This window comes from Oryctolagus cuniculus, chromosome 6, assembly GCF_964237555.1.
Source record: "Oryctolagus cuniculus chromosome 6, mOryCun1.1, whole genome shotgun sequence".
NCBI lineage: Eukaryota > Metazoa > Chordata > Mammalia > Lagomorpha > Leporidae > Oryctolagus > Oryctolagus cuniculus.
Window position 1 is genome coordinate 107,161,326 of NC_091437.1, and position 144,179 is coordinate 107,305,504.

Below are 144,179 nucleotides of genomic sequence, written 5' to 3' on the forward strand. Positions count from 1 at the left end.
TGCTGATCACCTACTATGTGCAAATAGTTGCAATAGATGCCAAGGCATTAGTTTGCACTAAAACATTTTGGTATCTGGGAATATTTTAGGATTATTTCTACCTCTGGCTTTATAATTTCTGTTAAAGAAGGTTTTAGAATATAGCTATAATTACTGCCTACTCAGTTGACACTTGTGAAATTACTTTGTATTACAGTTATTAATATTGTATATATCTCTTCATTGTATCCACCAAGGCAATTAGAAACCCTTACATTTAGTAGGCAGTCAAATAAACACTAATGAATGAATGTATAAGCACCTGATAAAAGTGGAATTTATCTCCATTCCTCACATGACAATCATATGAAGAAAAAATTGGAGATAAAATAGGCCAAATGAGTATTATGAGTTTATTCCTTTAAACCTATGATTAAATCTATGATTTAATCAGGAGAGAAAAAGGACAAGGAACAAACAGAAGTAATTTCTGCTCCTTACATAAAGCAGTGCCTTGGGCACAGATGGAAAACATCAGTCAGGAATATATTACTTTGAATTTGTTGGTAAAATGTAGCTCCTTTTGGCATATTTTGCTTGGTATATATGCAAAGACAGTAATGAAGCTGAGCTATTCCATCGTTCCCATTTGTAATATATTTATACAAACAAAAAATGAATTGTACTGAAGGAAGGCCTTTATCAGAAATATGCTCCAAGTAAATTAGGTGACACCAGAGTACCATTTTCCCTTTTTCATTCAAAAACTTAGGTGATTGAAGTAGGTAATCTCTAAGTTTTTGCAATTCATGTGCACATATTACTTTATATATATCATCATGTAGGTATCAGTAAGGGTATACACATTTTTGCCCCACGATGCTAGACTTGGCCATGTGATTGCTTTAAGCAAAAGTGTTCCACACATCTTCTCAGAGCCAACTGAAATGTCTGCTTGCTCTTTTCCTTCTGCCATAAAAATGGCAATGTCTCAAAAAGGGGTTGTTCTTTCACTGGGTTCCTGGAATGAAGAACCTGAAGCAGCGCCACAGCCAATCAACAGCTGATAGTAACTAAACAAGACACAGATCTTTATTGTTGTTTTAACAGCATACCCTAATAAATAGAATTAATTAAATACAAAAATTCTCCACTAAGTGTGTATCAGTACGAATTATAAGACAAAAACTGAAAATTTAATAGAAAACTGATAATGTAAACTATGAAATAATGGAAATAAATTAAAAAGCAACTTAAAAATTCATACTTTTAATACAAGAGATTGATTTAAACATGTACATAAAATTTTCCTGTGCTTTCTGGCTTGAATCCTTGAATGACTACTCCAAGTAAGAATCAACATTTTTTAAAAACTGTTCTTCATCATTAAGATATTCCAAAATAATATTTCCACCATTATATAAGGGGCAATCCTCCTTAGCAATCCAAGTTTCCAAACTATGATCCAAGGGTAAGGCTTCTCCAGAAGTAATGTGACATAACCTTAATTTCTGTTAAGAGAGAAACCATATTGTAATAAATAAACATGCTTGTATAGAGTTTCCTTAAGTTTTTAGGGACAAACATTATAACTAGATATTACCTTAGCTGTTAATTTGTTATTGTCATTTTTCAGACTGGCTAGAGAGGCTGCAAAGTCTATGACCTTTCCAATGCTCCACCGATGGCAAAAGAACATTGGCTTGCTCTTCTCTTTACTCCCCTTAGGTAAGAAAACCTGAAAATAAATTCTTTCTGTCTGAAAAAATAGAGAGTTAAAATACAGATTATATACACACACATGTACACATATACACACATAAGACATTTATATGGTACATTCTTTGTTTTCCTGATCAGAGAAATATTAACCACTCCAATGTTGCAACTTTTAGTGACACAAGTTTCTACACTTCAGAGCTGCCCAGTATCTACTTAGATGCATGATCATACCACCCAGGACACTAGCCAGGGTGATCTGTACAAATTTAGGAATGTGACCTAAATTAGGCCAATTTGGGTCTTTTCCTGAGATTTTCTGTTCAAAAACTGAGCTATGGTGAGCATTTTTTATCTGAGTTGTTAAAAATCTCATTGATTTTAAAACTGATGTTGCTTGTGGCTATCCCTCAGTTCCTAATCAATGTGGAAAAGAAAGTAGAAATGGGAAAGAATGAGTTCCATAGAGAGAGAAGTCAAAAGACTGTGCCTCTTTCAACAAGGTTAAATCTCTAAATCTGGTCATGTCCTAACATCAGATCAAACTGTCATTCTCCATTATACAAGAAAAAATTTCTAAGAACCAAAAAACTGGAAGACAAAGAAAGAAAAGAAAAAAACCAAACCAATAAAACCTTACACAAGTACCTTACTAACCAAAGAAAGAAATTCAGAGATGGTTTCTTTACTATTCTGTACCCTACCTGCCTCCTTATGTTTTCTCTTGCTCAAAGAAATATCAGGAAAAGGTATTGGCAGTTTGATCTTCACTGATTGCTAAAACTACTGCTTTAAAAAGTGCTGCCTTTTTATATCAATTCCTACTACAATAAACATTTTCATGTAACTGGAGTATCTCTAAATTGCAGGGGCAAGATCACAGTTATTTTAACACAATCCTCATCTCAGCACTAAGAATTTAGACTTGTTGAGACCAGTGGAATATGTTATTACAGAAAACAGGCATTAAAAGAAAAAACAAGAAATCATTAGAAATTGGACCAATTCATACTCAGTCCTAGTTCCAAAAACAAATTAACAAGAAAACAGAAAATTAAAAACATGTTAAAAATTTCATTTAAAAAACTGGGGCCAGCACAGTGGTGCAGTGGGTTAATGCCCTGGCCTAAAGCGCTGGCATCCCATATGGGCACCGGTTCGAGACCCGGCTACTCCGCTTCCTGTCCAGCTCTCTGCTATGGCCTGGGAAAGTAGTAGAAGATGGCCCAAGTCCTTGGACCCCTGTACCCACGTGGGACCCAGAAGAAGCTCCTGGCTTTGGATCAGCACAGCTCTGGCCATTGTGGCCATCTGGGGAGTGAACCATCAGATGGAAGACCTCTCTCTCTCTCTCTCTCTCTCTCTCTCTCCTTGTCTCTCCTCTCTCTGCCTCTCCTCTCTCTGTGTAACTCTGACTTTCAAATAAATGAATAAATCTTTAAAAAAATTTAATTTAGAAAGCTAAAAGCCTCATCTAAAACAAAAGATAAATATATCATTGAGGATTGAAGATAAAACCCAAGTTTTCTGGGCTCTAGAAGAGGAAGAGTCGGTCAGCAGCTCAACCTGTGAGTAAAGGGGAAATATAGCACCATGTGGAGACAAAGACAAAGCTCCTGATCAGGTTCCCTGCCTAGGTACCTTGGAAGGCTACTCCGGGAAAAGAGGCTAATGAAGTTATTCATTAAAAGAGGCTAATGAGTTAGGCTATTAGTTATATAAACCAAGATGTAGACAGGCAAAAAAGCACAGGTACCACCTTCCAACAGTGACCAACGCCACACTCTTCCAGTTCAGTAAATCTGTCTATACATAATCTGTAAGTCTCTGGGAAGCAGAAGCACAAACTGCCAGACTCAAACTTCAATTTGGAATTTAGAGGCTAGATGAGTGAGTCATGAGGAAGAAATACAAAATTGCTAGACAGGGATCAGTGAGTGGAAGGGATGAAGAGATATAGCAAGAAGCACTTACTCAAGATGAACATATAAGACTCAGGAAACTGAGATTCCAAAACAAACTGCACCTTAACTTACTACAGGCCAATGAAAATAACTGAATGTAAAAATCATATTAAAATAAGTTTTTTAGGATGCCCAAGGAGATAAATTAAGAAATAATATATATAAAAAGGACTAAAAATTACGAAGATAGAAATAAGACAGCACAGAAAGATGCAAATAAAAATTAATGATATAGTTTCTGAAATAAGAAACTCAAATTTCTAGAACCTTCAATAAAAAGGCTTAATTGTTTAGAAGATGGATTGAAGGTAATCTAAAATGTAGCACAAACAAACCAGAAAGATGGAACTTAGGACCCCAATATGTGTCTAACAGGAGTGTCAGAACAGAGAGAATGGGAAAGAAGCAATGCTCAGAAAAATGACTACAGTTTTCTGAAAGTGAAGAGACAAGAAAAAATAAAAAATGTACCTGAAATGACATCCTGAATAATTAAAAGGAATTTATATCTAGAAACACTGAATAGAAACACTGAATGGAAACTGGCAGATATCATAGGTAAAAACTTAAATCTATAAAAAAAGACAAATTAACCATAAAACAAGAGTAAGACCAACAATAGATGTCATCCCCAATAGATGACAGATGCCAATGAACAGTATATATAAAGAGTTTATAACATCTAATAGACAGTCCTACTAAAAGCAAAATAAGCAAAAAAAAAAAAAAAAAAAAAAAAAAAAAGAATAAAAAGTAATCACCAAAGACCATTACAGAATAAACTACTAAAGAGTGTACTTCAGCAAAAATAAAAGTAATCCTAAGGAAAGGATAAACTTTAAAAGAAATTGGTAAATTTAACTAGCCATGGGCTTAAAAATAATTTTTATGTATTATCTAAGATAGTAGGACAGGAAATATTCAACTGGATAAAGCATGTCAAACTCTTTGTGTTAGGCAGGAGGACATAATACTAAGTAACCTGACTCTGAGACAAAACTTTGTATTTAATTACATGTTAAAATGTAGCACATGCCTATTGTCATCATTATTAAAAACCATTCAATTAGAGATTCTAAATGATGCAGTACAAGATATTGAAATAACTGGTAAACTGTTGAAGAAAATTTATGCTTACTAGCTAATGAGGTGAAATTGAAGATATTAGGGGAAAAAAATCTCTTAAATTAACAAAAGAACTCAATGAAATGGCTGAATAATATGTACACAGAACTCAAGACTTTTTTTTCCCCTGTATCTATATTAGTACTAGGAAGCAGAAGTGGTGGAGGGAGATATACCTTTTCACAGTGGAAACAAAAACCCAAAAACCCTAAAACGATTAGTGTTGAAAATATGGAATATTTAAACAAAAATGTCATGAAGGCAAGGAAATATGATCTGAATAAATGAAAGACATATATAGTTCTTAGGAAGAAAATGCCATAAAAATGTCATTTCTTCCCAAATTAATAAATATTAATAATGTAAATTCAATGTGAATTATTCAGGAATGGTCCTCAGGCCTAAACCCTGGACTTGCAAATAGATATTGCTGGAAAACTGATTTTTACTTCACCTAACTTGAGGAATGTATTGAAGAGGTTTTGCAGTTGTCACTAACATCTTGTGAGCAGGAAGGGAACTAGGATCCCTAGGACAAAAAGGAGGACAGAAAGATATAAAATGCCTTTGAGATGGCAAAGGGGCCCTCTTGGAAAACTTCAAATCTTCACTTCCTGGATGCACTATTATTCACATCTTTTACATAGTTAGGACTTGCATTATCAGATACACCAGAACTTCTTATAAGTTACTGCATTTAATCAATCTTGGATTGACATGTGAATAAAAATAAATAGATGAGTGGAATGGAATAAAAAATTAAAACAGATACACACAGAAAAAAATGTCAACTTATTACAAAGGTGACATTTTGGTATTCTGATTCAGTGGAACAAAGCTATTTATTTAATAATGAAGTGACATGAAGCTAACCAAGCAACTGGATGAAAATAACACTGGGGGAGTCCAATGTTATGACACAGTGGGTTAAGCCACAGTCTTCAACACTGGCATCCTATGTCTGAGTGCTAGTTCAAGTCTTGGCTGCTCCACTTCTGAAACAGCTCCCTGCTAATGCACTTGGGAAGTACGGCCCGAGTACCTGGGTTCCTGCCACCCACGTGGGAGACCTAAATGGAGTTCCTGGCTGCTGGTTTCAGCCTGTCCAGATCTGGATGTTGGGGCCATTTGGGGAGTAAATTAGCAAATGGAAGATCTTTTTCTCTCTCCCTCTATTTCCCTGTCACTCTATCTCTCAAATAAATAAGTCGTTAAAAAAAAAAGAAAGAAAATTGGGTTGTTAGCTCATATATAAATACACAACAAAAAAATTCAGGTGGATTGAACACAAATGCAAAAATTAAAATTTCTTAAGAAAACCAAAATAGAAATGAAAGAAAACCTTACTGTAATTAGTAGCAACTTGACAGTCATGCTGTAAATAAAGTTTTCTCATAATAAAACATTTTCTATGAATCTTTTGAAGACCCCTGGTATGTACCTCACAAGTCTGTTTGGAGGCTGAAGCATGTTAGAAGACTGCCTGGGACACAATTAAGCTACAGTTTTTGCTATTATAAGTATAAAAGAATTATAAAATAACCTGAATAATATTGTTGAATATTTTAGTGTAAGTCTCAAATTTTTTCAGTATTGACATTTAGGACCAGCAAATTCTTATTGGGGGCACAGTCCTGTTTAGCAGCACCCATGGCCTCTATCCACTAGATGTGTGTACCATCCACCCACAATTGTGTCAATCAAAAATATCTCTAAACATGGGCAAATGTTCCCTAGAGAGCAAAATCACTTTCAACTCTCACAGGGATGGAAATGGATGATGGACACAGGAGGAATGTGTTTTTATTCCTATATAGATCTTCATAGTAGTACTTGTTAAAAGTATGTATTTTTACTATTTTAAAAATTATCTAGGGGCCAGCACTGCAGTGTAACAGGTTAAGCTGCCACCTGCAAAGCTAGCATCCCATATGGGCTCTGATTTGAGTCCTGGCTGTTCCACTTCTGATTCAGCTCCCTGCTAATAAGCCTGGGGAAGTAGCAGAAGATGGCCCATGTACTAGGGTCCCCGTACACACATGGGAGAACTGGATAGAACTCCTGGCTACTGGGTTTGGCCTGGCACAGCCTGGGCTGTTATGGCCACTTGGGGAGTGACCCGGCAGACAGAGGATTTCTATCTCTTCCTCTTTGCCTTTCAACAAATAAAATAGATCTTTAAAAAAAAGTATCTTATAAAATCTCAGAAAGGAAAATACTAAGGTTAACACTAAAAGAAGAAAACTGTAATTAATGGTTTGTAAACCACAGTAAGAGAAAAATCCAATTAATAAAAAAGGCAGGAAAGAGAAAGAATCAAAGAAAATGGATGATGAACAAAAAGATGAAAAGAACATGGTCAAATGTTACCAGCGAGCACAATAAATATAAATGTGTTTAACTCACCTATGGAAGAGAGACACTATCAAACTGGATTAAAAAAATAAAGTCCAGCTATATGCTGCTTACAAGAGACATCCTAAAATAAAATAACACAAAAAAGTTGAATATAAAAGGATGAAAAAGACAAAATAGTTAAATAGTCACTAAAAGAAAGTAAAGTATTACTATAATTCAAATTAAGATTTAAGGCAAAATTTACTAAGAAGATACAACAATGAAGAAATTTCATGCATCTAACACATAACTCAGCAAAACCACTAGAATTCTAAGGAAAAGGCCAGCGCTGCGGCTCACTTGGCTAATCCTCCACCTGTGGCGCTGGCACCCCAGGTTCTAGTCGCAGTTGGGGCACTGGATTCTGTCCCAGTTGCTCCTCTTCCAGTCCAGCTCTCTGCTGTGGCCCAGGAAGGCAGTAGAGGATGGCCCAAGTGCTTGGGCCCTGCACCCGCATGGGAGACCAGGAGAAAGCACCTGGTTCCTGGCTTCAGATCGGCGCAGCACCGGTAGTAGCAGCCATTTGGGGGGTGAACCAACAGAAAAGGAGGACCTTTCTCTCTGTCTCTCTGTCTCTCACTGTGTAACTCTGCCTGTCAAAAAAAAAAAAAAAAAAAAAAAAAGAATTCTAAGGAAAAAAAAGGTAAAACCATTTCTAGGGGAGGGAGCTGCAGTATGGAGGTTGAAGCCATCATCTGCAGTGCTAGTATCCCGTATAGGTGCTGGTTCGAGTCCTGGCTGCTCCACTTCTGATTCATCTCTCTGCTATGGCCTGGGAAAGCAGCAGAAGATGGTCCAAGTCGTTGGGCCCCTGCACCCATATGGGAGACATGGAAGAACTCCTGGCTCCTGATTGGCCCAGCTCCAGCCACTTCAGCCAACTGGGGAGTGAACCAGCGGATGCAAGACCTCTCTCTCCCTCTCGCTGCCTCTCCTTCTCTCTTTGTGTAACTCTGACTTTCAAGTAAACCAATAAATCTTTAAAAAAAAATCTCTAATGGTAATTTTAACAACACATTTGTCTCGGAAACTGATAAAAAAAAAAAACAAAATTAGCAAGGACTCACATGCACACATACATTCATGGACAGATACACACATATATTTATACACATGGACAGAGATAGAAATTGAAATAAAGCAAAAGAGAAAATATAACTAACTCATACATTTGGTGAAAGATAATAGAAAAGTTCTTTGTGCTTTTTTTTAACAACTCTTCTGTTTGAAATAGTATCAAAATAAAGAGTAAAGAAATCAAAACAGACACAGATAACGAAACCTTCACATCTAGAGTACACTGAAAATAAACAGGGTCATCATACAATGTGAGAAGTTAGCAGAACATGAGCGAGAATATCTAAACACAGAAGACAAAAGGAAATCAGAGCAGAGTAGAAATTACTGAAACAGAAAACAAAGACTCAATAAAACTAAAACATGGTTCTTTGAAAAACTAACAGAAAAATAACAACAAACTGCTAGTAAGACTGTTTAGGGAGAAATAAAGAGAAGTACAATTAAAAAATATTAAGAATGAAATGGAATGACTAAAGATAGAAAAGAGAGTTTGGATTTTAAGGGAACAACTTGAACAACTTTACAGAACACATTGTAAAATATACATCTAAAAGGAACTTTTGAAACTATTATGTGCCAAAATTGATTCAGAACCAATCGACTATCCAAATGAACCAAAAAGCATTAAACACACATGAAATAGTATACAAAATTCTCCCCTCCCCTGAAAAAAGACAAAATGTTCAATAGTTATTCAACTGATTCAACAAAAGTTACTACACCTTCAAGAACAGACAATCTTTACCCTCTACAATTATCTCAAAACAACATAAGAGGGAAGGCTGCCCTATTATTTTATGAGTACAATCTTGCTACTGATGTCATTAAATAACACAACAGAAAATCAATTTAACAATGTATTTTAAAGGAATTATATACTAGAATCAAGTAATTTATGCTAGAAAATGTGGCTGACTTCACAACAGAAAATCAATTCATGTAATTGTTCACACAGGTAATGAAAAAAATCATCTTACTAGATGGAAGGAAAAAAAAAACTTACAGTAAAGTTTAATCCCCACTTGTAAGTTCTTAGCAAACTGGAAACAGAAAAAAGTATCATTATCCTGACAAAGGCTATAGCAAACATAATATTTGATGAAAGTCAGAAACATGAAGATACCTTCTTTGACCCATATTATGCAACACTGTTCTGGAGACCTCAGCGCTTAAGACAGATAATAATGATGAAAAAGAGGAATAAGGGGAAAGAAACTCTGGAGCAAAATCAGCCACAAAATCTGACATTTGTAGAAGATATGACTGCATAAAAACTATCCTAGAAAAATCTACAAAGCATGGGAATGAGAACAAATTGGAATGTATGTGCTGGATAGAAGGCCAACATAAAACAACTAGCAATAGCCAATTAGAAAAAAAAGGCTACCATTTACAATGACAGCAAGAAATATAAAGAGCCTAATAATAAGCCTAAGAAAAGACATAAATATTTAGGGAAACATTATAGAATGTTACAGAAGAGAATAACTAAAGCAAAGTTGGCAAGACAATCATTGATATGGATGAGTCAAAATTTTAAAGATGTCAACCACCTCTAATCTAAAAAGCACAATTTCTAAAAAACTGTCATTTCACAAAACAGTGAAGAGTGATCCTAAAATTTTTATGAAAGAATATATGGTAGGAATAGATATGGTGTAAAGCACTATTAGAAGGAGGTAAACAGTACAACCACTGACAACAGGAAGCTGACATTTAGTAAAGCTGAAGATGAGCAAATCCCACGACTCAGGTTTTCTATTTCTAAGTATATTTCCCTGGAGTAGCCCTTTTTTTAGACTGATGGAGTTCTTGAACCACAGATTGGAAAACTAACCCAGTAGGTTCTCATCAACAATTTTTACAATATAATAGAGTAAAACTATCAAAGCACACATCAGAAAATGAGGCTAAGTATCATTTAATAAAACTATATATATATGTATGCATATTGACATATTATATAAAATAATTCATATTGTGAAGTTTTAGAGGGACTGTTCAGGAAATATGTTCCCACACAAATACAAGGATATTTGTCGCTCCCCCATTCACGGAGGAACGACACAGGACCCTGCGCTGTTCTTTTGTCTGCTCGGCCCTTCCCGGGTTTGCTGCTGGTCCTTCCCGGGTTGGCTGCCGACCCCTCCACCTCCGTGGAGGGGCGGCTCCCCTTGCCACTTTCCCCGCTTCCGCAGAGGAGTGGCACACCGCCGGCCGGCTCTCTTGGGGGCTGCTCAGGTGTTCCTTCAGATAGATGTTCCCTGGTGCATGTTGTCTCTCTCCTCCTTTATAGTCCTCTTCCACCAATCCCAACTCTGCTGCCCACACGCTGAGCACGCTGCTCTCCTCCAATCAGGAGCAGGATCAGCTCCTGTAGCTTATCAGTCAAATTGGCGAGAGGCAGCTGTGTAGAAGTTGTTTACTCCTCCCCAGCGCCATATTGTGGGAGAGCAGATGCATAGAATAAGTCTTAATTCCAGTAACAGTCTAGTCCGAGTTGCTCCCCACAGATATTCATTGTACAAGAGTTTATAATAACAAAAATTTGGAAAAAATCTTAATTTTCTCAGACAATGGGTAAACTGGGGTATATGCATATGGAATATTATATAGCTATTAAAATGAATGAACTAGAATAAATGTATCACCATGTATAAATGTTAAAAACATGATGCCAAACCGAAAAAAACACTTGAGTTGAAGGATTCATTTGATTCACTGTCATTTTTGTAAAGTGAGAGAACACAAAATTATTATGCAGCCCATATATCATGTAATACTCCTGTCAGGAATGATACATATTTGTTACTTGATGAGGCAGAGAAATAAAAAGGGACTTCAACCACATCTGGAATCTTTTTGTTTTTCAAAATCTTTAAGACCAACCTGTGGCAATGACTTATCCCCATCAGCATGCATCTTTAATTTCATCAACGCAACCTTTGCAGCTGTTTCACTATTTTTTGCACCTTTCCGTCGTTTACTTGCTGTCTCTCTTGTCTTGGAATCTAAGATATAAGTGTAAACATGTAACAGCCTTTATATTACTTCTTCCAGGGTTTTATTATAAAGCATTTATTAATTACAGCCTTTAAATAAAAACAAATTACACACAACAGAGACATACAGAGACCACTCTACCAGTATTGTATTTACAAAATCAATGGAAAAATTTCATTGAAGTTACCTAAGAAATCTCCATATCAAAAAATTCACTATTTTAGCCTTTCCAACTTAAGCCTACTTGATCTAAAGTGACCACTAATGTTTCTACAGAGAGTGTTAAGATTCTCAAGACTGGGGCTGGCGCTGTGCCGTAGCAGGTAAAGCCACTGCCTTCAGTGCCGGCATCCCATATTGGCGCTGGTTCAAGGTCCGGCTGCTCCACTTCCAATCCAGCTTTCTGCTATGGCCTGGTATAGCAGTAGAAGATGGCCCAAGTCCTTGGGCCCCTGTACCCATGTGGGAAGACCCGGAGGAAGCTCATGGCTCCTGGCTTCAGATCAGCTCAGCTCCGGCCATTGTAACTACTAGGGAGTAAACCAGCGGATGGAAGACCTCTCAGCTCTCTTTTTCTCTCTCTCTCTCTCTCTCTGCCTCTCCTTCTGTCTCTGTGTAACTCTGACTTCCAAATAAATAAATAAATCTTTTAAAAAATGATTAGCAAGACTTTAATTTGTAGTAAATTTTGCTGAGCCAACACACCAGCAGAGACTGATCTAAGTCACAGACAGATTTCTTCCTGGTATCTTGAACCACCTGTATTCACAGGACAGCAGACTCAGATTGGAATTTAGTCTTCACAGAGAGCAATCAATTATGTCAACCTTAGGAATACTATATCTAGCCACGTAGTTTATTGGTTGATTTAAGTACCCCAGTAAAATGCACCATCTGGGTGAGATTCTTTCAAGCAATTTCCAAATTTTCACTGATAGTTTGAGAAATATTTTTAAAAATTTTATTCATTTGAAAGGCAGAATTACAGATAGGAGAAGACACAGACAGAGATCTTCTATCTGCTGGTTCACTCCCCAAATGGTCACCATGGTTGGGTCTTGGCCAGGCCAAAGTCAAAAGTCCAGACTCGATCTAGGTCTCCCTGGGTAGGAGGGACCACAAGTACTTGGGTTATCTTCTGTTGTTTTTCCAGGTACCTTAGCACAAGCTGGATGGGAAGTGGAGCAGCCATGTCTCAAACCTGCACTCACATGGGATGATGGCATTGCAGACAGTAGCTTAGCCTGCTGCACCACAATGCCAGCCCCAAGAAATACTTTCACAAGAATGCCATCAAAATGCAGATTATTATTATTGACAATGTTAATGATACCTTCCATAACTGTTAAAGAGACCAAAGGAGCAGGGGCTCTGGAATTAACAGGGTATACAATGACAAGGAAAACAGCAAAACCAGCTTTCTAGATACTTACCGATAATGTCTTTAACAAGTTTCTGAGTGGCAGCCATGCGAGGCTTTGGTATTTCTAGTTTTTCACACTCATGATCTGACTGATGACGGTGCCTATGAGCAAGAGGAGAGTGATACTGGTATGGGTATCTGTATATGACTTAAGTAGATATACAAAACTCAAATGCTCTAAGTGATCACCTTAGGCAAAAATTCTTCTCACAATAAGGACATAAAACTGCCACAAGCTCTCTTTCAGTACAGTCCTTGAACGAGCATGGGAAAGATTTGTGTGTATCTGTCTTCAGTCTGTCATTGGTTACGGTGATCTAAAAATATAAAATGGGAAAAATGCCATTATATTTTATATGTAAAGCAAATACAAAAATCTTAGGTAGCTTTCACATCATTTTTCTTAAACCCATTAGGGCAAGTTACACACCTTCATATAAAAATCATAATGAATACACAAACAATGATTACTCTGCTGTCAATATTTTCATAATTTTTTACTGTGGTCTATTTATCTGCTAAATTAAAATGACCATGTAGTTACTCTCTGTAATTTTAAGCTACTACATAACAGTCCCACACAAACATGCTCCATAATAACGTGCTCAGGTAATCATCTCATCGATCTTCAAATAACAAGTTACACCTACTTTCTATACTAGCTTGAGTGCATTAAATGCTTTTGGAATAAAACATTCAACAATTATATATCTCTCCATGAGACAAAGGATTAAAAACAGTTTTCAAAATCATATACAGCCTCTTTACATAACCAATTTAGTATGTCAAACTTTCACCTATGGTAACTAACTAGTTTAAAATCTAATCAAATTCTAAATGAAAATACATGAATACAAATATGTTGTATCAGATTGGGAGCACTATGAACATACCTCCAGACAGCCATGAGATTCCTTGCTTCTGTGTTCAAGGCTTAAATAATTTAAAAAAGGAAAGTAGTATCTGTTTAAATTCAATCAAAAACATACTTAAAGATAACCTTAGATATTTTAATATTTAGTAACCTTGAATTACTTTACATTTATCAATAACATCGCATATGAGAATAAACTGAAATGCCTAATAAAGATGGAACTGTAATCTTAAAGCTTTCAAAATACAAATGTGAAGTTCAATATGAGTATAAACAAGTCATTACTCTAAATTAGCTTTACTTTTGTTTATAAATCTTTGCAGTACTTTTAGTTCTTAAAGACCACTGGCAGTAAAATGTCAAAGGAATGCTCTAATTCTGAATGATTTTTAAAATATGTATTATATTTATTTACTTTCAGCAAACTTTTTTGAATTATGACCCGAAAAGGATTCAGTCTTTCAGTGCTGTACTTAGCAAATTAAATGCTTGACAGCTTGAAGTTTAATTGTAAGGAATCTTTGGTTAGTTCATTTATTTAATTTTGCATATGATGTGTTAAAATAACATCTGACACCCATTTCAAGGGATTTACACGTTGGGTTATTTTCATTTTATTAATTAAAATTAAGAGTTATACAGCTGGAGTTTTAAAACCACACTCTTTACATTGTGGTCATTATTTTCTCCTTTAATTAAAAGATAAAACTTCTACATATAATTCACATTCATAACCCCATTCATAACCCCATTTCTGGAAGTTCAAAGATTAGGCATATACATTTGTAAATAATCAGAGCCTATGACTTGTCTGTTTCTTTTTTTCTCAAGTGACTACTGTATTAAATATCAAATATCAATGGCTAAAAGTAACAACTCTTTAATATCTTTTACTTCTCAGAAATAAACACCACATTCCAAAATTATTCCCAAATTCTCCATAAAAACTTAACTTACCAAAATATTCCTGAACAGCCATCACATACAAATGGAAGAAAATCTAAAATTGAGGGAAAATGTTATATGTATGGGTCAATATCTGATTTTGTTTTTGTTTTCTTAAGCAAAAGAATCTTTTTATTCCTAAATTTTTAAGTTTTTTTTTTTTAAGATTTGTTTATTGATCTGAAAGCAGACTTACAGAGAGACAGAGAGATCTTCCATCCACTGATTCACTCTCCAAATGACCATAATGACCTGGGCTGGGCCAGGCCAAAGCCACGAGACAGGAGCTTCTTCCAGATCCCCCACATGGATGCAGGGGCCAAAGCACTTGGGCCATCCTCAGTTTCCTTTCCATGTTATTAGCAGGGAGCTGGATCAGAAGTGGAGCAGCAAGGACTCACCCTCTACACCACAATACTGGCCCCCATGATTAATTTTTTGGTGTAGTAAGTTACTACATGAGGCCAGTGCCGCGGCTCACTAGGCTAATCCTCCGCCTTGCGGCGCCGGCACACGGGGTTCTAGTCCCGGTCGGGGCGCCGGATTCTGTCCCGGTTGCCCCTCTTCCAGGCCAGCTCTCTGCTGTGGCCAGGGAGTGCAGTGGAGGATGGCCTGAGTCCTTGGGCCCTGCACCCCATGGGAGACCTGGATAAGTACCTGGCTCCTGCCATCGGATCAGTGCGGTGCGCCGGCCGCAGCACGCCGGCCGCGGCAGCCATTGGAGGGTGAACCAACGGCAAAGGAAGACCTTTCTCTCCCTTTCTCTCTCACTGTCCACTCTGCCTGTCAAAAAAAAAAAAAAAAAAAAAAAAAAAAAAGTTACTACGTGACCACAGGTAAACAAAGATATCATAACCTCAGTAACCCTGCAGGAAAGTAACTGGATTAACAGGCGATGTTACTTACAGTAGCTTTGTCCAATCAAAAGAAGCAAAGCTCTGAGTTTTATTTATTTATTTTTTGCTTTGTTTTCTTTTGATTCTCAGATTTGTTGGGTATTATTTTCGAGGACTATATACTGCAAAAATTCTGCATTTAGAGTAAAAAAAAAAACAAAACCCTAGGTTTAAAGTCTGATTCCAGGGGAATGGTGTCATGGCACAGTGGGTTAAGCCACACAGCCTGATGCCAGTATCCCACATGAGCAATGGTTTGAATCCTGGCACTGCAGCCTTTTGGGAAGTGAACAAGTGGATGGACGACCTCTCTCCCTCTTTCTGTTTTTCTATTCCTCTCTGTAACTCTAGCTTTCAAATAAATAAATAAATAAATACATCTTTCTAAAAAAATTCATGGTTCCACTGCTTACTGACCTAGCAAAGCTAGACAAGTTACTTCACAGTAAAGCTTGGGCTATTTGCATTCGATACAGTATGTAGTGTTTGTGTGGGTCTCTCTCTCTATATACACACATGTGCACATACACACAAAAATGCTTTAGTATGATTAGGTCATATAAATAGATGCATATAGACAGGTAGATAGATAAAAGACATACACATATAGTGTCTCTCTCCATAAGCAGGTGTGTACGCAAATGTGTTCATGTCTAAATTCGAATCTAGGCTGCATGCCACTTTTACCTAACAGGGTAATTGTAAAAACCAAATAAAATTTTTGTCAAAATCATAATAACATAGTAACTAAAATTAACAACAATTAACAACTTTCGAGTATGCTCAACTCAGAATATTGTAGTAATGAGGTGACGATGCCTTCAGAGATTCCAGAAATTCAATAAAGGACACTTCAAAATTAATTGCTGAGTTCTTTCCTGGTTGTTGAGGACCAATGAATTTAGAATCAAGTAAATAAGTAATAACTAAGTCAGGAATTGAACTTTTAGAAAGTATATAAAATATCCATTCTCAGATGTGGCAAATAACTGCTAATCACTAGATAATATCAATCACTCTCTAAATTATACTAAGGATATCTCATATTTAATTAAGTTTCCTAACCAAGTGAGAATGGACATATCAAATCACACTTTTACAGGTGAAAACCAGGCTCAGCCCCTCTTTACAAAGGCTACAAAGAGCTCATTCCATAAGGTATCTTAACTCAAAATAGGAAGAAGAGATCTTATGGTAACTGAAAGGGACCTCTGGATAACTATACTGTGGAAAAACAGGGCCCAAATCGTTCTTTTCACATCTGAGAAGTGGGCTTGACAAACTCTGTCACTTCTGTTTCATATCAAGAAATTATGGACAATATTTGTCAACAGGAGAAATTAACTGAAACATGTAATACACTTACTGAAAAGTTTTATCCTTTTCAACATGGAAAAATTGTATATGATGGCTACTTTGAGGCTTTTGGTAAACAAGTATGTATCAGATACAAATCAGGACGACCCAGAGTAAAGAGTTAAATTAATTTTCTGGTACATGAACAGGTTGTGACCTGCTGAGTGGCAGGTGATTACAGCCAGTGGTGAAAAATACACATATAAGTAATAAGAAGCTAGCAGGAATTGTGCACAGCCAAGTTACCACTAATAAATTATAGCCCTGGTACTGAATCTGAGCTAAACCCCAGAGTCCTTGTCAACACAGTGATGCAGGTACCAATGACGAAGAAGCAGTGGAAAATGCAACCTATTTTCTACCCTATGTGCCAAATATGATGGCACAGGCTTGGGAGTCAAACCCGGGATCAGACTGAGCAGCCTCTCATGCTTCCTGAACTTGCCTCTTCTGGTGAATGAGCCCCTGAAGCCCGTGTGACACTACCACAGGCTGTGCATATCTCAAGGTCTCTCAGGTCCACGAGGACAGATCATCATCGTATTAGGAAGCTCTCTAACATGCAGCCTGTCAGCCTGAAAGCTCTTCTCTGCAGAAGGCCAAACAAGTGAGTTCAAGCAATGATCATCAGAATCAAAGCAGGACCAGTCTGGGAGCGCAGACGGAGCATCTGATGGAATCTCTGAGAGCCAGGCACCTTTGAGAAAGGCCAAGGGCCTTCTCACAGATGCTCCCCTCCAAAACCGATCCCGTCTAACTCCTTCGTCCAGCGGATCCTCTACGGGTAAGCGGCCGGCCCAAGGCTGCAGTGGCAAGGCCGGAGGGGCGCGGGAGTCTGCGACTCCCAGAGCTAGGCGTCCCCGCTCGCCGAGCTCACTGGAAAGAAGTGGGCGACACCGGACCCCACAGAGTGCCCCGTGGCCTTCTTGGGCAAGGCGCACTCGCAAACCTAGGTGAGCACGGCAAAGGGATGTCTTCGGGAACTGCATGGCTCCCTTTCAAGTCAATTCCAAGCGCTCAGGGGCCACAGGAACAGCACTGCACAGCTCACGGCAGACCCACGAAGGACGCGCCCGCCCCGCTCCTCAACTCCCACTCGGCCCTGAGGCCTCCCTCCCCGCCGCCTCCATGGGTGACGCCAGGGCAGGGCCCGGGTCGGCCGCAGTCACCTCGCTGCCGGCAGTGCTCGACCTGACAGTGCTGCCCGATGTCCAGCTCCGCCATCTCCCCAGGGCCGCGAGGGGTCCAACCGACCGGGAGGGGCGGGGCAATGCCGCGCGCGTAGCGCCTGCCGGGAGCGCGCCGGCGCAGGGGCGGAGCCTGAAGCCGGGGGGCGTGGCGGGAGCCGGAAGCTGGTAGTTTGCCCGTGAGGTAGGGAGCGTATGAGCCCGGGCCGACAGAACTGGGAGTTGGTTTGTTTTTCTCTGAGCGGAAGTCAATCTCTCAATTCTTAAGGAAACACCCAGTCGCCCTTCTGGCTGATTACGTGCTGCGGTGCCCTGTGTGTGGACACTGGAATCGAGCACGGCTTCACGTGATTGCCTTGTTTTTTTCCTTCAATTACTCTAACCTTAAGGAACCAGTACAGTGCGTGCCACAAAGTATTGCAAGAATCAAATGAAAGACCTTAGTTCTTAAGTTTAAGACCTTAGTTCTTAAACTCCTGCTGCAGCCTACAATGATTCACCTCATTACACGTTGGAAGATACGTGATTATATGAATAGTTGGACATAAATGCGGAGGAGTCGTTAGGCTTGGTAAAAAGTAAAAATCTTCCGCCTTTTCTTCTCATTTGAAAAAAACAGTAGTCGGGGGAAAAACGTCAGGCTCTTGAGATCTCCAGAGTGTATGCTGAGCCGCAAACACTTTGTCAGTTTGGAGGGCGCGGACTCATTTACAACTACGTGGGTGAAGTTATGGGGATTCCACCGCCTTGTCAGGGAATATCATGGGGTTGATGAACCGCCCCAAAGGTAGTGAGGAAGCAGAGTCCCAGTGGATGCCATTCCACTGAGTGACACCAGACACCACGCAGACAGGGTGAGTGGCAATCAAGTATACTTAAAACAGGAGCTGGAAAAGCATCCAAAGCCTCCTATTTATTCATTGAGGAAGGGGGAAGGGTGGAACTGGGAAACAGGAATCATTACTTCAGTATTTGCTCAATCTGTTTAAGATGTCCATGTCAGAAATGTTAATAGTGGAAGCCAGAACTAAACTCTTAAGAACTCAACATTTCTGGGTTATTCTTGACTCTAAGGATCAATGACCTGCCTGGATTTTGCATGCTTATATTAGCTGATCACATTAATCAATAGCAGGTTTCCTAGAATTTTACTGCTTTGAATGCCCTAGATTGGTGGCAAATATTTTTCTTTGGTATATTTATCAATTTATATCCTCATAGAGGTGAAATTCTCCTCGCTTCAATGTTAAAGACACTCAGACCGATTTTCTCAACCCAGAGAACTTTCTACAAAACAGACAGTCTCTCTTTTCAACTACATTAAGTCCAAAATGAAATGTTGTCTTACCATATCATCCCCACTCTAACAAAGGCAATCCACCTTAGTAGAAACACTGGATTCCTTTGCCACTTCCCCTTAGTTTTCTCATGGAAGTATCCAACAAACACTAACAATTCTGCCTCAGAAATGTCTCTTAAATTTGTTCCTTACAGTTCCTCCAGTTACCACCCTTCCCTAACCCCTGCCACCAAACTCCCATACAAAATATCTTCCAATGATTCTCCATTATTCACAAGATTCCTTAGCTTGTCCAGTAACACTTTTCACAATCTGGCCGTCATACTCCACAGTCTCAGCAACAACCATTTCCCCACAGTCTCCTTACTCTCCAGTCACTTCCTAAATATACCTTCTGACCCTTTACTATCTCCATGCTTTTGATTATGCCTTTCCTTCCCCCTGGAATGTTCTATATACCTCGATTTCCCAAGCTTTTTAAAAGTAAGAATCAGGTGGAGTGCTACCCAAACCCCTCCCTGGGTCTGATTTAGAAGGGAAATTATATTTTAACAAGTACTCCACCTTCATTCTTATTTTCAGGTAAGTTTAGGAAACATTGTTCTCTCTCACGGTATCTTTTTTTTTTTTTTTTTTTTTTGACAGAGCGCGCTGATCCGATGGCAGGAGCCAGGTGCTTCTCCTGGTCTCCCATGGGGTACAGGGCCCAAGCACTTGGGCCATCCTCCACTGCACTCCCTGGCCACAGCAGAGAGCTGGCCTGGAAGAGGAGCAACCGGGACAGAATCCGACGCCCCGACCGGGACCAGAACCTGGTGTGCCGGCGCCGCAAGGCAGAGGATTAGCCTAGTGAGCCGCGGCGCTGGCCTCTCACTGTATCTTAGGGATGTGATTCTGTTATCCCTTCATCTGGGAAGTTCCTCTGAAAGCATGGGCAAAATGTGCCATCACATCTGTTCTAATAGCATGTGCCATATACTTTCACATACTTTTCTTACTAGCACTAACCAGGTCTTTTTTTTTTAATATTTTATTTATTTATTTGAGAGGTAGAGTTACAGACAGTGAGAGGGAGAGATAGAGAGAAAGGTCTTCCTTCCGTTGATTCACTCCCCAGATGTCTGCAACGGCCGGAACTGTGGCGATCCGAAGCCAGGAGCCAGGTGCTTCTTCCCGGTCTCCCATGGGGGTGCAGGGGCCCAAGCACTTGGGCCAACTTTGACTGCTTTCCTAGGCTATAGCAGAGAGCTGGATTGGAAGAGGGGCAGCCAGGACCAGAACCAGCACCGATATGGGATGCCGCTGCTGCAGGCAGAGGATTAACCTACTGTGCCACAGTGCCGGCCCCTGACCAGGTCTTGTTTTAATTTACCTGCTCCATCCCCTCCAGATACTTCAATGGCTTCTGTTAGCTAGAAAATAAAGCTGCACTCAAGTCAATTCAGCAGGTTTTTTTGAGCATCTACACATCAGACACTATGCAGTGTCTTAGAGAACTGAGTAAGATACGGTCCTTTGCCTCAGTGAGCTCACACCGTCTAAAAAGTAATGGCTCTGTTTGACATTTTAAGTCTTTCAAATCTTGGTACAGCCTTTCTCTCACTGTCTTTTTTTTTCTTTTTTTATTTATTTAGTAAATATAAATTTCCAAAGTACAGTTTATGGATTACAATGGCTTCCCCCTGCATAATTTCCCTCCCACTGGCACCCCTCCCATCTCCTGCTCCCTCTCCCATTCCATTGACATCAAGATTCATTTTCAATTATCTTTATATACAGAAGATCGATTTAGTATATATTAAGTAAAGATTTCATCAGTTTGCACCCACACAGAAACACAAAGTGTAAAATACTGTTTCAGTACTAGTTATAGCATTACTTCACATTGGACAACACACTAAGGACAGATCCCATATGAGAAGTAAGTACACAGTGACTCCTGTTGTTGACTTAAAAAATTGACGCTCTTGTTTATGGCATCAGTAATCTCCCTAGGCTCTAGTCATGAGTTGCCAAGGCAATGGAAGCCTTTTGAGTTCACCGACTTCGATCTTATTCCAACAGGGTCATAGTCAAAGTGGAAGTTCTCTCTCCCTTCAGAGAAAGGTACCTCCTTCTTTGATGGCCCCGCTCTTTCCACTGGGATCTTACTCACAGAGATCTTTCATTTAGTTGTGTGTTTTTTTTTTTTCCAGGGTGTCTTGGCTTTCCATGCCTAAAATACTCTCATGGGCTCTTCAGCCAGATCCGCATGCCTTAAGGGCTGATTCTGAGGCCAGAGTGCTGTTTAGGACATCTGCCATTCTTTGAGTCTGCTGTGTATCCCACTTCCCATGTTGGATCGTTCTCTCACTGTCTTTTGATACAGACTTCTGGTTGCTATCCCTAAAGGCCTCTTCCTATTTTGTGCTCCCCCATAACCCCAGGTCCTTTGCACATGTTATATCTTCTACCTGCAATGCTCTTCCCTCCCCCTTTTAACTTAGTTCATTTCTGCTTTTCCCCTACCTGTCACCTCAAGTCCAAGGGTACTTCAAAATATCCATGGAAAGTGGAATTAGAAGATAATTTTATTTTGGTGTAAAATAATTTTCAATTCATACATATATTTTCCATGACCATTTTGAAGACCCCTTTAACCCTTCCCTAAGGGAGCCACTCCTTTTGGACTCCTATTATGTTTTTTATCTGTACCTCTCTATTAAACAATTATTTCCAAATTTATTATAATCATTCTTATTCACATCTTCTCCCTTATAGGCTAGAACTGTGCTGATGGTTGAGCTGATATTTTATTTACTATTGTAATTCTTTAAATCTACCATGATGCCATTAAGCTTCATAGTAATATTTAGTATAAATTCGTGAAATAATTAACTGAAATTTAGACTTCTGCTTCTTACTTGACAAAGATGGAGTAATTTTCCCCAAGTTTTAGAATGGAAAAGTGACCACAGTCTAACCACCTGAAAGGGTAATGTCCTATACTCCTATTCTGGAGGGAATATGAACACAGGAGAGACAAACAGGAATGCTCTTGGCAGCATTATTTGTCATAGCTCAAACTGAAAATAAGCCAAATGCTTACCAGTAGTAGAAAATATAAATACATCATGGGACAGTCAAATGGTATCCTATTTTACCACAATGAAAATGAATTAACTACAAATGCACACAGGAACATTGATGAGAATTAAAAATACAGTAGTATGTGAGGGAAAAAAACTCCAAAACAATGCCTACTCTTTCGTTCTATGTTTATGAAGTTCAAAAAAGGCATTACTAAATTATATCATTTAGGGTACATAGTGATGTATGTGTAAAGAAAAATGAAGACAACAGTTACTATGAATTCAGAAGAGGGAATACCTGTGAGGGTGATGAAGGGGGTTTTGATCAGGAAGCGATAAATGGGGGGAAGGAGCTCTGTGATGTTGAAAATGCCCTATTTTGTTGCCTGAGTTGTGGTTCCATGTATGTTCACTATATAAATTTTTGGTCTCCTGTCTTGATATGTTTATGTACTTTCCTGTAGACTTTTTGTGTTTTGCAACAAAAGTATTTCTTTAATATGCTAGGCAGTAGGAAATTATTTCACTTAAAGGTTTGGCACACTTAGGTAAGGCAGTAAGGAATTATATGTGATTTCACTTAATGCTATAAAGATGTTAAAAACTCACTCATGACATATATTTGAAGATTAATATACTGTTTTGTTTTCTAGTTGTTTTTTTGTTTTCTAGAATACCTGATTTGAATTTTTAAAGAAAGAGTAAAATGCCTAATGTCATATATTTGAAAAGAATGCAGTATCATTTTATTTTTAAATCCTACATTATATAGACACTATTATTTACTACATATTTTAAATCCCTCTTTATTAAATTTTTTGCTAAATACAGTATTAATAGATGTGGGTAAAATAGAAAACGTGCTATGGGAGTTTATAGTTTCTTAATGTAAACTTTTGTAATTTGCTACAAGCTAGCAGAGTGACAGTTTAATTATTTTCAGCAAATATTCACTTCCTTTCCTTCACATTGAGAGCAAGGTGTACTTTACAACTTCATAGCTGTTGACCATGGCCATGAGACTTGTGTTGGCCTGTGGAATGCTGGCAGATTGGGTACAGGCACAAGCCTGCATCACAGCCTTACAGGTAGGTGCTCCTCTGCATGTGTTCTACGGCACTATCTGAACGCGGGCCAAGTAGCTGCTGCCTTTCAATCTGGACCCCAATATGAACACACGTGGAGCAGACCCAAACCCAGTCCTGAACCTGGAGAGAAGCTCAGATGATCTGTTGCCTGAAGAAGAACTACCGAGTCAAGGTATCTCTTTTAGTCCAACCAAATTCAATAGGGCTGCAGGTTTCTGAATTTCATACGAATGCATGGTATTGTAACTCCCAGAGTTTTAGAGAGCATCATATATCAATAGCTGACTAGTATACAGGCAATAAATAAATAAATGCAGTATATAGACAATAAATAAAAAGTGAGATATCCCATAATTCATATAATAAAATCATTTCTCCTCTGTGAATATCAGTCTATCTTGCATACCATGTTCAAAAGTAAATCTTGAACATTGCAAATTTAAGCTTTAATAATAACAGCCTGCAACTAATCAATCACTTACTGTGTACCAGGCACTGAAATGAAAGATCTCATTTAATCTTCACCACCACCCTTTAAAGCTAGAAACTATTATCTCCATTTTATAGAATTGTGTACAAAAATGACTCAACCTCTGCCTTCTCTCCAGCATCTGAAACTACCCTCTTCCTTCATGTCTTCACTGATGTCTTAATTATTTATACTTTCATTTATTCTGCCCAACATATGTTCTAGTCCCTTATTCTAGAATCTTTCTCCTGTCTCTAGATTTGCATGGTTATCATCACCTCAACTTTCATCTCTCAAAAAAGGCTTCTAGGATGGTAGGCATTCGGCACAGCTGCCAAGATATAGCCTGAGATGTCTGCATCCATATGGGAGTGCCTGGGTTCAGGTTCCACTCCAGATTCCAATTTCCTGCTAGTGTACACCCTGGAAGGCAACAGGTGATGGCTTAAGTGGTTGGGTCCCTGCTACCTGTGAGGAAGAACTGGATTGAGTTCCTGACTCCCAGATTTGGCCTGGCCCAACCCTAGCTGTTGCAGGCATTTGGTGAGTGAACTAGTTTATTACAGCTATCCCTAGCGTTCTCTTTTCCTTTTCAAATAAATAAATGCAATTTTTTAAAGGCCCGTCCAACCTGTTCCTTTTGATAAGGTCTGTTGATAATGTACTGGTTTCTTATTGTTCTTTGGGAATTTAGTCCAAATGTAGTGGCTTAAAACAAATATGTTATCCTACAGTTCTGGCAGCAAGAAGTCTCACAATCGATCTATTGAAAGAGCTGTGTTCCTTCAGCAGGCATGAAGGGAAGAGCCAGTTTCTTATTTTTTTCCAGCTGCTCTCCTTGCTCATGACCCTTTCCTTCATCTTCAAGGTCAGCAGAGTGACATCCTTCAATCTCTCTCTCTTCTTCCTCAACCCCCTCTCATCCCTCTTTCTGCCACATCTCCTCTGGCTCTAGCTTTTTGATTTTCTCTTTTATGGACCTACTGGGATATATCAGATATTCTCTGCATCTCATAAGTATTAACTACACTGAACAGTCCTTTTGCCACATAAAGTAACATAGTCCCAGGTATCAGGGATTAAGAGTATAGAATCTTGGGAACCATTCTTTAAAAAAGATTTATTTGAAAGGCAGAGTTATAGAGAGGCAGAGGCAGAGAGAGAAAGTCTTCCATCCACTGGTTCACTCCCCAAATGGCTGCAATGGCCTCCATGAGCCTCCGCTGGGCCCCTGACACAGGTGCAGGGGCCCAAGGACTTGGGCCATCTTCTACTCCTTAACCAGGGCATAGCAGAGAGCTGGATCAGAAGTGAAGCAGCTGGGACTTGAACCAGTACCCACATGGGATTGCCGGCAATGCAACAGCGGCTTCACTGGCTATGCCACAGCCCCAGCCCCAGCAGCCATTTTTATTTTAAGATTTATTTATTTATTTGAAAGTCAGAGTTACAGGAGGTGGGGGGGGGGAGAGAGAGAGAGAGAGAATCTTCCATCTACTAGTTCAGTTCCCAGATGGCCACAGTGGCCAGTACTGGGCCAGCCCAAAGCCAGGAGCTAGGAGCTTCTTCCAGGTCTCCTATGAGGGTAGCAGGGGCCCAAGCACCAAGCACCTGGGCCATTCTCTGCTGCTTTTCGCAGGCCATTAGCTGGGAGCTGGTTGGGAAGTGGAACAGTCAGGACATGAACGGGTGCCCATACCTGATGCCAGCATCACAAGTGGTAGCTTTACTTGCTACACCACAATGCCAGCCCTAGGGTCATTGTTTTCAACTATTCTAAATTACATTCTTGAGTTTCTTACATTTTATGCATGTCTTCATAACATGTATCCATTTCCAAGTTTATTTATTTTTAAGTACTTCCTTCATTAGTGCTGGGTGTAATGTCTTTCCAAGGATTTTTCCTTTGCCTTAGTTATGAGGAGCCAGACATTTCATGAGAATCTTTGTGTCCTGGTCTCAGATTTCAAAAAAAAAATATTTACACTATATTTGAAAGGCATAGATATAGAATATGATATTCTATTCCCTGTTTCACTACCCAAATGCCTGCAATACTTCAAGCTGGCACAGGGCAAAGGCAGGAATTCAGAATTCAATCCAGGTCTCCCACACGGGTGACAGGGAGCCAAGTACATGAGCCATTATCTGTTGCCTCCAAGGGTACACAATAACAGGAAGCTAGATTGGAAGCAGAGGAGCTGGAAGTGGAACCAGGCACTCTTTTTTTTTTTAAATTTTTTATTTAGTAAATATAAATTTCCAAAGTACAGTTAATGGATTACAATGGCTTCCCCCCCATAATTTCCCTCCCACTCACACCCCTCCCATCTCCCACTCCCTCTCCCATTCCATTCACATCAAGATTCATTTCTCTCCTCCCTTCAGGGAAAGGTACCTCCTTCTTTGATGGCCCCATTCTTTCCACTGGGATCTCACTTGCAGAGATCTTCCATTTAGGTCTTCCTTTTTTTTTGCCAGAGTGTCTTGGCTTTCCATGCCTAAAATACTCTCATGGGCTCTTCAGCCAGATCCGCATGCCTTAAGGGCTGATTCTGAGGCCAGAGTGCTGTTTAGGACATCTGCCATTCTATGAGTTTACTGTGTATCCCACTTCCCATGATGGATCGTTCTCTCCCTTTTTGATTCTATCAGCTAGTATTAGCAGACATTAGACTTGTTTGTGTGATCCCTTTGACTCTTAGACCTATCAGTGTGATCAATTGTGAACTGAAATTGATCACTTGGACTAGTGAGATGGAATTGGTAAATGCCACCTTGATGGGATTGTATTGGGATCCCCTGGCATGATTCTAACTCCACCATTTGTGGCAAGTACGATTGAGCATGTCCCAAATTGTACATCTCCTCCCTCTCTTATTCCCACTCTTATATTGAACAGGGATCATTTTTCAGTTAAAATTTAAACACCTAAGAATAATTTGTGTTAATCACAGAGTTCAACCAATAGTACTAGAACAAAACAGAGAAAATACTAAAATGGATAAAGTATTACATTGTACATCAACAGTCAGGACAAGAGCTGATCAAGTCACTGTTTCTCACAGTGTCAATTTCACTTCAACAGGTTTCCCTTTTGCTGCTCAGTTAGTTGTCGCCGATCAGGGAGAACATATGATATTTGTCGTTTTGGGACTGGCTTAATTCACTCAGCATAATGTTTTCCAGATTCCTCCATCTTGTTGCAAATGACCGGATTTCGTTGTTTTTGACTGCTGTATAGTATTCTATAGAGTACATGTCCCATAATTTCTTTATCCAGTCTACTGTTGATGGGCATTTGGGTTGGGAACCAGACATTCTGATATGGGACACAAACATCCCAAGTGGTTACTTAGCCCCTCTGCCATATGCCCTCCCCTGGTCTCTGATATTTAATGGTTAGAAGTACAGGAGTCTCACCTGTATCATCCCAGTAATAACACAGATTCTTGTATGTAGGATGTGTTTCCAGATATTTTCATTTGTTGTGCCATACTTTGGGTATGTTACCATCAGTGTGTGTGTGTGTGTTTTTTTTTTTTTTTTTTTTTTTTTTTGACAGGCAGAGTTAGACAGAGAGAGAGAGAGACAGAGAGAAAGGTCTTCCTTTATCATTGGTTCACCCCCCAAATGGCCGCCACGGCCAGCGCACTGCGCTGATCCAAAGCCAGGAGCCAGGTCCTTCCTCCTGGTCTCCCATGCGGGTGCAGGACCCAAGGACCTGGGCTGTCCTCCACTGCCTTCCCGGGCCACAGCAGAGAGCTGGACTGGAAGAGGAGCAATTGGGACAGAACCGGTCGCCCCAACCGGGACTAGAACCTGGGGTGCCGACGCCGCAGGTGGAGGATTAGCCTAGTGAGCTGCTGCGCTGGGGAACCATCAATGTTGTATTTCTTCATTCACTCATTGAAAAATTTTGATAAAATGTCCACAATGTTCCAGGCTCTGTTCTAGGCACCAGAAACACACTGGTGAATAACAGAAGTTAAAATTCCTACTTTCACAGGAATATCCTAGCCAGTTGGAAAGTAAACAGAATAAAAAAACAAACCCAGTATGTGATACATGGCGGTAAGTACTGTGGGGGGAAAATAAAACTAGGATAGAGAATAGCAGTCCTAGAGAGTCAGGTGGTGAGAGGAGAGGGTTGCAATTTTAAATATGGTGTTGCGAAAAAGTGCTAAATACCTAAAGCAGGTTATGGAGTGAATCTCTCTGGGTGCAGGTTTCTAGGTAAAGGAGCAGCCTGTGCCAAGAGCCTTCCTGGTGTATTCCAGCCAAAGTGAGGAGCACAGTGTTATTAGAGCAGAGTGAACTGGAGTCAATAAGAGGCTGTATGGACAGGGAGCTACCTGTGAAATAAGAGTGGGGCTGGGTTTATCTCCTATAGGAACCAGAAAACCTTCCTGGCAGAGGAGTAGGATTAGGGAGAATTTGTGTGTTTCTCAATTGCATATGAGTCCCATGTGATATGCTCAGGTGAAACAAAGTACAAAAATCAACTTTGATTTGGTTGTGCAATAACTTCATCTCATTTTATATTCATTATGTGGATAATGTAGGAAACATTTTACAGTCAGCTCTTACCTTAGTTCTTTACCTTCTTTCTGATCAGGGATGGACAAAGGTATGAGAAACATGGATAAAGAGCTACACAAGCAAAACTCAGTCACAGGTACCATCTATCTTCATTGTGGATTAGGGCAATCCAAGTTGTATTTTTGAAAAATTACTATTTTTTCACAATGGCTACTTTTGTACTCATTATTGTGATTGAGTAGTATACACTGTGAAATATTGGCTCCAAAGAACAGGAAGAACTGCTGATGAAAAGAATGTGAACATGCCTGTTGAGCTGCTTAATAAATAACTATTTGATGATGATTCTGCAGTATGTTTAGAGGGTAATTCTTCTTATGTTGCTTTAGAGAGTTCATTTGGCATTTGAAAATGGATGCAATTTCAAGGGGTGACCAAAATGTATCAATTAGCCTGACATCTAGGTCTTCTTAACAGATCTATAAATTTCCAATTTCCTTCGCCATCTTAACCATGCTAAATCATCCTGAACAAGATCATTCTTTTCAACAACAGCCTCCTTATTAGCTCAGATCAATTGAGATTAGAAAATGAAAAATACACCAGATGCTGATAACTCTTTATGAAACCACATTTGTAGGGTGAGTACTGAATGAAGATTAATGTGTTATTTTCAGCTTCTAAATCATTGATTTAAAAATTTATTTTTCACATCTCATTGCTGTATTAAACACTAATATGTATTTAGATTGTGCACTTGCTTGCAAGTGTTATCTTTTCCCCATTGAATTTATGCATTAGTGGAATGGAATGATTTTTAATTTAAATGTATTTTGCTTTGTCTGCCACATATCTTTCTGAAAGTACTTCACATTAAATTGGGTAAATTGATTATTTTCTTCCACCGAATTATAAATTAAAGACTAAATTATTTGTTTGAATTTTTGACTGATTTAGTTTTTCTTTGAATAAAAAACAGGAGGCTTAGCACATTGTGTGAACCCTGAACTCTGCCTATGTTTAAAGGCAATATCAGCTGTTATCTCTTCTACCTCCAAGCCTCAGATGAACTGAGTGTTCTTGAAACTAATACTTTAGACTCAAGATTTTGAAAATATTGTTTAAAATTTTAAATATCTAATACTCTTTACTGTTTTTTCATATAGTACATCATTGTCTTAACTAATTGTAAGGAAGCTCCAAAATGCATGAATGGTTATCATTCTCCACTGATGAACTTCCACATCTAGAACTGTGTATGCCATATAGACTGCACTTAGAAAAAAAGGTGACTAAATGAATACATTAATGGATGAATGAATGAGTGACTTCTTATCCTGGAATACTAATTGCTCTTCTCTAAACCTAGGTAATTTCTATCCCTCATTCAATTTCCAGCTTAACAGTCCCTTTTTTAGGCTACTCCTCTCTGATCCCAACACAAGATCAGTTACCTTATTATTTGTTCTTATAGTCCTATGCTTCTCCACAGGATATTTTAGAACTTTAACTTATAAACTCCATTGTTTGTGAGATAATTTAATTTCTGCTTCTCCTCAAAGCTATAATCTCTGTTGGGATAAAATGTTTCTCTGTCTTGTTCTTAATCATATTTCCAACTCTAGCATAGTGGCTAGAACATGCATGAATGTCCAATAAATATCTGGTGAATGAAAACATGGATGGATGGATGGTTAATCAGCTCTTCATTATAACGTTCAGTACCTCTGTCCCGTTTGTCAATGCTCACCCAACTAAAAAGGGTAATTGTTGAACCATAAAAGAATATTCTATTGTACTGCATAAGTTCCTATTTAAAGTATCCCTTCAGGAATTCAATAAAGCTTGCAGGAGCTCTTAAAGTTAAGTCCTTCATCTAAGAGGTTAAAGTTAACCTCTTTGGGGGTCGGCACTGTGGTGCAGTGGGTTAAAGCCCTTGCCTGAAGTGCTAGCATCCCATATGGGCGCCGGTTCTAGTCCCGGCTGCCCCTCTTCCAATCCAGCTCTCTGCTATGGCCTGGGAAAGCAGTAGAAGATGGCCCAAGTCCTTGGGCCCTGGCACCCACGTGGGAGACCTGGAAGAAGCTCCTGGCTCCTGGCTTCTGAGCTCTGGCTGTTTCGGCCATCTGGGTAGTAAACCAGCAGATGGAGGTCCCCTCTCTCTCTCTCTCTCTCTCTCTCTCTCTCTGTCTCTACCTCTCTCTGTAACTCTGTCTTTCAAATAAATAAAATAAATATTAAAAAAAGTTAACCTCTTCTCCTTATGGTATTGAACAAATACTTAATAACTTCTCCTCTGGATCAAGTCACTTGGAAGGAAGGTCATGGAAATAGTGAAAAGATGACAGGTTTTAAGCCAGAAAGCTCTATTCTACTTTTACTGCCTGTTCCATCAAGTTATCAGTTGACCCTTGGGTCCTTCACCTGTCAAACAGAAATAGCAATCCTATTTTGGTGGGAAGTGTGTGAGAAGTCTTCAAAATGTCCATGGAAAATGCACATAATACCTTTTAAACATAAACATTTTTGTTTGTATTTATTATTTAAGAGGAAGAGAGAGAGACTGACAAAGATTAAGAGAGAGAGAGAGAGAGAAAAGCATTCCCATCTGCAAGTTCATTCCTCAAATGTCTGTATCAGCCAAGAAGCTGATATAGGCCAAAGCCTGGAGAAAGGAACTCAGCCCATTGCAAGTCTCTCACATGGAAGGAAGAGAACCAATTACTTGAGCCATCACCACAACCTCCCAAGGTCTGCATTGGTTGGGTCCTCCGATATAGGATATGGGCCTCTTAACCTGCAGCTTAACCTCTAGGTTACATGCCTGTCTCCACATTACCTCTTCCAATTCTATTTTCCGTGAACTTTTTAATGTGGTCTTTCATAGAGATTATTGATAATGTGTGTAGTGTGCCTGACACACAGTAGGTGCTCAAAAGAAGGCAGCTGTTACTACTATTACTAGATGGCAAGCTCCTAGTAGGCCCACTATACTTACATTTCTAGTACCTCATATAAAGAATATACCATAAAGGGTGGTTTAATTGTCCAGTAGTGGGAATCACAGTGGAAAATGTGCTACCTCTTAACCTTCAAGGGGCTTAACAATCTAATAAAAACTGTCCAAAACATGTTCATGAAATATGTGGATATTAAGGAAATACAATTTTTATTTCAATTTATAATATATACAAAATTAGAGAAAAATATGTGTTATAGACCATAAGCGCTTTGGATAGCCAGGCAAGAAATGATAGGAAATAGCTAGGTACAATTGCCAGGAAATGATAAATTCCTATGTCTAGGTGTGTAAGGGGTAAGCATGTAAGCATGTAAATGTTTAATTTCCTTGGCAAAATTTGATGCTGGTTATACTAATGTTGGCTAAATGAATGAATTTTGCTGTTTCTTTGTTAGTATGATGGCAGACAAAATTGGGTTATTCATCTTAGGTATAAAGGTGAATTTGTCATAGAATGGGTGCTTCTCCCTCCTTCAACTGTGTTTAGCTAATGATCACAAATATGTTAAGTTCCAATGATGTTGTATAATGTTGCTCAAATAGGAGGTATTATGTGGGGTACACCCTAGTCCTTGAAAGCTAGAACATAGACTCAATTCCAGATTCCACTGTGTAGCATGCTCAGCACAGGTTCTCAGTTGTATTGTAACATCACTAATTATTACATATTGCTGTTCTCTCATCTTAACCAAACTCTTTGTCAGCAGCTCTAACAAATGGGACTGACAGCCTGAGCATAAGCAAAAGAATGGCTGTTTCCTCTAGGATATTCTCTGCTTTTTGTCACCAGGTGTTTAAGGGTTTTGAACTTCAGATTGCTGATTATAGAGTTGAATGTAACCATCAAATACACTCAGAAGTCCTGACACTGGCAGAAGAGATGGCCACCTTCTTTCACCCACTTCAAGCCAGGTAATGATTATCTAAGAATACACTCTGGTCAACTGACAGCCTGCGCACATCAGTCCGCCCAGATATACATATGTAGGGACAAGCCCAGTCACACCAGCAGCTCCTAACCTATCCACACACCTGTGGCAGACAAATGTCCAGGAAGTCCCTGGGTCCACACACTCATACCTACATAACACACACCCAGAGAAACATATGGAGACATTCTTATCCACAGAAATAAAGATCTGGACACAGCAACGCTACAACACACACACACACACACACACACACACCACTCTTGCAATCCAGGTAGACAACCTGCGCTTGTTACACACAAGACTCCCAGCCCATTGGTTTGCTTTTCTCTGAGCCATTCACTAGCTTGTTTTTAAACCCTGGGTGCGGGACCAGCGCGGGTAAAGCAGCAACTTTCTTGCCGTCTTTGCAGGCTTTTCAACTTTCTGGGCGCTCCTCCGATTCCCACGGGGCCAGGTGGCGCCGGCCGGCCAACGTCTGACTCCAGCGCCTTCCCCGCCCGGTAGCCGCGCCGAGGGGCGGGGCCGAGCGGGCGGCCAGGAAATGCCCTGGAGAGTGTGTCACCTGCCCCCGACGGCTTGTTGATTCCCAGGAGCGCCGCCTTTTCGGTCTGGACCCCCGGCCCCGAGTGGGCTCTCCTGCTTACCTGTTCCCCAGGTGCGGGCCTGGGAACTGCTGAGACGCTCCCGGGACCGCCGCCTGCCGCCCGCCCCCCAACTTCTGAGCCATGAGCAAGTTGGGCAAGTTCTTTAAAGGGGGAGGCTCTTCTAAGAGCCGCGCTGCCCCCAGCCCCCAGGAGGCCCTGGCCCGACTTCGGGAGACCGAGGAGATGTTGAGCAAGAAACAGGAGTACCTGGAAAATCGGATCCAGAGAGAACTCTCCCTGGCCAAGAAGCACGGCACGCAGAACAAGCGAGGTAGGCTGGGGTCCAGCACAGGTCCAGCGCTTCCCCTGGGGACAACCCGCCCACAGCACCCCAGCTCCCAGCCGGCCAAGTTGGTGCCTCCAGCCTTTCTAGGAACTGGTTCTGACCCCCAGGACCCTGATGGGGTGGGCTGAGCAAGGCACTGGGCCGGGGTAGGCAAAAATCTCAATCATCAAGAACAATATTTTAATGAATATTTAAAAGGACTCACGATTAATACAGAAAAAATCCATGATGAGCAAAATGTCAAAATGTAAACCTTTAGAGACAGGATCAGTATTACTATTTGTTTTCTTTTGCCTCGGGCTCTTATATTGTTTGGCGTGATACTTCTTTAAAGTTTTTTTTTTTTTTTTAATGTGGTATTTTAGTCATCATGGATACTTTTGTATTGATTTTGAATTTTCAAAATATTGTATGAAAATAATATTTATATTGATAACTGAATTTTCTGGTGCCCCCTGAGTTTTGCTGGTGGCTTAACTTCTAGTGCAATCTTACTGACTCCAACACTAAAGTCACGTTTTCTGCTATGTGTTTGTATATTGAATTATGTATCTTAACCTATCTGTAAATTTTTCATGAAGCATATTTAGAATGTTTTGGTTTACGCTGCTCCTCAACTGTTGAAAACTTTAATTGAATGTTGTGCAGGTGCCATCTTTAAAAAACAAAACAAGGGATTAAATATTCAATTTCTCATCACTGGCTTTGGGTGCATACAAGGAACTTTGATCCAGTAATGATTCTTGGTGCTCCTTTGCACCTTGAACTATTTGTTCTTTGCCAGAGTTAATTGGTTTCTTCAGTATACAGCTCTCTCTGTAGGAATAAAACTAAAGAGCACCCATGGTGCATTTGAAAACCCAGTGGGAAAGTTGAGTGATTTGCTCTCGAAACCCCAGGCCAATAGCTGACTCAGAAATACTTGTAGTAGTAAGTGGCAAAACAGATCTCTGCTTGCTATCAGACTCCAGAATTTTCATCCTCAAGTCAGGCTTCTTAGTTGTAAAGAAGCCATAGGAAGATTTAACTCACCCTAATTGATGCTGCTATTGTTTCATGCAAGAAAGGAATGCTGTCTCATAGAGTCAAACTTGGAAATCCTATGTCTTCCCAAAAAAGTGTGTCTGAGATATTTAAGCTTACTTATTACTGACAATAAGAAGGTGGAGTTTCATTTTTCTCTGCTATTTGATATAGCTTTTGTCCATCTTATTGCCTGTTTTAGAGCTAAGTACTGGTTTCTATTTTTACATGATGTCTGAAAATATATTGGGATGTTATTAAATGACAATCTCTAAAGAGAGACTGTGCCATTATGGCTTGCTAAAAAGTCATTGGTCATTCTGTCACTTGCCCTTCATCTTTATTATGATATGCACTCTGCCATTTGCTTAGTGTCAAGGGATTTTTGTCATCCATTTGGATCTGTATATGGCCTTGTCTACTATGGTTGTTTAGCAAATATTGGTTTTTAAAAATCTGAAAAATTGAACATCTGGTTCTAGAAGGTGGCAAAAATGTAGATTTGCTTTCAGAAACAATAATGTAAAAAATAACATTTTTTTTGTTAATATGAAATACATTATGGCTTATCAGAAGTTGGGCTTTGTAAATAAGGACAAAAAACATTAAGGTCCATACTAATTTTTTTTTAGATTTATTTATTTTACTTGAAAGTCAGAGTTACACAGAGAGGAGAGGCAGAGAGAGAGAGAGAGAGAGAGAAAGGTCTTCCATCCGATGGTTCACTCCCCAGTTGGCTGCAACAGCCGAGCTGCACCGATCCGAAGCCAGGAGCCAGGAGTTTCCTCTGGGTCTCCCATGTGGGTTCAGGGGCCCAAGGATTTGGGCCATCTTCTGGTACTAATTAAGATCACCAATATAACTTCCTTAAGTCAGGGAAGTTACAGATGCAAGTATGAAGTGCAAAGAACCAGCTAATGTTTGAAAAGCCATTAATTTTTGGTCATTTATCCTTGGGTGCTTCTCTGGTGTTAGCCCGGGTTTGATTCTGTATTGCCCCTAGGCATGAGAAGAGGCAGTTAGAGTGAGGCCTTTTGTAGTCTGAACTGTGGAAAGCAGTCAGTCATAGGTTCCTGCATTAGAAACTGTCTATATCACCGTATTCCAAGTAAACCAGGTAACTTCATATGCATAAACTCACTGTATTCCATTAGTCACCAACAAATATTTTCTTGAACTTAATAAAATGAACTCTAAGGTGCTCAGTACTGATTGGTTTCTGTGCAACTCAATGTCTTGCTAGAATGGCTGTAATTTATATTATAAGCAGAATGACATAAAGTATCCACAGTTAAACTTTTCCTTCTAAAAGTGGTTGATCAGCTAACATGCTATCAACAATGTTAGCTAAGTGCCCAGGTAGCAGTTTGTTGGAAAGGACCACACCCCTGATCAGGGCAAGTTCTCTCTCCATCTGTTTCTAACAGTGGCTTTCACAGCATTCTGAATGTCCAAAACAGGTTTTATTGGTAAAACGAGTAACTTTTAAATTAGGATAGGAAATGTTACGGGGGCATTTCTTTGGTATTCTAAATGTATGACTTACATAAAATAGTTCAGAGATACTTCCTTGTCCTCCTGGTTCCTGATCCCCTGCATGAACAAGTAATACGAATCTTTTAGGTGCACAACTAACTCGATTTTAGAATGGTACCTGGGGCTTGATTTCAAATCAGTGCAGTGTCCAATCATTGGTTCAGGTGATTTCTGGTTGAATGTACCTCCAATAGGGCATGGCACCTGCCAGGGAGGGTTGCTGCCTGGCTCAGTGAGACTTTCAAAAGTCACTCTGTCCCTGAAAGGACAGAGTTGGGACTTCATCGAGCCCATGAAACGGATTTTTTATAATAACTTGTAGCAAGCAAGGTAGTGTAAGGGTAGCTAACGCGTCTCTTCTGCAATTTTTTTTAGCAGTTATCTTCATCATCTACCAAAAAGAATCTGAATATCTATGACCAAATTGGTTTTGTAGCAGCCACGCTCTCATGATATTCAAGGCCCTGTTGATCCAAAAGAGTAAGAGTTAGAGCAAGACTTAGAATTTTGTTAAAAACCTTAGGAGACCCGAGATTCTTTAATATAGTTTGTTCAGATGACTATGATTTAATTCCTACTTTAATCAGCTTTGTGGAAAAGCAACCTTTTTATAAACCACTTATTTTTTTTTTTTTTCCTGCTTCTTCTGAGCCCTGTCACCTGGAAAAGTTTTCATTCCTGGCTATATATAAAAATCACTTGGAGGCCTGGGCCCACTGCGGTAGATTCTGATGTAATTGGTTGGTATGGGACTCAGGCAAGTTTTTGTTGTGGTCTTTATTGTTTTAAGTGCCTTCCGCTGATTGTGCCTTGTTGCCAAGGTTAAGATTCAGGAGCCTAAAGCCATAGTGATGTTAATGAGGTAGAAGAATCAAGTCTCCTATGTTCCAAATGCTTCCTGACCATTTTAACACTCTACTGAGCATGGGCAATGAATGCTTTGCTGTGATAGGGCAGGTGGCCCTGGCCTCTTCATGCCCAGGCTGGTGGCCTCAGAAGCTTAAGACTATCAATGTCTTAGCAGATTGCAAAGGTTACCTGCCACACTGCCTTGATAATACACCTTAGGGGTCAGTACTCTTCATTCCTTTTTGAGTTTTTTTTTAATAATAAATAGATGTTCATCGAGATGTTGCTCAAATACATTATCCCAATACAATTTTTATGATTTTGGGAGAAGGTAACTTGGTGCTATAGTTAAAAGGAATCGGAGGAATCAACCCTGGCTTTGATGCACAGCCCTGATTCTCACTCAGCAGCTGGTCACTGGCCTGTCTTATTCTTGGTTTTCTCATCTACATAATGGCAATGGTAATATTGATGGACTGGTAAGGATGAATGACTTTACTGTGTAAAGCACTTAGTGTGGTGGTGTCTGAATATTAGAGCTAGACAAATAGCAATTATATTTTTTAAAGCCAAAGTCTGCCCGTTTATTGGCCCACGACTTTTGTTCTAGAATAACATCAACTAAGCCTACTCCATCTGTCCCATGAAGCTTTTACACATATTGGAAGACAGTAATCACTTCTCCCAGGGTTCCTCAATCCCCGTTTTTGTCACTGCCTCTGTGAGCCCTTACTATGCTGAGGTCTGTTCATCGGAGCAGGGTAGGGGATGAGGCAGGTGAGGTGCCTGAGATGCATGGATGAGGCACTGCCTTATATTATGCCCCCACATGTCTCTTTCTCCCTTCATGCTGGTCCTGGCCCTGTTGGTTACTTTGGCCAGGGATAAGTGGCAACTGTCAATATGTAATTATGTAAAAAGAAGTGGATTTGGTCTGGGATTATCTGTTGACTGGTGGCTGTTGGGTGAGCATGGAGCTGATAGATAAAAGGTTGGAATGAGAGGAAGCAAATCTGGCCAAAATGCCTACTTACTAACTTTACTTATGATTTAATAGAATATCTGAAGCTGAAGCTTTCCATCTCTTTGCCAAGTGTCTGATGAAATGAGTGTCCTAGGCAGAGCATCTTCTATTGAAATTAGCCTTCTCACTTTGAAGCCTGGTCTATGTATTGGCAAGACTGTTTTCAGATTCAGGAAGCAGATGGGGTTTTCTTCAGAGTGGGAGTGGGTGCAGAATCCCACTCTTAGCTCATGGGAGGGTCTATGCTAGCTCTTGATTTTGCTTGTTATTATAGCTGTCATGGAGCTGATTTCTTCGATTCTCAGACACTGGGGACCAGAGAACTTCTGTGTGAAGAGAAGCACAACACAATTAGTTGAGTGCCAAACTAAAAGCAAAAGCATGGCTTGGGTAAAATGAGCCAGGCATAGACTACAGGATCTGATGGAAGTTCCCCGGAGAGATACACCTTACCTGGTGACCTCCTTTCTTAGGAGAGTTTCTCAACATGGTTCTCAGATCACCTGCATCAAAATTCCTACTGGATGCTTATTAAAATGTACACTCGCAAGGACCCATGAAAGTCTAGTTTAGGAGGTTAAGTACAGAGTCCAGAAATTTGAACTTTGTATAAATAACTCAATGATTCTGCTCTCCTCACTTGGAGAAGCTATGATGCTGTTCTGGAAGGGCCTGCTCTCTACTCTGTTTTCCTGCCTCACCCATTCCTATCATTTCTCCTTCTATCATCACTCAGATACCAAGATGAGAACCGTCTGCTCACCTTCCCAAACTGTTTGCTCCTGTCAGTCCTCATTATCCTCCTGAATGAGTTTTCTTTAGGGAGAGTCATGTGGTTCATATTGTACTACAACCCACACTGATAATGAAACGTCTCAGTCTATCCTGCATTGAAATTACAACCAGGTACCATAATATATTCTTCTGTGTGTCTCTGAGTGTCCCTTAAGGCCTGAGGGAAAACGTGTTTTCATTTAATAATTAATTTAGTTAATTTAATAGTTTAATTTTTGAGATAGAGGTGTAGATACATAGATATATTGCACATATATGTATATGTATATACATATATGTGTGTGTGTATATATATATATATAAAGAGAGAGAGAGAGAGAAGGAGAAAGAACCCATCTGATATTTCACTCCCCAAATGTCTGCCACAGCTGGGGCTGAAGCTGGGAGCCATAAACCCAATCCAGAGCTCTCATGTGGGCTGCAGGACACCAACCACTTTAACCCTCACTGTAACCTCCACAGAGGTCTGCTTTAGCAGAAAGCCAGAGTTTGCAGCACACACCAGGAATTGAACCCAGGCACTTGACCTGAGACATGGGTGTCCCTTGCAATGCCTTAACCATTGGGCCAAACACCTGCACGAAAAAATGAGTTGTATTCCTGAAGCATTAACACACAATACCTAGGCCAGGACTTGCTCTCTCATCAACTGCCCCTGTCTTCTGGAAAAGAGTGATCAATGGAAATGTGATCCTGCCCTCAACCTTCACCTCGATTTCTGTTCCTCCCCTCAGAAGCTCCATGTGGCCCTTTACTCCTCAGTGGAGAGACCTGAAAGATCTGCACCAGCCCTGGGAGCCTATTCACTTAACTTACTGTTTTCAAACTTGTCGCTTTCCCCTTCCCCTTCTCCTCTCTGATCCCCGCCAAGGATTCTATAGGGACTCACACTCTCCCTCACACTCTTAGGTGTTGACCCAGCACAGAGTGCCTGGCTTTGCGATTTCTTTTGCTCTATTAATACAGCCTTGGTTTGCATATGCCTTCTCAGATGTCCACCCACCTTGCTTTCATGTTTTTGGGTTTCCAGAATTAAAACTCCCAGCCAGATTTACCAATATCTTCCCCTTGTTATTTAAATTTTTATGTTAAGCTTATATTTTGTATTTTACATTTGTTTCTATTAGTTGTCATAAAATAAAGATTTTTGTTTGTTTTTATTTATTTTCATTTTATTTGAAAGGCAGAGAGAAAAGAGAGACAGAGAAAGATCTTCCATTCACTAGTCTACTCCTTAAATGGCTACAACAGCTTGGATTAGGCTAAGCCAAAGTCAGGAGCCCACAGCTGTATCTGGGTCTCCCACGTGGGTGGCAGGGATTCGAGTATTTGAGCCATCACCTGCTGTCTCTCTGGGTGTTCATTAGCAGGAAGCTGGATTGGAAACAGAAGAAAAGGAGCCAGGACTCAAACCAGGCCCTCTGATATGGGATGTGGTTGTACTAAGTGATGATTTACACCACTGCACCAAGCACCTGCCCCATAAAATTAAGATTTTTAAATCTTAGTTTTACTATGTTGTGTAGGAGCTATTTCTTTAAGTTGGATCAGCTGCACATTTGATCAGTAGCCTTATTTTGTTGTTATAAAAACTTTTGTTAAAGCACTGAATAAAACAGACAGATCCTGATAGTATGCCAGTAGAGACTTTATCCCAGAGTAGCTTCTGCATGATAGCAACAACCTTTCATCTGAAATTCAGCTCAGGCGTGATTACCAAGCTGACAGCTCAACATTCAATGACTTCAGTTATTCATCCAGCTATGAATGTTCCTGACTCACATTTATAGCCTATATCATGCATTTCTCTAATATTTTCTATTTTTTTCAAAAATGATCTGAACTAAACTATATTCATACACACCTGAATACAGTAGAGTAGAAAGATCCCTTCCAGATTAGCAGAAGCATAATTTCTCAAAGTGTTGTGGGATCAGAAGCTTCTGGTTACTTTCTGAAAGTTCAAATTTCTGGGCCCTACAACTCAACCTACTAAATTAGTATCTTCAACAGGTACGTGGGGCCGGCGCTGTGGCGCAGCGGATTAAAACCCCAGTCTGCAGTGCCTACATCCCATATGGGCACCGATTCTAGTCCCGGCTGCTGCTTTTCTGATCCAGCTCTCTGCTGTGGCCTGGGAAACCAGTAGAAGATGGCCCAAGTCCTTAGGCCCCTGCACCCGTGTGGGAGACCCCGAAGAAGCTCCTGGCTCCTGGCTTGGGATCAGATCAGCTCTGGCCATTGCAGTCGTTTGGGGAGTGAACCAGTGGAATGGAAGAACCTCTCTCTCTCTCTGGCTCTACCTCTCTCTGTAACTCTTTCAAATAAATAAAATAAATCTTATTAAAAAAAGGTGAGAGGATTCACCAATGCTAGTTTTTAAATTGATGGTGTAGTTTCCTTTTTTTTTTTTTTTTAAAGATTTATTTGTTTATTTGGCAGAGTTAGAGAGAGGCAGAGGCAGAGGAAGGGGGAGAGAGAGAGAGAGAGAGAGAGAGAGGTAGGTATTCCATCCGCTGGTTCACTCCCTAAATGGTCACAATGGTTAGAGATGGGCCAATCTGAAGCCAGGAACCAGGAGCTTCTTCCGGGTCTCCTATGATGGGACAGGGCCCCAAGGACTTGGGCCATCTTATACTGCAACAAGCACCTACATGGGATGCCGGCACTGTAGGCGGCTGTTTTACCCACTATGCCACAGCGCCGGCTCTGATGGTGTAGTTTCATCACATTCCCTCAAGATCCTTCTAAAGTGCTTCACTAAGAGATTTTGTTTCAAGGGATCTGGAATTGGTTCAGGAGTGTGGTTCTCATAGCTTTCTGGATGATTTTGATGTGCTGAAGTTTAGGAAGCCGGGGTGCGGTCTTTCCAGTAACCCAAAGAAAAGAATCTTAGCAGATTAGTTTGGTGTTGTTCATCTTGTAAACTCATGTTGGCATTTAGTAATCATTGTCTTTTCTGCCTAACTCTTCAGAAACGAAGTGTAGAGTACGTTTGTTCCAGCATCATTTTTCTAAGAATGTGTGGCACTGATTTTCTATTCTCATAAAGCTACAAATCCTATCATGGGACCTCACCCTGATGGCCTTATCTAAACCCAATTACCTTCCAGGGGACCCACCTCCAAGTACCATCAAAGTATGAATTTGAGGATTGAGATTCCATGTGATTTTGGATGGGAAATTCAAATCATGGCAGGGGTGAAGTTTGGAGTGGACATGAAGAATGTGATCTGTGGGCATGTTTTGGTATTCATTTTAGGAAATATGCTTAAATACATGCGAGTTTGTTTTTACTTTTAAAAGACAAAAGTAAGAGAGAAACTTAAGATACACAGATAATACTGAGGATTTATTTTTAAAAATCACACTCTCAATCCTGTGCTCTACTCAGCTGGCTTAGTACTTTCCATGCATGCTGCTAGCTTTAGTTTTCTTCTTCTTCTTCTTTTTTTTTTTTTTTCCTGACTATGATCTGATAGATGTTCTATTAAGCACAAGATCGGCTTAAAAGTGTGTGGAAGGAGAAGAAACAAAATAGCCTGGATTAAATGAAATATGAACTGTATAGTGAGCCATTGCCTGATGGATTGACTTCCCTTTACCAGAGGTTTCAATTCTTTACCCCAGACAGCTGGTTCATAGGGAACTGTCTGTTGAAAATACGCAGGATTCAGTCCAAAGCCGTTAAGGTCATGCTGTAAAGCAATAACAGCCCCTAAACCTGTGCCAATTGCTTTTGGCCATCACGCAGCCTTTTTCCAGGTATTTCTCATTTGTAGGGAAATGAGGAGGTGGCAGAAAGCTTGCTGCCTCCACCACCCTGGCTGTCTGTAACCGCCGTCATCTCTTCCTCCATCTAGCAATCTAGTGACTTAAAATATCACCAGTGCAACCACGACCCACAAAACAAAACAAACCTAGAAAAGCAAGCAAATAAGAATGTTTTTTTTTTTAAATTACAGGAAAAGAAAAGTAGATGGTAGTCTGTGAAAAGCTGGGAATCCTTGTGCTAGATGGTAAATTCTTGATTAAAAATTTAAATTTCCTGTCAACATTTAACTTAAGTGAAGCAAAGTTTACACATTTTTATTGGGCTTCACTAGAAATTGAGAGTCATTATTATGCAACCAAAAATTGGACAGGCACTTTGGGCATTTTTTTTTCTATTTTAATATACATTCCCAGTGAATCTTTTTGACTTGTTCACATAGTGTGTGTTATGTGCCACGTGGCTGTGATGGGTGTGTCTCATGTACTGTAGCAGTAATGTTGTTCAGCACAGTGAGCACTTCCGTCTGCGTTCCCATTTCTTGCCATGTATTTAACACATAATGAGCGAAAGTAAATATAACCTTGGAGTTAGAACAAAGATATGTTCCTGGTTCAAAACGTCTAGGTTAAGTGCAGCAAGAAAGAAGGAAAGAAAGAGGAAAGTATACTTTGTTGAATTAATTAGTGTGCATTTCAAAGATTGCTTATATAAGAGCTATGTTGTCTCATCTTGTGAGCAGTTTGCTAGTTTTTATTTATAAAAACTATCTTGATTTGATGTCATTACTTAAATTTGAAAAATCAGGGGCAGTGTTTGGCACAGCAGTTAAAGATACTGCTTGGGATGCCTGGGTTTGAGTCTCAGCTCGGCTTCTACTCCACCTTCCTGATAGTGCGCACGCTGGGAGGCGGCAGATGGTAGTGCAGGTAGCGGGGTCCCCACCACCTGTGCACAAGACTCAGATTTAGATTTGGGCTCCAGGCTTCAGCCCTGCTTAGCCCTGGTTGTTGCAGGCACTTGGATGAGTAAGCCAGTAGATGGAGGATCTCCCTCCATATATCTCTGTATCTGTCTCTCATTCTTTCTCTCACCCTATCTCTCTGCCTTTTAAATAAAATGAAATGTGACTAAAAATTAAAAAGGCTTAATTCTTTAAAAATTTCAAAAAGTAGTATAGTTCATCACTGGTTTAAAGCAAACCTATTCCTAAGTAATTTCAAATTCTAATAATTACCTTGAGGAGCTATATATTGTACAAGATGTGTTGACCATAGAGTCTCAAAGCAATAGTTATAGAATTGTACACAGTGATAGCTGAAGGAGACTGTCAGGATACAGTCTGTGGGTTCTTGAACACCTCATGTGTTGAAGTACCTTTAAGCCATAGACATAGTACTATGAAATACTGCCCCATCACATGCACAAGGAATTTTTTAATATGTAGAAAGTGGAAATATATACATGTCATTTATTATATATTTGGAGTAAATTGTATATATTCAGCCTGTGAAATGAAGGAAAATCAGCTGTTTCGGAAGGTTTCTGTTAATATTTTCTGGTTTCATGTTCATACCATTTGTCTGGTATTCAAGGCGATAACAGGTCTAGAGAGATTACCAGTTTGTGATGTTAAGAATAATACTAGCACAAGTAAAAGCTCATTCATTGCATTAGTTAGATATTCTGCCTGGTGTCAAACAATTAATTGGATTTTTACAAAGAATATCAAGCGTATTTTAATTAGTGTATTGCTATGTTGTTCCAATAACAAGTTAATTCCACTTGCCTGCCAATTGACCTATGAAGCAACTAATTATAAAATATGAGCATTTCAGCAGAAGTTTAGAAGTCTTTTATACAAGTATTTCTTCCTTTTCTGACAATGCAAAGCTAATAGCACTTTGGGTCATGAACTTCCCCTCTGAGATTTATCTCCTCTAATTTTCTCTTGAACAGTATCTTCACAGCAGGAATGTCCCATCTCCCCAAGGAGCTGAGAGCATTTTTAGAATGAAGAGAGGAGTATCATTTCTGTTGGCAAACAACTTTAAATTCCCTTGTCCACTTGCTGCTCTATGGAGGAGGAAGAAGGCACTGCTCAGTCTGTCTTTCTGCTCCTGTACATTTTACAATATTAATCAACTATCATTTTTAAAACTTTATCTATTTGAGAATCAGAGAGACAGAGATAGAAAGAGAGAAAGCTGCCATCCACTGGTTCACTCCCCGAATGGCTGTAATGACTGGGGCGTGGTGGGATGAGGCCATGGGCTGGGAACTCAGTCCAGTTTTCCTGAGTGTCAGGAACACAAGCATTTCAGCCAGCTCTGCACCAGCCAGAGCCAGGGGTCAAACCCAGGCACTCTGACGTAGGAGACAGGCGTCCCAATCCATGTTTAAGTGCTAGGCCAAACAGCCAGGTTAATCACCATTTTTTAAACAAAATTCAGTCTAAATTATTTGGCTTGCTAACAGCAGTATTGCATTTCCAAATACCTTTTCATCAGAATTTCTCTTATTTTTTTTTCCCAACCTCATAGCTATTTTGTTTTGTTTTGAGGTAACTAGCTAGCCATTGTAGAATCCCAAATACCACTGTTGTGTTCCAGTCTCCTTTCAGGTTCTTATTCACCCTGCTTATGACATCTGAACATTGGTGAGACTTCCAAAAATATGGAGGTTGCATAAAAGATTGAGCTGATCTGGCAAGCTGGTACGATTTGCTCTGTTTCTGGGGTTGATAGTTTATTGTTTCTATTCTATCTCATCCGGAAAGTTTGCAATGGTGTGATATTTGTATTTAGGGAGTGGGTTAAGGATGGGAGGAATCTTCTGCGTAACTCTTTTGATCACTCATATTCTTTGTTGATCAGTGTGTTGAGTAGATGTGCAAACAGTCACTGGGCTTGATCTATGTTGCCTATTCTGTGATGCCTTCTCTTCCCTTCCGAAGAGAGTTTCTAAATTCCTGTATCCATTAAATGCCCATTTCACGTTTTGCCTCTGTGATTGTCACTTTATTTCTTAGTCTCTCCAGAGCGTGGCAATTAAATAAATAGAGAATTATTTTAAAGTGAAGAAATCTAGGGAAGTTCATAATGGAATGCTCCTGTACAAATGGGTTAATATTTTCTAGCATTTCCTCACTTCTTTCCATTCTAACCTTTAGATTTGAACAGAAATATTTAGTTTTGATTCCATGCATGAAATGCTTATGACACTTATTCAGTTGTGCTTTTTGAGAACTAAAACTGTGTGCCATAAGTGGAAGGTATTTCTTAATTAAAGAGGTGAGTCAAACATGAGTAACAAAAGGGCTGGCACACAAGTTCCTCAAATAAAATAAGATCACGAGACTTCCCCGTTAAAAGCAAACGAGGACTTATATGATTCAGTGTGACAGATGTCTTTTGGCACTCTCATGGCCTCATCTTTAGCCTAAGAGACTATTCATTCCTGGATAAGAAAAAAGCTATTGTCTTGTTGCAGTTTCAACCTTCACCAACAGGTTTGTCTATATTCCCTGGGTATGATGGCCCCTAGAAGTCTCTTCCTGTTTGCCAACGAATGGCTTACCTGTACACATTTATACACCTTCAGTGAGTGAAGAACAGCCAATTGACCTTTATAGTCAAGCTGCCTTGTACATTATATGAGCATGAGCAATGAAAATGCATTGCTTTTCTGCCATTGTAAGTTACTTGGCAAAGATGACTGGAAGCCTTCCTCCTTTGGCAACATAACTTGGTGACTTGAATCAAGTGGGTGATTCTCACATTTCAGTCCCAATCCCCCTGTGGGCTGCAGTAAAGTCTCTTCATGTATCCTGAGAGCAGGAGGACATAGAAGACATTGTTCTGCAACCCCATTGCTGAAGGAACACCACTGTTACCTGAGGAGAAGAAACCTCTGGCTGTTTTCCACCACAAGGAATACAGGAGATGCCTTTGTTTTAGGACGAATGCTAAATATACATGCAGGAGTTTGGAAGACTGAATCGCTCCTTCTACTCAGTTTAAATTACATGGCTCTGAAAATGTCCTTCTTTGCCAAATCAAGAGCAATGCTTGATTTGCAGCATATGTTTCATGTCTTTGAAAAAATACTGCAATCTGTTTTCCAAATTATTCATTAGGAAACAAAGTCAAGGACTGTCTGACTCGTGATGTAGCAATGACATCATCATTTCATGTAACAGCTCATGGAGAGACTGATGCACACATTGCTTGCCCAGTGGGAACTGAAGGTCTTTGTAAATAATGCATGAGAGAAGCTTACAGTCCCAGACAGAAGTGTTGGTAAATTCAGATGCCCTGGAACCAGATCCAGCCATGCAGAAGTCATTGGTTTACTTATACAGGGTTTTTTCTTGTTTTACATGTAAATCAGGACTTAAAATTTGGGGCATTTTGCATGCATACCCGGGTTTCTTGCCTCTGTTGAACACATGGAGGGCTGCAGCTCTGCAGGACGTCTGTAGACTGGAGCCAAGTGGTGCTGCCTCCATTAGCTCAGTCTTACTGAGGCTACTTACTCCCTTCCTCGTCTTCATCTTGACCCCTTGATACTGAGGCCAGGGCCCACTGCCATTTATCTTGATCTTTGCACTATTTTTTATTGTTATAGTAGAGAAACATTTCTCTCCCACACAGGAGAGAAAATAAAGCAGGCCCTTTTCCTGACCCTTTCTCTGCTTCACTTCCTTTCATTACCTGCCTGGCTCCCTCGCACAGCTCTGGTTGTTAGTATGGTTAGCCTGTGTTGAGTGTGATATGGTAAAGAGAGCTTTAAGCCAGTTGACTTGGAAAAGAAATTGTTTCAGTTCTTTCCTAAAGGACAGGTTAAACAACTGAAAGCTGTTCTATCAATCAAGTGTAGATGCTGTTTGGCAAGGACTTGAATGGTGGTTTTGCACCTGGAGAGGGCTATGGAGGAGAGCCTAGGGGAAGGCTGGACCTCCACAGTGGGCAGGGTAGGGAGGGAAAGTCATCACTCACGTACAAGGGAGGGGAAATGCTCCACACCCAAAGGATAGCTCTCCCCCACCGCCAGTTGTAGGAATCCTAAGTGATACACTTACTTCTTTCCCATAGAAGGAAGCCTGCCGATCTGCATCCCTACTCATTTTTTCCTTCCTTTCCCCCTCTTCTCATTTCTTACACAGAGCTGTGGGCAGCCTTGCCTTTTAAGGGAGAGAGCTCCTGGGAAACACTCGTATATAATGGCAAGATGCGCAGCTACTTCTGTTCCATATTCTAGTCTTCCCTTTATAAAGATGAAGCTGTAATAGAACATCAGAAGAATTGTAAGGAAGAATGAGTGCATGAAAGAGAAGGATCACAATAAGCAAAACAAACAGTGGAACCCAAGAGAGAGAGCATGTCAGAAGTGAAAGATGTCAAAAGTAAAACTGTTAGTATTTTCAGAGAGACTCAAGAGATGATGGTATCTGTAAGACAACACTCGGCTGCTATAAAAATGTGCAACTAGAGAACATAACTAAAATAAAAGGGGAAAGGGCAAATGAACACAGGCGAGGACTTAATTAGTAATGTGGAAGAGCAACTCAAGGAATTCCTCCAGATACAGACAAAAAAAGAGAGAGAAATGAACAGATCGGAGGCTGGAGCCAAAGTAGCCAATGTCTATCCTATAGTGATTTCAACAGAGAAAAAAAGCAGACAGAATGTTTGGGGAGAGGGGTGATGGTATGGATAATTGAATGAAATTAAATAGGGATTTCAGAAGAGAGTAGACAGAAGTAATGGCAGAGAAAGAAGTAAGAGAAGAAATAGAATATACTTTATCCAAGCTGCAGGAAGACTTGATTTTTCAAAATAAAAGTGTACCTTCACTGGAAAAAACATAAATTAGGGTCACATTCCTAAACCTGTCCTTGGTGAAATTTCATAACTCCAGTGTGGAAAATAAAGTCTTAAACATTTCTAGAGGGGAAACAAAAGCAGATTATCTACAAAAAGATAAGAATAATGTTTCCCAAAGACAATAGAATAGCATCTTAAAATTTTTGAAATATTTTGAACCTAGAACTCTGTAAAAAATCTAAAGTATTACTCAAACTTGAGATAAAATGAAGACATTTTATACTCATTATTTCGTGAACTTTATGCATTTTTGTGTGTTTGTGTCTATAGTACTCATATCTATACATTGAAAATGCACTGCTCAAAAATATTCATTCTAGTAAAATAAAAAAAAATCCAGTGAGGAGGATAGTATGGACACAAGAAACAACTGTAAGGAAATAAGCCAGTAAACACTATTGTCTGGTATAACTATTGAAATTGTGTCCCTGAAGCTTAATGTAATTGTTAAGAAGGATTTCCTTGTGCGGTTGTGTGGGTGCAGTCTGTTGAAATCTTTGCTTAGTATATACTAAGTTGATCTTCTGTATATAAAGATAATTGAAAATGAATCTTGATGAAGAGTGGGATGGGAGAGGGATGGGAGATGGGAGGGCTGTGAGTGGGAGGGAAGTTATGGGGGAAAAAGCCACAGCAATGCAAAAGTTGTACTTTGTAAATTTACATTTATTAAATAAAAAAGGTAAAAAAATTGAAAGGAAAACAAGAAGTCTAAGACTAATGATACTGCAGGTTATTTTAACCAGATGTGGTGGGATCATGGTGGGAAGGGAATCTTGTTTGGAAACAGTAAATTAAAGATACTGATTAATTTTCAATGTGGTTAGAAGACTTGTTTAATCATGTGTGTATGTTTTAAATACAAGGGCATCCAATAGGAGAATATAGTTAGTGTATACAAAATGTAAAAAAGTAACAAAGAATTTTTGATCAATCTACATAAAGACAAGAAAGCTGAGAAAGGAAAAAGTTTAACAAACAGGAAACAAAAAAGAGGAAGGTAAAAAGGCCATAGTAGATACCATTACACTAAATGAGATTAAGTTACAGTCTTCCATTAAAGATAGAGGTGGTCTAGATGGATTTAGAATAATAATATAAACTAAATGAGTGTATGCCATTTGTAAGACATACCATAAAGGAGCAAGTGAAACACAATTTTGAAATAGAAGTCCTTACAAAAATTATTACAGGGGTCGGTGCTGTGGTGTAGCTTGTAAAGCCACTGCCTGCAGTGCTGGCATCTCATATGGGCACTGATTTGAGTCCTGGCTGTTCCACTTTCCATCCAGCTCTCTGCTATGGCCTGGGAAAGCAGTAGAAGATGACCAAGTCCTTGGGGCCATGCACCTATGTGGGCAACCCAAAAGAAGCTCCTGGCTCCTGGTTTCGGATTGGCGCAGCTCCGGCTGTTGCGGCCAATTGGGGAGTGAACCAAAGGATGGAAAACCTATCTCTGCCTCTCTGTAACTCTGTCTTTCAAATACATAAATAAATCTTTAAAAATTATTACAGATTCATACCAAAAGAAAGCCAAAATATTAATCTAATGTGAAGCAAGATGAAATTTAAGGAAAAAGAATAAAATAAGACACAGAGTAATATTTTAACTGATTACTAATAAAATCTATCATGAAAGCATGTGACTATGCAACTTTGTTCACCAAATAAAAACATTGGAATGTATAAAATTAAATGTATTGGAATTACAAGAAGAAATTAACCAAAAGTTATTTAGAAGACAGACATACATACTTTACTCTGAGGCCACAGAACTGCGTGAGTTCTTTTGCCAATTCCATTTAATCACCACTTATCTTCATGTTAGCATTCTTCTGCCACTCCTTTCCTGGACTCCCTCCAGATGATTTATTAAAATACACATGTTGGGGCCGTGTGTGTGTGTGTGTGTGTGCGCGCGTGTGTGTGTTTGCAAGCCATCAATTTTGCTGCATTAAAGAATCCCTTGGTTTGAAGCAGATAAGGTTATCTTGCTGGCGTGCTAATGAGAGGATTATTTGCATGTTGTTTCTCTGAAGGCATTGATCTTTCCTCATGCAAATGAAACATTTAATCCTTGAATATGACTCTTGATGAACATCTATAAGTCATTTCAGTCCAGGATATGCCACTTGCCATTCTAAGTTCTGGTTCCAGCTGCCACTAACTGTCTGCATCTAAGCAGATCACTTAATTTCTCTGGGACTCTGTGAAGTTGCTTTAAGGACGTGGGACTAGAATCGGTTATGTCAGTTCCTTTCCTCGTCTAAAGGATTGTTTTTCTATTGCATGGTTCTTACTTGTTGTTTTTTAAAATTATTTATTTATTTATTTATTAAATTATTTATTTGCTTATTTGAGAGACAGAGACCCCTCACACATAGAAGTTTCCCCCAGCACACACACACACACACACACACACAGAGATCTCACTTGCTGGTTCCCTCCCCAGAACTGGGACCGGCAGAAGCCAGGAGCTGGGAACTGAATCCAGGTTTCCCACGTGTGTAGCAGAGACCCAACTACTTTGAGCCATCACTGCTGCCCTCCATGGTGTGTGTTAGCAGGAAGCTGGAGTTAGGACCTGGAGTTGGGAATTGAATGCAGGTACTGCAATGAGGAATGAGGGCGTCCTAATTGGCAGTTCAACAGCTAAGGCAAACACCTGCCCCTACTCATGTGTTTATCTCTCTTTTTCCTAAAACCCAATATCTACAGAAACATTTCTGTAGCCTATTTTATGGAATATGAACATTGACTTTCTATCCTTTTACATCTGCCAGCTCTTGGGAAGAAAAAAAATAGCAGAATGTTTGAGGGGGTGGCAGTTGGGGCAGGTGCCTGCAGAGGTGGATATTGCCGGTAAGTTCTCAGGATCAAGTGGCAGACTCTTTGTCTTTAGGAATCAAGAAGTCTGAGTCTGGGGTTGACGCTAAGCAATCAGGTGTCTCCATCTCTTCACGAATGTGCCTCTCCCTTAGCTGCCTTGCAGGCCCTAAAGAGAAAGAAGAGGTTTGAGAAGCAGCTCACTCAGATTGATGGCACGCTCTCCACCATCGAATTCCAGAGAGAAGCCTTGGAAAACTCACACACCAACACCGAGGTGTTAAGGAACATGGGCTTTGCAGCAAGAGCAATGAAAGCGGCCCACGAAAACATGTGAGTGACTTTGGTCTCCCTCTGACTCATAAATTCCCTCAGTGATGGGGGGAGTCTTTGGAATTATTGATGATTTTGGTAAAAATGGGCATATTCATTTGAGACTCTTGATATATTGAACACGACTCTCTCAGAGAATGAGTTTTTTTAATTCATGAAAAGAGAAGAGCATTAATATTTGCCATTAATGTTGCTCAGTTCTTTTACTTTTGCCTGAAACTCTCCCTATAAATACTTTAATTCTATAATTTTAAACACTTCGATGGAAACTTCTGTTAGGGTTCTGAAACTGTTCAACAGTGGTTGTCCAAATTTGATGAGAATTTGCAGACATCCAGATTCTTTGAACTTGGAGAGGGTTTGGGTTTTTATTTAGTTTCAATTTAACTTCTTTATGAAAGAGAGATAGATATAGGGGGAGAGAAAGAGAGAGAGAGAGAGAGAGAGAGAGAGAGAGGACACTCCCATGCAATAGTTCACTCCCCAAATGCCTGCAACTGGGGCTGGGCCTGGGCTGGTGCTGTGTCAGGGCTGGGGGCCAGGAGCTGGGAACTCAATCTAGGTCTTCCATGTGGGAGGCAGAAACCCAATTACTTGAGCCATCACCACTGCCTCCCAGGATTTGCATTAGCAGGGAACTAGAATCAGGAGTCAGAGCCAGGAACGGAACCCAAGTACTCCAATGTGGGATTTGAGCATCTTAACTGCTAGGCTAAATACCCACTCCTGTATGTCTCTCTCTCTCTCTCTCTCTTTTTTAAAGATTTATTTTATTTTACTTGAGAGTCAGAGTTACACAGAGAGAGGAGAGGCAGAGAGAGAGAGAGAGAGAGAGAGAGGTCTTCCATCTGCTGGTTCACTCCCCAGTGGGCCACAATGGCAGGAGCCAGGAGCCAAGAGTTTCTCGGGGTCTCCCACGCAGGTGCAGGGGCCAAGGACTTTGGCCATCTTTTACTGCTTTCCCAGGCCATAGCAGAGAGCTGGATGGGAAGTGGAGCAGCCGGAACTCGAACTGGCGCCCATATGGGATGCCAGCACTGCAGTCGGTGGCTTTACTTGCTAAGCCACAACGCCGGCCCCTTTCTCTTTGTTTTTAATGAGGTTCTCTAAAGTGATTCTGATACTACATAATGCTGAGAGCCACTGGCATAGAATAATAGTAATGAGCATAGATTTGCAGGTCAAATTTTCTGGATTATAATCCCAGTTTCAGTGTGACTATCCCTTGTGCCAGTTATTTTGCCTCCTCCTAATTCATTTTTCCTTATCTGCGAATTAGAGATCATCCTAGTAGCACCTTCTTCATAAGGTTATTGTAAGAGTTAGTGAGATACCAGACAAAATACACTTCACATAGTTCCTGGCACAAAGTAAGCACTCAATAATCAATATTTACAGTGGTAGTAGAGCAAGTGAAAATTTGCTTTATAGTCACACTGGAACATAAGTGCCGGAGACATGATCCTTTCCTGGCACTCAGCACGATCGTGAAACCTGGGCAGGGGATGTGCAAGAGCAGTGGATGTCCAGGGATGTAGACCGATTGCCGCAGGATGGGGAAAGATGGAAAACAGGGAGGCTGGTGGCAGCGAAGACAGCTCGGCTCGCATTTCCTTGCCTTGGTAATTTATTAACAATCAAATGTCATTTTGCCAGCTTCAGAGAGATCATTCAGTTTGTTATCACAGTCAAAATCCTCTGAGGTTGCTGTAACTGGGATGCTAGAGTGTATTACAAAACCAGCCTTTCTCCCCAGGTAGCTTAGCAGCATCATACTATTCTAGTCCTTTTGAGAAAAATTCACCCCCAGGCCCAAGTTTTAGCTATACATTTTTCATACTCCTTTTTATAAATTTATTCTTTGTACATTTATTATAAATAAAATAAGAAGAATTAGAAGTGAATAGTGAGTGATAGGAAGGTGGTAAAAGTATTCTTTTTGATTAGCACATAAAATATGTCAGAAATGCTCAACTTTTATAGTATATAAAGACAGAGAAACTAAAAAATAAAAAAGATCAATTCCAGTAGGAATCAAACTTCCAGTGTTTAAAAAGGTTACTTAGTAACGAGGGATATTGTAACTTCTCTGTGTTCCATCAGTGTGGCCTGATTTCAGAGTTGGAGGAACAATGGGAGACAGGATCCTCTAGAAACAGTCCTGAATCCAGCATTCGGACACTGCTGGCTTATGCTGACGGTTAGGGCACAGTGGGGCCCATGGAAACTGGCTTTGAAGATCCCTCTCTCTTGAGCCTATGGGGTGGTTTCTTGGATTCCTTTGTTGCAGTTGCAGATGCCATTGGTCCAGTTCTGCTCTTTAGTAACCTCCCAGGGCATCGTGGTGATGTGGGGAAAACCCTCAGTGAGTCAGGATCTCAGAGCTGTCAGATGTTACAGGAAATGGATCTCGAGTGTCAGAGTTTGGCTTATACAAAGGCTGCTGTCAGAACAGCTCCTGAGAGCCGCCTTCATTTGTCTTAGCACTGGTGGTCCTGGGTGCTCCCTGGCAATGTTTCCTGCAGAACTGATATGCAGCAGCACACATTTGAGTTTTTCCTGTGTTCTATCAGTCAGGATTTCAAAATGGGTCTACAAGTATTGCTAGCTTAAAAATAATTTAATTTCAAAAAATTCAATTTCTAGTGACTCCCAAATGTAGTGGTTATTTAATATCTAAAATATGTGCATATACAGGATTATGAAGGATATTTTTGGAAATGCAAATTATTTTTGAAGTTGGAAAATATTATTATGAGGAATCCTTATCCTACTGAAATAACTAAGAATGCAAATTGACTTATTTTTCATACAGGAATGTATTTAAATTTGTAATTGTAAGCCCAAATTCTAAAAAAGAAAGAGAGAGAGAAAGAGAAGGGAGGGAGGAAGGGAGATATCAGTATTTTCTTAGACTTGTTTCTGTGAACTACATTGAATCTGTTCTCTTTGTATTAATACCACATTAACATGAGAATTATGAGAAAAAATAAATAAATAAAATATTCTAACAAAATATTATTTCCCAGGGATCTGAACAAAATAGATGATTTGATGCAAGAGATCACAGAGCAACAAGATATCGCCCACGAGATCTCTGAAGCATTTTCTCAACGGGTCGGATTTGTTGATGGTTTTGATGAGGTGAGTAAGACAGTATAAAGAAAGCAGTATTGTGGGTGCTTTAAGGGACGCGCCCTACTGTATAGCAGGCAGATTTCTTTACTACTTGGAGAGTTGATGGTATTTGTTAGAAATATACTTCCTTTTAGAGGGAAATGAAGTGTAAGTAGCTCTGATTTAAAGGAAAGATTAATATAGCTTGGCAAACAACCTGCTAATTAAGTTTTCAGCTATTAAGGAAAAAACAGCATGTGATTATGTGAAGTTAGTGACTTTTAATGTTTGAAGCCTAAATAGCCCCATTACGGAGAATCGCGTGCTCACACATCTGGGCAAAACAAAGCAGACTGTGTCACTCTGCAAGGAACAGACGTATTATGCTCCGTAGCTGTTAAATTAGAGGTTGGGCTGCCTCTGTTTATTACTCAGGCTATGAAACAAAATAAATGTGGAGTGGCATTATTAACACACACATTCCATTTAGATTAATCACTCTGATAATACACACAGTCTATAATTATAATGGTGGTGTCTGCACTGCGAATTTCAATTGTTCTACATAAAGCACACACAAGTGGAGCTAGTACGTATTTAGCAACTTTTTCAAGTCTGAGATTAGCATGGCAAAGAATTCAACTTCCTGCATCTATGCAATGTTAAAAATGAAACATCTAACATGTAAGAGATTGTTTCATGGAACCCTAGAAACCAAGGATTGGGTGTCAACAACATTTAAACATGGTGTAGACCAGGGGTTGACAAAATATGGCTCACAGGCCAAATCCTCCCCATAGCCTGTTTTTAAATGGCCAGTGAGCTGAGGATGGTTTTTACAATTCTTAGAGTGTTATAGATTACAGTCTTTTAAATTTTTTTTGTTTAACTCTTTATTTAGAAGAGCCATTAAGCCTTTTACTATAACATTCATGAAAAATGTTTACACAGATAATAAAAAAAAATTAGGTTTAAAAACGTATTGAGACCGGCGCCGAAGCTCACTAGGCTAATCCTCTGCCTGTGGTGCTGGCACCCTGGGTTCTAGTCCTGGTTGGGGCGCCGGGTACCAGTCCCGGTTGCTCCTCTTCCAGTCCGGCTCTCTGCTGTGGCCTGGGAAGGCAGTGGAGGATGGCCCAAGTGCTTGGGCCCTGCACCTGCATGGGAGATCAGGAGAAGCACCTGGCTTCTGGCTCCTGGCTTCGGATCAGCGCAGCGCCGGCTGTAGCTGCCATTTTGGGGGTGAACCAACGGAAGGAAGACTCTCTCTCTGTCTCTCTCTCTCACTGTCTAACTCTGCCTGTCAGAAAAAAAAAAAAAAGTATTGAAGAAAACATTAACAAAGAAGGCCATGTGACAGAGGAAGGTATGTGGCTTGCAAAGCCTGAAGTCTTACCCTCTGGCCCTTGACAGATAGTTTTCCAAGCTTGGTGAACAGCAACCAGCATGTAACAAGTGCACTGTGATATGATGGGAAGGGCTCTGGGCTTGTGAGAATAACTGAGTTCTACCATTTATTAGAAACTGTGTAAATCCCTTTACTTTTCTGACCCTTTATTTTCTCATCTGTAGAATCAAAATAATTGGGTTGGTTAGTAGATTATCTAAAATTTCTTAAACTCTGAAGCTTCTTTATCAATGATCAGATAAGAATTTGGTACCAAAAGATTAAAAATAATGGAGGAGCTTTTTACTGTGCTGTCACATTTGCTAAAGAAAATCCCAATATCTTTCTGATGCTGCTGATAACCCCTAAGCACCGTTGACAGTTTTGAGCACACATTTGGCATAGGAGAGCTTGTTCTACCTTTACCACATTTACTATATTTGTTGCTAATTGTCTTGGGAGCGGAAAGAGATCATCTGTGTGTTCACTGTGATATTATTTTATTTGTGTAACCTGCGGCGAAGCATAGCGCACACAATGGCTCTGTCCATGCTATTTCACATAGCCTGCTGCTGTAAGTCTGCATATTTTGTTTCCTTTCTGTGTGGTAGATTTAACAGAGGTCAGACAAGCTTTCAGCTTACTGCGAATTTGACACTGACTCCATCAAGTGTTATATTTGGCACAAGGATTTCCACTCTTATATCATAATATTATTACTACAGGATACTTATTTATGTGCCTTTCTCCCCACCTAAGTGTTAGCAGGATACAGAGTATTGATTCAATTTTGCCCCCCAATTGCTGAGTTCAGAAGGTTTGCAGGTGTGAGTTCTCCATAAATCTGCTGAATGAATGAGTAAATGAAGACTCTACTTGGTTGAATGACGGGTGTCCCAGGTCATTGCTAACTGTGACGACCTTAGAATTCCGATGAAGACAAATATAGTTTTGGTTCCCAACCTCCTTCCAAGAGGGCTGGAGCCCAGCTGGGAACTGACGGGGCCAGTTAGATCTGAACTGCCTGAGGTCTTCTCAGAGCCGGCAGAACGTGACTTAACTCCCTTAAGCCCTCAAACTAATCTTCCCTCTCCTCAGTGCTTGAGACAGAGAACAGTTCAAGATTAAAGCAGACTCCCCGAGACTATTGTTAAAAGACAGAAATGCAGTACACCTGTCCCGAATGGCAGTTTCTGAGCCTGGACACACAGTGTGATTTACATCGGCTTTGACGATTCGACAAAGGAACCACATATTCTTGGATCCTTTTTTACTTTCTGTGCATTATGATTTTGCTCTACTTATAGCATTAGACAAAATAAAAATATTTATTTCTCCTAATTAAAGTTTCACAGATCCTCAATAGGAGGAAAGAAAAGGACATATGGGAAGAATGAGAGGCAAGGTGCATTTCCCAGAAACTGCAAAGATTATATATTCAGCTAGCACAAATTATTTGACTAGCTGTTTACTGAAGTATTATAAGATTAACTACAACAAATCTGCACAACCCCAAATACTCATTTTGTAATCATTGCTCAATGTTGCAAAAAAAAAAAAAAGACTTAGTTTTAAAATAAATATTCCGTTTCACTGGGTTCTCACATATCAATTGGGTAGCACATGTTCTTGTTATTGTGTTTGAGGAAACCCACATCTTGAAATGTTAACTCCATAATTCTTCCTTTCTCCTGTATTCAGGATGAACTGTTGGCAGAACTTGAAGAATTGGAGCAGGAGGAATTAAATAAGAAGATGACAAATATCCGACTTCCAAATGTGCCTTCCTCTTCTCTTCCGGCACAACCAGAAAGAAAGGCCAGCAGGGTTCCCACTGCACATCGATCCCGAGCAGGTTCGTTGCTCAGCTCAGCCACCTGTGGCTGGACAATTCCCTACACTGATAGCCAGGCCCATCCTCTGCAGCACTCAGTTTTGATTTCATAAGCAAACCCATTTTTGCAAGTAGTTCATACCCGTTTTCTATACTGAAAGTGTGAATGTCACCAGTTACTAATTTTTCTTCCCTTCTTCGTTCCAGCTTCTTCCAGGAGGACAGGAGAAGAAGATGATGATATCAAACAGTTGGCAGCTTGGGCTACTTAAACGAAAATGGAGTTTTTTGACACCTGAATTCATGAGCTGTACATAAGACATGAAAACATGCTTTTTTTCAAGTTCAGAAATTAACAAAGACCCTGTCTTTATTTAATACTGGATGAATGCTTGTCTTTGAAGCCTCATAAGTCAATGTTAAAAAAGGAGTTGTATGCAGACATAGATTCAAGGAAGGAAAAGGGCCTCCTGGCGGCGTCTTGGTGTGCGTGGTTGTCCACCTAACTGTTTTGACACCCTGGGTCCCTGAATCCTGATGATATATATGTCTGTCCATCCTGAGTCCCTCCATACTGATGGGGCAGGGCATGGCTGTCTACCTTGTTTGCTACTCTGTTTCTGGTTCTGGTACATAGTTGGTGCTCTGTGATTCTGTTAAAAGAAAACTAAATTCTCCTGTCATATAAGATGTAAAACAGTGTATAAGCCACTTAAGAGTGATTAGGATAGCTGGGGGAAATACCTCTCTTTTCCATGTGAATGGGAGTTTGCTTGTGTGTATGCATGTTAGTCTGTACACATGTCCATGTAGTCCATGGTAAATGTAAATAAACTGTGTTCCTCTTAGGAGAAGTCTCCTATGAGTCTATCCATACATAGTTTCACTTAAAAGAGCTTTAATTGACATTTATTATGTCAATTAAGCTTGGAATGGGGCAATGGATGCATTTCCCCAAATGTCTAAAAGCACTAACAGCTTTCACTGCTGAGTGAGAATCTCCTGGGTGTAATTTAGCCACTTAGGGAGCTGCATTAACACTCCCAGGCCATTATGAGGCTGTTAAGGCTTCAGCGTACTGCGTGTGTGAGTGTTCATTCTTTTCTGTTTTGTTCTTTCTTGTACATTTGCTTCCACTTTACAGCCCATTCCTTGTAAATACATCAAAATATTGGCAATTAAAAGTGTATCTTGAATCAAATTTTGGCCATCATTATTTTAAAATGAATATAAATTTCCAAATTAGTGCATTGCCTATAATATATCATGGGCCATAAAATGACAAATACCATATAAAATGTTCTAGTAGTCCCTGCCTTTGCTAAGCAGCATAGTGGAATGGAAAGAGCAATAGACCTGAAAGTAGGAGTCTGAATTTCAGCCCCTGCTCTGCCACTCACACATGCCATGAACTCTTGGAGCCTTTTTTTCTCCGTTGGGGAAATCTTAAGATTGGACTTGATGATCCCTATTGGTTCCATCTTGCCACAGGCCTTTTGCATGTGCTGTTGTAACCTGCAGATCATAGATATCAAACCTACTTAGTGTTTAAATCTTAGTTGCTGTCACCCTTGTTTTGGGGAACTTTTCTTGATTGCCTGGACTGTAATGTTCTCCCTATTTTGTGTTTCATGACTTGCTGCTTTGTCTCATCACTTGTGATTTATAACATGTTTACTCGAATGACTACTTAACAACGTTCTTCCTGCGGGGCTGTGGTAGTTTTCATATGCAGGGAAATATTTATTATTAAATGAGTGGCACTCATGTTTTTATGTTATGGGCTAAATGGAATTATAGGCACAGAATTTACCTTCTATTCTTAAGCAATTAGAAAACTGGACAAAATTCACCAAACAAGTTTTCAGTCATTGGACACCAAGTGGCACTGGGCAGTGGTTCCTGAGAGAAGGGAAAGCAATGATGTGGGCACTTCCTGTGCCCTTGCTCATGACCTTCACAGGAACCTTGGGACAGGAACCCAAACAGAGCCTGATGGTCATGCTGAGTTGAGAAAAGTTGTGGAGAAGAAACTTGGAAAACAGGCTGCTGGAAGAGAGAGACAGAGAGAGAGAGATATGGAAAATGAACTGTGTTCTGAATGTTTGTAAGCCCCCCCCCCCATAGGTATTTTGAAACACTAACCCTGAAAGTGGGGGCATTAAAAGGCAGTGATCTTTTGGGAGGTGATCAGGTCCTGAGGGCAGAAGCTTCATGAATGGGATTGGTGCCCTTATAAAGGAGGCCTTAGGGAGCCCATTCATAACCATCTCTTGTGTGAGGACACAGAAGATATGTAAACCAGGCATTGGATTCTGCTGGTGCCTTGATTTCCTACTTCATCATTTCCAGAACTGTGAGAAATAAATTTCTGTTGTTTATGAAGCACTCAATTTACAGGGTTCTGTTAAAGCAGCCTGAAAGGGCAGATGGGACTCTTCAAATCATTGGCTGAGAACTGATTTGTAAACATTTGAGGAAACTACCAAGGCCAGGAATGACCACTGGGAAGATCAATCCCCCAAGCTCACACAGGGTCAGGAATAGGCAGGGAACCCCTGGCCAGGGCAGAAAGACTTCCTCTTCCAGGGAGTATCAGGGAGCATGTGGAAGCACAGAGCCTCAGCGGTGCTTGCTGCTCTGGGCCAACCATAAAATGGCTAAAAGAAAATCTCAAAAGGACCAAATATTTCCAGGAATGTATGTCCCAGAACAAAGCCCCCTAAACATTGACAAGAATACAAAAATAACAAAACAATTAAAACAAAATCCTAGCTCCCAATAGCATGAGATTCATGGAGTCCAGCATTCAATCAGAATATTTCAGGCTTGCAAAGAATGAGGAAAATGTAATCTGTAGCCAAGAGAAAAACCATAATGAAGAGACTCAGAAGACAAGAGTGTGAAAAAAGCTTTTATATTTACTCTCTATGTGCCCTGAAACAGATAGAGTAAATATATTTTGGGTTACAAGAAACAAGAGGAAAACATGACTGTAATGAAGATAACAGTGGAAGAGATTTTCAAAAAGACTCAAATTGAAATTTTCTTTAAGGATTTATTTATTCATTTATTTGAAAGAGTTACACAGAGAGAGGAAGAGAAAGAGAGAGAGAGAGATCTTCCATCTGCTGGTTCACTCCCCACATGGCTACAATGGCTAGGACTGGGCCATGCTGGAACCAGGAGCCAGGAGCTTTTTCCAGGTCTCCCATGTCGGTGGCAAGAGCCTAAGAACTTGGACAATCTTCCCAAGCACACTAGTAGGGAGCTAGATGGGAAGTGGAGCATCCAGGAAATGAATCAGTGCCCAATGTGGGATGCTGGCATTGCAGGTGGAAGTTTTACCTGCTTCACCACAACACCAGTCCCTCAGATTCTAAAGATGAAAACCACATTACCTGAAAATATTACATAATATGGTAGATGATATTAATAGCAGACTCGAACCTAAAGAAGAAAACCTTAGTGAACTTGAACAGACACTATCCAAAAGAGAGCACAGAGAAAAACAAAAGGCCGAAAAGAAGAGAAAGATAGAAAAAGGGAGCAAGATTTATCTGTGGGACCATATTTACTCACTAACAGGATAACTGGAGTTCTGGAGTGGTGAGTGGCCTGGGTAGCCTGGTGAAGAGAGAAGGATAGAAAAAACATCTTTGAGGAAATGATGGCCAAAATTATCCAAATTTGATGAAAACTATAAACTCACATTTCAGTGAAACTCAGCATAACTGTCTTAGCCCACTGTTGCTATAATGAAATACTCAAGAATAGACAATTTACAAGGAGTCAATGTTTAATTGGCCTATGGTTCTCGAGCCTGGGAAATCCAAGACAGGGGGCCAGCATCTGCTGCCAGCCTTGTGCTCACAGTCATAATACAGCAGGGGGTACCACGTGATAAGACACAGCAAGCTGCCAGCACGGGGCTTTCTTACGAAGCTACTGATGTCATTACCGTGGCCCTACTGTCATGATGTCATCTCATCCAAATGACCTCCCGAAGGCCCCACATCCAAGTACCATTAACATAGAGATCTGAAAGATCCTGAACACATTCAAACCATAAGAATACCTCCAGCAAAATCCTTGTATTTTTCAATAACAAAAGTTACCGTGGAATGTTGAAATGTCAAACATCACAAGTGAGATCTGAGAGATGCTTGTGAGGTCTAAAGAAGAGCAATTAATCAGAAGAAATGAGTGATGAGGAATTGAATTTTCAATTCCATTTAATTTTGCATACTTAACTTTGACAGAAATGATACTTGAATCATTTTTTAGAAAGCTTTACATTTGGAAATTGGGAATATAAATTCATATTTTCAACTGTAAAATTTATGAAATCTATATAAACAAAATCTAATGGATTTCTAACTTCTAATTTCTAAAATTTCTAATGGAAATTTTCATCTGGTTTGAGATGCTATCAGTGTAAATTATGCATTGCATTTGACAGATTTAATATACAAAATAAATAAAACATATATTCAATATATATATTCAAATATATAAAATAAATAAAATATATATTCAAGATATAAAATACCTTGAATAATTTTTCAATGATTGTATGTTGAAATATTTTAGATGTATTGGACTAAATAAAACATCATTAAAATTCATTTCACCTGTTCCTTTTTATTTTTTAGATATGTGGTTACTGGGAAATTTAAAATTACCAATATGCCTCATTATATTTCTATTGGTTAATGTGGGCCAGGCTCAACTCCTCTCTATCAGTGTGTACACAGATTAAGCACATGAATTTCAAAATTTTTTTACAGCCAGAAGAACATCTTTTAAGCCCATTTTCCCACAAACATTTTGAAGCACCCTCATATGATTTGAAGTCCTAAAATGCTATAGAATTAAAAATAAAATTTCTAAAGGGGACATATTACTCCGAAAAGAAACAGAAATACTTTAAAATAAATTATAAATGCTGCCCTTCTGCAGACAATAAGAAAATGAACCAAGTGAGAGAATAGTTAAAGATGTAGATCATCTTTTGACTGAAAGGTATTAGAAAGAGTAAGAGTACTAATCAGCCATCTAAAAAAATTTCTAGCAAGATATCCTTAGAATGAGAAAATTCTGGTTAGTAAGGTATAAACATGGATAAAAATTATTCCCACTACTATACAGGGGCACCCTGGAGGGGGACCTTGGTTTGGGAAGTACTAGATAGCTACCTGTTGACCTGTTGGTGTTCTGTGTTTTTAAATAAAACGTTTTCCAATATACAAGCTGGGTTTGTTTTTTCTTTTAGGTTGTAAGAAACACATTTAAGTAACTTTAGAGACAAACTTGGATTTATTTGAAGTGATCTGGATAGTTCTAGAATAAAATCATTTCATGGCCTTTGGCTAAGAGCAAGCACAGAATCGAAGGAAATGCTTAAAAAGTAATTCTGAGGAAAGTCAGAAATCAAAAGGGCTGTGGCGCTCAGGCTGCAGCTCTAACAGCCTCCTTTCTCTGAGTAGCTCACAGGAGGGACCAGCAGGCCACTACCACTCGGAGCAAGGGTTGCACTCAAGAGTCCAGTTCCAGAGCCACATCATTTGATTGGCCAAGCCTGGCTCAAGGGACTACCTCTGAAGTCAGCGTCTGTACCCACATAAACCGAGAAACAGCTAGCTTATAAATAAGGTGATCTTCTTCACAAAGGGGGAATGGATGTTAACCATCGAAAAAATAAACACAGCACCTAAAACAACAGATGGCCCATCAACTACTGAGAATAATTATGTCTGAACTGTAATATTTTCTGATTCTGGGAAAACAGTCTGCACACTAACTTAGTTGAGACTGGAGTAGCATATACTTCATACATCACAATAGTATGTGTCTTGCTAAAACAAATTGGATAATATGTTTAAGTTAGTAAGCGTAGCAAGAAGGAAAAAAAGGGAAAAAAAAAAAAACAAAGAAGATAGGACTAATAAGGATATCTTGGTACCATTATATTATAGCCCCAGGGAATAAATTGATGAAATGTTAGTCAATTGCTGTTTCATCCCTCCACTTCCTTTCTGCTATCTCTTTAATTTGAGACAGACATTAATGTTTCAGTTGGAAACAGTGTTTCTTGAAATAGCTAAAATCTGCCTTGAAACTCAAATTCACTTTGCTTTGTTTGTTTCAGGGGTTCCCAGATGTTTTATTGCACTCTATACAAGGCACTGCAGCAATTTTTCAGAAGCAAAAGACTTAGTATACATTACGAGAGTACAGATAGGACAAAGATACGGAGTTGGTATTTAGAAGAGAGATGTACAAACACTGAACAAGCAGGCAATGCTTCTGGTTGTGAATGTTTCTCCTGAACAATTCTAGTACTCACAGGCTATTGAAGGTTATATATGTGCTATTTATTTATCTTATCAGGAAAATTAAGTGCTCCTTCTTAGCAGCCAAAAAAAATTTCCACAATTTAGGCTTCTTTGTGAAGAAAGCATTGAAAGAATGATGTGGAGTGGTTGGTTATTTGATTATGTTTTAATATTCATATGTATATATAATGTGTGCATATGCTATTTATATAGGCCTATACATGCTTACAGATTAAACATACTCTCTTTATTAATACAATATGTGTGAGTCCTATACTCTTTAGAAAGTCTGCCTCTCCTTGACCACCCTTACTTCCTTGTATCTGCTAAATCCTTACCCACATTTTCCATGATTTGGCTATTGACAGCCTCTCCTTTTTATGCTCTCCATAGATCTTATTTTCTTTTTTAAAGATTTTTTAAAATTTATTTAAAATAAACACAAGTTATTTAGGAAGAAGATATCTGTTAAAAGAAAAATCCTAGGGACTGGCACTGTGATGCAGGGGGTAAAGCCACCCCCAGCAGTGCCAGCATCCCATATAGGCACTGGTTCGAGTCCAAGCTGCTCCACTTCCAATTCAGCTCCCTGTTAATGGCCTGGGAAAGCAGCGGAAGATGGCCCAAGTCCTTGGGTCCTTGCACCTGCATGCGAGACATGGAAAAAGCTCCTAGCTCCTGATCGGTGCAGCTCCGGCCCTTGTAGCCATTTGGAGAGTGAACCAGAGGGTCCAAGACCTCTCTCTCTGCCTCTGCCTCTCTTTAATGTTGCCTTTCAAGTAAATAAATAAGTCCTTAAACAAAAACAAAAACAAAAACAAAAAAAAAAACAAAAAGAAAAACCTTTGATGAATTAACTTTTTTTTTTCTTTTTTTTTTTTTTTTGGACAGGCAGAGTTAGACAGTGAGAGAGAGAGACAGAGAGAAAGGTCTTCCTTTTCCATTGGTTCACCCCCCAAATGATCTGAAACCAGGAGCCAGGTGCCTCTTCCTGGTCTCCCATGGAGGTTCAGGGACCCAAGCACTTGAGCCATCCTCCACCGCCTTCCTGGGCCACAGCAGAGAGCTGGACTGGAAGAGGAGCAACCGGAACAGAATCTGGTGCCCCAACTGGGACTAGAACCCAGGGTGCCAGTGCCGCAGGAGGAGGATTAGCCAAGTGAGCCACGGCACCAGCCTGATGGATTCACTTTAATAGAGTTTAACTGACCAAAGGCTGGTGAACATGACAGTGTTCAGAACCAAACAGATTCAGAAACTCCAGGGTGCTGTGAGTTCAGAATGCATTTGTGGGCAGATGTGGAAATGACGAGCTGAGAGAGTCAACTGGCAGCTCTGCACCTACCTTACTTGAACACAGTTTGAACATTTGGCCACCTGAGATTTACTGAGACTTGGCTCTCTATTATAAGTGTATATTCCCAAGTTAGACTTTCTGTTAGTTTGTGTATTAAGTTAGCTTTAGTTTGTTATGGAGTCCTCCTCAGGCTAAGTTTGCTTTAACATATTGCTAGAATTTTAGGTTTTTAAAAGTATTGATAAATAAGAACTGAAACTTAGAATTTTTTAAAGATTTATTCTTATTTATTTGACAGGCAGAGTTACAGAGAGAGGTAAAGAGAGAGAGAGAGGTCTTCCATCCACTGGTTCACTCCCCAGATGGCCACAACAGCCAGAGCTGTGCTGATCTGAAGCAAGGAGCTTTTTCCGGGTCTCCCACTCAGGTCCAGGGGCCCAAGGACTTGGGCCATCTTCTACTGCTTTCCCAGGCCATAGCAGAGAGCTGGATCGGAAGAGGAGCAGCCTGAAATAGAACCGGTGCCCATATGGGATGCCGGCGCCTCAGGCCAGGGCTTTAATCCGCTGTGCCACAGTGCTGGCCCCTGAAACTTAGAATTTTTATGGACCATTTGAAATAAACTTACAATTTATTGGCTTGACCCTAAAGCTATAAACTTTACAATTTATCTACTCTGTCATAGGCAAAAGAGTAGATTCTGAGCTTTCTTGAGGGTAAGAATTGTAAACAAATGACCCCAACCCATCATACGCCCCCAAAAAGCAGGTGAAATGGTGCACTGACAAGTATTGGTCTGGCATGTTTGCTTAGACCCAGAGCTTGTGTTTTGTAAGAGGTGGTGTGATACACTAGGTCAAGAAGACCGCTGCTGACTTCCAGTATTTGGTCCCTGAACAGCTGTGTGAGGGCTGCAGAGGACTCCCTGGACAGCACACTGAGAATACAAAGGACAAGGCAGAATTTCTTAAGAGAGTGCTTTTGTCATCCACATCCATTAAAGAGAGGGAGAGAAGGGCAAATAAATAGAAAGAGAAGTGGCGTCTCCAAGTTGGTCTCTTAGCTGTTCCCCACCCCGACTCCCACCCCAGGATGCTCCAAGGTGACACTGGAGTTGAGATGATCCCTCATGGAGGAAAGTCTCTGAGTATGGATGCCCTGTGGAGAGGGCACAGCCTTGGGGGAGCAGTGCACACAGATGAGCCCAAGTCCTTTCCAGAAGGAGGATCTGAAAGGCCCCTTACAGCTTCCATCACCATGACCTCAGATAATTTGTTGAACTTTGTTGATCCTTATTTTCTTCAGTTGCAAAACAAACATCAAAAATACCTTCCCTTGGTGTTCAATATGAGGGTGAAATACCAGGATACGTGGAACATCTTTGTAGCACCCAGCACAGGGTAAGGACTTACACTATTGTTCACAACTTCTCCAACAAGTGTACCCATCCTTCTGTAGGGTATTGGGATTTCAGAAATGAGCAACAGGTTCTGCTCTCAGGGAGTCTAGCTGGGGAAGCTCAGAGGCTCAGAAAGGTCATGCAATGCAAGGTGGTAGGTGTTTGCGTGGCGTAAGCTGGACAACCTGTGCTCCCGGAGTTGGGTAAGGAAGGAACTGGCCAGAGGAAGTGGTGAGGGGAGCCAGGGCCAGGAGGTGTGAAGGAGAGAGGTTTTAGTGTTCAACATGCAGGGAGAGAGTGCAGTAAGACTTGAGGAGTCAAAAGGAAGAAAAGAGTTACAAATGCTTCCCAATTTCTGGTTTGGTGGCTCAGCAGGTGATGGTACCTTTCCCTGTTGGGATGAGGGGTGTCGGGAGGAGGTGCAGATGTGGGTGGGAGGCAGGGTCAGTTGGTTTGAACATCAACACTCAGGTGTTCAGGGCCAGGTAAGGGCCACAGGGCTGGACCACAGAGGAGAATGAAGACAAAAGGTGGAGTTTCATCTGGAGTCAGAGAAACAGGATCCTGGAAGAGGGCAGCTAGCATCACTAGTGGATGTCACCAGTGAGGAAGGGGCGTGGATAACTAGGAGAAAATCCAGGGGAGGGCTTCTAATTTCCATCATGTGTCTCACACTTCAGACGAAAATATCGTTTCTAGTCAGTCAAGGAGCAGCTTTCTATTTTTAAAATTCTTTGGACAAGGTCAGTGCTCTCAGAATGTCAAAATCCTCTATCAACGAAAGAGACGCATTAACTCGCAGGAATTTTAGTTTTTCAAAATCAGGTCTCAAAAAGTTACCCAATATACTGCTTTTAGACAACTAGCCAAAGTGAAAAAGGAAAAAAAAAGATTGATCTATAGAATAAAAAAACTCCATTAAGGACCAGCGACTATGAGGAACCAAAATGGTTGTACAGGAATCGTTCTGGTCTGGAATTCTTAACGCCTGTCAGAAACAGGCACGTTACAGTGCTGTGTAGCTGGAAAGAGCATTAAAATAAAAAAAAATAGCTCATAAAAGTTTGCAGCATTTTGGAAAAGAGTACACGTAAGGCAACGGCCATGTTCACGTTCCTACTTTGTGAAGGTAACGGGAAAATATCCCCAAATATTCTACAGTAAACGAACTACAGTGCTATGGAGACTGAGATCTGGTTCAGCTGGGGCACTGCCTCGGACCGGGTAGTCACGCCGCTAAGGTAAGCCTCCTTGGGAGAGAGCTCATTTAGGTCAGGAGAGCCCTTACTGCCCCTTCCCCTTTGTAGCCTCCCTGGCATCTGCCTCCCTCGGTGGTCAGTTTCGTCTCCACAGAACCAGGCGTTACCACGCGCTACCATTCGTCGTGCCCACTAGGCGGCACTCTAAGCTCATCCCAAAAGCGAAGCCCGCTCAAACTGAAACCTGCGGCAGGCACCTTGAAACCCCAGAATTGAACACTGGTGATTTCTAAAGGAAGCAACACATGGCTTCATTGAATCTCAGAGCATGAAGTCCTTGGAAACCTAGGTTTTGCTTTCTGTCCTTCTCTGGTGCATCACTGCTGGCCGGTAAGTGATAAGAACAGTGGCATTTTGGGGGAGAGGCCGCCTTTTCCCTGAGGACAGGTGGTTTGGGACTGTGGCACCTGGGAGCCTCAGGTTTACTACTGCTTCTGAAGGGCTTTTACCCTTCATATGTGTATAAAGTCAATTGAAAATAGATCTCAGTAAAAAGTAAGAGTGGGAATAAGAGAGGGAGGAGGAAGTTTGCAATGGCCGCCTCACTGCTCTCTCTCCCAGCAGCCTCAGACTGCGGGCAGTGACGATGGGGCCCACTGCCCAGTGAACTCAGGGTCACAGCTCTCCTTCCTTCTGCGGTCACAGGCCCTGTGTGAAGAGGTCCACATGCTCACTGCATTTCCTGCTCTCTGGTTGGGGTCCTGGAAGCTAAGCATTTATTCCCTCTGTTTTTTGAGTTTGGAGAGCTTCATCTTTAAAGCCAGCCACCGGGGTGCACTCTCTGACCCTCATTCTCATGCCACGCTGTGGTGACAGCCAGGAAATGCTCTCTGCTATAAAGGTCCTAGAAAATGGGGCATGCCCAGGCAATCGCTGGCAGTCTCCCCATCTCAAGGGCCTTCACTTCCTCACAGCTGCCAAGTTCGTTTTGTCCTATCAGGTTACCTACTTACAGGTATGGGGGGGCGGTTAGGGTGTGGACACCTGGGGGGCACATTATTCTGTCTGCCACAACAAGAAAATTTAAATAGACAATGATCTATTTTCATGAGTAAGATTCTGTTTAGTATTTTGTTTTTACGTAACGATGGAAGACTAATTTTTTCCCCAGAGAAATCTTTTATTTAATGAGTACAAATTTCATAAGTACAGCTGTAGTGATTCTTCCCACTATACCAGCCCTCCCATTTCCACTCTCACTCCCACCCCTCCTCCTCCCTCTCCCATTACCAGTCCCATTCTCCATTAAGATTCATTTTCAATTAACTTTATACACAGAAGACCAACTTTATACTAAGTAAAGATTTTAACAATTTGCACACACACACACACACACAGAGAATAAGTTTTACAATTAATTCTCATAATACAGCTCATTGACGATAGAAGTCCTGCATGGAAAGTAGTGCACAGTGACTCCTGTTGTTAATTTAGCAATTAACACTCTTATGTATGATGTCAGTGACCACCCAAGGCTTTTGACATTGGCTGCCTAGGCTATGCAAACCTTTTGAATCCACAGACCCCTTCAGTATTAAACAAGTCCATAAGCAAAGTGGAGGTTCTCCCCTCCCTTTAGATGAGATTGGATGCTTTCAGGGTGGTATGGCCGTAGACTCTCCTCCCTTTAGAGAAAAGTACATCCTTCTTTGATGGCCAGTTCTTTCCACTGGGGTCTCTGTCACAGAGATCCTTCATGTAGGACATTTTTTTTTTTTTGCCACAGTGTCTTGCTTTTCCATGCCTGAAATGCTCTCATGGGCTGTCCAGCCAGATTAAAATGCCTTAAGGGCTGATTCTGAGGTCCGAGTACTGTTTAGAGTGATTGCCATTCTATGAGTCTGCTGTGTGGATGGCTTCCCATGTTGGAACATTCTCTTCTTTTTCATTCTATTATTATTACCAGACATTTGATCTTATTTATATTATTCCTTTAATACTTAATTCTATCTGTATGATCACTTTAACACTTAAGATGGTATTTTTTACCACCCTGCTTAATGGGATTTGGTGTCCCATGGCAAGCTTTTAAACTGTACCCTTAGAAGTAAGTCTGTAGGAATATGTACAGAACTATACAGCTTTACTGTTACAAACTTCCTCCTCCCTCTTTTACTCCCACTCTTACTTTTTACTGAGATCTATTTCCAATTGACTTTATACACATGATTAACTCTGTTAAGTTTTCAACAAATAGTATGAAAAGAAAAAAACTGTTCCTCAACAGTCAAGACAAAAGACTTTAATTTTTTAAAAAAGATTTATTTATTTGTGTCAGAATTAGGGGGAGAGGCAGAGGTAGATAGAGAAAGAGAGGGTCAGGAAGAGAGGTCTTCTATCCGCTGTTTCCCTCCTCAAAAGGCAGCAACAGGCTAGGTTAGGCCGAAGCCAGGAGTTTCATCAGGATCTCCCACGTGGGTGCACGGGCCCAAGGACTTGGGTCATCTTCAGCTTCTTTCTTGGCACATTAGCAGGGAGCTCGATTGGAAGTAGAGCAGCCAGGACTTGAATTGGCACCATTATGGGATGCTGGCACTGCAGGCAGTGGCTTTACCTGTTTTGCCACAGTGCTGGCCCCGAGTTTATATTTAAAGAAAAAAATTTTTTCCTTTTATTTGAAAGGTAGAGAGCTACCTTCCATCTTCTGGTTTACTCCCTACATGCCCACAACAGGCAGGGCCAGGCAAGGCTGAAGCTAGGAGCCTGGAAATCTATCTGGGTCTCCCGTGGGGTGGTAGGGAGTCAAGTAATTGCACAAGCACCTGCTGCCTCCCAGGGGGCAGATTAGTGGAAAGCTGGATGGGAAGAAGAGCCTTGACATGAACAAGGCACTCCCACATAGGATGCAGGCATCCCAAACATTTCACAACTTAACCATTATACCAAATGCTTACTCCAGGACATTTCTTGTTAATAATTAATGCATGTAAGAAATCTGCATAGTAATTTCTGGAAGCCTACTTAAATATGATTATGGAAGATTTATTGAAGTTCTACTACGTTCCAGGAATCATATTAGGTGGCAGCTGTGCAAAAAATAGAAAGATAAGGCCTTCTCTCTTCATACATTTGAGTAGAGAGTTACAGATTGTCCCCAAATTGTTTGACTCAAGAATTTTTTAACTTTGTGATGGTTTCAAAGCAATATGCATTCAGTAGAAATTGTACATTCAGTTTTTAATTTTGCTTTTTCCAAGCTAGCTATATGCAGTCTGAGACTCTCTCTGGAGTTAGGCGGCAGCAGTGAGCCGCATCTCACTGAAATTGACAGTATACGGTGTTGCTACACTATGATATTTGATGTGGCAGGTGTATTAAATGCTTCTCCAACTTATATGTTCCACTCATGATGGGTTCATTAGGATATAACCCCATTGCAAGTGGAAGAGCATCTGTACAGAAGCAAATTATGTGTAATGAAGTAATATTGGTGCTTTGAGAGACAGCTGAACGATACGTTAAGGGAGAGTTTAAAACTAACATTCTGCAGCTTCTAAAACAACCATCATCTCATTGTGCTTATTTGACTTTTTACTTGTACTCCCAGCGTCAAGGAGAAATGAATCTCTCTAGGACATCTGATATCCCAGTAGACTACCTTAACCTTTGCCTACTATATTTCCGTTCTGAAAGTTAGAGGTCTGTCCTGAATTTGCAAGGATCTTCAGTAGATTGCTAGGAAGGGGGAAAACTCATTTTTTTTTTTTTGTCACCACTGAGAAGGGAAAGAGCTCCCAGGTCAATATTTATTTACTAATGAAAGTCATGACCTCCTTGTGGCGTCCATCTCTGCTGTTGCAGATCTGAGGCCACAGTATGACCATGGGACAACACTGGCATATTCATTGATTCAGCCCTCTGCCAAGTTCCGGCACCAAGATGAAGAACATTTAACTCATTCTCTGCGGCTGTAGCTGAACAGCAGGTGCCACGATCCTTTTTCTTTTCTCTTCTCTTCTCTCCTCTCTCCTCTCTCCTCTCCTCTCTCCTCTCCTCTCTCCTCTCCTCTCTCCTCTCTCCTCTCTCCTCTCCTCTCTCCTCTCCTCTCCTCTCTCCTCTCCTCTCTCCTCTCCTCTCTCCTCTCCTCTCCTCTCTCCTCTCCTCTCTCCTCTCCTCTCTCCTCTCCTCTCTCCTCTCCTCTCTCCTCTCCTCTCTCCTCTCCTCTCCTCTCTCCTCTCCTCTCTCCTCTCCTCTCCCCTCTCCCCTCTCCCCTCCCCTCTCCCCTCTCCTCTCCCCTCTCCTCTCCCCTCTCCCCTCTCCTCTCCCCTCTCCTCTCTCCTCTCCTCTCCTCTCCTCTCCTCTCCTCTCCTCTCCTCTCCTCTCCTCTCCTCTCCTCTCCTCTCCTCTCCTCTCCTCTCCTCTTCTCTTTTCTTTTCTGACAGGCAGAGTGGACAGTGAGAGAGAGAGAGAGACAGAGAGAAAGGTCTTCCTTTGCTGTTGGTTCACCCTCCAATGGCTGCCGCGGCCGGTGCACCGCGCTGATCCGAAGCCAGGAGCCAGGTGCTTCTCCTGGTCTCCCATGGGGTGCAGGGCCCAAGTACTTGGGCCATCCTCCACTGCACTCCCTGGCCACAGCAGAGAGCTGGCCTGGAAGAGGGGAAACCGGGACAGAATCCGACACCCCGACCGGGACTAGAACCCGGTGTGGCGGCGCTGCAAGGCGGAGGATTAGCCTAGTGAGCCGCGGCGCCGGCCTCAGGATCCTTTTTCAAGAACATTCTTGGGGTGGACGTGGGGATGCTTGGACAGAAGTAGAGTTGAGAGAGGAGAGATGTTTACAGAGGAGATACTGTCTTTTCAAGGGAGGATGTGCGATTTTGTAGTGCCTCATCTTATTCTTATGTCTGATGACATTACCAGAATAAGTAGACATTTTATTCTACTGACTCACCTCCGAATTCCTGGCCCTACCCAGGGTCTGTGTTCAAACACCAACACAGGTGTGCTGAGGAAGCACAGCAGTGGCATCCAGATGCTTCTTCATCTCAAGGGCTGTAGGGCCAGTGTGTATGTGTTAGAATCAGAGGGAGGGAGGGACGGGGCGGGGAGAGAGTTCATTCACTAGTTCACTTGTCAAATGACTGCAATAGCCATGGCTGGAGTCAGGAGCTGGAAACTCAATCCAAGTCTCCCATTAGGGTGGCAGGAGCCATCACGACTGCCTCCCAGGGCCTGTGTTAGTGAGAATGGTTGAGTCAGGAGCCAGAGCTGGAAACTGAACCCAGGTACTCCTTTGTGGATGGAGCCCTCTTAACCACTAGGCTGAATGGCTGCTCGGAGAGAGTGCACATTTGTAACAAAGCCACTCCCCTGACATTCATTAATGAATTTATGAGGGCAGAACCCAGTCACTTCCGAAGATTCTACCTTCAGAGATCATTAGCATATGAATTTGGGAATTAGGTTTCCAACACTAAAAACTTTGGGGACATACTCACATAGGACCTGAACCACAACAAGCTGGGTCATGAAAGGCCTTGTTCATTACAGCACATGTTAAGCACACGCCCTGCCGTGGAGAAGATACTCAGTCATGTTTGGTGGTTAAATGCCTGATATATATAGATTACAAAATGTTGGGTAATTGAGAGCAATTCCTGAAACATTTCTGAGATCTTTCTATAAACAGAACCCAAGGCCAGCATACATTATGTTTTTGTTTCCACCATTACCCCAGTCATGGATAGGTGGATTGCTTGAATTGGAGGGAATTCTTATTTCCATATCTTAAAGTTCAATGACTTAGAGTGTACCTTCCCACTTCAGCAGAAGCTGCTGAAAAACGAGTGGAATAAGGTTACTCAAGTTTAGTTTCAAACATTTTTAAGGATAATGCTTTCTGTGCAATTGAGTGAAGAGCAACCAACGCAGAGAGGCACATGTTTAGTCACAGTGACCATTTTGTGCTTTGCAAATAAATTAAGGAAGTGCCTCCATATCAGCTTTTTATGTTTTGCCAGTACAGTACTGCTCTGATATACTTGAAAGATGACACTGAGAGAAAAGAGAAATGTTTCCTAGAAACAAAATGGAAGGAGTTTAATACTTAACCGTGAATAGTTCAACTCGCTTAATTTCCCCATTTCACTGTGACCTTAAGTACTCTGTTCATTCCTCTGACACATTACTAGGCAGTTTCGTTTTAACTTTGTGTTTATAATACAAGTTGTAAGCATCACTTAATTGAGATTTACTGGAAAGGCTGCAGAAGCAGGAAGTTGGGATTTCCCTAGAGAAGTACTGACTTTATTCCTCTACAGAAAGAAAATGTTGCAATTGAAGGTTCTGAGGTGGGAAAATGTTTAGAATACCCAATGAACTGAAAAGGGCCAGTATGGCCAGTGACTCAGAAGAGTGATGGCAGATGAGCTTGAAGTGGGTGAGTTCCAATTTATTGTTAAGTTGGGTATATTAAAAATGTATTTCCATGAAAATATTTATTCAAATAAAGGTTCTACTGTCTTTGAATAAGCTTACAAAAGGTAGAAATATGGATAATTCAGCATTGCAGGTAACTTTCTTTTCTGGTCTCCATATCGTAACTGAATTGTTATCTGTTTGTAACACAGCTTAGTGGGCACTGGGCGAAGCATAAAGTCTTGATGGGGAAAAATGTCTCTTTACACAAGCGCAGAAAACAACACACTCCTGGCCTAGCACGTGGGCTTCATGCTATATTCTAGGCCATAGCAGAGGACAAACGCTCTGCTGAGCACATCACATATTTTTCACCTGTTCTTAATATAATAAACCAGATTTTTGAGCACTATTGTCTCCACTTTCATGGGTACTAAGGCTGAGAAATGGTAAATAGTTTACATTGCTTGGTAGAAGCAGAGTCCTAACTCCAAATTAGGTCTGTCCAATTTTAAAATATATTCTCAATAAGAATTAGATGAAAGGTAGATGAGCATAGAAAGCCTGGGGATGTAAAAATTGGAGAAAAGAAACATTTTGCACATGCCGAAGACTCAGAAAAGCAAACTCAACAGATTTTTGAAAAATATTTTGAGCAAAGCATTGTAAATACTCAAGTATATCCACATGAGCAACATCAACTCTTAGCCAGTAATTACCATCCAGCTGGAAAATGAAACAGTTCCAAATACATGTCTTTTATGTACACCTTTCAGCACATACAATAAAGGTCTTATTTTGAACCTACAGCTGTTTACATATTATAAATGTAATTTTTTCCCAGACCCTGCTAAATAAATCACCGACCAAGTATTTGAAGGATGGGGTATATCACATTACGGTCCTTCCTCCTTTCCTCTGCCTCTGCTTTATCTGCCATATTCCTAGGCCATTTGTCTTCTCACATGCTCAAGTCTGCACTCTGTTGTTAATTAATTCAGCTGGAGGCAAAACTCTCACTTCTTTCTGTCTTCTTACCCCTGTCCAGCTACCACAGGACCATTTTATTCCATTTCAAGCAAAAGTATTACTCTTATGTTGATGGGTAAGCATAAATTTAGAGCTAATGATTGATAGACTAATGCCAAACAAGCAAGCAAATGCACTGTCATTTTTCTTTAAGCCCTTGTGTGGCGGGTCATGACCTAGCCTACCCCAAGTATGAAGTTGCTCAACAGTAGAATTACTAGGTAACTGAGGCCCTGTAAAGAATTCTCTTCACAGTAGTAGATGCCCAGTAGGGCTGAGGTGGCCTCACCCCAGCTTAATAGCACATAAAGCAAGAAAGGGCCAGAGGCTTCTTTCTTGGCTCTGGTGACCTGATGCACTCACTCATTGCCCTGTACGCCCTGTGTGAAGCACTGGAACTTGGCTTGGCCTCCATGAACCAGGTTTGGTAAGCTATTTTCTCACTCACTGTATCCTTCAGGCATACATCTTTTGCCCTGTTAGTTGGCTTATTTAGTTGAGTTGTCACCTTTCAGCAGATTTAAAATCTGTACCAGCTCTTTATGTTTGACCCAGCTCACTCTGAAATCTTTCATTGGATTCTTTGCAAAAATCTCTGTTTAACTTTCATCTCTAATTAAACTGCTTCCCTCAAGCTCTGCATGTCCAGATATGTATCTGTATTATATTTTTTGTTAAATTAATGCTGCAAAGCTATTTTCTCCCATTGCAAGTATTACGTAAATCTCCAATATTGTATAGATTAAAAAGGCATTTTAAGTTTATTTGGTTATCATTTATCAAATGCATCAGTTGGAAATGCAGCCAGAACAAAAGCTGCTTGTAAACTCGATAGACCCTATTCAATCCTTCAAAATATAAAATCTAGGGTAAATGACTGGAATAACATGGTTGGCTAATGAATGATATTGTCTGTCACCAATATCAGCTCAGTAAAGTGTTTCTGCTGTGTTTTATGTGTATACATAGCTACTTCTGAATCATCAATGAGAATGGTATTCAGTGAAGAAGGTTGGCTATCAAATTCTACTCATTATGAGTGCCTCTGATGTGATAGCCTGGACTAGCATTTTCATACTTCATTTAGGCTACAATAAAGGTATAGTTTGGGAGACATTATGTTCCCTTTACAGGAGACATATAGGTTGAGGAATCTGCTGTAAATCCAACAGATGGTGAGACTGTGTGATACACACACACACACACACACACACACATATATATATTAGTTTAAATTAGATTATTTACTGGTTTTAGAATAGTTTTTTTAAATGACAATTAATACATGCTTATGGTAGAAAATTAACTGAATACAACTTCATGAGAAAAATTTCCTATGAGTCCATCATGTAGAGATAACCATGGCTATTTTACTGTTTTTATTCTTTCTATAAGTAAATGCATATCATTTTACTTATAAAAGTGAAGCTGCGCTGCTTGGTAACTTTCTTCTTTTAGTGGTATGAAAATCTTTAATATTCTTCTGCAACATAACTTTATTGGTTACAAAGATTTTGTTTTTTCCTATGGCATTTGGTATTTAACAAATCTCCTTAATACTGGAAATTTTGTGTTGAAGTGTTTGTAATAATTGGCACGTATATTCATTGAGCTAAATCTTTACATATCACACATATATGTCTGTAATTTAAGTTTCCAGAGGTGTACTTGCTGGGCTGAAGACTATGAACACTTTTAATGGTTTTGCTTTTTATTGACAAATTAGCTCCAGAAATATGCCTACACAAATTCACACACCTGACAGCACTGTAGAGTTTACTTGCACACATCATTTTGAAAATGCCATGAAGAAAAATCCCAAGTCCATATATTTATTGCCTTCTTCTAATTGTACTTAGATTTTTTGATTACTGGTGAGATGAAACTTTTTTCATTTTATTGTCTGTTTGAATATTTTTCCTTTAACTTTTGAATACTAAATATTATTAAAATAAGAAAAGAATAAGGACAGAACTTTATGATGTTGTGCTGTTACTGTATTTCCTCCAAAGGAAGAAAAACATGATCGTCTGTGATAACAAATGACTTATGGGATGAAAAACAAATTAACTAGATGAGGCACCTGGGCCCCTTAGGCATATTTCCATGACGCTTGTCTCCATGGTACACATAGGGTCATGAGGTTCTGGTCTTCCTCACTTTAATTCTGCTAACATGAACCCTTAAAATATATCCTAGACCACTATACTATGAGAAAGAGAATCAAGGAATATAAGAGTTAGCACCTTCTAATCAATGTCTTTAGCTCTGTAAGGGCTTTCCCCTTGCATGTTGGACATTTTTATTCAACTGTCTGCTGAAAGTTGCACCTGGGTTGCCTATAGTATTTCAAATCCATCATGTCCTAAATGAAATCTACCTCATCTTCTTCAACCTATTCTCTCTCTGTAAGTCTCTACCTCGGTTAGTGGCACAACAGTCTACTCGGAATGATCAATCTCCAGGACCTAAATTTTCTTTCCAAATAGCTTTTGCTGTTGACATATTTTTCTCTAATGCTTCCCTAATCCAGGCTTTTATAATCTTAGTCCTTCTATAATATTGGGCACTTTCAATGTGCCAGACCCTCTTCCAATTGGAGTTGTGCAGGGAGTAGAGGATAGTAGACAAATCCCGGGGCTGGCGTTGTGAGCACTGGGTTAAAACCACAGCCTGCAGTGCCAGCATCCCATATGGGTGCTGGTTTTAGTACAGGTGGCTTCTCTTCTGATCCAGCTCTCTCCTATGGCCTGGGAAAGCAGAAGATGACCCAAATTCTTGGGCCCCTGCACCCACGAGGGAGACCCAGAAGAAACTCTTGGCTCTTGGGTTCAGATCAGCTCAGCTCTGCCCTTTGTAGTAATTTGAGGAGTGAACCACCCGATGTAAGACTTCTCTCAAATACTTAGTCCCCTGCCATCCACGTGGGAGACCCAAATAGAGTCCCTGGTTCCTGATTTCCACATAGCTCAGTTCCAGCCATTGTGGCCATTGGGGAGTGAACCAATGGACAATCTCTCTCGTCTATCCCTCTCTAACTCTCTGCTTTACATATAAATAAATCTTTAAAAAAAAAATCCAACTATTTAGTTTTTCCAATTCCTGTCTTGGATGTGACAAAGCAGAAAAGGAATGCAACCACCATTGTGTTAGCCAATGAACTGAGCCCACCATCTGAAGGAACTACCAGCTTGGATTGGCAGGCCAGCTAATTTCAGAGTCCTCCTCCTGAGACACAGCTTTAATAACCCCAGAACGGGCTTTACAATTTACATTTCAGTGAAGGACTATAGCTGCTACTTGATTAACACTTCCTATGTCTTTGATTACAATTGGCTAAAGCTGCAAATACTACAGTATGCTATTTGAGGTTTATACTTAGTTTTATCAGTATTTATTACAACAAAGCACTACTTCTTGCTTCTACTGAGTATATATTAGCTGCATTTGTTTCATGTAGTGAAGACACTGAGGTACTTTTCTGTAAATGATAAATACAAGAAAGCAGCACATAAGGTCTCTTCTAACGGGAGGCTATGGTGGATCCTGACTTTATCCATACTGTGCTCTGGCCCAAAACCTACTTACTATAACTTACGATGAGATAGCAGTTTTGAAACTGCAGTCAACATTTACTGGTCTTCAAGGCCTAAAAATTTATTTATTTATTTTGAAAGAGTTTTATGTATCCATAGAGAGGGAGAGACAGAGACCTTCCATCTGCTAGTTCAATTCTCAGATGGCCGCAATGGGCAGTGCTTGGCCAGGCTGAAACCAGGAGCCAGGAGCTGTATCTGGGTCTCCCACGTGGGTGGCAGGAGTCCAAACCCTTGGGCCACCCTCCAGCTGCTTTTCCCAGGCCACTAGCAGGGAGCTGAATTAGAAATAGTACAACGGGGACATGAACTGGATGAACTGGTGTCCATATGGGATGTCGGTGTCACAGGCAACAGCTGAATCCACTATGCCACAAAGCCAGTCCTTACTTTAAGGCTTTTTAGAAGGGAAGAATGATTTGACCTTTTGTCATCATGAGCATCATTTACTGGTGGTGGTATATATTCTAATAAAATAAGTAAACAGGGAAGAACATTTTGATTGGAGGGTGAACCAACGGTAAAGGAAGACCTTTCTCTCTGTCTCTCACTGTCCACTCTGCCTGTTAAAAAAAAAAAAAAGAGAGAGATAAAAAACAAAATATGGGGCTGGGGTTGTAGTGTTGTAGTGTCATGGGTTATGCTGCCATCTGCAATGCCGGCATTACATTTGGATACCTGATTGAGACCTGGCTGTTCCACATTAACTCTGTGCTAATGTTTCTGGAAAAGCAGCAGCAGACGGTCCAAGCGCTTGGGCCCTTGCACACCATGTGAAAGACCCAGAAGCAGCTCCTGTCTTCGGCCTGGCCTAGCCCTGGCCATTGCAGCCATTTAATGAGTAAACAAGTGGGTGGAAACTTTCTTTCTGTCCCCCTCTCTAATTCTTTCACATACATAAATCTTAAAAAAAAAGCCATGATTACTATACAGAAGTATAATCTGTAATCCTATATGGTAGCTTGAGGTGAATAACAATTTGGCTGAGTTGCTCAAAAGACAAAAGAAACAGGAGGAAAAACAAACTAATGGAGTCTTTAAAATAAGAACAACTCACTATTTAGGAAAAGTACAGGTTTTGCTGCTGTTGAGATCTAAGTGAATTTTCTCCTGTGAATGCTAAGAAAGGGTGCACTGAGCCATCATTCTTAAAAACACACCTGTTGAAATACAAGGTTTGATGACTGTTTTTGCTATTAGAAGCTGACAGTACAGAAGCAAAGTGCAATTGACCCACAGTCACTGTTCCCTTCTAATAGTGCTGCCAGCTGAATTAGACCACATAGATGACTCATTTAAGGCACATGGTTTCCTAAATAAATGTGAACTAAGTGGATAATCTGTATATAGAAAATAAAATATATCTTAAATGTTCAGTTTTACAGTTGTACTACCTATTTGTGAACTTAATTTTAAAAGGTTCAAAGATCATCCACAGGGGCTAGCGCTGTGGCGTAGTGGGTAGAGCCACTGCCTGCAGTGCTGGCATCTCGTATGGGTGCTGGTTTGGGTTCTGGCTGCTCCACTTCCGGTCCAGCTCTCTGCTGTGGCCTGGGCGGGGGGGGGGGGGGGGGACTGGAGGATGGCCCAGGTCTTTGGGACCCTGCACCCACATGGGAGACCTGGAGGAAGCTCCTGGCTCCTGGCTTCAGACTGGCGCAGCTCTGGCTGTTGTGGCCAACTGGAGAGTGAAACATTGGATGGAGGAGCTCTCTCTCTCTCTGCATCTGCCTCTCTGTAACTCTGCCTTTCAAATAAATGAATAAAAAGAAACACCATCCACAAAAGTGTTTTCTGTTGTTACATTCAATATTTTATTAATATTGGCCATACTTGAAGTGCATTGCATCTATTCGTAAAAGCTTTAAAAATGATTAATAATATAAAGTGTAAACTTAAAAAGATGACAGACTCATTCCACATCTGTGAAATGCAGCACACGTAATGATAGTCACAGAGGACAGGGATAACACAGAAACAGGAGGAGGAAGGTTGTATTCAACATTGGAACAACACAGCTACTGTTGTACTGAAAAAATAATTTATTAAATGAATATAATACTGGGGGTGAAATGCATTATAAAAGTAAAAAAAGTAAATTCTAAATATATATAATAATGTCTCACCTAATAAGCAGTTTTTCTTTGCCCATTCAGAACTTTGAATACAATCTTTTGAAAATCCAGATTTTAAAAGTGTGTGGTTCACTTTAAAACAAACATATAGCATTACTGGAACTGGACAAATGTCTTGTTTTATTATGCTTAAAATGGTATTAATTTAAATGATTTTCTTTCTAAAACTTTTGCAAATTCTAGAATCACTTTAATATGAATAAACAGATAATTTTATTATACTCACTTCTATCACTAAGGATACTAAACACATTTTCTGGACACTTTGTGGAAAACGCTTATTGTCAGGACACACCTGTGCATTTTGACAAAGACTTAAAATTTTTTTTTTGATGCTTTGGGAAAAAGCAGCCTCTTTTTTAGAATAAAGGTTAACAAAAGCCCTTGGATACATGGATCTTTGTCAGCAGAATTTTAAACAAACACATCTTAATATGCACACCAAGACACTGATAAACTTTTAGATAATAAATATCAAAAAAGGAGATTGTTATTCTAGTTCCCTTGGATTTTAGAAGCATGTATAGTTCAACAGACCCAACTGGGATTTCAAAATGCTAACATGATTATAATGCATATTAACAGCAATATGCAAAACAGCAGACATAGAAAATAATGGGTAACTTCATACTATAACAATAAAACAAGGCATTTTGAATAACCACACATACAATGCTGAAACAAGCATAAACATTTTTTCATAACGCTGACTCAAACCCCAAGAGACTTTTGAAAAAGTGAACATGGTAAAGGCACTACGTAATTCTTTCTCCAGCTCTGCTTACTAAAGAAATCCACCACTTCCACTTGGCACAAACAACTTTAATTATCATAAAGTGCATCACTTGGATAAATATATTAAAACGAGTTTCAGCTATAGCACAGTATAACAACACCTTCACATATACAGAAATAAAAATGCAATGCCAGGAGTCAAGCTAGTTAGGAACTTTGCAGTATATATGGCTTACTGTTTTCTTTTTAGTATAACCTTTGATTTGCTTCAATGCTACAATATATTCTCAAAAGAATATGTCCTGATTAAGAGGTAGTGTCCTGAAAGAGGAAAGCTCACTGAACCTGGATGCAGAGATTTAGGAGAAACATTATGTGACAATAACTACAGTACATTAATAAACTGGTACACATAGTATCTTGACATTAATTAATCAATTTTTAAAGTCAAGGCTATTTTATCACTTTAGCTACATTGTTAGAAGTCTTTCAAATAGTTTTCTTTTGGTACTACAGAGTCATTTTCTTTTAAATAGCATTATTATTTCAAATAAGCATTTTTTATTTAGAGATGATAAACATATATTTAAAACTCAACTCATCTTTACTATGATGTCCACTGATTTCAACCATTAATGAAAATATGTCATGTCAAAGATACAAAGAAATATGTATCACCCAGACAGTAACATGCAATTAATTCCATCTGACTAGTATAACTGGTGATTTAACACACATGCACATACACAAATGAATTTGGAGTAATACACAGATAAAACACCATAATAATTTATGCACAGTATTTAAGAATCTGAGCCTTGGTAACAGAATTCTAACTAGATTTATTTTGTAGTTATTAAATATGGGCTGGATAAAAGACAATATAAAAGCAGTAGTGAATATACTTCCTATCTGAATAACTTACAAAAACCCCTTTTCTTTATGTACACTTTATACATACACATTCTTGCTGTATTCAGTTAAATTTTTCACAGTCCTTTTTAAATAGTATTTGACACTGTATCCTAAGTTTGCTGAAACGTCAAAATGGAAGGAGCTACGTGTGATGTATCAGTCTTCTTCAGCACTGTATGCCACTTCTGCTACTTCTATCTCTGATATTGCACTGTCAGGTTCACTAAGACTTAAGCATGGCTTACTATCAGCTCTGCAAAAAAAAAAAAAAAAAAAAAAAAGATATGCCAATGAATGGATTGAAAACATGCATTCACTCTTACTTTTTAATTCTCTTACTTTTTGGAGAGTACATTTAGATATTTAAGACCAGTTAATTCAGACATAGCTTCAAAGTAATAACAGTGCACAGTATAATAGCAACATGTTTTTAGAATATGTACAGTTCTCTGTTTATCTAAAAGACTTAGGACACCACAGCACTGCGTTCATAGAAATATACTCTAAAGAGTATTAGAGACACTTCCTTCCATTTATTCTAAAGGTAAGCCTATAATAAATTAAATATTGCATACCTAGATTCTTCATCTAAGACATCTTGATCACCCTCAAGTGCAGAGGAATCCATCTTTAGGACCTGGTTAGCTTCTGTTGTTGACACGTACAGTGATTCTTCAGGTTCTAAAGACAATGTTCTAAAAGTATGTTATAGCAACAAGTTATTTTCTATGAATAAAATAGGAATACACTTAGTGTTTTGAATACATGTAGCTTTAGCTGTCTTTAGCTGTTAAGGTGTAATGTAGTCTGGTGCTTAATAAACAGTCTGGGATTTAAAAAAGAAAAACAGCTATGATTAATATAAAATGATTTTTAGTTTCAGTTCGGTATATGCTCATAAGGCAAATTAAAGCTTTCAATGTGAAATACTGGTTTAAGTGAGAGAGAAAAAGATACCAATTAAATAGGTTAAAACAAATGATATTTATCTTGAATAGCTGGAGGCTTATTTTTCTGATATTTCCCATCCTTCAAATGTTTAGTCTTCTAAATAATCAAAGGTAATTTTTCCAAATTATAAAGAAGTATGTCAAGACTCTACAATTTTCAGAATTTGAAATTTCCTAAATTATATTAAAATGTAAAGGACGTCTAGCCCACAGCACTAAAAATTGAACTAGTTAGACACAAGTATCACAACACACCTGATTCTATTCTCTAATGTGTCTATGTGAAGCTGCTGATCATTGACCAGTTTCTTCAGTGATTCTATTTCTTTTTGTTTTTCAAGTAGTTCTTTCTGTAAAAGGTAGTTAGTCTCTTCTAGAGTTTCACAGAAAGCCTGAAGAGGGGGGAAGACATGCAGAAAAAGAAAAAAATTACTTATTCAGTATCTTTCTAACAAAGAAAATCAAAATATGTATATAACATAAAAGATTTGCTCTCTACCCTCATCTTTTTAAGTCATTGCTAAGGAGGACTTATACCTTCAAGTGTCTTGTCTTGAGAATTATTTCAGTAGTAAGCTACCATGACTAGAGTATGTATATCCATCCCTTTAATATAGAACTGGCAAGAAAATAACTAGTATGTACTGTTTTAGCTTCCGTTCTTCTTAAACTGTTTTTTGTCCAGATCTGCATAATTACATTTAAAACAAACTGTTGAATCTATGTATAGTAGTTCAGAAGACAGACTGCTGGAACAGCAACTTCTTTGACAATACATTCAACAGTGCTTCACATCATATTCACTCAAAAGTGACATCCTATTCGTTATACCCAGGATGATGAACATTGCTGAAATAAGAGTAAAACAAAATCATACTAACACAAAGAATGATGTCATGAAAATACTTTGATCACTTACCTTAGTGAGGCTTTCCAATCTATTAATTGTTCCTAGCTATCCAGCTAGTGGCAGTGAGATACCACTTGCTGTTTCTTTTGTCTTAAGCCCTCACCTTCTGAAAATCCTCTACACTAAATTACTATTGCTGCGTCTAAGCCCATTAGATGATCTTGATTTCTACACCAGAAAAAAAAAAAAAAAACAAACCAAAACAACAACAAACAACAACAAAACACCTGCCCCCAGAATCCTAACTGCATTTCTAACCAGTTATTGGTCTCAATTACATGTGTAGATACTTAGGGTAAAGTCTTATTTGCTTTGAAAGCTTATTTATACTTATTCTCTCTTTCATTCCCCTTTCTCTGGTCTTTTTTTTTTTTTAATATTTATTTACTTGAGAAGTTAGAGTTAGAAGAAAGACAGAGAGATCTTCCATCTGCTGGTTCACTCCCTAAATGGCTGCAACAACCAGGGCTAGAGCAAGCCGAAATCAGGAACTTCTTCCAGGTCTCCCATGTGGGTGCAAGGGCCCAAGCACTTGGGCCATCCTCTGCTGCTTTCCCAGGAGTATTAGCAGGGAGCCAGATCAGAAGTTGAACAGCCAAGACTCGAACTGGTGCCTATATGGGATGCCAGCACTGCAGATGGTGGCTTAACCAGCTGTGCCACAGCGCCGGACTCCTGGTTTCTATATTACTAAACTTGCTTGAAGTTTATTAAGTAAACCTTAAATACTCTCTCTATATATGCATTGGTTCTCTTCAATCGGGTGAACTAATAGCAAGTCAAAAAGCATATATTCCCAAGGGACGAGATGGGTTTTGGTGTACTACTTTAAGATGTCTCTTGGGACATTCACATCTCATATAGAAATGCCTGGTTTTGAGTCCAAGCTCTGCTCCATTTTCTAGCTTCCTGCTGATATGCACACTGGGAAGCAGCAGGTGATGTCTTGGTTGGCTGAGTCCCTGTCACCCATGTGGGAGACCCAGGACTGAGTTCCTGGCTATCAGCTTTGGTCTGGCCCAGTCTTGACTATTGTGAGCTTTTGGAGAATGAACCAATGGGTGGTACTTGTCTCTGCCTTTCAGATGAATGCAATAAATAAATTAAAAAAAAAATTCCCAACGGAGCATCTGCTCTATTACCTAATCATTGAGCCACCAGGCAGTCATGATGGCTCATCCCATTTTCCTGTATTCTATAGCACATGGGCAACCCAGACTTTTCTACTTTCCAGTTCTCACCTCTACAATACTTCATCAACATGCCTTGTGTTTTTGTCATTCTATGCCCATTTCCATTGCCATGAGGTATTCAACAACTACAGCATCAGTAAACTAACCGGCTTATTACCTCTGTATATCCTGGCACTCTTCCAATCTAAGCTGGCACTCTTAAAAATAAACCTGAGCATGTACCTACTGGATACGGTCAAATACCCTACCGTGGTAGAAGTACCACACTTTATGATGTGATGCTTTTCACCCCAACTTCACAGTTTGTACCATTACCTTTGCTTTCCTCTGGTCCTTCACATATCCCATGTTCCAACCAAACTACTTCCAGTATCACTAATATTTTTATATGGATAGGAATTTACAACATACATTACTTTGTGACTGCCTTTTTCCTAACTACACAAGATTACAAAAATTCCCTCATTAAAAAAAATTGGATATATTCCTGTCATTATGAAAAAAAGTGAAATTTTCAACTATCACATAAATAGGACCTACCACCATATAGAAAAACAGAATAAATGAACAAATATCTTCCATTAATAATAATATTATAAACTAGATAAACTGAAGCCTCTACCTATAAAATATCTAGCTAAAAACTTAAGTTTAAAAATATCTGTATGAACAAGAAATCTTAAGTGGCACACATGAAAAGAAACTAAAACAAATGCTGATACTATGTGAATCAACACTATACCTGCATGGAGTGGGAGAAGGGGTAAGAGGCTGCTTTTTTGGCAACCTTGACACCTGGGTCAGAACCAGTATGGGACAAGAGATGAGATGCCCAAGTGCTTGGGACAAGAAAAGAGATTGGGGTATTAGTGACAAGAAATAAATCATTTAGCCCTGAAGAGATAAAGTGTTAAAAGAAATCAGTTATCAATGTAGGAATACATTAAGAAAGACTGTCTCATACTGGTCTCTAGGTGGGCAAGGCACAGTCTCTTTGTGAAGAACCAATGGCCAATGCCACATGTGCATTTTGGGAAGAATAATGCATATCAACGAAGACAAAAAATACGTAACAGGTAAAAGATATTGAAATTTCAAATATCAAAATCAACAAGAAGATCTTTAATACCAGGGAGGAAAAAATGTTACTATAAAGGGACTATAATGCAGCAAGAGTGGATATTTTACGGCAGCAATCTATATCAAAGGCAATGGAAAGCATTGCAAAGTACTGAGATAAAGAACTTCTCCCTTCAGTCAAATCATACTTCAAAAATGAGAGTAAGATTAAAATGAGTGTGGGGATTGAATTCCTAAATATCAACACACATTCACTGAAAGAACTATTAAATGACACATTTTAAGAAGAAATGTAACTAAACCAAAAAAGAATGAGATGAAAGAAGAGATGACAAGGAAAGGAAAAGTATCAAACACTCAGTTAAATCAAAAGCATTGACCATATGATATTATAACAGCTAACTTTGGGGAGAACTCTAAATCTTTTTTTAAAAATTCTATATAAGGTGTACAAATTGCATGTATTTCACATATACAGATTTAGGAACATAGTGATACTTCCTACCCTATCATCCCACATTCCAACCCTTCTTCCTCCTCCCTCTTCTGCTACCACTCTTAATTTTTAGAAAGATCTATTTTCAGTTTACTTTATACTCGTAAGGTTAACCCTATACTAAATAAAGAGTTCAACAAACAGTATGGAGAAAAAACATTGCTGCTCAACAGTAGAGATAAGGTCTGTAAACAATCATCGAGTATCAAAATATCCATTTCACTCCAATACATCACTTTTTAGGTACTCTATTAGTTACCCTAGATCAGGGAAAACAGATGGTATCTGTCTTTTTGGGACTGGCTTAATTCACTAAGTATAATGATTTCCAGTTGCATTCATTTTGTTGCAAAAGAATTCTTTTTTTTTTTTTCTTTTTTTTTCTCCCACAGCTGAGTAATACTCCATAGTGTATTTATACCATAATTTCTTTATCTAGTCATCAGTTGATGGACATCTGGGTTGATTCCATATCTTAGCTATTGTGAATTGCACTGCTATAAACATGGGGATACAGATAACTTTTTTTTTTTAATTTATTTATTTACTTGAGTTACACAGAGAAGGAGAGGCTGAGAGAGAGAGAGAGAGAAAGAAAGAGAGAGAGAGAGAGAGTGAGAGAGAGAAAGTCTTCCAACTGCTGGTTCACTCCCCAGTTGGCCACAAAAGCTGGAACTATGCCAATCTGAAGGCAGGAGCTTCTTGAGTCTCCCAAAAAGGTGCAGGAGCCCAAGGCCTTGGGCCATTTTCTACTGCTTTTCCAGGTCACAGAAGAGAGCTGGATAACAAGTGGAGCAGCCAGAACTCATATGGGATGCAGGCACTGCAGGTGGTGGCCCCACTTATTATGGCACAATGCTGGCCCCAGATAATTCTTTCATATGCTGATTTCCTTTGGTTTGGGTAAATTCCCAGGAGTGGGATGGCTGCAGCATATGCTAGGTCTATTTTCAGATTTCTAATTCTAAAATATTAGATACGAACAAATATAACCATCAAATAAAAGACAATGACTACAGAATTTAGAAAGCATGAATAAAGGAAAATGGGAAGAAAAAAAAATTTGTTACGTAATGTGAAAGTGAAGTTGGCATACAGGTTAAAATCCATTAGGTTTGTGAGCTGGAAGATCATGCCTTCGCCACGCCCCTGTGTGATCTCATGCCCCTATCTGGCCACACCTGGGTGTCCACCAGCCAATCAGGTTAATTAACCACTCCCCTTTGGAAGTGGGTTAAAAGCTTGGGACCTGGTGTGTCGGGCTGTTCTCTTCTTCCCTGGCCTCTAGCCAGGAGGGGGCTGGCTGTAGCCCTGTGGCTCCAGGGCACGTGGCCTGTGGGCCATGCACCCTAGGCTTCCAGGCCTATATGCTCCTCAGCTGGTTCCTGGTGCTCGGTATGAATCCAGATTTCTCTCTCTCTCAGATAAAGCTCTCACTCATCTATACATCTTTCTCACTAAATGAAAGCCTAAAATATACCATGCTGCCTTGTTTATGGATGCCAGTATTTAGAATTCTTCTCTAAATATTATGCAAGAACCTCTAGGGCTTGTTAATATTGGGGATTTATTAATAAGCATATGGTGATATCGTATGGCACCCCAAGTTGCGGTAGCGTGTGTGGCATCTCAGATGGTGCTTCTGGGGAACTTTAAGAGTCCACATTTTTGTATACATTTTAGGGGGTCATTCCCAATATCAAAAGGAAGGGCATGAGAAAAATACACAGCATTAAAAAGAGTAAGGTGGGGAGGGCAGCATTGTGGTGTAGTGGGTTAAGTTGCTGCTTGTGATGCTGGCATCCGATATCAGAGTGCCAGTTCAAGTCCTGGTTGCTCCACTTCTGATCCAGCTTCCTGATAACGTGCCTGCGAAGACAGTAGAAGATGGCCTAGTTGGGTCACTGCCCATGCAGGAAACAGGAATGGAGTTCCTAGCTCCTGGCTTTGGCCCTGCCCAAACCTGACTGTTGGGGCTATTTGAGGATGAATCAGCATATGGAAGACCTCTTGCTTGCTCTGTCTCTCCTTCCTTGTCAAATAAGTCAGTCTTTTAAATAAATAAATAAATCTTAAAAAAAAAAAAAAAAGGGAAGGTGTGAGTGGGTGTTTGGCTTAATGGTTAAGAGGTTGGTTAGGATGTCTGCATCCTATATTGGAATGCCTGCAGTCAATGTTCAACTCCACTTCTGACTTCAGTTTCCTGCTAATGCAGACCCTGTGAAGCAGTGGTTATGGCTCAAGTTACTGGGTTCCTGCCACCTATTTGGGGGACCTTGACTGCATTCCTGGTTCCTGGTTTCAGCCCTTGCCAGAGCCTATTTCAGGCATTTGGGAAGTGAACTAGTTGATAAGAGCTCTAATCAAATAAATAAATATTTACTTTTGTAAAGCAGGGTACATAAAGTGCACACAATAAAATGGTAGAAATGAACACAAATATGTTAAGAATTACTATCAGAATTAACTCACCAATTAAAATGCTTTTATTCCCAGACTGTATCAAAAAATAAAAATATAATTCTATATTTACAAAAGGCATATTGAAAATATAAATAGACTCATACTTATCAGGCAAATATTTGCTCCTCTGCCCTCATACAAATTTTTAATTTTCTTAATACCTGACCCACTGCATTTTAAGGTGTCTAGCAGGTACAGGCCTGGGCTGCTGCTAAATACCTACAATATACAGGTCTGTTTTCCAACCCAAGAATGATCCAGCCCCAAATGCCAACACTGTGGATGTTGAGAAACCCTAACTTAAATCAACTTCCATTCTTCTTTTATTCAGTTATGATACCTGACACAAATAAACTAGTATGTATTACGAACTAAGAGATCCTGAAAATATAAGAATGGGGATTGGTGAGTAAAAGGCCCACATGCATGTATAGAGGAGATGGGAGAGAATACAGTGGAAACTAAAAGCTGCTTAATATGTGATACATACCTGAGAATGATCTCCACCTTAAATGTATTCCCTGGCCCACAGACCCATGACCAGAGAGTACAAATCTTACTAATTTGAGGTATTTAAACAAAAATTTTGAGCAAATGTTGGCTGAAAACTAAGTTGTGTAGAGACAGGATGACCAAAAGCAAGCAGGTATACAAAGATTTTTTATTTTATTTTTATAAATATTTTATTTATTTTTTGAAAGGCAGAGTTACAAACAGGGAAAGAGAGACAGAGATAAAGACATTTTTATCTGGTGGTTCACTCCCCACAATGGCTAGGGCTGGGCCATGCCAAAGCCAGGAGCCTGGAACTGCATCCAGGTTTCCATGTGGGTGGTAGGGGCCCAAGCACTTGGGCTGCCTTCTGCTTTCCTAGTTGCATTAACAGGGAGCTGGATGGAAGTGGGGCAACTAGGACTTTAACTGGAATTCATATGGAACACTTGTGTTACAGGTGGTAGCTTAATCACCTGCACCACAACACCTGCCTGACAATCATCAGCTATTACATATGTTAAACTTTAAAAATACACTTAAAGATAAGGATGTTACAAATAGAGAATCTCAATACAGAGAAAGAATGACCCCCCAAAAAAGAAAACAGAAATTTAGGAGTTGAAAATCACAACTGATATGAAAAATTAATTAGAGGGGCTCATAGATTTGAAGTGACAGAAAAATGAATCCATTAACTTGAAGACAGACCAATAGAATTACCTATTCTGAAGAAAAGATAAAAATGTAATTGAAGAAAACTGAAAGCACTTCAAAGATGTGCTACAACTCTTTCTGTTTACCTGCAATGAAAATTTCAGAAGGGAAAAATAGGAAAAATATTTTAGGAAATAATGGCTAACAAATTATAATGGTGAGCATTAATTTACCAAGTCCAAGAAGCTCATTGAAGCTAAGTATGAAAATTAAGAGGAGAACCATAATCACCTCAATAAATCGTTATCAGGGGCCAGAGCTGTGGTGTATTAGGCTAAGCCTCCACCTGTGGTGCTGGCATCCCATATAGGTGCCGGTTTGAATCCTGGCTGCTCCACTTACAATCCAGTTCTCTGCTGTGGCCTGGGAAAGCAGTAAAAGATGGCTCAATGCTTGGGCCCCTGCACCCGTGTGGGAGACCCAGAAGAAGCTCCTGGCTTTGGATCAGCGTAGCTACAACTGTTGTGGCCATTTGAGAAGTGAACCAGTGGATGGAAGACCTCTTTTTCTCTCTACCTCTGCCTCTCTGTTAACACTGCCTTTGAAATAAATAAATCAATCTTAAAAAATCATTATCAGATCATTGAAAGTCAAATAAAGATGTTGAAAGAAGCAAAGGCAAAATGACTCATCACACACATGGAAACTTTAATTAGTGACTACCTTTTCATCAGAGTGGAAGGCAGAAGGCAATGGAAAGACTTATTCAAAGTGCTAGAAGAAAAAAACTTGTCAACAAAATTATCTTTCAAAAATCAATATTCTTAGATAAACAAAGATATGAGAATGTGCTACAAGCAAATCTGCCATACAGAAACACTAAAAGATGACCTTGATGCTGAAAGGAAGTGATACTTGATAACAATCCACTGGAAGAAGGAAGAGGGCCAGAAATAGTAAATAAGTGGATAAATACAAAAGCCTATAAAGTATTTTTTTCTCATTGCTTCTCTTAAGTTACTTAAAAGACAATGGATTGCATGGTGTAGAGAAATAACTACTACACTGTAGTTTTGGGCCTACAACATATATAGATGTAAGACATCTAACACTGACACAAAAACAGAGGAAAAGGAGCTATATTAGAAACAATTTATATTTTAATTAGATTAAGTATTATTCTGAAATAGACTATGATGAAATACAAACAGTAATACATACATCAATTAGCTAAAAATTTATAAACAGCTAGGAGAAAGCAAAAAAGTGTACGGAAGTATCAAAATGGCACTGAAAAGGGCCAGCGCTGTGGCGCAGTGGGTTAATGCCCTGGCCTGAGGCGCCAGCATCCCATATGGGCATTGGTTCTAGTCTTGGCTGCTCCTCTTCAGATCCAGCTCTCTGCTATGGCCTGGGAAAAGCAGCAGAACATGGCCCAAGTCCTTGGGCCCCTGCACCGAGTGGGAGACCTGGAAGGAGCTCCTGGCTTCGGTTCGGTGTAGCTCTGGCTGTGGTGGCCATTTGGGGGATGAAGCAATGGAAGGAAGACCTTTCTCTCTGTCTCTCTCTCTCTAACTCTGCCTGTCAAATAAATAAAAAAAAAATCCTTATCTTTAAGTGTATTTTTTTATTTTTATTTTTTGACTTAAGGCGTCAGCCTTAAGTGTATTTTTAAAGTTTGTTTAGCATATGTAATAGCTGATTTAAAAATGATTGTCAGGCAGGTGTTGTGCTGCAGGTGATCAAGCTCCCGGCTCCTGGTTTTGGATAGGCCCAGCTTTGGCCACTGCAGCTATTTGGGGAGTAAACCAGCAGTCTCTGCATCACTGTAACTCTGCCTTTCAAATAAATAAATAAATCTTTAAAAAAAAAATAAAATGGCAGATGTAAAAGACAGATCTGAAAAAGACCAAGAGCTGGTTTTATGCTATGAAGAGAGACAGAACTTAAATGCAATGACAGAGATTGAAAGTGAAAGAATGAAAATGATATATTATTGAACAGTAATCATAATAGAGCTACAGTAAACAACACAGTATCATATTAACAGAAAAGGCACATAGATCACTGGATTAGAATTAAGAGCCTTGAAACAAACCCTTCCTTTTATGGTCATTTGATTTGGACAAAGGTATCACCATAATGGTACTAGAAAATTAAGATATAGATGGGACCTATAGCTTATCTCATATTTCTTTTTCTTCTTTTTTAAATTTTCACTTTATAATCACAGACTTAGTGCACCACTAACCATAAAGTTCAACAAGTAAAAAGTAGAAAGACCACAGTTCCATAGAATATGGAGAAGGGCTATAAGTAATCAAATCATAAGATATAAGTTTCATTCTTTTTTGTTTTGGTCTTCATATTGTTTGATCTATTCTATTAAATAGAGTTGTCTACATTTCTAATTCTCCTTAGTTTTGCATTCTTATAATTTCTGTTTTTTTTTTAATTTATATAAGGTGCACAAATTTCATGTATTTCAGCTATGCAGATTTAGGCGCATAGTGATACTTCTCACCCTACCCTCCATTCTGCCCATACTCCCACCTTCCTTCCTTCCTTCTTTAATTTTTATGATATACTTTCAGTTTATTTTACAATCATAAGCTTAACCCTCAACTAAGTAAAGAATTCAACAAATAGTAAGAAGAAAATATACTGTTTCTCAACAGTAGAGAAGGACTGTAACAATAATCACATGTCAAAATGTCAATTTCGCTCACATACATTACAAAAAAGCACTCTTTTAGTTACCAAAGATCAGGGAAGTCATATTGAGAGAGAGGGAGGGAGAGACAGAGAGAGAGATCTTTCCATCCACTGTTTCACTTCCCAGATGGCTGCAATGGCTAGCACCAGGCCAGGCCAAAGCCTGGAGCTTCACTAGGGTCTCACATATGGATGACAGACACCCAAACACTTGTGCCATCTTCTGCTGCTCTTCCCTGGCCATTACCAGGGAGCTGGAAAGGAAGAAGAGCAGCTAGGACTTGAACTGGTGACCATGTGGGATATCAGGGTTTTAAGTTGCAGCCTTACCCACCATGCCACAATGCTAGCCCTTTATCTCATACTTCGTAAAAAAATGTTAACTCAAAATGATCATAAACCTAAATGTAAGAGCAAAAAGTCTAAAGCATCTAGAAAAAATTATACAAAAAAATCACTGTGATTTTGGGTCAGGCGGATTTCTTATGATAACACCAAGCATAAGCCCTGTGGTAAAATTAACCTCATTAAAATTAAAAACTGTACTTCATATCATTATGATGAAAAAAATCATAGAGTAGGAGAAAATATACACCTAATACAGATTTGTATCCAAAATAAAGACTTCTTATAAATCAGTAAGACAAATAACCCAATTTTAACAATGAACAAGAGTTACATAGACAATTCATCAAAGAAAATATATGAATGGCAAAATGTACATGAAAATGTGATTAGTGAAAGACATTAAACACATGCAAATTAACACTATAATAAAATATCACTACATTATATTATATTATGAGAATAGCTATAATATCCAAAAGACAGATGATGTCAAATGAGAACATGGAGAAACCAGTGGGAATGTAAAATGCTAAAATGTAAAATTAGCTTTCAAACAGTTTATCCATTTCTTTTTCTTTTCTTTTTTTTTTTTTTTTTGATAGGCAGAGTGGCAGTGAGAGAGAGAGAGAGACAGAGAGAAAGGTCCGCCTTTGCCGTTGGTTCACCCTCCAATGGCCGCCGCAGCCGGCACGCTGTGGCTGGCGCACCACGCTGATCCGATGGCAGGAGCCAGGTACTTATACTGGTCTCCCATGGGGTGCAGGGCCCAAGGACTTGGGCCATCCTCCACTGCACTCCCTGGCCACAGCAGAGAGCTGGCCTGGAAGAGGGGCAACCGGGACAGAATCCGGCACCCCGACTGGGACTAGAACCCGGTGTGCCGGTGCCATAAGGCGGAGGATTAGCCTAGTGAGCTGCGGCGCCGGCCAGTTTATACATTTCTTTAAAAAAGCTAAGCATAAATTTGCCAAATGATTCAGTAATTCCACTAGGGATAGATCCAAGAAAAATGAAAACATATGTTACACACAATTTTTATAATAGTCATATTCATAGACTTTTGGAAGGCCCCTAGAATATACTGCAACTATATATAATATAAACTATATATGTTAAAGACTATTAGCACTGTGTACTAATTATATGTGTACAGATACTATATGATTCTGTTCATATGAAATATGAAGAAAAGGTAAATTTGTAGAAATGGAAAGCAGATTACTTGTTGCCTTGGGCTGGGAATGTGAAGTAACTACAAAAGGACTTATAGGAATTTTTGTTTTGTTTTTGAAGTGATGAGAATGTTCTAAAACTGAATTATGGTGATGGCAGTACGGCTCTACAAATTTACTAAAACTTATTACATTATATATTTACAATGGATTAGTAACTAGCCAATGGGTAAATGTTATGGGTGAAAACTCAACTTCAATAAAACTGCTTTAAAAAAGATATGGCATTCACACTAGCACAAAGAACTGATTCAGTTTAATTGAAAAAAATACCACAAACCTATCAAATCTGTCCCATTTAAACACCACTAAACATTTGGAGGAAAATTTGCATAAAATTCTAGCTAATCTATTATACTAAATCTTTTTGTAAATCTAGACTACTTCAAGAAATAGGCCACCTTAACACGTCAATTAATGTAATTTGAGGAGCATCAAGCATGCACTGCATTGGTAAAAAGACAATCACTTTCACCTCCAAAGCTAAGTTTTAAACTTGACTTTAACTGTTGATTCTTTGACACTTAGGTGAAATAAAGCTCAGGACATAAAGAGTTCTACTGATTGTTGTTTTCAAATCATTTTAATTTTGTGGAAACAGTAAAAATAAAGAATGCAGAATTTAATTTTAGAGCTTCACAGATTATATGATATGTATGCACTTTTATTTTTTCACTGAACCAAGTCATTTACTTCAATGAAAGAAACTTTTGACTCAAAAATTAAAAGCTTTTTGTGTAAAACTACCACAGTCTGAAATCATATTTTACATTTGCTATTCCACTCAAGAAACAATGTGGTTACTGTACTATATTTCTTATTCCTCTTTTCATGTGACATATAATACAGCACTTACCCTGCTTTCTTCTAGGCTATCAAATGGACCTGGTGGATCATCCAGACAAAGAAATTCTCTCACTGCAAGGCTTTTCAAAGGAAAAAAAAATTAGCTGGGACACAAATAAGTTTACAAAAGATAGCAACAAGCAAAAGTTACCTTGAAACTATATAGTGTTTTAAGCAAGCTGGTTTTGCTGACATGTTAAACTAAGTTGTTTATGTGTTTTCATACAAGTAACCAAACACAAATATCAAACTACAAAAATTATGATTTTAAGCCATTTTTCAAGATCTTATGAACACACAGATTCCAAACTTACTGTTACATATAAACCATAGGACTAGCCTTGTTATGACTTTCAAAGAAACATTAACCTGAACTACTTTAACAAAGCCATTATTCCATTATGAATAAATATAACTGCTAAATAAATCTCCACTTATATATTTTTCATTCAGTGGATGCTTTTAAAATAAATGATGAGCATTTACTATGAAACAAGTCAGAGTGCCCTTGAAGTCATGTTTACCATACTAATTTACTGAAATACTTCTCCAGAAGCTTCACAAGAAAAAATTCTGATTACCTCATTTCAGAATTATCATAAATTATAAAATAATATGGTACTGTTATGCCTGTATTTTGCAATTATAAGAAATTAGATAACAAAGCTTCCTTTTAACAAAAATTACCACTCCACTCCCCCAACTGGCCCTGCCAACTTGCTAAAAAACAGTTTTGGAGCAAAAAGACAACTCTTTTGTATGTCAAAACATAAATGTAGATTTTTAAGATCGATTTGACAGAGTTACAAGAGGACAGATAGACAGACAGACGTATCATCCATCCACTGTTTCACTCCCCAAATGGCTGCAATGGCCAGGGTTGGGCCAGGTAGAAGCTAGCAGCTGGGAGCTTCATCTGGGTCTCCCACATGGGTGGCAGGGGCCCAAACACTTGGGCCATCAGCAGGGAGCTGGATCGGAAATGGAGCAGCAAGGACATGAACTGGTGCCTATATGGGATGCTGGATTCACAGGCGCCAGCTTTACCCACTATGCCACAACCCCGGGCACAATCATTAATTAAAAATTAATCATTTTTCATTTGTAAAAGAATATGGATTCTTGATATACTACATAAAGGAGATGCCATTCTATGCTGCAAAGGGAGGAGGGCTTTACATTCAGATTAGGCCAGGAAGGTTGATGATGACATGGAATGTTCATGAAATGGTAAACGGATTTTTCATGAAACTTTCTTCAACAGAAAAACTTTATGAATACAGAGAACTGGTATTAAGAAAACAATCTAGAAGAGCCTAATGACAAAACAAAGTTAGTGGTAGGGCAACCAGATAATTTCTGGATTATAAAATCTTGACAATATAGGTTAAAAAAAAAGACACACAGAGGAACTGAGAAAACACTTGAGTATTAATAAGCATGGAATAATGGAGATAGGAGTCTTAAATATGATCTACTTGTCTACTTGAACCAGTCATTATAAACTTTTTATTCCTTTTTCATGTTCAGCCAAGAGTATACCTACACACTGCCAAAGATGGGGGATGTCATACTTCTTGTTTTTCTGTAACTATACCAAATTTGAATAACACTGAAAATTAGAAAATTATTTCTTTCACAAAGGTGGAGTTTTTCTCCTTGCATCTTCTATCTGTGACGTCTTAGTTCTGTCTTTTGGGGCCATTCTCTCACATAATAACCCTAAACATATATCAAAAATACTATCCCATTTTCATAAGTTTTTATTTCCGAAGAGCAATATTAATGCACTAATATTTTTTCATAGTATGTTACACACAAAATGCTTTCACATACTGTATTTTATTTAATATTCACAACAATCATCTGAGGTTAGAAAAGGTTTTATATATTCATTTCACAAATGATACTAAAGTTCAGAGAGGTAAAATGACTTGCCCATTGTCATATAAGTACAATGGTAGAGAGTATAAATGTGCACTTTTTAAATTCCATTGCGTTATGTTTGGGTTCATTTGGATTTTTTTCTTTGCTGAACACTTCTCTTTGAATACATTCAACTTCTCTATATTCCTATTTAGTTGTAGCCTATAGAGTATTACAACTGGTTTCATAGTTCAGAGAACAGGACTACCACATGGTCTACTGGTTCAGTTATTAGACTTTTACCTACCCATTATTCATAATGGAGTAACTCCTATTAGATAAAAAGAAGCCACAGCAGGGTGAGGGGAGTTCAGAACAAGCCAAAGGAAATAAAACTGATCCGGGATTTGGGTAAAATCTGAGAGAACAGCGTTTACAATTGAAAGGGAAACTCTAAGAAGCACATGGAAGGGTCTTATTTAATGCTTTCAATATATGACAGCCAAATGTGACAGATTATTTTCTTACTGGTTAATATCCAAATTTCCTTATAGTTTAATAATGACTTAACGTATACAGGTTAATCTAATTATTGGGCTGTTGTTGCTAGGAAAGGAACAGAGGGTAAAGGTGTGCGCGCACGCGCGCGCGCGCACACACACACACACACACACACACACACACATTCCTCTTTGTACCTTTAGTTTCCAATTGAACTTTAGCCAAGATTAACAGTGGTGCTGACAGTGTGCCCAGAAACTGGATGAATCTTTTGGAGTGCTATTCTATTTCTTTATACTTCCCTGAAAATCTTCATGCGCTATGGTTTATAGGAGTACTACTTAAATGAAATAAAAAAGATTTCTTAAATATTTTAAAATATAGTTCCAAGGACACATTCCATATCCTACTTTCTTTAATTTGCAGTGTAAGAATGAAATTTGAAATTGGCTTTACAACTTTAATTAACAAAACACTTTTTCAGAGGCTCGATACATTTTCTCTTCAGAAGGCAGAGGAGGAAGAGAGTCAACACCCTCAAAATCTATTCCTACACAAGTAGAGGACACACAAGAGAGTGAGAAAATTTCTTTCTTCTCACCAATTCTGACACATCTCCTCCCCCCTAGGAATCTTTTACTCCTGCTTGAAAGAATTTTATTTAGACTCAATATTTATTGACATTATATGTCTGCCAACATTTTGCTTACTTTTTGGAAATTTTGGTTGTTCACTGATAGGTTCAATACAATCCCCTAATTTCTGTTCTGTGTTCATTCTTTGATGTTTGTTCTGACTATGATAATAACTAGGTAAGAAAAAAGGAAGAAACCTATCTAAGAAAAAAACCACACAATCTAGAATTAAAAGCAAATACTCTATATCATCCAATTCCTTTTATTAGGTAGAATGTTTTTAGTATGCCTGGGAAAATTCCACTTTAAAAGTGGCATCATGGGGGTGGGTGTTTGGCTTGGCAGTGAAGACACCTCAAGTTAGGATGCCCACATTCCACATTGGAATGCCAGGTTTCACTATCAGGAACAGCTTGCGATTTCAATTTCCTGCTAAAATAGATCCTAGGGTGTGGCAAGTGATGGCTCAATTAATTGGGTTCCTGGGGCAGGTGCCATGGCGCACTAGGTTAATCCTCCGCCTGCGGCACTGGCATCCCATATGGGTGCTGGGTTCTAGTCCTGGTTGCTCCTCTTCCAGTCCAGTTCTCTGCTGTGGGCCCGGAAGGCAGTGGAGGATGGCTCATGTGCTTGGGCCCCTGTACCCACATGGGAGACCAGGAAGAAGCACCTGGCTCCTGGCTTTGGATCGGCGCAGCGCTGGCCATAGTAGCCATTTGGAGGGTGAACCAACGGAAGGAAGACCTTTCTCTCTGTCTCTCCCTCTCACTGCCTAACTCTGTCAAATAAAAAAAAGAAAAAGAAAAAAGAAAAAAAATTGGGTTCCTACACTCATGTAGGAAATCTGGGATGAGTTCCCAGCTCCTGACTTTGGTCCCCCATCTGTTGTGGGCATTTGAGGATTGAACTGGTGTATGGTAGCATTCTATCTGTCTTGCTGAATCTCAAATAAATAATGGAATAAATAAAAATTGGGATTAGTTGTTGACTTAAATTTTTCAAAGATAGGGAGAAAACAGGTAGTATCCTTCAGCATTGTTTTTATTATCAGAGCAAATTTTTACTATAACTTCAACTCCTTTTGTTCTCCTAAAAATGTGTTCTTAAGAGTTCTACTGTATTTTCAGACTATGCATTTAATCTAATTCTATCCAGTGAATCTTCACTCTATAGTTACTGTTCCTATTTTTTTCATATTTGTTTACAGTCCACAATTTTTTTTGAAAAAGGTAATTTAACAGCCAAATGTACATTCTGTTTCTCCCCCTACAGGTTTGTGTGTGCTCATGTATAACTTTTTATTTAATTTGAGGGGGGAAACAGAGAGAGAAAAGAGAGCTATCCCATCTACTCATTCACTCTTCAAATGCTATGAAAGCTGAGGCTGGGCAAGGCTGAAGTCAGGGGCCAGCAAATCTGTCCAGGTCACCAACATGGGTGGCAGGGCTGCAACTACTTGAGTCACCTCCTCCTGCTTCCCAGGGTATGTATTAGCAGGAACCTGGAATCAGGAGTTGAGCAGGGATTTGAATCCAGGCACTCTGATATGGGAAACTGGAGCCCCAATCAGTGTCTTAACCATCATGCCAAATATTCATCTCAAAATGTATATTTTAAAAGAAAACAAAACACAACAGGAGAAAGCCTAGAACTCATTAAAAGAATAATTAAGAATTAGGTAAAATGTATCAGAAACACCAGATACCAATTCTGCCAAAGCTAAATTGGGCACAAAAAGTCATTGTACAAAAACATTACTGAGGGATTTTAGATAGAAATATTATACCAGTTTATATTTCTCTTTGGTATTCTCCAATAGATAAAAGAAAATAATGAAAAAGTAGATATTAAATATTACCTTGAGTCTAAGGACTCAGGAATCAAGGTTGGAGAAGGACACACTGTATGAGATGGGTGCATAGCTGTGAGGTTAAAGGGTTCACACTTAGGTTCCTGTGGTGGATATGATAGCCTGACAGTGGGGGACCGTAGTCATCTCCCACCTAGATACCTTTACCTCACTGGTATCCCCATCATCAGCTTCACCCCTTCTAATCCAGAATACAGAAGTCTATCCAGGGCTCCTCTAGCAAGGGAGAACAAAGCCAAGTTCTTTGTGTTGCATGAAGCACCAATGACACTTCAGCAACAGTACACCCTCCAGCCTACTGTGTTGTCTCATGTTTTAGTGCCTTTGTTCATGCTTGTGGCTATTCTCCTGGAACACCTTTCCTACTTCTACCTGGTTAACTCTTACTCATCCTTTATGACCCTGACTAAATTTCTTTATCCTAGTGTTCTATGCATTACCATAGTACCTTGAAAAGATTCCTCTCGGACCATCAAAGGAGGTACCTTTCTATGAAGGGAGGAGAGAATTTCCACTTTGATTATGGTCCTGTAAATAATGCTGGAGTTTGTGGACTCAATAGGCTTCCACAGCCCTGGCAGCTCGTGCCAAGAGCCTCGGATGATCACTGACGTCATAAATAAAAGTATCAACTGTTAAATCAACAACAGGATTCACTTTGTACTTGCTCCCCTTTTAGGGACCTCTGTCCTTAATGAGTTGTACTATGAGAATTAAGGGTAAAACTAGTCTTCAAACAGTACTTTATACTTTGTGTGTCTTTGTGGGTGTAAACTGTTGAAATCTTTGCTTAGTAGAGTTGATCTTCTGTATATAAAGATAATTAAAAATGAATCTTAATGAAGAATGGGATGGAAGAGGGAGTAGGAGGTGGGCCAGTTTGGGGGTAGGAGGGCAGGTATGGGAGGAAGAACCACTATAATCCAAAAGTTGTACCTATGAAATTTACATTTATTAAATAAAAGTTTTCTAAAAAAAAAAAAAAAACCAAAAAACAAAAAAAAGCCCACAAAAAAGATTCCTTTCATAGGACTTGTTACGCTGTATTATTAGTAGCATCTATTTACCAAGCAGTCTGCCCCCTAAAAATGTAGATACACTTCTGAACTGTGCAGATGATATCCAAATCAACGAGCGCAGCACAGAATATTTAACAAATAATGTATTTATTTATAAGAGTTATGCAATTAGAAAGTAACTTATGAAACAGACTATTTAAAAACTATTTAGAACAAATTTCTTTTTTTAACTTTCATTTAATAAATATAAATTTCCAAATTACAACTTCTGAATTATAGCCCCTCCCCCCATAACCTTCCTCCCACCTGTAACAATCCCATCTCTCACGCCCTCTCATCCCATTCTTTTTTTTTTTTTTTTGACAGGCAGAGTAGACAGTGAGAGAGTGAGAGTGAGAGTGAGAGTGAGAATGAGAAAGAGAAAGGTCTTCCTTTTCCATTGGTTAACCTCCTAATGGCCGCTGTGGCTGGCGTGCTGTGGCCGGCGCACCATGCTGATCTGAAGCCAGGAGCCAGGTGCTTCTCCTGGTCTCCCATGTGGGTGCAGGGCCCAAGGACTTGGCCATCCTCCACTGCCTTCCTGGGCCACAGCAGAGAGCTGGACAGGAAGAGGAGCAACCGGGACATAATTCGGTGCCCCGGCAGGGACTAGAACCTGGGGTGCCGGGGCCGCAGGTGGCGGATTAGCCTAGTGAGCCGCCGCGCCGGCCTCTCATCCCATTCTTCATCATGAATCATTTTCAGTTATTTTATATACAGAAGATCAACTTAGTATATACGAAATAAAATTTCAACAGACTACACCCACAAAGACACACAAAGTATAGACTACTGTTTGGGTAGTAGTTTTACCATTAATTTGCATAGTACAACACATTAAGGACAAAGGTCCTACATGGGGAGCAGGTGCACAGTGACTCCTGTTGATTTCAATTGACACTCTTATTTATGACGTCAGTAATCACCCAAGGGTCTTTTCATGAGCTGCCAAGGCTATGGAAGCCTCTTGAGTTCACCAACTCCGATCTTGTTTGACAAGGCCATATTCAAAGTGGAAGTTCTCTCCTCCCTTCAGAGAAAGGTACTGCCTTCTTTAATGGCCCGTAGAACAAATTTCTATCCACTGATATAGATAAAATTGTAGTACAATCAGCAAATTTGATATGGAATTTAGTTTTTAACAGCCTACTTTCACAAGAAAGTAGGCTTAGCAGAGCACAAACTCAAAGTCCTAGCTGTTTCTGATACTATGACTTCAACTAATAAAGATTCATTAAAAAGCTTACCAAAAAGAATTTGACATGAACAATTTTACAAGGAGATTCTGAGAGACCACTGAGCCCAATACTGTATTTTCCAAACAGGAACACTGATTAAAATCAGTTAAGCAATTTGCCTACAATTATTTTGTTTTTAAGCCCAGAAATCTTAGCTTTACTTAAGGTCTTTGAGATCCAATTTCATTAGGTAATGCATGCCTCTAAGTAGGAAATATCTGGCTTTATTACTTATAATATTCACAATTTAGCTCCTACCAGAATAACATTTTGTGGCAAAACTACTGAACTAATCTTAGCAGCTGTGTTGATTCTTACTATATGTTATTATATTAGCTACCTGCATATGTAACTGAATTTTTCTTTCATTTTATAAAAACACTAAGATTAACACAACTGCTCTTGATAATACCTTTATATATAAACCAATTTAGAGACATTAACAAAAATTTCCTGTGAGAAGGCAATTCATGTTCAAAATGCATAAAATAGTTACATTTAAGTATTCTTGTTAAAAAAACATAGAATTATTGAATTTTTATGACTAGAAGAGACCTGAGAGTTGTCCTCCAACCAAATGTATCCCATTTAATAATTCCCTCTTTAAAACTATTTATAGTTATCTAGGCTCTGAAATATTTAATGGTAAAGAGAAACTCACTTTTTAGAAGACTTTTATATAGGACAACTTGAAATGATAATAAACTGTTATCTGAGTGGATAGCACCTTCATTTTTAACTTTTACTATTATTCTGAATTCTATGTGTCAGTTTGCTATTCAAAACGAGGTCCCTAGGCCAGCAGTACCAGCATTACCTAGAAATCTGTTAGGAATGCAGAATATTCAGCTCTGACCTACTGATTCAGGGTCAGTGTTAACAAGATCCCCAGATGATTCACAGGTACACTACAACTGGAAAAGCACAACTCTAAGGCTAATCTATTTGATTAATTCTTTATCCCATTACAATCTTTCAAATATGTGAAAATGGCAATCATATCCTCCAAATACCTTTTCTTTTTAAAGGGTAAATGCTATCATTTCTTTGAATTGTTCCCTCACGTAAATGCTTGGATATTACTTTATTTTTTTAAAAATATGGACTATGGTTAATCCAGATCTCCCTTGAACTTTTTAACAAATGTAGAATTTAAACACTGTTTTTTTTTTTTTTTGGTATGGAAGCCCTTACAGATGGATAGTTATAAGGGAAAATACATAATTTTTAAGAATTATAAAGGAGAAAAAAATTGGTGAATAAGATATATGTGGACTAGTTTTGAAAACAGAAAAGTAACATATCTACTATAACTGATGATTTCAAAGTAGCAAAATATATATTTATATATTATATATTATATATATAAACATATTATATACATATTATATATATAAACATATTATATATAAATACCTATATTTTAACTATGACAGATTATATAAGGTTATCTTTACGTGTCCTTCCCCTTGACAAACTGTTCCTGGTATTGAACTTGTACCTTGTTACTTCTGCATTTTGATTACAACATTCTCTTTCATCTGTAATGTCCTTTTTCATCTTTTCTCTCCTGATCTAAATATGATTCATTTTTTATTTTGGCAATATTTTATACATACACACACACACACACACACTTATATATATGAAAGACAGGCAGACACAGATAGATAGTGATCTCCCACCTGTTGGTTAACTCCTCAAATTCTTGCAATAAACTGAAGCTTGGAGCAAGGAACTCAATTTGTGTCTCCCACATGGGTGGCAGGGACCCAAGTACTTGAGCCATCATTACCTACTGTCTCCCAGGGTTTGCATTAGCAGCAAGGTAAAATCAAGAGTAGAGTTAAGACTCTGACCAGGGACTAAGACGTGGGATGTGGGTGTCCAAAGTAGCATCTTAGTCTTTTAATTGCTATGCCAAAAGCCCATCCCACATGAATTTTTTAAAGTCCATTCTTCAAATTTCATCCTTTGGGAAGCTTTGTCTAATTCTCCTAGTCAAAAGTTATCTGCCTTTCTCACATTTAAAAGAGATCTAACTGTCCAACATCATCATTTTAGGGACATATACGTTTTGATTTGGTTTTTATGTTTGAAAGTAGGATCAGCATTTAATTCAGCTTTGTGCAGTCACAACACCTTTTATATTTTAAGCCCCAAATAATTATTGAGCAAGCAAAATCTCTAGTAAATTATTTTATCATGGAAATATTGCTTGCAAATTTGTGTTTTCTAAATGTATTTGAAAACAATATGCTTTTAAAACATTCAAACTAACAGTCCTTAATATCCTTCCAGTTTTCCCTTTCTTCCACTGTTTTGTCACATTTGGAGAAATTGCATGTTAATAACTGCCAGTTGTGTAATAGCCAGCTCTTAGCCAACATGAAGGCAAATTAATGCCTGTGTTATGAAGTGCTAAGGACATAGACAGGAATATATAATCTATTTATTTGAAAGGCAGAATTACAGAGAAAGGAGGAGAAACAGAGAGATCTTCCATCAGCTGGTTCACTTCCCACATGGCCACAAAGGCTGGAGACAGGGCTAGGCTGAAGCAAGGAACCTGAAGCTTCCTCTGGGTCTCTAACAGGCATTTCAAAAAGTACTCTGGGGGGGTGGGGGGCAGCACTGTGGCATAGCAGGTAAAGCCCCACCTGCAGTGCTGGCATCCCATATGGGTGCAATTCAAGTCCTGGCTGCTCCTCTTCCAATCCAGCTGCTATGTCCTGGGAAACCCAAGTCCTTGGGCTGCTGCTCCAGCATGGGAGACCCAGAAGAAGTTCCTGGCTTCAGATAGGCCCAGCTCTGGCCATTGTGGCCATTTGGGGAGTGAACCAGTGGACAGGCGACCTCTATCTCTGCTTCTGCCTCTAACTCTGCTTTTCAAATAAATAAATACATCTAAAAAAATAAAAAATAAAAAGACTGTGGTGTAGAAGGTTAAACCTCTACCTGCAATGCCAGCATCCCATATGGGCACTGGTTGTCAACTCACAGCTATCTGGCAAGAGCCCCAGTCTTTCTATGTATCTTCTAATTATTTGCTTTTGACTTATATCCATCTTTCTACCCATAATCTCAATCTAGCCTTCTAGGCTCTCAAATTCCACTTCCTACTTCCATCATTTTATTTGATTATTGCAAACAGCACTGATTTTCCCCTTTTCTGAGGTTATCATAGTTTTATCATCTACATTATACACAGCAGCAATTCATAAACTCCCTTATTGTGTTCAAACAGAAGCCTAATTTCTCTAACTAAATTTTAAGACAAATGAGTATATACTTGCTCTTTTATACCCTTCTTACTATGATAGAGTAAATGTTAAGATATAAATAACTCTTTCTCTCCTCCCCTCACTCACGTTTTAAACAATAATTAAGAAACGTTTTCCATTATGAAATAAAAAATGCTATTACCCATAAAAAAGATAGTGTGTACTCTTCAATAAACAAGGTATAAGCAACCTATTGTGAATTCAATTTATGTTATCTACTGTATTCCCTAAATGTCTAATGATATAATACACCAAAAGTAAGGCTAAATAAATGACATTGCTAAGATTATTTCACGTGAAACTTCTTAGAACCTTTATTACTTGAAGAATATCAACGTTTATTGCCCAACTTTTTTGACCAGGAGATTTTTCTTTTCCTGAAACATCTATATGTAAATGGAACAATACCACTACCACTGTTCTGAAGCAATCAGTTTTAGAAATGACAGGATCTTCAACGTCCCTACTAAAGTCTACACCAACAATTGAGATCTATTATCAGTAATTAAAAAATGGAGATGTACGTAAATACTTCAGCTAAGATACACTGTTCCTATTAAAAAATCAAGGAATCATAAAATGAGTTAATAAAGTTTATATTATTTACTATTTCATAAGATAAAATAAAATACCATATATAATAAATTTGATTTCAATTCACTCTTTAAATACAAAGACATAAAGTTTACTGAATAAGGGACAAGAGAAAGGGGATAGGATGTTAACTTCTTCACTGTAAAATTTCCTTTCATGGTAGAGTACAAAATATATTTTCTTCAAAGGCTGTCTTTGTAATTTTAGTGTTTGTTGACTTTTTATTCCTGCTTTGTGTGGCTGAATTAACACTAATTATTATTTTATTCTAAGTGATGTGAAAAACTAAGGAAAAGTGTATCACCCTAAAAGTATAGAAGTTCAATTAATTACATACAATAGGCATTAGGTGACACTTAGCCTCAGTGGAGAACAGGTGATCCAGACACTGAGAAAAGAACCCAGTCTTAAAGTGGTTCTGGGTGAAGGGTCAATCAGGAAAGACAGCTACCTAAGAAGTGAAGTTTCTGTTGAAGGATGAAGGATTGGAAGAGTTACTTAGGCCATGGTGTTTCTAGGGAACAGCATATTTGAAGTCCCTAAGGGATATAGGAGCACAGTATACAGAGAATGGGGGCTGAGAGAAAAATAAGACCAAGGTTGGACAGACAGGCAGGTAGGCAGGGATCAGATGATTTAATCCAACAGCATCACAAAAGCTCACTGTAGCTGTGATAGGCTACAGAAATACAAGAGGATGAAGAAGACCAATAGGAAAGATTTTAGAGTAATTAAGGAAGAGATAACTGCTTGGATTAGGGTAATGATAGCTGAGCTGAAGAAAAATAGAGGAGTGGTACTTAAAACATACAGGAAGGAAGAAGAAGGAATAAGGTACTTAGGGATGTGTCAGTGTGTCAAGATGATTCATGAGTGTTGGGTAGATGATGCTGCTGAAAATGTGGGAAAGTCTGGCGACTACTCTTTCAAATCTTTTTTGGGTCTCAGATAACTTTAAGAGATATCAGAGAGAAGTATTAAGAAGACAGTTGAGTATATGAATCTGGAGTAGGGAGAAAGGGTCTGGCTTAAAGAAAATGAGGAGAAACAGGCAGAGATTCTGGGAAGCCATTAACCTTAGGCAGCACAAATCAAAAAAGTGGAAGAACATGAAAAAATATGCTTTATGTGTAACACAAGGTAATATACATAAAGGCTGAGAAAAAAGGTAGAAAAGTGGTATAGAATGGTTTTCTGAATTGTTTCCTAGATTTATGTGAAAAACTGCTAAACACACTTATGGATATAGATATCTATATAATATGCTACTGCTGCATTGTAAATGCCATCTTCTTTTTCTCAAAATAGTTCTATTAAGTCATTAAGCAATTTTTTTATAAATATACTCAGAAGCAAAAAAAAAAAAAACTATATAGATTCTCTCCCTCCCTTTTTAATGGCATTTGGTATTTTCATATTGCCATCCTTATGTATTAACCTAGGTTCATAATTTTCATATTTTATATCACTTAGGTGTAACATATTACCTAGTATGTGAGCCATTTGTTTGATTACTAAAAAACTAAATTCTAAGTTTACCATTGGGTGCTTTGAGCAAACAGAGTACTGAACTTTTCACTTTACTGACTTTAAAAACCTCGATAAAAACAAAATGCCAAGCAAAGTTATTACAGAAAGGGAAGCAAGAAAATTCCATGTAATGCTTTATTAAAGATAAGTAATTATATTCTTATTCTATATTTTTGTGCATTAGTAACTGTGGTCCTACATTTATTCTTAAGTCGGTATGTTTTCATAACCACTTATTTCAATTTATTACATACCAGTTAGCAATGTCCTTATGAGCTACTAAATTTTGAAGAAATGCTTGTAATCCTAATTGTCTATCTTCTAAGAAGTCGGCATTGTAGTTATCCTTAAACCATCGTTTTGGTGGAAGTGCTAATCGAAAGCCTGGAAACATCTCTTTTAACTGAAAAAGAAAAAATAAAGTGCAATGTTTAACACAATTATATGAATTTTACAAAATCTACCCAGTTGACTATGTGAACTCATTAGTGAAATAATCCTAAAATAAGAGAATTAGATTCAGCTACACTTTTTGTGTCTCGTTTTATTTCTTAACTTCTAATATAAGTGGAGTTGTAGGTGCTGTTATCCTTGCCAAAACTTGACATCTTCCATGTTTTAATGCTAATCATTATAGTGAATGTGTAGTAGCACCTCACCATGGTTTTAATTTGCAATTCTAGGGGCTGGCGCTGTGGCACAGTGGGTTAACGCCCTGGCCTGAAGCGCTGGCATCCCATATGGGTGCCGGTTTGAGACCCAGCTGCTGCTCTTCTGATCCAGCTCTCTGCTATGGCCTGGGAAAGCAGTAGAAGATGGCCCAAGTTCTTGGGCCCCAGCACCCATGTGGGAGACCTGAAGACGCTCCTCGCTCCTGGCTCTGGATTGGCTCAGCTCCAGCTGCTGCGGCCAACTGGGGAGTGAACCAGTGGATGGAAGACCTCTCTCTCTGCATCTCCTCTTTCTGTGTAACTCTGATTTTCAAATAAATACATAAATCTTTTAAAAAAATTTGCAATTCTCCTGCTTATTTGCCAAAGTATCACAGTTCTTGTGTTCAAGTATCCCTTATGTAGTGTCCTAAGTAACAATGACTACATCATTCAATGAACTTCATCTCCATCTCAAGTAGGTATTATCTCACATCATCACAAGTAGGGTGAGTACAGTGCAAATAAGACAACTTGAAAGAGAATGAGACCACATTCATATAATTTTTATTATAGTATACTGCTATAACTGTCCTATTTTATGATTAGTTGTTGTTAGGCTCTTAATGTGCCTAATTAGTAAATTCAATTCTTATGACAGATACGTATAGAAAAAAACTGTGTATAGGGTTTGGTATTACCTGCAGTTTTAGGCACACACTGGGGCTGTTGGAATGTATCCTCCATGGTTAAGAGGGCATTTCTGAAGGAGCCAAAGAAGGAGCTACCTTTCTCTAAGCAGAGAACCTCCACTTTGATTATGGCCTTGTCTAAATAATGTCTCTATGTGGTAAAAATGATCTCTGGCAAGTAAGGAAACAGTGATAAGTACCTGGTTCCTGCCATCGGATCAGCGTGGTGCGCCGGCCGCGGCGGCCATTGGAGGGTGAACCAACGGCAAAGGAAGACCTTTCTCTCTGTCTCTCTTTCTCACTGTCCACTTCTCCTGGTCTCCCATGGGGTGCAGGGCCCAAGGACTTGGGCCATCCTCCACTGCACTCCCTGGCCACAGCAGAGAGCTGGCCTGGAAGAGGGGCAACCGGGACAGATTCCGGCACCCCGACCGGGACTAGAACCTGGTGTGCCGGCACCACAAGGCGGAGGATTAGCCTAGTGAGCTGAGGCGCTGGCTCTTCAAGGCTATTAAAGTGAAACTCTTTCATATTTTTGGAAACTAGCAAAGATTTCACTTGAATAATTAAAAGGAGAAAAAAACCCACAAATTCAAGAGGAGTTATGGAACAAATAATAAATCAAAACTGAAAAATCAGTTTGGGATTTATTAAAGCACTCACTTTGTCATTAAGCCTGGAGAAGTCAGTGTATCTTCTGAAAACTACCCAGCTTTCTTCTGCGTTTTTCTTTACAAGTATTTTATACACCTGGTGAGAGAAAGAGAGGGAGAGGGAGAGAGAGAGAGTTAAAAATGCAAGTCTGATATTTTAAAGACTTTTAGTGATAAGCCAGACTACATAAATTACTATGTAAAAAACATCAGCAATCACTGAAACCATTAAATATACAAATATAAGCACCAAAGCAAGTTTTCTTAATATCAAAGTAACAAACATGAGACAAACTGCTTTTTCTGTGTACACTAATAAAGAACTCATTTGCTAACAAAAAGTGTTTTATGCCAACATTTTTAATAGAAAACTTCTAATAAATATAAATTTCGAAAGTACAACTTTTGGATTATAGTGGTTCTTCCCCCCATAACCACCCTCTCACCCACAAACCATCCCAGCTCCTCCCATCCCATTCTTCATGGATTCATTTTTAATTATCTTTATATACAGAAGATCAACTCTATGCTAAGTAAAGACTTCAACAGTTTGCATCCACACAGACACACAAAGTATAAAGTACTGTTTGAGTACTAGTTATACCGTTAATTCTCACAGTACAACTCATTAAGGACAGAGGTCCTACATGGGCAGCAAGTGCACAGTGACTGTTGTTGATTTAATTGACCCTATTATTTATGTCAGTGATCACCCGAGGCTCTTGTCATGAGCTGCCAAGGTTATGGAAGCCTCCTGAGTTCACAAATTCCGACCTTATTTAGATGAGGTCATAATCAAAGTGGAAGTTCTCTCATCCTTTCAGAGAAAGGTACCTCCTTCTTTGATGACCCCTTCTTCCCACCGGAACCTCACAGAGATCTTTCATTTAGGCCATTTTTTGCCACAGTGTCTTGCCTTTCCCATGCCTGAAATACTCTCAGGGGCTTTTTAGCCAGATCTGAATGCCTTAAGGTGCTGTTTAGGGCATTTGTCACTCTATGAGTCTGCTGTGTATCCCACTTCCCATGTTGGATTGTTCTCTCCTTTTTAATTCTATCAATTGTTAGCAGACTTTGGTCTTATTTATGTGATCCCTTTGACCCTTAATCTTATCGTTATGAACTTAAACTAATCACTTTAACAAGTAAGATGGCATTGGTACCTGCCAACTTAATGGGATTTGGAGTACCATGTATACCAACGCTTTTTAAAATTCATAAGAGGCAATTATGCTTGAAGAAGCTATAAAAAAAGCTGCATTTATTCTATAATTTCATTTTTAAATCTAACTACCAAGCAAAGTGTTTAAATAGGATCAGTTTTAACCAAGTCTGAAATATAAACCATATCTATACATTAGATAAAATTTTACATTTTTATAATTATTTATAATTATCTAAGCTATTAATAGAAACACTTGGGTTGAAACAAGTCAACATATTTTAAAAAGAACATAGTAGGGGCTGGCACGGTTGCGTAGTGGGTAAAGCCACCTGCAGTGCCGGTATCCCCTATGGGTGCCGGTTTGAGACCCAGCTGCTCCACTTGGGCCCCTCTACCTGTGTGGGACTCAGAAGAGGCTCCTCGCTTTGGACTGGCACAGCTCTGGCCATCGTGTTCAACTGGGGAGTAAACCAGTGGATGGAAGACTTCTCTCTCTGCCTCTCCTTCTCTCTCTGTGTATCTCTGACTTTCAAGTAAATAAACAAATCTAAAAAAAGGCCTCCATTTTTAAAGGTAAATTTTTTTAAAGATTTACTTATTTATTTGGAATTCAGAGTTATACAGAGGGAGGCAGAGAGAGGGGGAGAGGGGGAGAGGAGAGAGAGGGGCAGGGGGAGAGAGGGAGGGGAGAGAGAGAGAGAGAATGTCTTCCATCTGATGGTTCACTCAATTGGCCACAATGGCTGGAGCTGTGCAGATCCGAAGCCAGGAGCCAGAAGCTTCTTCCTGGTGTCCCACGCGGGTGCAGGGGCCCTAGGACTTGGGCCATCCTCTACTGCTTTCGCAGGCCATAGCACAGAACTGGATAGGAAGTAGAGCAGCCAGGTTTCGAATTGGCACCCACATGGGATGCGGGCGCTTTAGGCCAGGGCGTTAACCCACTGCACCAGCCCCAAAAGGTAAAATTTTAAAACTTAGTGATGACAGAATTTCTATGGTATTCTGTATTTGCTGAATGAAATGAAATTATTTTCAAAGAATTTATTTAAATAAAAAAATTTACTTAAAAGGGAAAGGTCGGGGAGAGAGGGAGATGGGGAGAGTGGAGAATTGGAGATTGATTTTCCAACCAGTGGTTCACTCTAAATGCTTGTAATGGCTGGGCTGGGCTGGCCTTGGCCAGGCTGAAGCCAGGAGGCAGAAACTCCATCGGTTTCAAGGGCCTAAGTACTTGAGCCATCACATATGCTGCCTCTGAAGAAGCACATTAGCAGGTAGCTAGAATTAGAAGAGGAGCCAGGACTCTAACCAGGCATTCAATACATGACATGAGTGTCTTAACTGCTGTGCCAAACACAAACCACAAAATCCTTTAGCTTTGAAATAAGGGACAAGTTATGTGTGTAACATTAAAGAACAGAGAACAAGATCATTTCCATATCTTTTCAAAAAAATTATTTATTTTGAAAGAGTTATTGAGAGAGAGAGAGAAAGAGAGTAAGAGACAGAGCTTCCATCTGATGGTTTACTCCCCACAAGGCTGCAATGGCTAGTGCTGGGCTATGCCAAAGCCAGGGGCTTTACCTGGGTGTCCCACTGGATGGCAGGGGCCCAAACACTTGGGTCATTTTCCATTGCTTTTCCCAGGCTATTACCAGGGAGCTAGATTGGAAGTGGGGCAGCTAGGACATGAAGCAGTGCCCATACAGGATGCTGGCGTCGCAGGTGGTAGCTTTACCCACTATACCACAATGCTGTCTCCTATTTCCATCTTTAACTTTGTAATATCTAAGTCTGGGGGAACAAGATTATATGGGTGACCTTTAAAGTCTGCAGAGAATCCTGATCTAAGAGAGTCCTAATGGGTATAAAAAGAAACCATTTTAGGAGTCATTCATTAAAAAAAAAAAGAGATAAATGGAGTGAAAAATCTTTGGAGCAGGAATAACTGATGCATTTGATAATTAGGTTTATCTATAAATAATCTATATTGACTTTGTTTTCCTGTTTCAGAAAATTAACACCCCCCCCCCCCCCCCGCCCCCAACTCCTACTCACCACTGTGGCTCCTGAACACTATTTCTCTAGGAAGCAAAAAGAACACTTTGGTGTTTTCCCTCTTGGAGAAAGCTTTCCTTCCACCTTTCATGCTTTCACTGAAAACTTCATGTGTAGTGCTGCTCACTCCCTTTCCAATGTTCTAGCAGTATTTATTGTTTCTATTCTTTATTTGAAATTCAGCATATATTACTTTGTACTACCTTTTTATGTAGTGTTTATTTTTGGATATGTATATGAACATATGCAGCAGCATACATTGAGCTATAAAATACATGCAAAGAAGCACACCAACCGTGAGGATATAACTTGATGAATTTTCAGGAGGTGAACACATCCATGTGACAAACAGCCAAACTGTGGTACATTTATATAATGGAATAATATCAGTAATAAAAATGAGCTACCTATTTATTATTTATTATCAAGGATAAATCATATAATGCTGAAAGAGACCAGACCCAAGAGCACATACTCAATAATTCCATTTATATAAAGAACAAAAAAGATCAAAACTAATTTAAGTTATCAGAAAAGTGTTGGGTTAGTGGGTTCTGACCAGCAGCAAGCAAGCTGAGCATTTAGGGTGTTAATAATGTTTCTCCACCTGCGTGCTAGTTACATAGGTGTGTCTGGTTTACGGAAGTATATTAAGGTAAAACCAAAGTAAAACCAAAGTTTACTACAGCATGAAAACTACTAGAGCTTTATGTTCAAGAAGTTATGTTATATGTTAATCAATTTAGCACCGGCTTAAACACACATGTCAGCCAATCTTTCACTTTCTCCTGGTGTACTGCAGTCAGTACTTACAGTAAATTTAGCTCTTTCTTCCATCACCTCATAACCCAGGATAGTAGGTGTAGATGGTCTCTCTTCAAAATTTACTCTTTCAGAATTTTGTTCCTCAGTTTCTCTAGGTCTAGCAGAATACTCAATGGAAGAATCTGTACCTGTAAATTTAGTCCTAATGAGGGGACTGCTACAAACAGATGAAGTACCATCCATTTGATCCGGAACAGTTGTCTGTTTAAAATTACCCATATTCGAGTCTTCTAACTGGCCTTTGGAAGAGTTTGAACTTGTTGAGGTACTGCCAAAAGAAGAACTTCTTTGATTTCTGTTGGCTGTAAAACTGGAAGCTGAGTTTCCTATGGGCATAGGAACTGGGACATACGGAGTGGCCATCTTCTTTTGGCCTTTGGAACAAACCTGCCCACTGTTGAGTCCGGCCACTTAGAGGTCAACTAACATGCAATCCATTATTTTCTTTTCAGGAATTCACTACCTAAAAATGAGATGGACATATTGAAGGGTAAGTCTTTAGTCTGGAACAAAATCAAATAGAAAAAAAATGTTTTCAGTTCTGTGAGAGTCTTTTATTTGGAATGAAAACATTTTACAAATCCCTTCCTTTAATTCCAATTATTTCTAAGAGCTTATTTTTGACACCCATGTTACATGTTACTTGTTTCCCATTTTATTTTCTGGTGAAAGATTTCTATAATGTTTATTTTAATCCAATTTTATCTCTATAAAAGAACTGGTAGGAAGGAGAGTAATTAAGACTCTTTGGAAGCTTTATTCTGTGTATTGTCCTGACAGCATTATATGCTTATCTTTCTGATAGTACACATACAATCTTGAGAGGGAACAAAAAATGAGGGAATAATTATTCCCACTGTCTTTTAATCAATGAAACTCTAAACACTTACAGGGATTAAAAACTGACTCAGAAGCTTAGATACTATGTGGTATCAGATGTTTTTAACGTAACATTTAATACAACTCAAGATCAACTGTATTTGAAAAATATAAGCAACAAATAATAAAACCTAATGAACATTAAATTCATTTCTAACAAGATTAAATGATTTAAAGTTTATTTTCCACAGCTTCCAAGTTATCACCAACTCTGCTTTGCAATAATCTGAGGGTTCTTAAACCATTCTCATGTTTAACCTGTTAAAAGGACCAGTCTATCTTGTATAGAAAAATTTCACAGCAACACAAAAAATAGGCTACTGTAAAGTTGCCCATTCCCAAGCTCATAAGAAATGGTAACAACTAAGATCAACAAAATGACAGGACTACACAAAACCTCAGTGGATCCGAGCGCCCAACTTCATCTCTGTTAACTCTGCCTTGAGAAAGAGGAAGAGAGGCTGCCCTGGACTTGGAGAGAGGTTGACACAGGAGTTTTAACTCAGCACGTGGCTCTGGGCAATCCTCCCCATTACCAACATTGAAGAAACCTGAGCTGCTGATTCACCGCTCCTAGCTTCCGCCTGAGGGCTTTCCAAAGGAAACAGTAAATAAAAGTTTGAAAACTTCCACCTGCTCAAGGCCCGGGGGATCGCCCCGCCCTTGGCCACTCCACCCACCACCCGAGGCCGCCAGGTAGTGACAGCGGGAGCGGCCCCTCCACACCGCCGCCGCCCGCGGCCAGAGCGCGAGCTGCCAGAGCGTAAAGCGTTCGGTGCTCACGAGGAGCCGTAGTCCCTGCAGGTCCCGGTGAGGCGATGCCCCACGGGCGGTCATCTCAGTCCCGCCGCGGGCACGCAAGCCGGCTGGCGAGAGGGGCGTGCGGCCAGAGGTAAGTGTAGACAGCCAGGCGCGGCTCCACCCTAGCAGGGTGAGGTCGAGGTCCGCGAAGGGCATCGCTCTGGGGCTGTGTGCGGCCGCAGACACCAGCCACTGCCGGGGCTCCCTCGGGGCCGAGACCCTCCCGCCGCCTCTCACACGCACGGCGGCGTCCGCGGTGCCTTTCCACTCTCCCACGGGCCCGCTTGCCGCCCGCCACACGTCCGCGGTGCAGGTGTCACACGCACCGGAGCCCGGACGGCGCCCGCCCTCCAGTTCTTACCTCAGTCCCCTCGGCAGTCGGACTCGAGCGCGCTTCCCGGGGACGGTTACATCGAACTCTTCAACCGCGGCTTCTCGTCTCCTCCCACAACACGGAAAAGCTCACGTGACTCTCGGTCCCAAATGCAGCCGCTGCCCACCTCACCCCGCCTCCGCAGGGCCGCCGGGCCCAGGAACGCCGCGAGGAGGAGGGGAGGGGCCGGGCGTGGGACCACGATCCAGGAAGTGACGTCGCGGCAAAGGCGCCAGTCTGGGGAGGCGCTGACTGGAGGTGTTGGGCTTCGGCTGTTTTGTAGCGGGAGGAAATCTACTTCCGCGGTGGGAAGTGAGTTTTCTCTCTGCTAGCTTTACGTTTGAAGTCAACTTTTGAGAACTAGAGACTGTGGTACCTAGTTTGTTTTACAGGTAATTAGAAGACTACAATTCCCAGGAGGCACCACATGCTAGCGTTATTCCGGCTTCATGCTTTGCATCATGGAACTTGTAGTCATAACCGGTTTGAGGTAGTTCTACACTATGGATAGATTTCCACAATTAGAGGCGTTTTAGGGGATGACAGTCGTTTGAGGAGTGGGAGGAGAGAACGCCACACATAGCCTGTGTGTCCTACATAATTCAGAAGTCCTCATTGGCAGATAACCGCTGAAATTCTTCAGTGTTTTTTAATTTTATCTGGGATGCAATTTTATCACAAATGGTCCAGTATTAAGCCGGTTTAAGATGATTAGGAAAGCCGTTTTTTGGTATGCAAATACTGAGATTCAGACTAGTCTACTGGCCTGTTGATCATTAGAATTGTGCCATTGGATGTTGAAGTAATTCCATGATTTTTAAGGCTTTTCAGTAGTCCCAAGACTGGGAAAAATTGATGGTAGTAATTTCAATATTAACATAAGCAGATAAACTCATTTTGGTGTAATGATGTGTTTTAGTTGAGAGAAACTGTCTTTTGAGAGTGAATGAAACATAAAAGTAGATTATTCTTCAGAAACAGTGGACTAAAACACAAGTAGTTGCCAGTATAAACTTGGCAGTTTTGATTTTATGGTGTTGGTTGTACCACTGAGTTCTGTAATCTAAGGGTAGGAGAGAGAAAAACAAAGCAAAGAATAATAAGTCTTGGAATATCTCGCTCTGTTGTGAACAGGGCTTCAGGTAATAGCAAAGGGACCTATTTTGAGGACTGCTTGTCCAATATCCAGGAGAACAAGGAAAGCTAAACCTTCAGGAAGTAAGGGTGTTTACATTCTACATGTAGAAGAATAAAGATGTAAAAGAGGTCATTGAAATTTCTGAATAAAAGAGCTTTCTTCAAAACTTGTTGAATGGCACATAACAGAGCATACATACTACATGTTTTCTTTATTTCCTGTAATGGTTTGATTTTACTTTCAAGAAATTAATAAGCATCTGTAGTAATAAAGAAAACGTTTTTTTTTCATTTTAAAATATTTAAAATAATGAAAGTATAAAGTATAAATCTGTGAGCACACATAGATTTAGCAATTTTTAAGACATTTTGTTGTATTTGCTTCATATGAAAATATTATAGACATATAAATATACTGTTTTTGAAAGTAAAGCTGTATATGTTAATATTGCATGATGTGAAATTCATGACAAAGATCATGAAATTAGGAAAGAAGGGTGTATTATTTTGTAAGGAGTATATTTTAGGGAAGACAATAGTTGTACATATATCCCAAACAATACAGCATCCACACATTTTTGAAGTATGTATATATATGCCACAAATGAGAGAAAACATATGGTATTTGTCTTTCTGTGTCTGGATTATTTCAACTCAGTATAATGATCTTCAGTTGCATCCATTTTGTTGCCAGTGTCAAGATTCCATTCTTTTTGACTGAGTAATATTCCATTATATCCGTGTGTGTGTGTGTGTGTGTGTGCATTTCACATTTTATTCATCTGTTCACCCATTTATGAACATCTAGATTGATTCCATATCTTTGTTATGTGAATAGTACTACAATAAATGTGGGAGTGCAGGTATCTCATTCATATGCTGACTTCATTTCCTTTGGATATATTCCCAGAAATGATTTATCTAGGACTTATGATAAGTCTATTTTTAGTTTTTTTGAGGAATCTCCATACTGTTTTCTGTAATGGCTATTTTGCTTTCCCATCAACAGTGTATTAGGGTTCCCTTTTCTTCACATCCTTGTCAGTGTTTGTTATTATTATTTTGCTTTTTGGTAATAACTATTTTAATTGGAGTGAGATGATACTTCTGTGGTTTTTATTTACATTTCCCTAATGGCTAGTGTTACTGAATATTTTTTCTCATCTGTTTGTTGGTCAGTTATGTTAAGGACAGAATATCTTGTGCTTGGTCAAAGTAAAAAATGATGACATTATCACAGACTGTACCTTATGGCTAGTTCTTTTCTATGGAATATTTTAGTTCAGCTCCTGTTCACTCTATACCATTCTCACAAATTGAATTGTTTACATCCTAACTTGCAGCATAACGGAATTTTTTTCTATCCCTTTTATTAATTTAATTTTATATAATACATGGATTCCTAGAAGGGCATTTTGATCTCATCAAAGGTATAATTTCATGGAACATTAAATAGGTATTGGTAACTGGACATACAGAGAAATGGATGTGTAGTCAGGAGGTGATTCTTTAGGAGGCTTCCTCAATCTTAGCATTTCCCCCTTCTCAGGAATTGGTTTATCTTCCACAAGTCTGGGCTCCTATTGGCTGCTTTTGTAATGTATCACTCTTGTTACACTTTTTTTTGAAAAAATTTATGTCATAATTGATTGTATTTGAAGATGACATTTGACCCAAATTATGTTCAACACATGTTCTTTCCTAGAATTAAAATATGAGAATAAAGGGAGGGATGTGAGTTGAAAGTCACAGGAGCTAAAGTCATACTAAAGACAATTCTGTGGTGAGAAGGTACATGGAATTCCGCTAAAGTTCCTGGAATTGATTTGGTCCCTTCCCCTTCTCCACTTCTCTGTGGAGTCCACAAGGTAATCTATTATCCTTTAAATAGATTTGTTTTCTTAAATGTAGCCAGAGTTTATTCTTCTGCTCCAAGCCAGAAATAAAACTAGTATAGCAAGTTGGAATTAGGCAGACTGAAAATGAATAGTAGATACTGATAAATGCCTTCCTGGCCTTTGGAAATAACTTTTTATAATTTATAATCTAAAATCTTAAAGTTTGGCATTCCACATCCTGCTGTCTGCTTATAACATGAAGAAACAATTTAGTGATTTATAACTAAAATGACAAAAACCTTCATTAATTATTTTTGTTTCATTTCATGGATTCCATTATTAATGGATGTTATTTTTATTGCTGGTGTTTCTTTTCTCACTGCTGTAAAATTGTGAATCCAGAGAAGAATCACAAATGATCTCTTTTTAGAGTAATGGGAGATGATGAAAGTAGTAGCAGGGCAACATGACAGCTGAATTTATCTCAGTGAGCCTATGACCTATGTAATTTCCTAAGTCCAGCATAGGAATTATGTGACATTTATAATGTCACAGAGATGACACTTCACTATAGCTAACATTGATTAGTGATTTGCCTCTCACATAAGAAAAGTTTTGCAAGCAAATGTGGAAATCCTACTAAAAGCAGAGACCAAATTCTTTCTGAAATCACAGTTGTGAATGTACGTGATGATCATGAAGATAAGTGTACATGTTATAGCTGAGAGTCAGAGGCTAGACACTCTGCTTGTGGTCACAGAACTAATTCTTCTTTGACTCCCAAACTAGTAACCTTCTTACTGAACAACATAAGACACCATGTCTTGAGCACTTCTATACTATGTTCTGCCTACGTATACTTCAGCTTTCCGATATGTGTTGCTACTGATGTGTCCTCAATTAGTATTTGATATACAGGAAACCTCTAAGGACTTTATGCACATAGAAGATCTGCACTGGGCCTTTTGAGGGTTGGTGGGACCTGAATATGTACAGGAGGAAAGCAGGACACATCAGGCAAAATGAAAGACTTAAGAGAGGACTTAGCAGAGTTGGGGGTGTTGTGGACAATTAGGAGACTGACTTGATTGGATGGGAGGTAGCGTTAGAGTAGGCTGGAATTAGATAAGCTCCTGTGCATCCCTCAAGTCTTCCTCAAATATAATCTTATCAGTAATACCTTTCTACTTTCCTCATATGGAATTAAGTAATTCCCTCCTCTCTGATTGCATTGAATTTGGTATCTGAATACAGACAAAATCATCCCACGATATTGTGAGTACTTATTTATTTGTGTAGCCTAAGGACCAGCATCATATATTAGATACATATGTGCTGAGACTTTCTAACTTAAATAAAAATTGTATGTATTTATGGGTACCATGTGATGCTTTGACACATGTATACATTGTAATGTCCAATCAGAGTAAACATGCCTATTGCCACGAACATTTAAAATTTCTTTATAGTGAAAATATTGAAAATTATTTCTTAAAGATAATTTTTAGAGAAATGTACACTACATTCTCTTTAGTCATTCTGCTATGCAATAGGATACCAGAACTAAAAATCTGAATTCTTTGATTAGTCCTATAAGTCCCTATGTAAACTAACTTTTATATAGTCTTTTTTAAGAAGTCTTTTTATTATAGTTTCATTTATTTGAAAAGCAGAAAAATGGAGGGGTGAAAAACAGAGAGGGATGGAGGGAGAGACAAGGAGAGAGGGGAAGAGAGAGAGAGAGAGAGAGAGAGAGAGAGAGAGAGATTGAGAGAGATTTTCCACCTGCTGGTTCACTCCAGAAATGCCTATAACAGCCAGACTGGGCAAGACTGAAGCCAAAAACTGGGAACCCAATCTGTGTACCCCATGTGGATGGCAGGAACCCAAATACTTGAGCCATGATCTGGTGCTTCCCAGGGTGCATATTGGCAGGAAGCTGGATCTGCAGCAGAGGCAAGACATGGTTCCAGGCACTCTGACAGGGGATGTGAGTATTCTAAGTAGTAGTTTAACTTGATAAACCACAATGCCTACCCCACTTTTACAGTAATATTTCCCCCAAAATAATTATTTGCTTAGTTAATTTATTAGCTGTTTATTCAAGACCTGCCATGTGTAATAAACTTCAAAGTTCATCCTTAACAAATTATTTCATGTTCTGAGCTATTTTTTTTTCTTTATCATTCACTGTGCCTTTTGCCTATAATTCTTCCACTTCCCTCGTTCTATGTATAAGGCTAGTTCAAGGTCATCTCCTCTTTGAAAGGTTATCCTGATCCCTCTCCACAATGTCCTCACAGCCCCACTTGCAGCCACAGCAATGTGTTCATCTCTGTGTATTTGCCACCTGGACTGAATCATGAACTCCTGAAGGCAGAAACAGTGTCTTTTTCTTCTCTGGCTAGAAGAAGCTCTGGCACATAGTGGGGGTAACTGGAATGAATAAATGAATAAAATGAGTGAACAGAGCCTTCTCATTGGATGAGTTTTGTGGGTTTAATATCAGTAAGGACGCACATTCACAGTGGAACTTCGCTTTGAAGAAATGTTAAAGGGAAGCTCACTCTATAAAGCAATTAAAAGTGTGGTTAAAAAAGGATTATTTTAATTACTCAGAGTAATTTGTAAATGGCTAGATAAACAATTTCTAAGGTCTACTTCAGATCTAATACTATAAGAGTTTATTCTGTTACTAAAAATGAATAAATATTGCCTGGTTAGCAGAACTGAGATCTATAAAAGGCATTTGACAGTGCAAAAATGAAATTAAAACAAAAAAACCCTGAACTTAAACAGATCAATGAATCAGATATTATTATACAGTTTAAAGCTTTGTCTTAAGTTTGAAATATGCTTAATTCTTGGCACACGTGTGAGGAATGAAATTCCTTCTCTGAGTTCCTAGAGCAAGGGGTTTCAGCATTCTTGTATGTCACAGATCCTTTCAAAAAGAAAGGTTTCCAGGTGCAAAATAGAGCCTTGGAAGTGCAGCAAGTTTCCAATCTAATAGCACCAGAACTCCTGGCCATCTTCTAGGGGAGCTCAATGCCTCTTCAGGCTCGGCTTTAACATGTGGGTTACCCCTAAGTCTTTTGAGTTACTTACGACTCTGTTTTTCATCTGTAATATGGAGCAGTAATGGTCCTTCCTTAAGAATTTATTGTGAAAAGCAAAAATGACCATGCTTATTAAGTGCTTGGTACAGTGACTGGTGGAAGGAACAATAGCTATTATTAGTACTTCCTGAATTAACTAGAATGTTCAGCTATTTTAAAAGATGTAAATGGTAATAATAATATATGTGATTACTTGTTGACTGAATTAATAGCAGTTAGCTTGGCAGAGAACTGCACTATTGAATTCATGTATGTTAATTCATCACTTTTTTGATCTGTATTTCTCTGTGATTTTTTTCTATTGACTCATATTTGCTTATTTATTTGTTTTCCAGCTTTGTTGAGAAACAAATGACAAAATTGTATGAATTTTAAGGTGTACATCATGATGATTTGATATTTGTATATATTGTGAAATGATTAAAATATAAGGGTAGTTGATACATTGCACTAATTTACTTAATCCTCACAATAATCCCATGAGAGAGTATTATTAATATAATTGCTATTTTACAGATTGAATCTCTGAGAGCTTGATTAGTTTGCCCTTTTTATATGGGAAAATTATTCTGAGAGGCGATGTTGTTTCGCATGTTGGGAAGCAAGCCACATTCTGTCTTTCTCCAAAACCCACGCTCAGATTTCTACTCCACCATACGTTTCTTTGTCACTGTGGGGAACAGAGCCTGGACCTTTAAAGACCCACATAGAAAAAAAACCTTTGTTGAAAAGTCATTCTCCTGACTTGGTTCCAGGAACTCCTGGGTTTCTCATGCCATTTAATGCATAGAGTATATGTATATGAGTATATGTATATTAAGTGATTTTATTTATTTCTTTTCTTTCTTTCTCTTTGGCCATGGGCTCTAGATTACTTTATGTGCCTAATCTAGATGCCTAAAAATATTTGTCTTGATAAATTTGATATTATCCTGTGGCTGTTCTGTTCACAGTGTTACTATTGTTACTCTGACTTATTCTCTAGTACTAGATCGGATGTCATTTCCTTAATTTTCCTGGTAGAAAGACTGGATGAACTGGAAAGATTGGATTGAGTTGTTCAGGTGAAGTGTGTTTCTGGAGGAGACACAAAGGGTGTAGTTGAGCACAGGAGTACCTAAGGCAGAATGCTGTAAAGGCTCTTATAGAAATTTCTTAGCTATGAGAATGTTTTTTGAATTGGAATAAAGACTTGCTGAATAAAATTTGAATCATTACATGATTGAATCAAATTACTGCAGCTCTATAAGAGCTGCATTTTAATACTCATTTCCCAAATATTTGTTGAGTGCTTACCATGTGTCAGTCATTTTTATAAGCCTACAGGATTTTACCAGCAAGAAGATATGCAAGGTCACTCTTCTTACGGAGTTCAGATTCTGTGAATGTTTATGGAGGGACAGTCAATAAATGTAGGAAATAAGTTTTGACAATTTAGCTGGCTTTATATTCCGTGAATTATAAAATAGAGTCATACGAGAAGAGTGGCTGGGGCAGGGGGAAGTGAAGCAATTATAGTCTGGATCATTAAATCAGGTGCCTCTGAGATTGTGTCTTGAATTGCTGAGATTTTAATGTCTAGAATAAAACAACCTTGCACAAATCTGGTGCCCAAGCATTCCAGGAAAGCTGCCTCACATGTTCCATTGGAGGAAGAAAAGGAAACTAGTCAGCAAAAGTGCTCCCCTTTCCTTCTCCTAAGTGCTCCAATTCCAGGAAATAAGAGGCCAGATGTTTCTCTAATCACATTTGTGATCCGCAGGATGCCAAGACACTGGATTTTTAACATTGCTATTGAATTCCAGCTTATTTTAAACTCTGATTTCCTTGTTAAGAAATTCTTGTCTCTGATCATTTTCCCTTTCCTAAGTATTTTTGGTGTTCCTGGGGGACACATTCAGTGCTCCAGCGACACTTTTCTGGGTATTACTCCGTGTCTCTGTTGCTGCGTGAGCTGCTGTCACCACCTTTGCCACTGGATGAATCACTACTTGCCTTGACAGCTCTGCACTATCCTTTGCCCTGACAGAGATTAGACATGCATGTCTCTGGGGTTAAACTCTGACACTGTGGCTGCAACCTGGACATCTTCCAGTAGTGCCACCTGCCTCTGCTGAGCTGGAGATCCTCCAGGCAAGTCTGTTTCTAACTGCAGTGGAGATGCTGCTTTCACTTACACTTGAATCTTAAGTGCTCTGGAGTTTGGAGAGCCAGCCTTTCCATTTTGTTAATAGTTCTCTTCTCCCCAGAGCACGCCATACCAAGTGGCTGGCTGAGTCGGCAGAAGTCCCTTTTACAACTCCGTAGCAGATCCGTTGGCTGCCAACCTTCTGAATCTCTGCATCCAGGGAATTCCTGCCCTATGAACCTTGGCAAGCCGTCAGGGTCCACTTCCCACTGTAAAATTCTAATTTGCCATGGACTTACTTTCTCAGCCTCCCTCACAGCTAATATATAAATACATATCCTAGGCACTGGCTAATCAGATGGACCACTTCACATGCCTGCCAGTTTGCTATCTGAGGCATCTAAGCAGGGTCTAATGGTGGATGGTGACAGCATCCTCATGAGACTAATTTTAATTATTTATTTATTGGAAAGAGAAAGAGAGAGAGAGAGAGAGGGAAATCTTCCATCTGCTAGTCCACTCCCCAAATGCCCATAAACAGCATTTTATGGCTGTGCCAGCCTGAAGTCAGGATCCAGGAACTCCATCCAGGTCTCCCTCATGGGTGGCAGGAACCCAAGTACTTGGACAATCACCTGTTAACTCCTAGAGGCATTAGCAGGAAGCTGGATCAGAAGTGTGGAATAGCTGGGACTCGAACCAGGCTGTCTGATATGCGATGCTGGTCTCTGAAGCAGTGGCTTAGCCCTCTGCACCACAGTACCTACCTCTGTGGTTTGGTTTTAAGCTTTGTTCCTGGCTGTCTTGTCCTTAAGCTCCTTAGAATTTTGGTGAGCTCTCAGAATGGCTGTATCAGAATGTCTGGTTTTGAGTCCTGGCTCTGCTCCTGATTCCAGCTTCCTGCTAATGAGCACCCTTGGAGGCAGCAGAGGGTGTTTCAAGTTCTTGGGTCCCTGCCACTCATGTGGGATACCTGGATTGAGTTCTGGGCTCCTAGCTTTGGCCTGTCCCAGCCCTGGCTATTGTGGACAATAGAGTAAATAAGCTTATGGGAGAGTAAATCAGCTTATGGGAGTGTGTTCTCTCTCTCTCTCAAATAAATAAAAAATACTTTTCTTCTTAAATTGGACAAAGCCACTTTTGGCTGCTTGCCAAGTAGACATGTGAAGAGGGCTGAAAGAAGGGAAAGGCTTATATTTTGTGCTTGGGAGAAAAAAAAATTCCTTTTCTTCAATTGAACATGAACAGGAAAGCAGAGACTCTTGATGGCCTTTGGCAGTAATCGTGGAACTGCAAGGGGGTCACTTCGGAATGACTGGCACAGTGAAGAGGCATGAAACATCTGAATGATACCGTTGTTTCATTGATTGCGTCATACCTAGAGTTCACTCCACTTCTGGGATTGGAATTCCTGAGATAATGAATTTCCTATTGACAAGCAAGCTTAAATGAACATTTTTTTAAAAAAAGATTTATTTATTTATTTAAGAGAATCACAGAGAGGCAGAGAGAGAGAGAGAGAAAGAGAGAGAGAGAGAAAATTCTTCATTAGCTGGTTTACTCCCCAAATGGCCACAACGGCTAGAGCTAGACTGATCTGAAGCCAGGAGCCAGGAGCTTCTTCTGGGTTGCCCACACTGGTGCAGAGGCCCAAGGGCTTGGGCTATCTTCCACTCCTTTCCCAGGCCATAGCAGAGAGCTAGATTGGAAGCAGAGCAGCTGGGACTCGAACACCAGTTCGACTTTACTCGCTACGACACAGCAGAGGCCCCAAATTAGCATTTTCTGTTACCAATTTCTTTCCTACAATAAATACAAATAATGCTGTCTCTATCAAGAACTTTAAATGCTGCAGAAACTTATTTATTTGACAAGAATATTTATTGAGCACTTATATTTATCAATTCATTTGTTACAAATTGTTGCAATAACTAATGTTATGTTATAGTGTTATGTATGTAGATAGATGTATGCACATTTACAGACAAATGCATGTTTTTTTTTCTTTTTTTTTCTTGACAGGCAAAGTTAGTGAGAGGGAGAGACAGAGAAAGGTCAAATGCATGTTTATATATATATATATATATATATGATATGTAGTCATGGGCATGTATATTGTTATAGGTTTAGGCATGGCTGTTATGGCTATAGATAGAGGTGTAAAAAAGAGTTAGGGGTGGGTGTTTAGCCTAGTGATTAAGGCCCCACATTAAATATCAGAATATCTGGATTTGATTCCCTAGCTTTACTCGTGATTCCAGCTTCCTGTAAATGAGCACCCTGGGAGGCAGTAAGTAATGATTCAAGTCCTTGGGTCCCTGCTACCCATCTGGGACACTTGGGTTGAGTTTTGGGCTCCTTTTTTCCATCTTAGAGCAGCTCTGGATATTTTCTGCCTTTAGGGGCGTGAAACAGTTTTCAGGAGCTCTCTGTTACTCAAATAAATAAAAAAATCTAATAAGTGAAAAAAAAAGATTAAAAATATGCAACTAAGTGATAAATCTCCTGAGATGTCAGCTAAATCACAAAGATGAGTATAGGATATAAATTTCCAAGGACACCATATCATAAGAGTATGCCACAGAAGCAGTTGGAGCCAGCAGTGCTCTCTAAAATTCTTCTTCAGAGGTGTAAGTTCTGAGAACGGGACCGATCACCGACATTGCCTAGGTACTGTTAGAGAAGGGCCAAGAGAAAGGGCAGTACCCTTTTGGAAAACGGAGTATTTATGAAGAGAAGTGACTTCTTTCCCATTACAACAGCTAGAAGTTTACATTTTTCTAGTCTCATAATCCAGATGGTCAACTATTCTGACTGTAATGTTGCCTTACAACATGCTTTTCTCACTAAGCCTATCTTGCATAATACCAGAATCTGAACTAGATAGTATATTGTAGGAGTATAAGCAATATAAACAAACTGTTGCTGAGACTTGCTGAAACAGCAGTAAGAAAATGTATTATCTCAAATACCTGAAAATCCATAAGTAGAACAGATTTCAAGTTTGGGTGATTACAAGACTTAAGAGTTCTGATCTGTTTTCTGGTTTTGGGCTAATTAGCTCCATGGGTATAAGATGACTGCTAGTAGTAATCAAGTATGAGGCTACTTTAAAATGTGAAAAATGGAATTAAAATGTAAGTTTATTTTAATGCAAAAAATTTTGAAATCCATCTAGTTTATTATATTGTGCATTTTCCATGAACTTTGTGGAGACTCTTCTCATATGCATGCAAGTTTTTTTCAAGGTTTTTTTTGTATAAAAATAAACTATTTAAATTCTACATTTCTATAAACTTTTTGAAGTCCCCTTGCATATGATTTCCCTTTTTATTCTAGTGAGTGAGTGAGAGAGAGAGAGGGAGGGAGGAGGGAGGGAGAGGGTGGGGGGGGGAAGAGAGAGAGAAAGCGAGAGAGAGAGAGAAATTTCTGTCTGCATATCCCAACCATGTTTCCTGCATTCATTCTTTTTTTTTTTTTTTGACAGGCAGAGTGGATAGTGAGAGAAAGAGAGAGAAAGGTCTTCCTTTTGCCGTTGGTTCATCCTCCAACGGCCATCATGGCTGGTGGGCTGTGGCCGGTGCACCGCGCTGATCTGAAGGCAGGAGCCAGGTACTTCTCCTGGTCTCCCATGGGGTGCAGGGCCCAAGCACTTGGGTCATCCTTCACTGCCTTCCCGGGCCACAGCAGAGAGCTGGCCTGGAAGAGGGGCAACTGGGACAGAATCCGGTGCCCCGACCAGGACTAGAACCCGGTGTGCCGGCGCCGCTAGGTGGAGGATTAGCTTATTGAGCCGCGGCGCCGGCCTGCATTCATTCTGATTCAGCACTTTGTCATATGCCTAGTAGTCCACTCATTACTGTTGTTAGGGGAAAACAATATATTTGCCATCTTAAGTCAATCAAGTTCTACACTGAGATCAGGGACTTTGAATCATCTTTATCCGAAGTTCATAGGTTGTGTGGGACATAGAGATGGATATCTGAATTAAAATATGAACGTTATTAGGAAGGGAGAATAGAGTGTGGATGCTGAAAAATAGATTGTCCTCTTCAAGGAAAGTTAGTGATTTTGTGAGAAGTGATCAACTGTGGAGATACATATGAACCCTAGCTGGAAGGCAGAATATGGCCACTGTCCCAATTTTTATGTAAATATAACAGCTTTTAGAAGAAGGTTAGGGTACTGTTGAAGAATTCTTTTACAACATTCCCATTTTTTATTTTTTTAAATACAAATTTCATGTATTTCCTATATACAGATTTAGGAACATAGTGATACTTCCTATCCTATCCTCCCTCCAGCAATGCTCCCTATCCTACTTCTTCCTTCCTTTCCCATTTCTACTCTTAATTTTTCTCTTATATTCAGTTAACTTTATGCTCGTGAGATTAACCCTATACTAAGTAAAGAGTTTAACAAATAGTATCAAGGAAAAAAAGAACTATTTCTCTACAATAGAGACAAGGGCTATAAACAATCATTGAATATAAAAATGTCAATTTCATTTATATAGAGCACTTTTTAGGTACTCTATTAGTTATACAGTTCAGGGAAAACATATGGAAGTGTCTTTTTGGAACTGGCTTATTTTACTAAGTATAATGAGTTCTAGTTGCATCCATTATGTTGAAAAGACAGGATTTCATTTTTATTTTTACTGCTGAGTAGTATTGCATAGTATATATTCATTTTTATTTTTACTGCTGAGTAATATTGCATAGTATACACACACACACCCATCCACACACACACCCACACCATAATTTCATTAGTCATCAGCTGATGGACATCTGTATTGATTCCATATCTTAGTTATTGTGAACTGAGTGACAAACATGTGGGTACAGATAACTCTTTCAACTGCTGATTTCATTTTATTTGGGTAAATTCCCAGGATTGGGATTGCTTGGTCACATTGTAGATCCATTTTCCGAATTTTGAGGTATCTCTGTACTATTTTCCAGTATGGCTGCACCAGTTTACATTACCACCAACAGTGGATTAGGGTACCTTTCCCCCCACATCCCTGTCAGCATTTATTGCTTATTGATTTCTGTATGACAGCCATTCTAACTAGGGTGAGTTGAAACCTCATTGTGGTTTTGATTTGCATTTACCTGATGGCTAGTGTTCCTGAGTGTTGTTTTCATGTGTCTGGTAGCTATTTGAATTTCCCCTTTTGCAAAATGCCTGTTCTAATCCTTTGCCCATTTCTTAACTGGATTGTTTGGTTTGTTGTTGAGTTTTAGGAGCTCTTTATAATTTCTGGGTATAAATCTTTTACTAGTTTCATATTTTGAAATATCATCTCAAGTTCTGTTGGTTGCTTCTTCACTTTGCTGAGTGTTTCTTTGCATGCAGAAGATTCTCAGCTTGATGTAATCCCATTTGTCAATTTTGGCTTTGATTGCTTGTTCTTAGGTTTTTCGCACTACAATGTTAAATGTTTTTTAAATGTTTTTTGCAAGAAGTCTTTGCCTATGCCAATGTCTTGCAAGAGTTTCCCCAATGTTCTCTAGTAATTTGATAGTATTGGATCATATATTTAGGTCCTTGGTTCATTTTGAGTGGATTTTTTTCTGTAAGGTATAGGTAGGAGCCTCGTTTCACTTCTGCAAGCAGAGATGCTTTTCTCAGTATCATTTGTTGAAGAGACAGTTCTTTCTCCAGGAATTGATTTTAGCTCCTCTGTCAAAGGTAAGTTGGTTGTAGATGCATGAATTGATTTCTGAAGTTTTTATTCTGTTTCATTAGTCTACATATCTGTTTTTTCCAGTACCAGACTGTTTTGATTATAATTGCCCTGTAGTATGTCTTGAAATCTGGTTTTTGATGCCTGTGGCTTTGTGCCTGTGGCACAAGTTCGCTTTTAGTGCTTTAGCCTGTGGCACAAGTTTGCTTTAGTGCTTTAGCTGTACTAGGTCTCTTGTGTTTCCATATGAATGTTAGCATCATTTTTTCTAGATCTGAGAAGAATGTATTTTGATTAGGATTGCATTGAATCTTTAAGCATCTTTCTTTAAAATGGACATTTGATGACAGTATAGATTCCAATGCATGAACATGCAAGATATTTCCATTTTTTGTGTCTCCTTCTATTTCTTTCTTTAATGTTTTGTAGTTTTCATCATATAAAGAATCATGCCATCTGCAAATAGGGATAGTTTGACTTCCTTCTTTCCAATTTGTACCCTTTGGTTTCTTTTTGTTAACTAATGGCTCTGGCTAAAACTTCCAGGACTGTATTGAATGGCAATAGTGAGAGTGGGATTTCATTTTTTTAACAGCTGAGTAGTACTCCAGAGTGTAAGTATACCATAATTTCTTTATCCAGTAACAGTTGATGGACATCTGGGTTGATTACATGTCTTAGCTATTGTGAATTGTGTTTCAGTAAACATGGGGGTACAGATAATTCTTTCCTATACTTATTTCTTTTGGTTTGGAAAAATTCCCAGGAATGAGATGGCTGGATCATATGGTAGATCTATATTCAGATTTCTGAGATATCTCCATACTGTCTTCCACAGTGGTTGCACCAGTTTACATTTCCACCAACAATGGACCAGTGTACCTTTTTCCCTACAATCTCGCCAGAACTTGTTGTTTGTTGGTTTCTGTGTGAGAGCCATTCTAATTGGAGTGATGTGAAACTGCATTGTGGTTTTGATTTGCATTTCCCTGAAGGCTAGTCATCTGAGCATTTTCTCAAGTGTCTGTTGGCCATTTGAATTTCCTCTCTTGAAAAATGCCTGTTCAAATGCTTTGCCTATTTATTAATGGGATTGTTTGTTTTATTGTTGTTGAATTTCTTGAGCTCTTTATTGATTCTGGATGTTAACCCTCCATCAGTTGCATAGTTTGTAAATAATTCTCCCATTCTGTCAGTTGCCTTTTCATTTTGCTGAGTGTTTGTTTTGTCATGCAGAAGCTTCTCAGCTTGATGTAATCCCACTTGTCAATTTTGAATTTGATTGCCTGTGCTTCTGGGGTCTTTTCCAAGAAGTCTTTGCTTTTGCCAATGTCTTGCAGTTTCCTCAGTGTTCTCTAATGATTTGATGGTATCGGGATGTAGATTTGTTCTTTGGTACATTTTGAGTGGATTTTTGTGTAAGGTATAGGTAGGGGTCTAGTTTCATACTCCCACATGTAGAGTTCCACTAGTGAGATGGCATTGGTACATACAACCTTGATGGGATTGTATTGGAATCCCCTGGCACGTTTCTAACTCCACCACTTGGGGCAAGTTCGATTGAGCATGTCCCAAATTATACATCTCCTCCCTCTCTTATTCCCACTCTTACATTTAACAGGGATCACATTTCAGTTAAATATAAACACCTAAGAATAATTGTGTGTTAATTACAGAATTCAACCAGTAGTACTAGAACAAAAAAAATACTAAAAGGGATAAAGTATTAAATTTTACATCAACGGTCAGAACAAGGGCTGATCAAGTCACCGTTTCTCATAGTGTCCATTTCACTTCAACAGGTTTCCCCTTTGGTGCTCAGTTAGTTGTCGCTGATCAGGGAGAACATATGATATTTGTCCCTTTGGGACTGGCTTAATTCACTCAGCATGATGTTTTCCAGATTCCTCCATCTTGTTGCAAATGACCGGATTTTCATTGTTTTTACGGGAAGCAACTCGGACTAGACTAAGTTACTGGAATTAAGACTTATTCTATGCATCTGCTCTCCCACAATATGGCGCTGGGAGAGGAGTAAACAGCTTCTGCGCAGTTGCCTCCAGTTCGACCAATAAACTGCAGGAGCTGCTCCTGATTGGAGGAGAGCAGCGTGCTTGGCGTGTGGGTAGCAGAGTTGGGATAGGTGGAAGAGGATTATAAAGGAGGAGAGAGACAACATGCACCAGGAACATCCGGATAACATCTGAGCAGCCCCCGAGAGAGCCGGCCGGTCGTGTGCCGCTTCTCCGCGGAAGTGGGGAAAGTGGCAGGGGGAGCCACCCCTCCACGGAGGTGGAGGGGTCGGCAGCCAACCCGGGAAGGACCAGCAGCAAACCCGAGAAGGGCCGAGCAGACGAAAGAACAGTGCAGGGTCCTGTGTCGTTCCTCTGCGAATGGGGGAGTGACAGTTTTTGACTGCTGTATAGTATTCTATAGAGTACATGTCCCATAATTTCTTTATCCAGTCTACTGTTGATGGGCATTTGGGTTGGTTCCAGGTCTTAGCTATTGTGAATTGAGCTGCAATAAACATTAATGTGCAGATAGCTTGTTTGTTTGCCAGTTTAATTTCCTTTGGGTAAATTCTAAGGAGTAGGATGGCTGGGTTGAATGGTAGGGTTATATTCAGGTATCGGTGGAATCTCCAGACTGACTTCCATAGTGGCTTAACCAGTTTGCATTCCCACCAACAGTGTGTTAGTGTCCCTTTCCCCCCACATCCTCTCCAGCATCTATTGTTGGTAGATTTCTGAATGTGAGCCATTCTAACCGGGGTGAGGTGGAACCTCATTGTGGTTTTGATTTGCATTTCCCTGATTGCTAGTGATCTTGAACATTTTTTCCTGTGTCTGTTGGCCATTTGGATTTCCACTTTTGAAAAATGTCTATTGAGGTCCTTGGCCCATCTCTTAAGTGGGTTGTTTGTTTTGTTTTTGTGGAGTTTCTTGATTTCTTTGTAGATTCTGGTTATCAGCCCTTTATCTGTTGCATAGTTTGCAAATATTTTTTCCCATTCTGTCGGTTGTCTCTTCACTTACCTGACTGTTTCTTTTGAAGTACATAAACTTCTCAATTTGATGCAATCCCAATAGTTAATTTTGGCTTTGACTGCCTGTGCTTCCGGGGTCTTTTCCAAGAAGTCTTTGCCGGTACCTGTATCTTGCAGGGTTTTTCCAATGCTCTCTAATAATTTGATGGTGTCAGGTCATAGATTGAATTCTTTAATCCATGTTGAGTGGATTTTTGTGTAAGGTGATAGGTAGGGTTCTTGCTTCATGCTTCTGCACGTGGAAATCCAATTTTCCCAGCACCATTTATTGAATAGACTGTCCTTACTCCAGGGATTGGTTTTAGATCCTTGATCAAATGTAAGTTGGCTGTAGATGTTTGGGTTGATTTCTGGTGTTTCTGTTCTGTTCCATTGGTCTATCCATCTGTTTCTGTACCAGTACCATGGTGTTTTGATAACAAGTGCCCTGTAGTATGTCCTGAAATCTGGTGTTGTGATGCCTCCGGCTTTGTTTTTGTTGTACAAGATTGCTTTAGCTATTCGAGGTCTCCTGTGTCTCCATATGAATTTCAACATCATTTTTTCCAGATCTGAGAAGAATGTCTTCGGTAATTTGATTGGTATCGCATTGAATCTATAAATTGCTTTTGGGAGAATGGACATTTTGATGATGTTGATTCTTCCAATCCATGAGCATGGAAGATTTTTCCATTTTTTGGTATTCTCTTCTATTTCTTTCTTTAAGGTTTTGTAATTCTCATCGTAGAGATCTTTAACATCCTTGGTTAAGTTTATTCCAAGGTATTTGATTGTTTTTGTAGCTATTGTGAATGGGATTGATCTTAGAAGTTCTTTCTCAGCCGTGGCACATAATTACGTCTTTAGGAATACAGTGATTATTCCTACTGTACCTGCCCTCTCTCCCCCACTCCCTCCCCACTTCCTCCTCCCTTTCCCATTACAAGTCCCATTCTACATTAAGATTCATTTTCAACTAATTTTATACACAGAAGAGCAACTGTATACTAAGTAAAGATTTAAGCAATTTGCACACGCACACACACACACAAGAAATATAAAAAACTGTTTGTAAACAAGTTTTACAGTTAATTCTCATAGTACAATTCTTTGAGGACCAAAGTACTGTATGGGGAGTAGGTGCGCAGTGACTCCTATTTTTAATTTAACAATTAACATTCTTATGTATGATGTCAGTGATCTCCCGAAGCTCTTGACATGAACTGCAAGTGCTGTGTGGAAGCCTTTTGAATCCAGTCTCTGTTAGTATTTAGGCAAGGCCATAGGCAAAATGGATGTTCTCTTCTCCCTTCAGAGAAAAGTGTATCCTTCTTTGATGGCCACTTTTTTCCACTGTGGTCTCACTCACAGAGAACTGCATATAGGATTTATTTTTTATTTTTTATTTTTTGCCACAGTGTCATGGCTTTCCATGCCTGAAATACTCTCATGGGTTTTTCAGCCAGACCAGAATGCCTTAACAACGGATTCTGAAGTTGGAGTGCTATTTAAAGCAATTGTCATTCTGAGTCTGCTGCGTGGACTGCTTCCCATGTTGGAACATTCTCTCCTTTTAAATTCTATCTAGCATTATTATCAGATACTTGATCTTATTTATTTGAGCCCTTTAACACTTAATTCTATCTATGATCACTTTAACACTTAATATGGTCACTTTAACACTTAAGATGGGTATTCTATATTAATCCATTCAGCCAGTTTGTTTGTTTTCACTGGGGAGTTGAAACCATTTACAGTCAGTCTGACTGTTGTTAAGTACTGACACTGTGCTGCAATGTTTCCATAAATAGTTTTAATTTTGCATTTTGGGGTTCCTTTGTGCTTTTACTGGGTCATTTTCTGCGTTTATCTTCTTTCATATTGATGCTCCTGTTTCTGTGTTTCTGTGTGTAGCACATTCTTGCACATCTTTTGTAGGGCTGTATTAGTGATTGTAAATTCTTTCCTGCTTCTGTTATGGAAGATCTTTATTTCTTCTTCATTCATAAATGAGAGCTTTGCAGGGTACAGTATTCTGGGTTGACAGTTATTTTCTCTCTCTCTCTCTTTGACAGGAAGAGTTAGACAGTGAGAGAGAGAGAGAGACAGAAAGGTCTTCCTTCCGGTGGTTCACTGCCCCCCCCCCCCCCAAATGTCTGCTACGGCCGGCGCGCTGCACTGATCTGAAGCCAGGAGCCAGGTGCTTCCTCTTGGTGTCCCATGTGGGTGCAGGGCCCAAGCACTTGGGCCATCATCCACTGCCTTCCTGGGCCACAGCAGAGAGCTGGACTGGAAGAGGAGGAGCAACTGGGACAGAACTGGCTCCCCAACCGGGACTAGAACCCGGGGTGCTGGTGCCGCAGGTGGAGGATTAGCCTAGTGAGCTGCAGCGCTGGCCCGACAGTTATTTTCTGTTAACACTTGCAGTACATCTCACCATTCTCTCCTTGCTTATAGGGTTTCTGGTAAGAATTCCAGAGTGAGTCTAATTAGGTTTCCTCTGTTTGTGATTTGGCATTTCTCTCATGCACATTTTAAGATATTTTCTTTATGTTTTATTGTAGGGAGTTTTACTACAATGTGTCATGGTGAAGATCTTTTCTGGTCGTGTCTATTGGGAATTCAGCAAATTCACATGCATCAAATAAAATGTATGACTTTAAAGATAATTGAGAAGACTTCTAAAAATCAAGAAACATGGCTTTTATTGCTTATCCAGAAGATACTCATATTGTATTTTCATTCTGTACTAATTTATTACTAAAAGCAAACACCTTTGACTTTAACTATATATGGAGTACATGAAACTAAAAACAAACACATAAAACTAAAAAAAGAAAGTGTTCTAAATGCTAGGATATCTTTCTCAACAGGGTACTTGATCAATGAAAAGAAGAGAGGAACAATTTTAGTTGTTTTGGAGGTTTTTGATTAGGTACAATGCTACTCAGTTCATGTATGACTGAAATATGGCTTGTCTGTATCAAAATTCATGTTGAAGTTTAATTTCCCATGGGGATGGCGTTGTGCTGTAGTGGATAAAGTCACTTGTTGCCATGCCAGCATCTGATATGGGCAACAGCTTGTGACCTGGCTGCTCCACCTCCCTGATAATGGCCTGGGAAAAGCAACAAAAGAAGGCCCAAGAGCTTGAGTCCCTGCCACCTGCATGGGAGAACCAGATGAAGCTCCTGGCTCCTGGCTTTGGCCTGGTCCTGTACTGGTCATTGCGGCCTACTGGTGAGTGGACCAGCCCATGAAAGATCTCTGTCTCTCCCTCTCTGCCTGTAACTTTGAATTTCAATATAAATAAGTACATTTTTTTTAAAAGAGTAAGTTTAATTTATCAGTGTGATAATGTCAGGGCCTGGAGCCTAGTAGGAGGTGTTTGAGTCATGGGGGTGGATCCCTCATTCATGATTCTGGCTTTTTATCACAGGAACAGTTTAGCTTTTCAGCCACCTTTTCTGTCTTCCCTATACATTTGCCCTCCGTTCTGCTTTCCACTGTTAGTTGAGGCCACAGGAAGCTCTAATCAGAAGCCAAATGGATGACATTGCCATGATCTTTTTGGACTTCTGAACCATAAGGCAAAATAAACTACTTTTTCTTGTAAATGTTGCTGCCTCAGGTATTCTGTTATAGCAACAGAAAACCAATGCGATATGTATGTTATGTCATAAATTCTTTTTCCGACAACAGATATGAATCAACAGTCATGGCTGCCACACTCTGAAGTAAGAGACATCATGGTAACTTGAATAGTAGTAGTAGCAGTTACCCTCAAGGCATTTACAGTTTCACGGGGAGGGGACAGACCAAGCAGGTACTAGCAGTACAGTACAGAAAGCACCATAATTGGCAAAAGTAGAGGGTGGTTCTCACGAAGGAGGTGTGCTTCTTGGAGGAAAGAATATGTAGGTTCAAATTTGAAGAATGAGAAATAGTGAGGCAGGTGAAAGGGATAGAATGGGAAAGAGAGGTAGATTGTTTCATGCAGGACAGTATTTCCCAAGGTTTGGAAGTGAAAAACAGCAGAGTAAAATAAAGAATATTAGGGGTAGAACATTATGAATATATGAGTAAATGCAATTTTCCAAACACTCTTGACTTTTAAAAACAGTTTAATTTATTTGTTTATTCATTTGAAAGGCAGAGTGACATGCATATCTATGACATCTATATCTATCTATATACCTGTCTATCTATCAAGATCTTATATACGCAGATTCACTACCCAAATGCCTGAAACAGCTGGCAATGGGCTAGGCCAAAGCCAGGAGCCAGAAATTCCATCTAGATCTCTCAGACGGGTTGCAGGGATCTAAGTACTTGAGCCATCACCTGCTGCATTCTAGTATGTGCATTTGTACAAAGGTGGATTGGAAGCAGAGTCAGGACTCAATCCCAGGCCTTCCTTTATGACACAGATGTGGGTTGCAGGTAGCTGAAACAGTGGTGTTAACCTACTGAACCATGATACCCTCTCTTATAGTTAACTTCTAAGATGTAGGTGTTAATCTTTCTTATTAGATAGTAGTGATTTTTTTAAGCATGAAAAACCACAAAGAGGGATACCTGAACAATATCCTTCTCTGAAAAATTCCATATGTGATTCCCTTATAAAAAAGTTTGGGAAGCCTGAAGAATCTTCTCAGTTCTCTGGTTGTCACCATAGTGGATAATTTGACTATTGGGTTTTAATACCAGGGCTGGTATCTGATATGAACAAGGTAGCATGGATGAAGGAGTTGTATCAAGACAAGAGAAAAAAAGACTTTTTACCAAGTGCTCAGAATAGGAATCTTTCAGGGAAGGAGTATTAGGTAAAGGGAATTTTGGTGAAATTCTGTGTGAAACTCCTGTGCCTCTGCTTTAGTTAAGATCTGTGTAGTTAGGATTCACCCCATGCTTCAAACATTCCATGACATGGCTCGTGTATCTGTGGCTAGGATATCACTTGGAGACTGGACTCTGAGGGGCCCTGGAAATTATTTGGACTTCAGATGGAAATGTAACAAGAGAAAGAGAAAATGTTCAAAGAGCCTACACCAAAGAGTACAGAATCAGGGAGGCCCAAGGTGGACTAGTGGTAAATGAGGACCCAGTTGTAAAGGCTTCTGAATGCAAGGTTGAGGAGCTTAGACATTTAGTGTTGGCTCTGAGCAGTGGGAAGACAATGAAAGGTTTCCAGGATCAGACTGGCATTTCAGAGAAGGGAGACAACATTGAAGGGAAGGGCAGAACTTTTAAGGGTATTTGGCAATCCTTAGAGGGCAAGTATTAGTACCCTGAATTTCCAGATGCAGAAGCAAAATCTCAGAAAGATGCTTGGTAGTTGACAGAGTATATTGAGACCTTGGTCTGTCTGGATCCAAAGTTTATCATTTTTCTTAGTATTAATACTCGCTTTTGTTCTAGACTCTACTGCTCTCTGAAGGAAGAAAGAGGACTTATAAAAAAGTTTTGGATTACCATGCCTGTTCTTATTATCCATTGATTTGTTCCTAACCATGACAAAAGTTAGTGATTTGGAACAGTAACATTTATTTTACTTCTGCATCTGCAGTGTCAGCAGGTGCGGCAGACACAGGTCACACCTGCCGTCCTCAGCGATACCTGGTGTGGCTTTGAGGCTAGAGCCTGTGTTTACTGTCAGTTCACTCATAACACTTCTGCTAGGTCATTCTCACATTGCCTGGAACCTTCGCTGGGGTTTCTGGCCAGAACACCTTATTTTCCTTGTTTCTTTGTAACATGATGCCTGGTTTCCAAGGGTGAGCATCCTAAGAGAGAGGCAGAACCTCCTTGAAGTTATATCACTTTTTCTAATTTGCCTTAGAAGTCACTGCATTTTATTCATTAGGAATGTTTCACTAAAGCCAGCCTATATCTGAAGAAAAGGGTATAACTCTTTGGATAGGGAGTATTAAACAAATTGCCAATGTCAGTGTCTAATAAGTATTACCATAGCTAACACTTACAAAGCACTAAAATATGCAAGTACTCTTCCATAACCTTTACTTATATAAAGTTGTTTAATCCTTTACTATACCCATTTCACATATGATGAAATCTGTACACAGCAAGTTATATACTTTACTGAATATTACAAATATAATAAGTGAAACCATTCTTGTGCCCAGTCTAGCTCCAGCTTCTATGCTTTTAACTAGTATGCTTTATTGTCTATTGTAACACATAAAATATACTCTGGATCAATTCATATTGGTTGAATAAATGAGTGTTATTTGTTTTGAGCTTCCCTCAAATGCTAGTAAAGCAGTCCCTTAAGTGAATGGTTTTGTATGTCTTCCTGAACTGGACCTTGGGAGGTATGTTCTTGTACAGGTGAAGAAGTAATAAGTGATAAGTAAGTAGTAAGAGAACCCATTCAGAAGTGCTTTCATTTAGGAGCTGCCCGAGGTACCAAGTTCTAATATGGTTACTCAGCAATGTGGGTATTAAATAGATACATTATAGTAAGTTTTTTTTTCTCTCTCTGTCTCTCTATCTCTGTGTATTTGTGTGTCTCTCACACACAAATAATGGAAAGAGTAGGTATATGTATCTTAGTATATATCTATGCTAAGATACACAGTGTTGATGTTAACATTAGCAAACACACAAATATGTATATATATATACACACACACATTGTATATTGATTTTTCCCTCCTTTCCTCAAACTTGAATTATTTCAATAATATTCATTTTATTTTTATTTTTTAAAGATTTATTTATTTATTTGAAAATCAGAGTTACACAGAGAAAGGAGAGGCAGAGGGAGGGAAGGAGGGAGGGAGAGAGAGAGAAAGAGTCTTTCATCCAACAGGTGCTCTTATGGGATGCTTGCAATGCATGTGGCAGCTTAACCTGCGGTATTACAACACCAGCCCCACCTTTATATCTTTTTAAAGTAAACATAAGTAGCTTGAAAAGAAATGCACTGGATAACAAAATAAAAGTTACTGATGTTTACACAAGCCAGATCTTATCGTTTCTGAGATATATGGTGTTAGTTTTAACAAAAGTAAGTCTTATTCAGAGGTATTTATGTGGAATTCAAAAAACCTAGAGTAGAATTAACAAATAAAAAAAAGCCCACAAATGAGTTTTTGTTTAAATTAGTCATTTCAAAGCCTGCATTATATCCCAGTACTTTTAGTTTCAGCACTAATTTTGGCCTTAAAAACAACTTAAAAATGTATATGTAATTTGATTTTTCTTGGTATTTAATTTAATGTGGTTGAAGTTATATTGTCTCTGTATATTCACAGAACATTAATTGTTATTATGCATCAATAATCAAGAATATTACATTTATTCTTTAGTTCAGTTATTATTTATACCTTTGCAGTTTTTCCTAATTTTCATTTTTGCACCATGGAAGTCATTAATCTCTCCTTTTTTCAATTAATTCCCGATTTTCACAGCTTTCATAGAATGTTCCTTATTTAATTGACTTTGGCAGTAAATTCACAACTTTTAATGAGTACTCACATCATACATTCAAGCTATACTATTGTAGAGCTTTCTCTTCCCCTTCCACACTGTCACTTAGAGAACTCTCTGGGAGCTCACAGGTTAATTTAGCATTGTGCTCTAACTCTCCTTCCCTTTTTCTGACTTTTCTCATCTCTTTCTTTCATTGTCTCCAAAACTTTGCCTCATATCAGTGCCTGTCTGGTAGTGGTAGGGTTCAGGATAGGTAATGATAGTGTAGGTATTGGCATGGAAATACAGTGAGGAGATCTGGGAATCTAAATATCATAGTCAGGATCTGAGTTGGAATGAGGAGAGAAAGTGAAAGCACTGGGCCGAACTCTCACTCCATTCACACTAAAAACCCTGTCTCTCTGTCACTGGCTTTCCTTCTCATTTCACAGTACAGTCTTCCTCTCAGCCTCCTCTCTCATCAAATCTCCAGGTTTGATTAGTTTCCTTTCACCAGTCCTCAGTTGGCAGATCAATCCTGGAATAGACTTTAGATTTTGTTTCCCAGACTTTAGATCTCAGTACCATATAAGATTTTAAAAGTTACTGAGAGGACCCTAGAAAACTTGTTTACATGGCTTATACAGTCATATGCTGGAGCTGACTTGTACTGGCTCACAAGATTGCTTGTTAAAATTTTGTGAAATTTTCTAGGTGTTTCCTTAACAAACAGCTAACAAGCTAAATTGTGTAACATTATAATTAAATAAATTATATTAAATAAAAATTTAATAAGTACTCTAAAACTCATTACTTCCTGTTTATTTTACTGTTGCCTATGATTTTAGTTTCATTTATATCCATTATATCTATGTGGTGGAAATATGATATAATAGCATGCTATTTCATAAGTCTTAGAAAGAACGCATGGTAGCTGGAATTGGGCCATGGTTGTTCTATTTACAGTTGGTAAATATAACAAATCAGGGCTTGATTTATTGTTTTGCTGAATGGCTAGACTTAATTAGGTTTTAGAAAAATGCAGACAAAATGGATTAAACTCAGAGATACTTTTTGTCTAGTAATGAAACTGAAATTTCAATTTAATGCCTACAATTTGTCCAAGACTAAGAAATAGTCTAACAGTAGATCACATATCAGATTTAATGATGATAAATGTGTTGAGAAAAGAATTAGTATGTTGAGATGGAATGCCATTTATTAAATCATGATAAAAGGTTAAAAAATAAGTTGGCTAGAAGTACAAGAATTAGGCAAAAATCAATTAAATAATTCTATGAGAACCAATAGCTATATGGAATTTGCAATAGAGAGCATAAATATTTCATTATCTTTTATGTATTTGGGTTTACATGATATTTATAATAATAAAATTTTAATAAACTAATATGCACACATATTTCTTTTTGTCCTGGTGAGTGGGCTGTAATACATTTATCAGATTTTTTTATTTTTAAATTTTGATAAATATTTGATATTTACACATTTTTAAGTTGAATAATGCAACCTTTCAACACATTTATATTAGCTTAAACCAGCCACAGCAGACAACCAGGCTTTCATTTCCTTATACATATTTTTTTGTGTTTGGAGTCTACCAGCTTCTCTGTGCTAGTACTTTTTTTAAAGGATTTATTTATTTATTTTAAAGACAGAGTTACAGAGAGAGAGAAGGAGAGACAGAGCTAGATCTTCCATCTGTTGTTCACTGTCCAAATGGCCACTATGACCAGGGCTGGACCAGGCTGAAGCCAGAAGTCAGGAACTTCTTCTGGATCTCCCATGTGGGTGAAGCAGCCTAAGCACTTGGACCATCCTCTGCTGCTTTCCCAGGTGTATTAGCAGGGAGTTGGATCCAAAATGGAGCAGCTGGGACACAAACCAGCATCTATATGGGATGCTGGTGCTGTAGGCCTTGGCTTAACCTGCTGTGCTACAGTGCCAGCCCCGTTCTAGTTCTTTATACAGAATATAATACATCATCACAAGCAATCATCACTCCACTCTGCTGCAAAACACCAAACCCCATTACACTCATACTTCTGTATTTAGGCATCCACTATGCAACTTCCCTCACCTTCCTTCTCCCTTTCTGGCCTCCAGTAATCACTACATTAAATTCAGATGGAATCTATTGCTCATCTAACTATCTATATATCTATGCATCTTTATATTGTTTTTAACCCACACACGAGAGAGAACATTTGGCATTTGTCTTCGTGTTTGGCTTATTTCATGTAATATAATGATCTCCAGTTTCATCCATTTAGCTAAATGTCAGGATTTCTGGCTTTTTATATCTGTTGCTTTTTACCATAGTAGAAAATAAAACTAGCTATGTCACAGCACCAGCTGTTTTTTTTTCTAAAAACTTTTTGAAGTACTCTGTGTATGTGTTTGTGTGTGTATGTTGTTTTGATTTAAGTATATGAAATAAATCCAGTGTAACACAGAGATGTCACTAAAAATGGCATGAGTATTTTCATAGCTCTTCAGATAATTTTGGATATTTTTCTTTTATACCACTCCAAAACTCAAGTGGAGATGTGAAGTGGAATCTGTATTTCAAAGTCAGAGTTACAGAGAGCAAGGGAGAGACAGAGGTTTTCCATTGCTTGCTCACTCCCCAGGTGGCCCCAACCATCAGTGCTGGGCCAGGCCGAAGCCAGGAGCCAGGGGCTTTATCCAACTCTCCCATGTGGGTGGTAGGGGCCCAGTCATTTGGGCCATCTTCTGCTGTTTTTCCCAGACCATTAGCAGAGAGCTGGATTGGAAGTGTAGCAGCTGGGACACAAACTGGTGCCTGTATGGGGTGCCAGTGATGCAAATGGCAGCTTTACTCCCTACTCCTCAATGCCAGCCCCATTAATGAACTTTTTATTTCCTGTTATATTTAAGTCCTTTCATTTGTATTAAGTTTCTGTTATCCTGCTTTTGTGTGGGTTGTGTAAACATTTTTTAGAATTTAATTTTGAT

The 144,179-nt window shown here is 39.4% G+C and overlaps 3 protein-coding genes and 1 long non-coding RNA gene across 7 annotated transcripts; 2 read left to right on the forward strand and 2 right to left on the reverse strand.

Moving 5' to 3' along the window:
• Window positions 1-1,048: 1,048 nt before the first annotated feature.
• ZFAND1 (zinc finger AN1-type containing 1) lies at window positions 1,049-18,084 on the reverse strand. 4 transcript variants are annotated; one of them, XR_011389174.1, is made up of 10 exons: window positions 17,931-18,046; window positions 15,167-15,292; window positions 14,522-14,564; window positions 13,584-13,623; window positions 12,880-13,007; window positions 12,701-12,792; window positions 11,154-11,275; window positions 7,194-7,266; window positions 1,583-1,738; window positions 1,049-1,490 (listed from the first exon to the last, which is right to left on the reverse strand). XR_011389174.1 is itself a non-coding variant. In XM_070075261.1 (9 exons), the coding sequence occupies exons 1-9, from the start codon at window positions 17,983-17,985 to the stop codon at window positions 1,320-1,322; spliced, it is 933 nt and encodes a 310-aa protein (XP_069931362.1). In that variant the 5' UTR covers window positions 17,986-18,060; the 3' UTR covers window positions 1,049-1,319. The 4 variants fall into 4 exon arrangements, 3 of the variants coding, with proteins under 3 accessions (XP_069931362.1, XP_002710706.3, XP_069931363.1); XM_070075261.1 differs by lacking the exon at window positions 7,194-7,266 and having other exon boundaries at window positions 17,931-18,060; XM_002710660.5 differs by lacking the exons at window positions 7,194-7,266; window positions 15,167-15,292 and having other exon boundaries at window positions 17,931-18,084.
• A 14,080-nt stretch (window positions 18,085-32,164) lies between these two features.
• On the forward strand, window positions 32,165-58,887 carry CHMP4C (charged multivesicular body protein 4C). The gene is made up of 6 exons (XM_002710661.5): window positions 32,165-32,352; window positions 32,783-33,287; window positions 51,171-51,348; window positions 54,378-54,492; window positions 57,554-57,707; window positions 57,894-58,887. The coding sequence occupies exons 2-6, from the start codon at window positions 33,098-33,100 to the stop codon at window positions 57,956-57,958; spliced, it is 702 nt and encodes a 233-aa protein (XP_002710707.2). The 5' UTR covers window positions 32,165-32,352; window positions 32,783-33,097; the 3' UTR covers window positions 57,959-58,887.
• A 9,269-nt stretch (window positions 58,888-68,156) lies between these two features.
• Window positions 68,157-109,715, forward strand: LOC138849933 (uncharacterized). The gene is made up of 2 exons (XR_011389175.1): window positions 68,157-68,309; window positions 109,388-109,715. It is a non-coding gene; the product is annotated as an uncharacterized lncRNA (long non-coding RNA).
• SNX16 (sorting nexin 16) lies at window positions 80,752-117,009 on the reverse strand. The gene is made up of 8 exons (XM_002710662.5): window positions 116,789-117,009; window positions 114,736-115,210; window positions 110,710-110,796; window positions 108,959-109,107; window positions 96,139-96,208; window positions 83,952-84,088; window positions 83,322-83,441; window positions 80,752-82,999 (listed from the first exon to the last, which is right to left on the reverse strand). The coding sequence occupies exons 2-8, from the start codon at window positions 115,108-115,110 to the stop codon at window positions 82,903-82,905; spliced, it is 1,035 nt and encodes a 344-aa protein (XP_002710708.2). The 5' UTR covers window positions 115,111-115,210; window positions 116,789-117,009; the 3' UTR covers window positions 80,752-82,902.
• Between the last annotated feature and the right edge of the window lie 27,170 nt (window positions 117,010-144,179).

Excerpts from the sequence above, each read along its gene's own strand:
- ZFAND1 (XM_070075261.1), bottom strand. The coding sequence starts at position 17,985 with ATGGCGGAGCTGGACATCGGGCAGCACTGTCAGGTCGAGCACTGCCGG. Across the intron at positions 13,008-13,583 it reads AATCTCATGGCTGTCTGGAG|ATCACCGTAACCAATGACAG; the intron begins GTATGTTCATAG and ends TTATATTTTTAG. Across the intron at positions 11,276-12,700 it reads ACTTGTTAAAGACATTATCG|ATTCCAAGACAAGAGAGACA; the intron begins GTAAGTATCTAG and ends CTTATATCTTAG.
- SNX16 (XM_002710662.5), bottom strand. The coding sequence starts at position 115,110 with ATGGCCACTCCGTATGTCCCAGTTCCTATGCCCATAGGAAACTCAGCT. Across the intron at positions 109,108-110,709 it reads TCTCCAGGCTTAATGACAAA|TTAAAAGAGATGTTTCCAGG; the intron begins GTGAGTGCTTTA and ends TTTCTTTTTCAG. Across the intron at positions 83,000-83,321 it reads GTCTTAGATGAAGAATCTAG|AGCTGATAGTAAGCCATGCT; the intron begins GTATGCAATATT and ends TTTTTTTTGCAG.
- CHMP4C (XM_002710661.5), top strand. The coding sequence starts at position 33,098 with ATGAGCAAGTTGGGCAAGTTCTTTAAAGGGGGAGGCTCTTCTAAGAGC. Across the intron at positions 33,288-51,170 it reads CGGCACGCAGAACAAGCGAG|CTGCCTTGCAGGCCCTAAAG; the intron begins GTAGGCTGGGGT and ends CCTCTCCCTTAG. Across the intron at positions 57,708-57,893 it reads TGCACATCGATCCCGAGCAG|CTTCTTCCAGGAGGACAGGA; the intron begins GTTCGTTGCTCA and ends TCTTCGTTCCAG.